Raw genomic sequence first — 114,524 nt, forward strand, 5'->3', positions numbered from 1 at the left:
TGGTAGCATGTACACTGGCCAACCATATATTCTTTCATATAGAGAATCCATCCTTAGTTCGCGAGTTTGGTGACACTAGGCCGAATTCGTTTGACGCCAACAAATGACTGGCACTAGTGGTATTGAATGGAACTGCCAAGCTCTGCAGGCCATTTCCAGATTTAGCTGGAGTTGATGACGATAAAAATGTAAAATAATTCAAAAAAAGTAAACTAAACAAAACCAAAACAAAGAAAAAAAAAGAAACATAGAAGAACATAAAAGATATACAGAGAATAAGGAGTGGTTCGCTGATCATTAATTGGCCTCAAGTAGGGTCAAATCGGTGAATATATAATGGTTCGATGTTAACTAACTTAAAAAGGAAGGCCCGCGATTACACCCCTGGCCGGCACTATTACTCCAGCTTTTTGTCTGAAATAATTCACGGTGGGGTCGTGATATTAGAAAACTAGTCCGCTACAGTGATTCAGATATGGCGACAAAATTACCACGGTAACCTCGAAAATTTTGAATTCCCCGTTGCTGAAAAAAGAGTCCAGTTTGAAATTTTCGATCCTTGTGTTCTCACTCTCTCTTCTACCCATTCCGCAACCACTTCGAACTGACACAGTCGGTGATATACCGCAATCCCGAAGAAGCCAGTTGGACGTCACCGATACGAGGTATGGAACTAATTGTCGGAATTTTGGTAGGTAAACTCAGATCCGTTTGTTTGTTGCCGGCAGTCGACACCCCACGATATTAGAAGCACCCGAAAACCAGATATGAAGGTAACGAAGACGAGGGACTAGGCGGCGAGGTTAGGACGGTGTCGAGCGAACGGTGAAGAGAGGGAGGCGTCGGGTACGACGTCTTGCTAGGTGATATCGCGGATGTCGAAGCGATTTTCACCGCTCCACTTCGAAGGAGGACGAGGAAGGTGGAAGGAAAGAAGGAAGAAGGATGGAAGAGGAAGGGTATTTTAGTCTCCACACACAATTATAGAGAAATAATTTGTAGAAGAAAACGTCAAATGAGAGTCACTGAATGCTCATATTTATTTAAGAATTGGTGGGACCTACAACATTTATTTCTATTCAGTTTTATTTCTTTTCAAATCAATTAACAAAAAGTGAACATGCTCTAAGGGCATCCACAGTGGGATGCCTTAAGCGACGCCCTATGCACCGTCACGTCGGCATTTTTATCCTCCTCCCATCCATCTGCAGTGGGGTGGACTATAGCCCGCCCTAAGCGACGCCCTAAGCATTTTATCTATTATTTGAATATTTAAATACTTCAAAATTTGAAAAAAAAAACTTCATTTCATTAAAATTAAAACATTACAATACGAAATAAAAAAACTACAAATTCTCATCGGCGGCGGTTGCGGTTCCAACCTTCTTCAATCATGTCGGTCTTGAGCTGAGTATGGTCTTCTTGGTTGCGCATTGAGGCCTGTCGCTGTAGAACCTCACCGAAGCCCATCGGTAATCCTCGAGTGACAGGCGAGGACGCCGTGCTGGAGCTGGATCAGGCTTCATCATCCACCCAATCGGTGGCATGTCCACGTTCTTGTTCGACTATCATGTTATGCATGATGATGCACGCATACATGACGTCGGCGATGACTTCCTTGTACCAGAAACGCGCCGGACCTTTCACGATTGCCCACAGCGATTGGAGCACCCCAAAAGTCCGCTCTACATCCTTCCGCGCGGACTCCTACTTCGCCGCAAACAAGACTCTCCTCTCACCAATTGGGCAGCTGATCGTCTTCAAAAAAACAGGACACCTTGGGTATATGTCATCGGCCAAGTAGTACCCCATATGATGTCTATGGTCGTTGGCAGTGAACTCGATGGCTCGGCCGCGACCTGTGCACTGATCGACGAATAGGGTAGACGAGTTTAGGACGTTGATGTCGTTGTTCAACCCGGCTACACCGAAGTAGGCATGCCCGATCCAGAGGCGGTGGTCAGCGATGGCTTCCAGGATCATCATAGGGTGGCTGCCCTTGTAGCTACTGGTAAATTGGCCTCTCCACCCCGTCGGGCAGTTCTTCAACTGTCAGTGCATACAGTCGATGCTCCCTAGCATCCCAGGGAAGCCGTGCACCGTCTCGCGCATCCGCATCAGACTCTGGCAATCATCAGCAGTCGGACGTCGCAAATATGTGTCGCCAAAAGTCTCCACAACTAACTTACAAAAATTCTTGAGACATTCGCGGCCAGTTGTCTACCCGATGTGAAGGTACTCGTCGAACATATCCGCTGTTGTGCCGTAGGCCAACTGGCGGATCGCAACCGTGCATTTCTGCAACGGCGTAAGTCCGGGTCTGCCGATCCATTCTTCCCGATACTGGAAGTACTCATCACGTCCCTCTAACGTGTGCATAGTGCGGAGAAAAAGATCTCGGCTCATTCTAAAACGTCGGTGAAAAATATTCGGGCCCCACCTTGGATTCTCGGCAAAATAATCTGCGAACAGACGTTCGTGCGCTACGTCGTGCTCGCGGGGGACATACGTCCGACGTAGTATCGGGCGAGGACCCGCGCCACCGCCGCCGCGTCCTCCGCCGTTGCCTGCTCCCGCTGTATTTTTGCCAAGCATTCCACGCCGCGGCTTCATTAACGGCATCAAACAAGGCTCGAGTCAAGACTCGTCTGCAGCCATCCGATGTACTCAAATCGTAGTCGTCGGGATTCATTTTTGAGACGATGAGAGAGAATAATTGAAGAGATGTGAAATTGGAGTGTGTGAAATGGTAGAGAATTGTAGTGTTTAAATATGAAAAAAATTTGGAAAAAAAAAAAAAACGCGAGAGCATCGTCCGTCACTGTGGCATCAGGCGATGCGACGAACGATGAGCATCGGGCGCGGACGATGGTTAACCCATCGTCCGCCCCATTGCGGATGTCCTAAGAGAAGAGATTTAAAAAAAAAACTTGGTTGGCACTTCTAAGTTGTACTTATTTCAATTTCATTTTTCATATAATAAAAACCCAATGAAAGATTACGTTGTGATATTTAATTTGATATCCATGGTTCACAACTTTTAGAAACAAGGAAAGAAAAATTGAAGCAAAGCAATTGGATAAACATAGGGATGGATGCTTGGATATGAGAGAAAAATGATTTTTTAGGAAATGACAAAATGCATAGGTTCAACACCCTGCCAATATATGGACATATATGCTTGCAAAATACTAATGAAACTCAATTCTCATGGAGGGTCACAAGAAAATACTTCCTTGAAGACGATGAAAACCAACATAGTTGGTAAGACATTTCCCATCAATCAATAGGTAGGGATTCGAGTCACCACAACCATGGGGACATAATTTATAGATGTTGAGGACGGTGAAGTGCATCTTAGGTTGTATGTTGTTCCTCCAACCAATAGGTGGAGGTTCGAGTCACTACAATTATGGGGACAAAATTCATAGATTCAAAATCTGCATCTTATCTATACAATATATGGACATATATGCTTGCAAAAAGATGAGGTTCTTGACAGGTAATCAGATGATCTGCACAGAAAGCATCAAACCAGGCACTCTCAGACACACAAGTTGAAATCTTGGACAATCGTTGAAGCAAGCAGAAATAGTTAGTTTTCAACTTTACCAGACACGGATGGCTTGATAACTCAATTCTTTCGCAAGGGTATCAGCAAAACACTGTGCGGCTTCTGCTTCAGCCTCGGCTTCCTCGGCTTCCCTAGTTGCCACCTCAGCTTCTGCCATCAAAGCTTCAGCCTTCGCAACTGCTCTTGCAGCAGCTTCAGCAGCCTCCTTAGTGCACATGCTCCTCATCTCCTCTAGCTCGGCATCAATCTCAGCTTTACTAAGAAGTACAACGTCGCTGCTTCTCTCTGCTTGAAAGGTATTCTTCGTAGCTCCATTTTCAAGTAACAACTTTGGTTCTTCCGAAGCACAAAAAGAGACAAGCTTTGGTGCAATTCTGTATTGATTCTTCACCTGTCAATCAGACACTACAACTTATCGAGTTGAAGATCATAACTACTCGACCTCTTCATTTTTCACTTCCATCTATGTAGAGGTAATTTGATTTCATATTGTATATATGACTAGAAAACCAAAGGTGAAAAGTTTGATATGACGGCAAAAGCTCGGAAATGTGTTTCACTCTTGATACAATCAAAGCACCAATCACAATCTTCAAATGTAGTAACAACTAATAGTAGTAATATATTTGATGAAGGCTATTATTAGCCACCAAATCGGTACTTGCTACTACCTAATAATCTGCAACTTACAGCTGTAAGACATATAGACTTGAGATTCCTCCAGAAAAAAAAGGAAACTAATTTATTTCAAAAGGCTACCTTAATCAATTGTCCATTTTCTGTCAAAATCTTCAAATGTGCAGCCAAAGTCCTCTCATGATCTGCAGGGACCGAGTAATTTTCCTACACATATACCATATATGATTTCACATTCAGAAACTCATTCTCATAGCGGATATAAGAAAACTCTTAGGCTCCGTTAGGTACATGGAATTGGAGGCGTGAAGTTGGAATTGGAGCCTTCAATTCCAAATCCAATGTTTGGTATCGTAAAATTCTTGAATTTGGAACAACCAGTCTTTGCCCTTTGGTATCATAAAAATTCTTGGATTTGGAATTGAATTCCAAATTCAATTCCAAAACCTCCAGTTCCACAATTTGAATTCCATATCAAAAGTAGTGAAATTCCAAATATTTATTAAATCACACACACATTGCACCCATTCTTACACACACACTGCACATATTCACACAAAGTGCACACATTCTCACACACACACTTCACACATTCTTACACACACTGCACCAACCATTCACACATTCTTACACGCACGCTGCACACATTCACACACACACACACACTGCACACACACATTCACACACACACACAGATTGCACACACTTACACACATTCACACACAGACTGCACACACTTACACACACATTCACACACACACTGCACACATTCACACACACACACACATACTGCACATATTTTTACACACACACATTCTTACACACACACATTCACAAACATTGCACACACACATTCTTACACACACATTCTTACACACACTGCACACACACAGATTGCACACACTTACACACATTCACACACACACTGCACACGTTCACACACACACAGACTGCACACACTTACACACACATTCACACACACACTGCACACGTTCACACACACAGACTGCACACACTTACACACACATTCACACACACACTGCACACATTCACACACACACACACATACTGCACATATTTTTACACACACACTGCACACACACATTCACAAACACTGCACACACACATTCTTACACACACACTGCACACACACATTCACAAACATTGCACACACACTGCACACACACATTCTTACACACACATTGCACACACACATTCACAAACACTGCACCCATTCTTACACACATTCACACACACTGCACGCATTCACACACTGCACACATTCACACACACACACACTGCACACATTCACACACACACACTGCACACACACTGACTGCACATATTCACACACACACACACACACACACACTGCACACATTCAATTTTTCAAATTCAATTCCATATCAATGATTTCATTTTGCCAAACAAAGAATTCAATTCCTTCCAATTCAATTCCATTGAATTCCAATTCCAATTCCAATTCAATTCCAATTCCGTGTACCAAATGGACCATTAATGGTAAGACTAACTATTCATGAAGTTAAGCTTCAACTGAATCATATAGTGGCTGTTCTCACTTAAGAATTATAGACAGAAAGAGTGACGATAATCCAATTATTTTGTAGGACAGGTTATATGTAAGTTTACACAAAGAAAATTATGTACCTTCAAAACTTTAGTAATCACAAGACATTATTGAACACCAGCATTTTCTCAATCTTCAACAGACTTCATTTTTAGCCAATTTTTTTTCAAAAGTCTAAACAACGTATATCAAAAGACAGAAAACAAGTACCTCTACGTATTGCATAATTGCAGCCCGACTAGATCCTCGAGGTTCCTTTAACTTTGTTATGGCCTCCAGAATAACATCACCCATCCTGCATTCACAGCCAGAAGCCTCAAATGACTTTAGTATTAAAGAGCATCTAGAATTATTCATTGTCGAAATATCTGAAAATTCCAAACATGCTTATACATAGAAAAACCGATGGTAAATTCCAAATCAATCTTTGCACCTAGTTCGGATATCTGAAAATAAACAAATGAAAGAATTTGTTTTCCCGTATAATGACAGCAGTTGCTACATGAGATAACCACGGCACTGGCAAGAACTATGGCATGGAAAAATCAACAGAGTTACAGAGCCTTTAAAATTTGATTCAACAAATGTACTACCTTTCTTAATTGATTGGCCGAATTCTGAAAACTTAAAAGCAAAATATTTAGAAAGAAAGGTGGGCGATGAAGAAGTTGGATATTAATGTACAAATTTAAAATAACCACTTGATCAGATCACATATTCCAACCTTGGTATGTTTTTCTTGAATATTACATCCTGGGATAATTCATTGGATGCAGCAATGGAAGTTACACCAATAACTTCCATATCCTTATCAACCACCATGCTAGTAGTCGCAGTGTCTTCGTCTTGCTTGATGATAAGCTGACTGCTTTTAACTGAAACTCTAGCCCTATTGCGGGATCCAACACCATTTGCCATGAACTTTAAATTTCTCCATTTATCCTAAACCAGAAGAAGTTCTCTGAAAGATATTAATTTCTGCAAATGCAGAGGATAAGATAAAAATCTAGTAATTACTACCTTAAGGTCCACATTAGAACGTGACCGTAAGTCTGTGCTGAACTCTGGATCTTTGAGTATAGTACTCCATTTTCCTATTCCATATTTTTGAATGCCAGCCTTAAGAGCAGCTTCTTCTTCTGGTGTCCACTTCTGCTTAGGAGCACCCATCGAAACTCCAAATCTTTCACACAATGACCTAGTGAGTAATGCTAGTTTTTAAAACCTGCCAAATGCAGAGTCGTCGAACAATTAGAGGAGAAATCCAATTGAGACCTAAAAAATAAGAATGAAGTGGCTCAAAATCGATATAAAGAGAATATTAATCTTTATCAAATACTATCAAGTACGATGTTTCATATAAGGAAACTTCTTTAAATTTTAAACATGATTATCTCAGCATTTAATGACTCCTGAATCACCCCAATAAGAGGAATAATATAATCAATCAAAAGATTAAGGCATATCATCCTAAGTAGGTAGATAATATCCCAAAGCAACAACCTTTCACCTGTTATACTTTGCATATCACATTTGGATATGCAAGAATCATAGGAGTACTATGGTAAAACCGTCACTCAAACTACTGCAATTAACGAATCCAGTATAAGCTACAATTATTGGATTCTACGCATGCTTTAGTACAACTGATCAAGAATAGAGAATGCGGCATTTGCAATTGATCATAAGTTACAAAAACTCATAAACAAACTCCAACAATGAGAGGAATTGCACCAGAAAAGCTATCCCCACCAACCCATATACTCAAATTCATGCCAGTATGAGCCGTTAACAAAAAACACACAACCTTGAATGTCTTTTTTTATGGGCAAATGAATATAAAATCAAAGGACGCGCCATGGTGGACTCGAACCTAAGACCTTTCACCTCACTTATTATAGCATTCTACCACTTGACTGATTCACACACACATAACCTTGAATGTCAAGTTATAATATTCACAAACTGATTCTTAGTCCGTCCCACTATTACGAAAGCCGAAATTCAACGTAAAAGGCATTAAAGGGTCCAATGTTATCACACAAAAATTCAACGTAAAAGGCATTAAAGGGTTCAATTTTATCACACAAATTCCACACTCATACAGACATTAGGGCATGATAGTGAACAGAGCAGCTTCTTTTCCATGCCAATCATCAAAATCAACTGCAACATGAAAGAAAACCTTTGGAGGCTAACTAAACATTTATTCAAGAATCAAGATGTTTATTCAGGCCCCTATCATATTCAATCTACGCAATTTCATCACTACAGTCAATTTTTTTTTTACATAATCAAAATCCCATGTGAAAAATGAGTCGTCTTGTGAAAAGGGGAGACGCAATTTCGTGTGTGAAAAGGGGAAAAAGGAAAAGGCCTTGAACTGAATACAGCAGGCATACCCGGAGCAGAGGCGAGTGATTCCTATACTCAATGAAAAGACTGATTTATGCAATTGAAATTCAGTATATTGAGAAGTATCGAAGCCTTAATCGGAAGGAAGTCTGAAATACGAAGAATTAGGGGGGAATTTCCCGGTTGAGATTTCAGTTTGTGGTTAATCGCCGCAGAGTTTCTTCTCGAAGAATCTTCAGCGTACCTTGTGCTACCAATTACCAAATCATTTCGTTTTCCAATAACAGATTATTTATATTAATTATTTATTTCAAATATTATTAGAATAAATTATTGCAAATTTATATGCAAGTCATTAACATAACAATGATAATTGATGTAGGTAGACATAAGTTAAGTGTTTCTACTTTGAAATTTTTTTAATATATATGTGCATAAATAACAGGAGACGTGAATATCGCGTAATTGATATTCCATATGTTGACTCGATAAAACTATTGACGTTATGTAATGTTGATACAACTGACGTAATTATGCAAATAATAATAATTGGCACGAGTTGCATACTTACATCGTACACACAACTGTTGGATACGGACATGTTTCAATAGACGTTTAGCACAATTTAATAGAGCATAATTTTAATAAAGCCAATAAAATCTTAGTTTAGAAAGTGAAGCAATGTTTTATTTGAAAAAAATCTCTGGATAGATATACTAATAATTTTATATTCATCTAAAATCATATTGTAATTAAAAAAACTCTCCTAATTTCATTAGAAAAACGAAAAAAATTGAAACTTCTCATTTTGCCCCTCCGTTGGAATTGATATATTTTCAGTGCCCCAAAAATTTGCAGCCCCAATTCTTCAAACAAGAACCCCAGGAATCCATCTCTGTGCACTGATTCTAGCAATCGCGAAATGGCGAGCTCTCTGCGGCGGCTGGCGAGCAATTCCGCCGTGATTTCTCGATCGGCGTTTCCAAGAGCATTCTCCACGGAAAGCGCATTGGTCGAAACAAAACCCGGCGAGATCGGCACGGTTTCGGGCATCCCCCAAGAGCACCTCCGCCGAAAGGTATACTTCCATTTTAGCGATTTGTTTTGAAATTTTTTAAACAGAAGATGAATTTCATCTCTTCGTATTTTCTTCTTGATTAATGAATTCTTTAGTATTTGTGGCTATGCCTTTGTTTTTATGCATAATGAACTTTGTTTAGGACATCCATTTCCCCAAATCCCTCGAATTTTATGCATTTAATTTTTTTTGGATTGAGTCTAAAAGTTAATAGTTAATTTATTTGAAAGATGCATGATATTTTTCTCTGGATTTGTTATGGTATCGCATAGGTTATGATATTCTCACCTGCCCGAACTGCTACTCAGCAAGGAGCTGGGAAGGTCGGTAGATGGAAAATCAATTTCTTGTCCACGCAAAAGTATGTCTTTCTTCTCTTGATTGCAAGTTTTTCTTTGGTCGAATCAGCCTTTATGTTTGACGAATTGGTCACCCACTGTTTACATTTCTCAACATTGGGCACAAATATAAACTGGGCTTCATGTCTTAATGTCTGATCTTTATTGGACAAAGTGTTCACTTTGTCAAATTTGAGCTGGATCCAGGTTGTAGTTTCCATTATCTTTCTAGGAACGTGGTTGATGCTAGACTTTGAGCTGACGATGATTTCCTGTATTTGAAATTTTGAATAAATGGTGTTACGAGCACTGGAGTTAGCAAGTTTTCATTTGACTCCATCAAGTCCCTTCTTTGATTCCTACATTATCAATTTGATTGCCTTTGCGGAATCAGTGCTTTTTTAGTACTAGAAGGGGAGAAGTTGATTCATATGGGTTTAACTATTATATCCATGTAGGCTGATGTAAATATTATTCTGCCCAAATACTTGCCTTAACACTTTCTTGCAACTTTGTACTTGAAACATTTACCGACAATGATAATGTAAAGTTGTGGCCACTAATGAGAAGATAAATGTATACACTATACAGGAATGAGATTAAATTATGAATGAAATGAAGATGAGAAAGGATTTCATAAAAATGATGGTTCTAGGGACTGACATGCTACGAATTAAAGAATGGATTTCTTGATTTTCTAACAATTAAAGATGTTATCAATAGTCATAATGTTTTGATAATCTTTTAGCACAAGTTTCTAGACAAATATTGGTTACACTATTTTTTTATATATTTCCTTCATCCTTTAAAAATAGGCCTAATGAGGGTGTGGCATGGGTTTTATTACAAGTTTTTGGTGTATTTTGAGTGGAGAAAAGGCCCCCCTCTGAAGGATGGAGGTTTATTGGGTGCCTTACATGTCATTTTTCATAAAGTAGATGTTCCATTTGCTTTGTACTCATCAACTAATAGATACTACTTGTTTAAACCAGTCTATTTATAACTGGTGATGTGTTTTTGACACTGTGTGCGGTAAGGAGGGATATATTCTTCTCCTAAGATTTTTACTGGTCAATTCTGTTTTATGATAAATTATTCACTGATTTTTGTATCATTATGGTTGCCAATATGCATTTGTTGTTGCTGATTTTCAGATGGGAGAATCCACTTATGGGTTGGACATCCACTGGAGACCCATATGCCAATGTCGGAGATTCTGCACTAAGCTTTGACAGTCAAGAAGCTGCAGTATCATTTGCTGAGAGACATGGTTGGGAGTACACGGTATGGTCTCCTTGGTCTGAGATCCCAAGTGAACAAAATTACTAAGTTTAAAATTGTGCACTTTCATTTAGGCTCTTTTTGCAAATGTAAATATTAGACATGGCACTGTGTCAGGAGTGAATCGTAGTGCTATTGAATAGTTTTCATGTAGATTTGTTTCACTGGTTCTAACATTTGAAAGTTCTAGTCTTATATTTTCAACTATGAAATCAAGTCCCCTTATGTTTTCATATTGCTTCTTATTCACAGGTGAAGAAGCACCACACCCCATTATTGAAGGTTAGATATCCTTAGTTTTACAATTTAGCAGCTCAAAGTGATTTAGCAACAATCTGTTAAGAAATTTGAAATCTTACTCTGATTGTGGTTTAACTTGTACTTAAAATGCCTTAATTTTATATGTTCTATTTCGTTGCACCTATGGTGAATTTTATGTTTGGTTATAGTGTGACTTATATATGCTCACATTAAAAATGTTTTTGATAGCTACCATCCTCATCCGTATGAGTACTAGCTGGTTTTTTAGCAAAATAGTGCTCTGAAACCAAAATGCATGATTTCATGTAGAACAGCACACTGTACACCATTAATTTGAAAGGTTATTTGGTATAGATATTAAAATGAACGTCTTATGTTTTGGATGAAAGATTATTTGGTAGATAGTGCTCCTTTCCAAGTGATTTTTGGCAGGATTTCTTAAACGTCCTTTGGATAACTAAATTGCTTTCGTAGCAGTGGTTTGTTACATTATTTAAAATAGAAAAGAAAAAACGAAGTGCTGTGACCTGGCCTTCTAGTTAACAATTTGATAGTTACACTATACACAAACTGTGGTGTGTGGTGATTGTGAGCCCATTACTTTCTGTTGTTAGTAATTATTTCTTTTGTTCTAGAAGATATGTGTACATTCTCCTCCCGCCCCCACTAAAATTCCTGCAAAGAAGAATACAAAATGATATTACTCCATTTGATGTCTTTTAGGACTTATGGTATTCTTCCTACTTGGTTTGCAGGTGAAGGCATACGCAGACAACTTCAAATGGAAGGGCCCTCCTGCGTCTGAGGCAAGCTAATTTTTCAAATTTTATCCTTTGCTCGGGGGTTTAGCTTAGAATGACCAAGGATCAGTACTTCGTGTAATCCTTCGAATGAATAAATCATACTACAACATTGGATTCCTTCATGCTTGCTTTGTTTGCGCAGAGGTTCAGTTCAGTCCACTTTGCACTTGTTTCATTTGTTGTAAGACAAAAAGATACCTATGTATTACAGAATGATTGAAGAAAACAATGTTGTTTTTGCTTATATAGGCTTGTTTTCATTTCCTAACTTAACAATAACCAATACATTTTCACTGTCAAACCTATAAGATTCGAAATTCAGGTTTCTAAGCAAATGCTCAAAAAAATCCAATTAAATTCAAATCTATAATAATCGTACACTCAATTAAAATAATGACATTGAAATAAAAATGAAACAAAAGCCAATTAAATTGGTAAATTAGTAACAGTTGGAAAGGGATGTGGGAGAAAATACACCACTTGTATATTTATATTTTTTCTGTGTTTAGGGCAAAGTAGGGGATCTTAATCCTTTACATGCATAATAATATATGCAATAGGTAAAATCCATCCAGCTCGATTATATTATTGGACTATAATTATACAAGAAGTTGACCCAATTGGCATCTCTGGATGTACATAACATATGATATGGAATGCAACTACTGCTGGTGATATTGCTTTTTGTCATGCAAAGGCGCCATTGAGACGGATACCACTTCTATCAGGTATAAGTTTCTTCATGTAATACTTGGATCTGCGCAGCTCGTTGATCCTTCTCCTCCTCTCCTCTGGTATGCACTCAATTGAGCATTCGCAAAAGCCACGCCTTACAAACCTGTCAAATCAGCAACAAACATTACCAGACTACTCAACAACTTTGATCCAAAACCAAATGCCAAAGATGACATGGGCAGTATTTCATAGTGCAAGTGGCTGAATATTGGATTCAGATTTACAAATCCAAGTCTGAGAAATAAAATTAAAGAAGGTATAATAATATAAATTAGAAATACACAGAAAACTGAATAACTTAAGTTTTCTTGCCACCTAGCAAATATTATAATGCTAGAAGAAGTGCATACCAATCTGCTGTGCGAGTTGTCAGTAGAAAAAGCATTCTGAGTCCAAGTGACGATGCCTTCTTCTCAATGTAATCTAATCACGTTCAAGAAATGAATTATCATAAATGAGAGGTTTAACTGTACATGAAAAATACAATAGAAGAGACTCATAGATACCATACCAAGTAATTTGTCTCCCAGTCCTTGCCCACGGCATTCGGGAGAAACAGCAATAGCGGCTACCTCTCCACGTTTCTCTTCAAAGAAGGGGAAGAGAGCTCCACAAGCAATTATTTGACCTTCTCTTTCTACAACTATGAATGAATCCAGTGCTCTAAGTAGCTGCACTGTGGGAATGATGATCAAACTCACAAACATAATGTGTGAAATACCTGCAATGTGAAATAATATGCTAGATCACATGTACAAACCTCTTCTTCAGTCCTCTTTATCAAAGTGCCTGATTCCTCTAAAGGCAGCAAAAGTTGTTTAATTCCATGGAGATCTGCGACAGTAGCCATCCGCATGCCTTCATAAAGATCACTGGAAGGAATTGGAAGAAATAATCAAATAACCAAATAATCTGCTCAAATATAATTTCTGCCCATCGGAGTTACCAAGCTGAAGACAGAGGACTCGGATAACACTACGCATGCACAGGTAAGAAAAAATGATCGCAACTTTGTAAGGAGGGAAAGAAACTCCATGGTAAACAAGGAGGCTAAATCATAAATATTGGTATTAACCAGAAAAAGAAGAAAAAAATATTTTCAACAGGCAGGGCTTTACTTCCTAAGTTGTTTGCAGTTTTGGAGCTGAATAAAAAGGCACAAGGAGTTGACAACATAGTATATTCCAGGCATTTTTAAATGCTAAGCTGAGATAAAACTGACATTCAAGAGAAATACTAATATTCTTGAAAATAGTTTGAGAAAGTATTTTGTTAAAGAGGGACATACCTAGCTACCATAGTACCCACTCCGTCTCTCTGAAACAATTCTTTCAATAACACTCCACCAATTGTACCATCCAATAAATGGACCCTCTGGACACCACCCTGATGACAAACAACATCACATATGTAATGAGAAAGCTTTTTGGCTGAAACATGGTGCTTTTGGGGGCTTTATTTCAAGAAAGGGAAGGACACCATGATACTAATATTACATCAATATCTATTATTCAGATGAAAATGATCTTAGAACCCCAAAATGAATGATGTATAGGTGAAAATCAATGCATCCTGTAAGCAGAAAATGGTAAGGTGAAAAAATAATTTAACCAAAAATCTATGTCTGAAAATGGTAAAGTGAAAATCAATGCATCCTGTAAGCGGAGAAGGATGCAGCGGTATTTCAAGTTTGTAACCTTCATGTAACATATCAGAATAAAACAGGAGGATTTCAGCAACAAACAGCTTTTGGAAACAAAAATTGGTAACACTTAAGAACGGCAATAACAAGGAAACACTCCGTTAGCAAAATTCTTAATTGTTTGCTGATTAGGAGTTTGATGACCCAACAGTGGAAACTTACTCTGCAGACAAAAGCTGCAGCAGCTAATTCAGAAAGGTAACCATTTGACCCACTCAGTCTTTCTTGGTTTCCAACCGCAAAACCTTGCTCACCAGACCAAAGTCCATCCCCATTGTCAAAGCCAACGCCATTTTGAAATTTGGCTCGACCAAATGCCTTCCCATTCAGAGAAGGTACTGTATCACTTGCATCATTGTAGGCTGCACAGACTAGATCATCTTGATCAACAGCTTTTACATAATTTGCAGCAGTCTCACTCTGCTTAGCTCGCCTACGAATTAACAAATCTGCTTCTTGAAGAGTTAAAAAATGAATAAGCCTCCCATATTCATCTAGAATTGGCCCATCTATGATGCAGATGAGTTTCTCAGCTCCAAGAGCCAGAGCACAGGCTGTTGCAACCTCATATGTGCTACAAAATACAGAAGACAAAATGGTGTTCAGAACTTCAAAATCAAGGTGGCTTTTAATAACTAACAAACCAGAATTAACGGTTTAAATCACAATCAACATGCATAAAAAGAGCTGTTCCAAAAAAGTTTATGCAATCAAAAGACAAAGTAAAAGCATAAATTTTGTAAAAATATAGTATTATGATAACTCAACTATGCTTTGGCATATTCCATCATATTATCGAATCATCAGTCTAGAACAATCAATGATAGTTCAAGAATTAGTTGATTAAGTCATACATTTATCCTGTGCATATGGCAACAAAAATACCTATAAAAGCAATTAAGCATACTTGCAATTTATCACTTCACCGGAACTTGAATAACCAAGGTTGCTTAGAAGAACTATAGAGTCTTGATTGAGCCTCTCACGAATGCGAGAAACATCAATTTTCTTAACTTCTCCTGTAGCTCCATAATCGATTCCATCAACTACTCCTTTTCTCTGTAGAATAAGTAAGCGATGAATAAAATAACTGATACTACATTGCATATAGTAGAAAATCCTCCAGTAAGACACAGTAGTCTTACCTTAGCAGCCAGAAAATTGCCACTGGCAACACTGACCCCATCATACCAACGATCATTATCTCCATGGCGATAGATACCACTTAAGGAAGGTCCAGGGGAAAGTTTGGCCTCGATCATGATACGAATCCTCCCTGCTGCATCAAGTGCAGCACTAAGCGAGTCAGAGTCAGTAACCCTGAAGCTACCAACATACTTTGGTTCAGATCCTGAGGAAACAAATAAAAAATCATTTTATTTAAGAAGTTACCAAATCGACGAAAGCCGTCACATCATCAAGATTCAGCTCTAACAGTTAAAACAATGAGCAGAAACATAAAACTAGCACTTATTTTGATAGATGAAAGGTCATTCATGCAGCAAACTACAGCAAGATATCAAATTGATTTCAGACCTCTTTCCGCCAGAAGCCTGTCGATCTGGATGTGACTTCCTGGAACAAGAACAAATTTGATTCCGAGTCCATGAAGCAGAGAAATATCCTACACGAAAATTTCATTAATCAGACACATATTTCAACAACTAATTTTGCTAAACAGACTTGACTGAATAAATTGATCACATACAAAGAATCCAACTTTCAATCTTAAACTCATCCATCAGTTGAGAAACGCAACAAGAAATGCAGCTCAGCTGATAACGAAATTAAAACTAAAAAACAAACAAAACAAAGGACAAAACGTGCCATTAGAATATGATCCAAATGAGGACTAGCAACGATGTCAGAAGATATCACTACGACAAAAGTACTTCCTCTGTGGGCCAGAAAGTAAGGCCACGCCTCGCGAAAGAATCGCACGAACAGCTCGTCTTTGACAGCATTCCCATCGTCGTCAATCTCCGAAGCCTCTGTTTCCCCACACACATTGATTCTCTTTCCGCGGACAAATTTAGCCCCAAAATACGAAGACCTTAAGGATTCGATCCCTCCAAAATTAGTTATCGGCCTTGCAGATGAGCGGGAAAACAAAATTGATTGACGACGATAATGGTAATAGCTCTGAATTGGAGAGGCGTTGCTCGGAGATAGAGCGGCCATTGGATTGGAGAGCCGCCGGTGATGCGATTAGGGTGAAGAATCAACAAAACCCCATTTCATCAAATGAGGTTTTGTAACTCAGATTCTAGGTGATGTGTTGCGGTTGCTCTATCTAAGTCTTAATTTATTTTTTTGGAATTTTAATTCCTGAATTTGGGTATTTTGAGTAATTCTAATTATTTTAGAATAAAATATGTCCTAACACTTCCCTGACCTTTGACTTATTTCTTTTTTAGCATGAATTTAAGAAAATGGTATTTATTAAATAAAAACGAGAATAAAATATGAAAAATAATAAACTAATAAAAATAAAAATAGAGTAAAAATATGGGATATAGTAAAATAGATGAAATTATATATTTTGTTTTTAGCCAAAAACTGAAAACTAGTAAGACATCCTAAAAAAAGAAGTAGTATTTTTTATGTAATGGATAAAGTAATTACACTTACACTAACTGTTTACAGAGAAATTAAATTATATACATAAGAAAGTTATATATTACTCCTTCCGTAAATTCACCAAAAATTTTTTTCTTTTTTGGTGATTGGAAAAATAAGATTTACTTCTAACTTTTTTCATATATTTATTGTCCTATATAAAATCAAATAATTCTTTAAAATTCGAACTGAATTAATGTTTTTAATCGTGGGGAATACTTTACAAATAAGGAGTTATGGTTTCTACTTGAATTGTATGATTATCCAATTTAGTTCATCGGGAACGTCGTGAATCCAAGTTCTTTCTATCAAACATGGTTTCTATCGAAATTAACACGTGATGTGATTATTATATGAATTAATTAATTTATTGACTTCAGCATCAATACCAGAATTTAGTTATATTAGTAGCTTGTACACTATGTAATTCGCGACGGCAGCCAATCATTAAATCATTTACTTACCGAACTGCAAAGCTACAGTACTGAATTACTAACAAAACCAATAAACTGATATTATTACATCATTCACATGTGAGTAAGGAATTTTATTTAGATACGTATTTTTATCATCTATATACCACGTTTTTTACGCTCCTGAAGAATATTTGTGGGTCCCCTATTACGACAAAAACACAATAAAAAGAAACATTAAAATATAACACCCACGTAAAAAATTGCAATAAACGATATTAATAAAATATAGGAAAGTAATAGAAAAAGTGATTAAAGTAATAGTATTATATATGTTCACATTAATGTGGTGAATTTCTTTTACAATAAAAATATAGCACTAATTTTGATAAGTAGAACTCCCTACGTCGAGATTTTTTTTGGGTATGAAATTTAAGAAAATAAGTATTTTGTTTAGTTAAGTGAAGAATAAAGTAAGGTAAATATAAATTAGAGAAGAAAAAGTAGTAATAAAAAGTATAGTAATATTAAAAAAAGGAAATGACTCATTTAGTTTAGAAAAAAAAATTGACTCATTTAGCCCGTATTTTGAGAAAAGAATATGAATAATGGTTAAAGGGATGTCAATGTAGCCTGTAATCTGTTGGCCGACTCGAATAGCCCAACAAATTTATAAGGTTAGGACTGGTATTTTCTAGCTCGATAAAATCAAAAGTCGATTAGCCCGCACCCCGATTAATCCACAATCTGAGTTGGGTTGATCCGAAACCCAACGGGCTGACTTAATTGACATCCCTAGCGAATCATTTAACAAGGGTCGGGAATACTATTTTCTTGGGGTCAGATGACTATAAAGGATTATAAAGGACATTTTATAAATAAAAAAAAGTTGAAATCAATTAATTAACCACATGCAAAATAAAAAAGATAGGAAAGACAAAACGCACCCGAAGAATAGACGGCAAGTGGGGGCCATCAACAATTTGAGCGGCCAGCACCACCACGAAAGTACTACCCCGATGCGCCACAAAATACGGCTGCGCCTCCCTCATCGCCTCCGCCACCCCAAATTCAATGCAGCAGCACCTCACCGCCGCCGCCGCCGTCGTACGCGAAAATCTGGTTTTTCCTATGCGATCGGGCGGCGGCGGTGGTCTGATTTTGGAGCGCCGCGGCGCCGGAAGCAGCAGAGATAACGCCGCCGTTGTCGATTTTGCCATGTTAATTGTAGAGATAAGCGGTGAGGAGAGGAGGAGGTGTTGTGAGAGACGTTACATTCGAATGATATAAATTTTATGTGGCACGTAATTAATTTCATATGCCAAAGTTATGAAATTAGTATGACGTGACGAGTCCCCACTATACTAACATAACATCAAACTTTTAAACACATGCCGACAATACAAAATAGGTGATATTGTTTGTCTCCGAAATTAAATTCGCATTAAATTTATTAATTATGACAATCATGCGTACACGGTACATTTGACTAGTGAACTGAACAAACATACTCCTTCTGTCCACGAAAAATATGACACTTTGTGAATGATACGGGTTTTGATGTAGAAATGGTAAAGTAAAAGCGAAGGAAAAAAAGTTGTAAGAGAGAAGTAATGTTGGTGAAATGTGGTGTCCATATTATTAGTAGGAGAGAAGGGAAAAAAAGTAAGAGATTAGTTAGTTGAAACTTTTTTGTGGACAGAAGGAGTACAATGTTTCGTGGACAACAAAAAATGACAAATGTGCTCAATTGAGTTGCACTTCATTATATAGTGTCTCCAAATTGAAAGTACTTTATTTATTAGTATTTTTTTTTATCAATTTTGTGTTTACATGATTTTATATACTGTTCTTTATTTATTTATCTTTTTTTTTGTTTAAACGATTTTATGCTGCTAATTGTTTTTTTTATTATTATGACATTTATTGGACAACTAGAAACTGGCAGTAAGAAAAATAAAATAGCATAACATTTCTAGCAATGTTTCTTCAATTTATACAAGTAGTTGAATTGAACTAAGCTCATAATAAAACAACATTCACTTATTTAGAACAAAACACTTATATACAGAAATTGCTTGTGAAGAAAACACTATTGTCTCTGTCTCCTGGCTCGGTTCGCCTCCATCATTCGTGCTTGTGCATGCCTTCTTCTTGCACGCCTTCGTCTCCTGTTCCTGCCATCGCATATCTCTTCAACAATCTCATCGAGTTTGTCAAAGTATTTATCACTGAAGCTTCTGCAGAAGAGAAGTAGCCATACAAAGATTCCTAAGGCCACAACATATCCAACTGCAACGGATACGTATTCCCACTCAATCTCCCTCTTCTCTTCCGCGCCATCATGGCCACTGTCACTGCCATCAGTATGACTGCAGTCTGTGCGGAGAGGGAAACCACATAGGCCAGGATTCCCTTCAAAGGATTCAACAGAAAATGTTTGGAACTGGCGGCCATTTGGGATCTTTCCGACCAGCTTATTATAGGACAGGTTCAACACTTCAAGGAATGTGAGTTCTCCAAGCTCCACCGGTATTAGCCCTGTTAGCTGGTTTCCAGAGAGGTCGAGTGATTCAAGCTCTCTCAACTGGCCAAATGACTTTGGGATGCTTCCGTTGAGGGCATTGTGGGAGAAGTTGACATGATGAAGCAAGTAAAGATCACCAATTGCATTTGGTATGCCTCCATAGAAATTATTGGAAGAGAAATCAATGCTACCAAAGTCCGGCCAAATCGTCTTGAGCTCTAAATTTAGCCCTTTCATGATTAACGTCACACTTGTAATATTGAGCACATAGCTATCGCGGTGATTGAACCTCATTGCCCACCAACTAGAGAAGTCTATCGATTCCAGACTTCCACTAAAATCGTTAGAAGCTATGTCTAGAACTTGGAGTCTCTCCGCTCTGTTTTGACACTTCACTTCCCCATGAAATCTATTCGAATGCAAAACAAGGACACGCAAGGTTGATGCCAGCATGCATGGGAAAGTGTCGTTGATCATGTTGTTTCCAATGTTCATGAGCTGCAACGACCTGCAACTTTCAAGGGACTTTGGGATCGTCCCTTCTAAATTGTTATTGTTTAGAACAAAATAAACTAGCCGGCAATCTGATGGAAAACTATCTGGAATGCTGCCACTGATGTTATTGTTCGCAACGTCTATGAACAACAACGACCTGCAACTTCCGAGGGACATTGGGATATTCCCTTCTAAAGCATTATTGCTAAGCTTCAAATATATTAGCCTACAATCCATAGAAGAAATATCTGGAATGCTACCGCTGAGGTTGTTTAGCCCCAGGTTGAGCTCGGTGAGGTTTTCAAGTAAGCAAGAGGGTATGCCGCCACTAAATCTATTCCCAAACAAGTTAAGAGAACGGAGAGATGTGGCATCGCAGAGGGAGGTTGGAATTGATCCACTTAAACTGTTATTATGAAGAGACAAGGTCCAGAGTCTAGATTCAAGTGGAACGGGCAGCTGCAACTCGCCCCTAAGCCGGTTAGAGTGCAAGAAGATGAACTTAAGAGAAGGAGGGATATAGTAAGGCTTTTGCATACCAGTTAGAAGATTAAATGAGAGGTCTAGATGCATAAGCTGTGCTCCCCAAATCCAACTAGGTATTTCCCCTGCAATCCGATTGTTTGACAGATCCAGTAGCTCCAGATCCGAATGTTTGATGAAAACAGGAAAATCGGACACGTTACATGAAGCTAGTGTCAACACTTTCAGATGGACAAATCCATATGAACTTGAAGTGACGTTGCCAACATCTACTGACAAGCCACTCTCAGATAGACTCATGAATGTGAGATTGACAAGGCTTCGAAGGTTTTCGAGTTGAAAAGTGCCACTGAATCTGTTGAAGCTCAGATCAAGTTCCAACAATAACGGGAGAGCAAGGAGGGAGTGGGGAACGTTGCCAGAGAATAAATTCTCCGCCAAATCTAGATGAACGAGATTGGAAAGACCTTCAAATATGGTGGGAGAAAGTGAGCCTGACAAGTGGTTAGACGGCAGATGGATATGAATCAGCTTGGTTAGGTTAGCAAAGCTAGATGGAATAGAGCCCTTCAATCCGCAGCTGGCAAGACTCAAGTTGGTCAGACTTGGAAAATTGGCAAGCGAGTCCAGAACTCCTACTGCTGAAAGATTGTTACGATCGAGTCGAAGAACAGAAAGCGAATGGAGTTTCAAAACGGATTTAGAAAAAGGGCCATGAAGATTACACGAAGACAAGCTCAAAGAGGTGAGGTTGGGTAAGTATGATGATATTATATGGCTCCATTTTCTTCTTTCATAAGGGGAACTTATATAGATATAATCAAGATAGAGCTCTCTAAGCCCTGTTAGATTTTGAACAAGCATCTCCAAGTTCGGGTGCTCAATAATCAGACCAAACAGATATGAGATATCGAGACTAACCAGTCTCGACAAGGATGAAATCTCAGAAGGAACCTGCCCACTAAAACCAGCATATGACAAATTCAAGTGTGTCAAATAGGCGAGATTGCCAATTCCTTTTGGAATGACATTCTGGTTCAGGCGTGTCGAATAGGTGAGATTGCCATTACCTATCGGAATAGCATTGTTGCTCAAGTGTGTCAAATGGGTGAGATTGCCATTCCGTTTGTAGCTGAAGCGATTGTAGGCAAGGTTAAGCTTCTGCAGATATTTAAATTTGAAGAGACTTGACGAATTCCAAATCCCACCATAAATGGCCTCTCCGTCGAGCTGCAAACTAATGACGTAGCCAAAAGCATCACACTGCACACCGGACCATGTGCAGCACTCATCACTTTCATTCCACTGCACCAGTTTTGTTGAAAGAGAAGAATCAAAGATCAACTCAGCCTTGAGTTGAAGCAGCAAGGTTTTCTGTTGGTGAAGACATTTGTTATTATAGGAATGAACACTGGGAATGAAGGAAGAAATTAGTATACAAATGAACAACAAGAACTTTGCAAGCATTGTGAAAGAGATACTTCTTGTGGATACAAATTGCCTTGCAGTTAAGGTAGTTGCATGTGGCTTTATATAGACAATTTTAAAGAGACCATAATTATAGACTAATTATATTTTAGATAAAGACAATCCATATTTTCTAAATTCAACAAGTGGGCCTATATGATCTGGATTGAAGAAAATGATGGAACTATATAGCTTTAACCTAAGCTACAAGGAATTCACTTGAGTCCTTCTAAGTCCAAATCAAAAAATTGACCACATATAAGCTCAGCCAAGCAATCCCTAGCCTGTTAAATTATGGCTTTAGAACTTTGAATTGGTCATAATAGATTAGTTGTTAATGAGACAAAATCATCTTTTTCAGTAAGGTAATTCCCACAAATACAGTTAGATACATGAAAGCAATCCCTAGCCTGTTAAATTATGGCATTAGAACTTTGAATTGGTCATAATAGATTAGTTGTTAATGAGACAAGATCATCTTTTTCAGTAAGATAGTTCCCACTAATACAGTTAGATACATGAAAACAAAATTTCTACTACTACCAACCTTACATTGTTATTTTATTTTGTTTCATAATTTTACAAATCACATAATAATCAAACCTCTATTTTTGTATACTTCTATAATTTGCAATATATATATATATATATATATATATATATATATATATGTATAGGGATGCAATCAAATGTAAACTCTAAAAATTGTAAAGACTCCAAATATGGACTGTTAGAAAATGTCAATAGATGATAAATAATAGCAACAAAAAATGTCAGTGTCAACGGTCCGTATCATAGTGTACATTGTGTTGACATTTTTTGTCGCTGTTATTTTGTCATATCGTGCTATCTGTTGACATTTTCTAACCGTTCGTATTATAGTTTGAAGTTTGTACAATATTTAAAGTTTGCATTTTATCACTGCCATGTATGTATATATACTAAGAAAAGTAAATGTGAAAACTATTTTATGTTGTGAAAAATAAATATAGTGCACCAAACGTATAAAATGAAATTTTCACAAGTAGGCCTATAAGATTTGGATTTAAAGAAAATGATAGAACTAATGTGTGGCTTTAACCTAAGCTACACGGTGTTGACTTGGGTCCTGCAAAATCCTAATCTAATTATTTGAGAAATAAAAACACCTATGGCTATGCTCAGCCATGCAATCCTTGTGTGTTAAATTCTGGCGTTAGAACTTTGATAAGACACAAATTTGGGGCCGGACCTCAAATCTTGCGGTGAGGTCCGCCACGGATGCAATACAGCAGAATAGGCCAGCCCAAGCCGGGCTTGAACCCCTTGCACAGTATGAGACATGTCTAGATTGCAGTCCGGCCCCGGACGCGACATGCGCTCAGCCGAATCATGTTAATTTTAATATCTTTAATTTAAAATTATAATGGGAGTGTCCAACCTCCACATATCCTTCTCAATATATAAGAAGGTTGTCAGAAAAAAGATGCAGCAGTATAAAGTCACTTCAAAGAGCCATGAATCGCCATTGACAATACCAGGAGTGCAACCAGAAGCTGAACACAGAATAACAGAAACAGATCAGCCACATAAAGAGTATGTATGCAACACCAATTCAAACCAACAATGTTGGCAGACAACATTTCTGTTGGCCCGATTAATAGTTATCAGTATGCCAGATATTTCATAGATACCATACCACTAGCTTAAAGTTTCGAAGATATAACAAGTACAAAAGCATCAAGATCCCTAAATCAACAAAGACAAAACAAAAATGTCTCAGAACTTCATAATAAGACCATTATGCCAATGCCGGAAGCTTCAACATGAAAATCTCATAAGACCTACAGTGTGAAGTAGCTCATCTCTTCCTACCACCACGTTCTCTAAGAGAAAGTGATAGTGCCTCCCCAGGTCCAACATTGTAATAAGCAAGAGACAAATTGTCCTTGAGAAACCCCGCCTTCCCACTGAGCTTCTGTTTGTTTGAAGGAAGCTGGATCTCGCCAGCAATTTTCTCTTTCAAGCTTGCAACTGTTTCAGTCAAGGATTGCACAGAAATCTCCAACACTTGTCCTTTCAGGTTTCCTTCATCAGTATTCGGCACTGATATACTAATCCGAGCCGTACCCTGGAATTACATACGCATTAAACAGAAAATTAGAAACAACCCAAAAAGTATCAACATGAATTAAAATTGATTATAAAGACTGGGGGAAGCTATATACCGGATGTTTTGCCAGGAACTGTTCTTCCGGAATGAGAAAAGAGTCATCAAGCCTTTGCCTCTTGGGCTCAGGTTCTTCAGGAAGGGGTGGAGGGGCCTCTTCAGGTGGTGGTGGTGGAGGCATGCCAAGGGGCATAGGTGGTGGAGGAACCATAGGCATGCCTGGTTGGAACCTATGACCTCCCAAAGGTGTAAACTGCGATCCAGGTGGTGGTGGAACAGGGATATTAGAATTCATGGGCATAGATGGCGGCATTGGAGGGCGGTTGCCCATAAGATTTTGTCCGTGCATCATAGGCATTGAAGGAGGTGGAGGGCGAATAGAAGGAATTACATTGACAACAGGGGGCCCAGGTGGTGGTGGTGCAACACCACCAATGCCAGTTGGGTTTGGATATTGAACCATTGTGGGAGGCCTGGGAATATTTAAGGCAAGACCAGGAGGCGGAGGTAGTGGCCTAATTGATGGCATACCGGGCCTAGGAGGAGGAGGTGCTGGACCCGGAAGGCTCCAGCCCTCATTGTTTGAACCATCACCCATGTCTTCAATACCAGTATTCTGAGACATGGCCTGGCTGGCTGTCCGGCCAATGCTTCCAGTGTGACCATCCCATATGACCTGTTTTGGTTGCTCATCCTTCTTTTCAATTTCAGCCTTCACAGCATTAGAAACTTCTTCCTCTGTTGTTCCAAAAATATCAGGCCGTGTTCTTGCAAGTCCTACAATATTCCTGGATATTTCATCGTCTGGCGCAAGGGTGGTCTCTCTTATCTTAGCAAACATCCTATCCTTCTGTTCCTTAAACTTGGGATCAATAAGAGAAATTCTCATGTGTTCGGACATTTCACTTATAGGGATAAGCTCGCCAGTTATTGGAGAGACAACATATTTAGTAGGATCTCTTTCAGCTGGTATTCTATCTTCAGGCCTCTTCCAATTTTTCACAATTCTCATGGGTGGTTCGTTCTCTTCTAAATATACCTTGCCCTCATTACTCTTGGCATCGCCATTCTCCTCCAGACTTGCCACCCTCATGCCCTCCTCAACCAGTTGGACCTCTTCTTCATCCATTTCCATTTCTACCTCCTTGCTAGGCTCAACGAAATCTTCTTCCTCCATAGCTGACATCTTGCTTCTTCTTATCACTTCCTCAAGCGTCATTGGAGGAGGTAAGTCCTCATCCTCGTCATCAACAAAGTCTATTGACTCAACCACTACAAAATCGTGCCAATCAATCATTGCCATCTGCAGCCGCTCCTGCTCTATCTCATCTTCAGCTTTTTGCCTAGCCTGCTCTTGCGATCGTTCCCATTCAAGGCGATTTAAGCAGCGTTCCAGGACAGTAGTCATATCAAGGACGCTATTTTTTAGCTTATCAGACAGCCCTTTGGGAGGCATCAATACTTTTGAATAAGCATCAGCAAGAGATGTAAAGAACATAAACATACTATGTGTTGGCCTTAAGAAATGAAACTGAGGATTGGTGCTCTCTCTGCTAGTCAAACCAGTCAAAAAAGACTTCCCATTTCTTGCCACAAACTGAGCAGTGAGCTTGATTATATCCAATTCCTCCCCGGTAATCCCTTCAGGGAGCCGAACAGTATATTGCTCTGCCTCCGGTGGATCAAGAACCTTACGTACAGTTCGGAATTGAGCTGCAGGGTCAGGCTTGGCTGAGGTATCATTTGCATCAGCCGCTGGAGTACTACTAACTGATTCAGGAGCAGGCTCCGACTGAGGAGGCTGTGTAGCAGATGCCTGATTCTGTGCTCGAGATTCAGCTAGGCGGTGCTGGTAATAAGCATGGTAAGGATCAGAGGCTCGTAAAAAGTTAAATTTCACATTCCCTTCATTGCTTGCAATAATTCTTTTCTCAAACTCAGGTCCATTTTTTGCCACAAACTGAGCAGTTTTGTCCACGATAGTTCTAATGTCTATAGGTGGGTGTATAACTCCTATCGACCTCGTGTGTGTTGCTACTGATGGTGGAGCTGAGCTGGGTTTATCAACGGCCATCTTCTGGTCTTCATTCTCCAAATTTTTCTCATCATCAGAATCCTCAGTTACTTGAGAAGCCGGTAATGGGCCGAGATTTCCGTCCTCGGGGGGTGCCGGTAGGGGCAATATAGGCAATGAACCCAGCATTTTCTAATCTACAAACGATAATCAATATCAAACCCTAGCCCCATAGCAACATACGAACAGAAATTCATGAAATCGATAAACCCTAGATAAAATGTCAGTAACTGAGAAACTCAATAACTCTATACACACTCTTCATCGATTGAAAGCAGCTAAATTAAAAAAGGGCGACCAAATAGAAAATGCGCAAGTAAAGTAGAACAGCTCCAGTCATTCATATAATCAACATACAGAAATCTGTAGACATCAAAATTTGAAGGAAATAATAAAATTACCTGGTGAAAACTTGCAGAACTGGCAAAGATGGGCAGCTGAACCCACGGGTTTTACACTCTTCAGCTATAGATTTTTTTATATATAAAAAGAAAAAAAGAAAATAAAATGAGATCTGCAAAGGGGATAATCTAGGTATTCCAAATAAATCAGAGGAGATGAGAAGGAGAAGTGGTGGCGGTGAGGTAGAGCGATTATGCAATTAGGTTTTGAGGTATGAGTGGGAAAGGATTAATGGCGGAAGAAACTCAAAAACAGCCGACCGGCGCCGCCGTAGAAAGAAAACTGGGCAAAACTGGAAATAGGGAGTAATATAAAATCGTCGCGTCGCCAATAACCAATTTTAGTTTCGTTTAGAGATAAAAGTGATCAAAATAATTACTAATATTAAAAGTAAATAATTCAAAAAGGGGAAATTTTAAAGAGTAAAAGTAAAACTCTCTGTAGTGAATGTGGATTGTATGAATTCCAATGGAGAATTCTAATTCTATGAATCTCTCGACGCCATCTGGCACTTCGTGGTTTTCTGGCATTGTTCGGAGCCACTCCTCCGCCTCCGCCAAGGTTCCCAACCAAACCCCAGCCGCCGCTGGTGACGACGCTGGAGGTGGAGATGGAACCATCTATAAGAAACGTCAATTTCGTGGGGTGATGTTCAAGTATGACACGAAATCAATTCACGTACACGAAATTGAAAAATATCCAGAAGTTGAGAAATTAAAAAACAAGATGTGTTTTTTTTTTTTCCGGAGAGGATCACCTACGACAAATCCTAATTCATCTCCTAATACACACTTACAAACGTAAGTGATGGACCCACCATCATTTCTTATATTTGTGAGTGTGTATTAGGAGATGAATTAGGATTTGCTGTAGGTAATCCTTACCGAAAAATTATAGTTAAATCAAAGCTAACGTGACTTGGATAACTATTGAGAATGACTCATAAATATACTTAAACGACATTGTTAAATGACATGGAGTACGAATTAAGAACACAATATTGTTCCATTTAGAGTTGCCATAGAAACGAATGACGGGTTAGAGGTTCGGCCCGAGTGCGCAGGGCGCGGCTGCGCCACATTCGCACGAAATTAGAGGGCCGGGTAGGCTCAGTGCACAAGTGTGCCAAACGCACGGGCATGAGAAAAATTGTGAAGAAACAAAAGTATTGGAAGATAAGACTTGGAGGCTAAGCAAGTTATATTTTTGATTTTATTTATTTTCTAGTTAATAGAATTAGTAGATGAAAAAATATTAGGAGTAATTATTTTTCCTTCTACAAATTAGATTTTTCTTTTTTGCTTATTTTCTTTTTAATTTATTTTTCATAAGTTAGGATTTTCCTTTGCCTATATAAACTAAAGAGTAAATGCTAAAATTGGTCCTGAACATATGTCATTTTACGTTTTTGGTCCTAAACATTATCTTTTGGATTTTGTGGCCCTGAACATATTGAAATTTGATCATTTTGGTCATCCGTCAACATTTCCATTAAAAACTAACGGTCAACCAGGTTTAATCCCGATTTTGACCAAATTAAACTTTTAATTCTGATTTTTTAATCCCTAATTAATTTCCTAATTATTTTTACATTTCAATTTCATCTTCTTCCTTCCTCTTCCTCTCAAACCCTAGTCAAGGCGAGAAGATAATAACTCGATAATAACATGGCCAGATAATCAAAACCCTAAAAAACTTAGCTCGCCCAACTACATAAACTAGCTTAATCAAAACTAAGGAAAGAGAAGAAGAAAAAAATCGGTAAGGATCACCTATGGCAAATCATACTCCATCTTCTAATACACACTCACAAATATAAGAAATGATGGTGGGTCCATAATTGTTAGAAAAATAAGAAAAATTAAAAGATTAAAATTTGAAAATCACGTGACAAATCAAAACTGAATGGAAGTCCATAATTTTAATGAATTTTATAGTCTATGATATAACATTTTAAAAGAAATAGAGTGTGTTATATTGCTAACTTTTTAAGTTGTTAACTCTGCTAATTCATCAACGCAGAAGTATCAACATGATAACATTAAAATATCAATATATAACGTCAACACAATATATTGAAATGTTAAAAAAATTATGTGCTGACATTATAATATCATCGTTGATATTTTTAATGCGTGCGTTAATGAGTTAGTAGAGTTAGCAACTTAAGAAAGTTAGCAACTAATCACGTTCCAATATGATAAAAGCTATGTTCTCATGTCAACTTATTACTTATATATCAATAAATTATTACCTAATATTAAGAATTAAAGTTTCCCCCTTAAAGCCTCTAGTGTAGTTGCATAATTGCATTGTTATTGCTTTAAATTATTATATACTCCTTCCCTGCGATATAATATCTCATTTTGTAGTTTGAATTTTTTTATATGTTCATTGTTCATAACTTGATTTACAAGTATCGAAAGAATAAATAATGATTTATGAAAAATATTCAATTAAATATCCCAATAAATTTACAAACTAGAAAGCCCAGTATATATGGGAAGCCCAACTTAATATAAAGACGAGGCCCAATATTTTTTTTTCCTTCTAATTCTCCTCTAGGAGTATTTATAATCTGAATCCAAAAAGGAGTAGGAAATCTATGAAGGGCGCCAACAAAAACACCCTTTCGATCTCTCTATAAATCCCACCCCTCCTCCAAATTCCTCTTTGTAAATAAATAAAAATTGTTGTTCGAATCAGGATTTCATCCCATCTCAAACTCTCAATCTCTTATTTGAAATCCATTGCCAGCGTTTAATCGCCAGTATACCGACTCGAATACAATCGCAGCAGTAGAAATATACTGATTTCAAGGTTGGTTTGGGTAAAAATTAAGCGTGATTCCTAGAATTAGCTTCGTGATTGGTGGAGTAATAGATAAAGGCGAAGAAGCTGATGCCAAATCCCAATCGCAGCTAGGATCAATTTTTTTTCATGGCCGCCAATGCGCAGTCACAGCATCGCTGCGTTTTCGGTTAGTATTTTTTTTTTTAATAATTTATGCTAGCGTCGAAAGTGCTTTGATTTGTGGTCGAGATTTGGTTTATTGATTGGGAAATTCGCTTTTAAACTGCGCTCGGGTTGTAATTTTGTTTTGGTGATTAGTGATGAGAGTTAGAGTTTTAGCTGATTGAAGTGTGGTGTTTGTATGCAGTTGGGAATATACCGTATGATGCTACTGAAGAGCAACTCATTCAGATATGCGAGGAGGTTGGCCCGGTTGTTTCCTTCAGGTGAGTTTGATTCGAATTTAGGTTATCTAGATTGACTGATGGTTTTGTGGCGTAGAGAGGGCTTTTCGTTTTTGTGAATTATTACATCTGAATTTTACCTATAATGATGTATGGTTAGAACAAGGTCATGAATGGCATTGCCAATTTCTTCAGATATGGATATGTGAAAGCTTCTATCTATAGTCTATAGTCTATACCAAGTCCCACATCTATTTGATTGTATCTTCCATGACACTGAGTGTTACTTTTCTGATCACGTTGTTCGCCATCTCAGATTAGTTACTGATAGAGAAACTGGAAAACCAAAGGGTTATGGGTTCTGTGAGTACAAGGACGAAGAGACAGCTTTGAGTGCTCGTCGGAATCTTCAGGGTTATGAGATAAATGGTCGCCAGCTAAGAGTTGACTTTGCTGAGAATGACAAGAATGCTGACAAGAACCGGGAACAGGTAGACAGTTTATGTATTTATCTCTTTGTGTGAGTAAATAGGCTCATCATGTTTTGTAATCTTATTGTTAAATCAAACGTTCTCGAGACAGAACATGCCGTTCCCCTCTTCAACTTCTCAACGGTTGTTCTTTCTTGCAGGGGCGTGGTGGTCCTGGTGTTGGCTCGATTGGTAATTAAAATATTTAATGTTGTACTATTTCATTATTTTTATATGAGGATGGGGAGTTAGGAAGTCACTTTTTTTTTGTCTAAGATTTTAGTTTCATTTCTCTAGTATTAAGTGTATCCCACATTGCCTGCAATGCAGATGCTCCAAAACAATTTGGGGGTCAAGCAGTCCTTGGACATCCCAGTCTTCATCAGCCAGTAGGAGATTCAGTTGCTACAGCTGCTGCAAGTGTTATGGCAGGGGCTCTTGGATCAGCTCAGACTGCTAGCATACCAAATCAGATTGGATTACAGAACCCGTCCTTGTTAGGCAGTGATCCTCTGACTCGACACTTGGCCAAAATGTCGAGGAGTCAGCTGACCGAAGTTTTGTCTGAACTTAAGGTAAGGCTCTATATAAACACAAGTTAGCCTGGAAATCTGGATGGATTTAACTGGACCAACTGCGTTCTTGGGCACATAAAGAGTTCCTTTTATTTTCCCCAAAGAAAGTAAAAAGAAAAATAATAAGTGAGCCAATTGTAGATTTGAACAGAAATGATTTCGTGAATCATGACTAAATATGTGCCTCCTAAAAGTACTCACGTTACAAGACCAAGTATGATAAATAACTTTGAAAAGTCAAAAGGCTAAAAATTTAGAGAAATACTGGGAATTTTTTGTATAGATGTCAATCTGGGATTTATGATCTTATACCATCATATGGTGTTGACAGGCACTGGCTACGCAAAATAAGGAACAAGCCCGGAAACTATTGCTCGGCATCCCCAACTTGTCCAAAGCTATTTTCCAGGTTCTCATCAGCCCTTGATAGTTTTATGTATAGTTATGAGCTCTTTGCAGTTTATCCTTTATTTTGTTTTTGTTAATTACTGGTACTAAACATCCATTTAATGCACATAGTCAATTACATTTATTAATCTCTAAGGTTTATCCAATTAATTAGCTTTTATTCAATTCGTTATTTATATGCCATTATTTATGCTGATCAACTTTTTGTTCAACTTCAATTCAGGTTGAGATTATGCTTGGGGTAGTGTCACCTCAAATGGTATGTTCACTTCACACAGTTTTCCATTCGCTAGGTTTTGCTACAAGCTTTTATGTTTAAGTTAGTATATTTGACATTTTGGACTATTCAGTTGCAGACACCCAATATTCGGCAAGCTTCGAACCAACCAGTTCAGCCTTTGGTGCAAAGTTCTCAAACTCTTTCTGGGCTACCCCCACTTCCACAAAACAAAATGCAATTAGGATCGCTGCCTTTTGCACAAGATAGTCGAGTGTCTGCTGGTGTACCAAACCAATATACTGCACTCCAGAAATTTCCTATGCAAACTCAGATTCAACATCCGCAACTAAATCAGAACCAAGTCATGCAGCAAGCTCAACTGCTTGCACTATCTGGAGTTTCCTCCCATCCCTCTATGCATCCTCAGTCATTGAGTGGTTTGTCAGTTGTACAGCAAATTCCAGTGCCAACTTCTTCTTTCAACCAGCAAATGCAACATCCCATGTCACAAAATATAGGCTCAGTTCCGACTGTGAGTTCAGGGTACAATGCTGTGCCAAGGTCTCAGACTGTTTCCACCCATGCTTCTTCTGTGCTTGTAAATCCACAATTTTCAGCGACAGGCTTTCAGGTACGGAATTTTGGTCAATCTGATAACAAAGGAGTTAAAAATTTAACATACATCTTGTGCGGTGCCACCTTTTAAATACCATATTGTCATGTTTGTCAAAAATGCTTTCCTCAAAGAATCTTCCTTTCATGTTAAGCAATAATAACACACATCATTGATAAAAGTAACTTTAAAGTTTATGCCTTTGACGTTTACTACTATTACTGGGTTAGTTGATCAAATAGAAGTATTATTACTTTTACAAAGATTCTAAAACATATTTTTCCTTAGAACTCACTCCCTGGAGTATTTTTCACATACATTACGGTTTTTTTTAGTGTTCTAAAAAATTGTGATAAATAGTTGTGTACTGGAATCTTGAAGAAAATTGTGCATTTCCTTTTTTGGTGACACAGCGTAGCACCTCAACATCTTCTGGGATGACGGAAGATGTGGATTTGAAAGGACATGCTTTAAATGTCCCTAGTAAGACAAGCCAGATTGATAGAGCAGCAAAACTGGTGATATTGAATGATGGAAGAGCTACTCCTTTACAGGCTGTGAACGTAATTTCACCTATGTCCGCACCACTCCAGTCTTCAGGAATTCCAGGACGACAACCTCCAAGAACAGAAGAAATTCCAGACACTGGGAAAACTCAGGTACTTAATTTCTGCATGATGCATCTTTCAAATCCATCCTTATTCAAATTGTATTATTTTTATCTTACTTGCTTGTAGACATAATGTATGAAACTTATGAATTTGTTTTTGTTACTTTTGGATTTATTATTGTTTATTATAATTCAAATCCATCTTCATCATGTTTTTATTCGAAATATGTTTCATTTGAAGATGGAGACTTTATCAGATCTTCATCTAATATGCATTTATAACATGTTTGATATCTTTAACGAATATTTTTTGAGAGGATTAAATTTTTTCTGTTTACAGATGCAACTTCCCCCCGACTTGGATCCTTCCGTGCTTCAGCAACTGCTAAATCTGACTCCGGAGCAGCTAAGTTTACTGCCACCAGATCAGCAGCAACAAGTAATGCAACTTCAACAGATGCTCCGGCAGGCTACATAGTTCAACCTTTCTAGCCCCACAAATTGCATCGGCTTTATTAATCCTTCCTCGAACGAGTTTAGAAGGGAATTCAATTGTTTACTGCCAATTTTACAGTGTAAAATATTGTTAGGTGTACACTAGATGCACTAGAGTTGTACCATTCATGTAACGTTGTGAGAGCTTGTATTGGATGTACACATCAATGAGATGAAAAGAAATTTTGACTTATGCTTCATATCCACTTTAATTTTATGTTTTTGTGGTTGGCCATTGGTAACAAATCTGTTGTAATTGTCTGAATCTGATTAGTTTAACAGAATTACAGATAGTTATTCATATCCTAGTGAAGATTACTCAAAATCCCAGTACAACACCAAAATTACTTATTGAAACTGAATCAACAGATTTACAAATATTTATTCATATTTTATTGAAGATTACTAAATATCTCAGTACAATACCAAAATCAGTTGTTGAAACTGAATCAGAAATATAGAAAGCTAATGTTACAATATTTTGAACATACCATCTTCCAAGATTTGAATGGAAGATGCTAAATGACGCACTCATCATAAGAGGAAACCATCTTCAAAACATGCACAGGATCGCCCACTTTGATTGCCTGGCTCTTGCCGGTTTCCGGAGTGTAGTTCTTGCACACCAACATATTTCCCATGTAAATCTGCCACAACCAAGATAACCATTACCTTTCCAAACAGTTTGATAGTAATACATGCGTGTATGAATCTATATCTCGTTCCACGCACCCTTCCTTGATGTTTCTCTTTACTCGGAACCAGTACTCTGTCTGACCGGAACTTCATCAGCGTCTCGTTTGGTTCAGTTCCCATCTCTGCAGTTTCTTGATTAACAGTAGGGACCTGAGGATAACATGACGCCATGGAAGACAAAATATGAACGATGATGACTCGTGAATATTTGATTGTATTGTATCCACAGTTTTACCTTACAGCGGACGCAAAGCTCTCCCCCCATGAAAACAAACTCATTGATCTCGATCTCATTCCACAAATCCTCAGAAAAAGGTTCGCATCCATCTACAAGGAAGCTGACGAATGAAGAGAATATGCCATTGTTAAGAAAGAAAACACTGTAATAACAATAGAGCAAGTCAAGTCAATTAGTAGTATACTTGGGTCTGAATCTGTTGATCGATACAGGCTCTGAAAGACGAGCATTCAGTGCATCCAACGACCCCTGCCAACAACGTACCCCAGATCATAATAAACAAACCTCAAATTTCCATAACATACTAACAATAGCATTTCTTGCTACCTACTTGGGATATCATGAGGAAGGGATACCAATCGTTAAATTTGATGGTATGACCACTGACATAATCAGAAGTTGTAGGCCTGCTTTGTGATGCTGCATTTCCACAACAACCATCCAACACCTCAATCTCTTTTACATCTCAATTCACAAACAAATTCACAATGTAATGCTTTAAAATGTTGGTGACCCCAACAATACCTTCATCAAAACGAACTAATCGACTGGTTTTGCCAAGAAACTGAGAGAACCATTTCGCAGCCTCCTCTCCTTCATCCAAGGCAGAGCCAGACCACCCCCACACCGATACACCATCAGCCACTGCAGAAGGCTGAATCATCGGAATCTTCAGAGTGTTCATGCCCTCAGCTTTTATCACTACACATTGAAATCAATCATCAATCAAAAACCTTCAAAATTCACCAGCAACAACAAAAAAAAGAAAAAAACATTAATCGCAGAAATTCACCTAAAAAGGAAGCCCTATCCGGTTCCCAGCCTTGCGTAAACGCTTCAACCGGTAATTCAACTCGTATGAGCGCAAATTTCGGCTCCACTCTCTGCGTATACATCCTGCCTTTCGAATTCACAACCATCCACATCCGATCCCACCGCAATCCTGCGTGAAATTAGGTTCGAAATCGTTAAAACTAACTGCAAATTTGAGTCAGATGAGGCGTAATGATTCATCCGATCACATACCATTTGAAGTGAGAGTAGCTTGAGAAACGGAAATCCCTTGGCATGATTTGACGGGGTAGACGAATATGCTCTTCACCAGAGGCGCTTGCGCTTCTGTGTTTCCAGCTTCCGCCATCTTCTTCTTCAACCTCGGAATTCGTCTTTGAATTGTAAAACCCTGTAAATTTGTGTGGATCTTTTACCCGCCAATCTTTATCAGCGGAAAATAAAATAAATGTAAAATTAAATTGAATTTAGTTACTATACACGTGGCATGCTTTAATTGGTTTTATCAGATTTTGATCTAATGTGAGTTGTACCATTCATGTAACATTATGAGAGCTTGTTCTTGAATTGGATGAACATTTCATTAAGATGAAATGAAATTTTGACTTATGCTCATATCCAATTTAATGTCGTAAGTATTTTTTTGTGGTTGGACATTGCTCATTGGTGAAAAATTTGTTGTAATTGTCTGAATCTGGTTAGTTTAACAGAATTACAGATAGTTATTCATATTCTAGTAGTAAAGATTACTCAAAATCTCAGTACAACACCAAAATCAGTTGTTGAAACCGAACTGATTTACATATATTTATTGATTTTTATTAAAGATTACTAGAAATCTCCATACAATACCAAAACAAGTTGAAACTGAAGCAGAAATGTTGAAAGCTAGTGTTACAACATTTGGATCACATGATGTTCAAAGATTTGGATGGAAGATGCTAAATGACACACTCCTCATAAGAAGAAACCATCTTCAAAACATGCACAGGATCACCCACTTTGATAGCCTTGCTCTTGCCGGTTTCCGGAGTGTAGTTCTTGCACACCATCATATTTCCCATGTAAATCTGCAAAAATGAAGACATCTATCACATTTCCAAACAGTTTGATAGTAATATATAGGAGTATGTAAATGAATCTATATCCCATTTCACGAACCCTTCCTTGATGCTTCTTTTTATTAGGAACCAGTACTCTGTCAGACCGGAACTTCATCAGAGTCTCGTTCGGTTCAGATCCCATCACTGCAGTTTCTTGATTAACCGTTGGAATCTGAGGACAACGTAACACCATGGAAGGCAATATATGAATAATGATGACTCATGAATCTTTGACTGTATAGCATTCACAATTTTACCTTACAACGGTAGCAAAGCTCTCCCCCCATGAAGACAAACTCATCGATCTTGACCTCATTCCACAAATCCTCAGAAAAAGGTTCGCATCCATCTACAAGGAAGCTGATGAACAACAAGAATGCTATTGGTAAGAAAGAAAACACTGTAACAACAACGAAGCAAGTCAATTACTATACTTGGGTCTGAATCTGTTGATCGAAACAGGCTCTGCTAGACGAGCATTCAGTGCATCCAACGACCCCTGCCAATGTACCCCGGATCATCATAAACAAACCTCAAATTTCCATAACATACTAACCATAGCATTTCTTGCTACCTACTTGGGATATCATGTGGAACGGATACCAATCGTTAAATTTGATGTTATGACCACTGACATAATCAGAAAGTGTAGGCCTGCTTTGTGATGCTGCATTTCCACAACAACCATCCATTATCTCAATCTCTTTCACAGCTCAATTCACACAAACTCAAAATGTAATGATACACAAAGGCATGTTTGGGTAAACCACATAAATTTTGGTGTCTAATTTTGTTCTAATTATCTCGTGTAATTCGATTTATTCTATCCACCGTGCCTCAACGATACCTTCATCAAAACGAACTAATCGACTGGTTTTCCCAAGATACTCCGAGAACCATTTGGCAGCCTCCTCTCCTTCATCAAGGGCAGAGCCAGACCACGCCCACACCGATACACCATCAGCCACTGCAGAGGGCTGAACCATCGGAATCTTCAAAGTGCTCATGCCCTCAGCTTTTATCACTACACATTGAAATCAATCGTCAATCAAAAACCTTCAAAATTCACCAGCAACAAAAACACACACACACACACACACACACACCAAACGCAGAAATTCACCCAAAAAGGAAGCCCTATCTGGTTCCCAGCCCTGCGTAAAGGCTTCAATCGGCAATTCAACTCGTATCAGCGCAAGCTTGGGCTCCACTCTCTGCGTGTACATCCTGCCTCTCGCATTCACAACCATCCACAGCCGATCCCACCGCAACCCTGTGTGAAATTAGGTGCGAAAGCTTAAATACCTAATTTCAAATTTAGTTAGATGAGTAATTAATTAATCCGATTGCATACCATTTGGAGTGAGAGTAGATTGTGGAACGGAAATCCCTTGGCATGATTTGATGGGGTAGACGAATATGCTCTTCACCAGAGGCGCTTGTGCGTTTCCAGCTTCCGCCATCTTCTTCTTATTTAACCTTGGGATTTGCCTTTAAAGAAGCGTTAGTGTAGAACATAGTCGCGTTGGATATAATAGACATAGAAAGCAGCTTGTGGTTTGCCACCTTGTGTTTATTTCAACATGGAGTAGTCTTTATCAGACAAAAAAAGGAAACCAAATGGAAATTGAATTGATCTTCGTTAACATATGTACTCTACACGCGGCAGGATTTAATTAGTGGGTTTACTTGTCCTAGCCATGCAATAGTTGTTAATATGCTTTCCGTTGTCTATTTCTATTTTTCTTAATAATTTTGTTGACTCTTTTCAGGTGAAAAGATTTGAAAACGATAAGAAATTATAAATATTGATAAAGTAAATGAAAAAAACTAAATAATTAAAGTATTTTTAACAAGTAGAGGGTAGAGCGATCTATGATAACTATTTCATGATAAATAAAAATGACAAAAAATACTGTTTCATGATAAAAGTTATATTTTGTCATTCAGTTCATCCTACAAGGATAACATTTCACATTTCACCATATTCCACTAATTTTCCAACTCATCATACTTTACATTTTTTTGAAACTTATTTCAACACTAAATGTAACTCTTATTATTGTAGGATAAAATAATTATTTTTAGTGATATAGGAGTAATATATAGAAAACCGTCAACTTTACATAATGTGCTAGTATTTTTTTTAAATATGGGTTCTCGCTCCATGAAGTTGTTTATCCCTAGTCTCTCTATAAGATAAGCGTGTTGGAAATGAAATATGCCTGAATCTTAGGTCTAGGAACTAACCCCGTACGAAACTCATTGATATATTTGGGCTTCATTTTGAGTGAAAATGGTGACTTGGGCCCGAGTTAAGAAATTCGTACTCGTAAAATAGATTATTGTTTTGACAATTCTTAAAGATTTAGAGGAAATATCAGATAATTTAAGTTTGAAAATCAATGTTTTAATTTCATCTATCAACTGTATAAAGAGAGAAAAAAAAAACTTGAGCAAAATTATCCAAAACACCTAATGCTTAGCACATCACCACTTCTAAATTGAATGTATTAAGTTTTAACCTAAAAATCAAGGTATGTAGTATAAAACTCATGCCAAATTCACAATTTCTTTTGCAGATCTGTTCAACAAAAAACCTCTACAAGCACACAAAATTATTAAAACACACCATTGCAGGGGCAATAATAAAAATAATGTGGATTGAAAAAAACAAAAACAGTAATTAGTTCTGCATTTGAGCTCTAGTTTTACATATGAAAAGGCAACATAAAATTGAAATTGATAGGAATTAAAGAGGGAGAGAAATCAACGGAGTCTCCTAGCCTCTCTCTCAGATTCCAACAAGGTGAGGATGTCGCCCTCCCTGACCGGTCCCTTGACGTTTCTCATGATGAAACGGTTCTGATCGTCGATGAATTTCACCCTCACCTGAGTCACCTGCCCACGAGATCCCGTCCTGCCGATCACCTTGATAACCACAGCATGCTTGATTTGCGATTCCATTCTGCATAAGGATGAACATCCACATATTTAGCCGATTCGATTTTATGCTTAAAACAAAAGATTTAACTATGAAATCCAATTCCATATCTACACTACACGAAAATTGAAGAATAAGATAAGCAAACATACGAAACGGCGTAGAATAAAACAAAACGCGAACAAAATCGACGAACCTGCGTGAATAAAGGGCTGATTCTTGGAGAAGAGCGAAAGGAAATCAGGAACAGCCGCTTGAAGAAGAAGACGAAAAACGGTAAAACCCTAACAAGGTTTCTTTTTTATAGCTGATTTTGTAATGTTTGAAATTACACTTCTACCCCTCGAAAGAATTTGATGGGCTTTATTTATTTCATTCAATCATGATTTATACGCTCTACCTACATGATACTACTAGTAATAAATTTTTTCTTCCCACAATCGATATTTAAAGATTTCTTTGAATTATTCTATATCATATATGATCGTGATGATTTGAATTATTCTATATTTCATATACAATCTTGATTTATTGTTGTGTATGATCGATCCATAGTGAAAAAATAAGACTTATTTTGTGGACGCTGTGTGAGTATACACTTGTGATTTGTGAAGTAATTTATCATCTAACGCAACCAAAAACTATTGCAACTCACATACTCAAAATCAACTTATATACAGAACATAGGGTAAGAGGTAAAAGAAGTTCAAAGCATTAGCTGCATTTTAGATAGAATTCAACACAGAACATTTCATCAATGGCAGATTCAGAAACAAGCAGAAAACAGGTTCAGACACTACGGTCGAACAAGATACAAGCTTTATGAGGCATCTGCAGCAGGTTGAGTAACTCCCGACTTGAGCAACAGCTGATTTAGGGCCTCGGGCGAGCAAACCTTGTACTTGACTGTTCCATTAGAGAGGAACACCTCAGCCAATTCAAGCTTCTCTGAAGTGAGACTTGTGCTGTCCATCGTCTTACTAAGCACCTTGATAGCGAGCTGAATGGCCTCCTCCCTCGTTATTTCTTCCTTGTAGTCTTGCTTGAGCATCGACTGAGCAGCCTGGTTATTCGCTCCAATAGCTGCGGCCTTCCAGCCGCTATAATTTCCACTCGGATCACTCATGTAGAGCTGAAAGCCATAGTTCTTATCCCACCCTGCGAAAAGGAAAGAAACACCAAATGGACGGAGCCCACCAAACTGAGTGTAGCCTTGCTTGGTGTCGCACAAGGACTGGACCAGCTGTTCAACTGGCATCGGCTCTTGGTAGGCAAAGGCATACCGCTGAGCTTGGACTCGAGCTGTGTTGATGAGGATGTTGGCATCAGACATGATTCCAGCAACAGCACAAGCGACATGGTCATCAATCTTGTACATTTTCTCAGTGGATGCAGAGGTTTGAAGAAGCTTGGAAGTCACTTTCTTTTCACCAACCAATATAACCCCGTCTTTGGATAATATACCGATGGCACTCCCTGCATTGCCAATCGCCTCCATTGCGTACTCAACCTGGTAGAGGCGACCTTCCGGGGAGAAGATTGTTGTACGGCTATCATACCTCCGAGACATGTTTCAATCCACACAAAGATGCTCCAACAATTGAATATCTGATCCACAGTTAGATTAGCAAATTACCAGGGATTTGAAAATGTATGAGACAAGGGTCAATCCACACAAAGATGCTCCAACTGAACCAAAAAAATATACTTAAAAACAGATTTTAAACCCAGAGACAAATGCAATCCACCAACTTTTAGATTAACATGGAGTAGCATTTTAAGTTAAGGCAAAAATTGTGTTTACCACTACAAAAATACTTCCAATGAAAAGATCATTGCTCAACAAAAAATCCAGCTTTAATGCTAGTAAGCGATGCCTGATGTTACTACCATTACTTACATTTCAGAAAATCCAGCTTCAATTTCACAGCTTCTCTAAATACTTACTATGAAAAATTCAAAATTCATGGCTGAAAGGAACAGTATAGCGGAATCATAGCTCAATCTTCATAATGTAAATTCACATTCACACTTAAACATTCATAACTTCCTTTTTTGCCCTAATTTCAGGAAATTTACCAGGCAGAAACCAAACACTAACAAAATTCGATTATCGCAGATTTTCTCGAACATGAACGAAAAAAAAATAGGAGCAGTTATAAAGGATCAACAGAACTTCCAGGAATTCAGTGATAAAGCATAAAAAACCTAAAAACTAAAATAAAATCAGTCAACCAGAGAGAGTAAAAAATGGAAGAACCTGATATAAAGATCTGGATCTGAGAAGAAGAACAAGATGCTAATTAAAATGTTTATCCGCAACAAAATGTGGATTACAATCGGATTAGAGACTTCACCAGAGCAGCAGCAGTATATAATTTGATGCGAGCTTGCCTTTCTTCCCAAGCTTTCCGTTTCATAAATCAAACAAAATCAACATTTTTAGTTATTTCAGATTTGACCCCTTATGTTCCTGTTATTTCAGTATATTACCCAAATATTTATTTCGTTTTAATTTATCATAATTTAATATAGTAATTATATTTATAATTGAAATAATTAATGATTGATTAAAGAAATAAGGAGGCCGGCCATTTTCTTCTTCGCAAAACCCTCGCAAAACCCACACGGCCACACTCTCTCTGCAGCTCCACAAATTCTGCCAAAACCAGTCGATCTTTCTTCCTCCTTGCTGCAGCTTGTAATCATCAATAGATGCAGATACATGCATATGAATAAGGAGGTTCTAGTTATAGATATTCCTCAATCTCCATTAATCAGAGCTTGAAATGAAAGCAGTAAGGTCGCTGAGGCGATTCAATTTCAGTCCAATCGCCGCGGCTCAATCTCCCAACACGAAAAAATCCATCACAGATTCCTCCTTTCTTCGCCGTTTCTACTCTGCACAGACGCAGCGCGACGACTTTTCAGCGAACCCCGACGAATTATCCGCGCAGGATGCCGTCTTCGATAGCTCTCAATTTGATGATTTGAATCTCAATCCAAGCGCCGAAAGCAGCAATCAGGAGTCAACGTGGGACGAGAAGTACAGAGACAGAGTGAGGAGCCAAGTGTTTGGGGAAAATGTTTCGCATTTGAGGATATTGCAGAGGGAAGAGGAGAAGAAGAGGAAGGCTGGGAGGCTGGCTAATGAGCTGCTGGAGGCGGCGTTGGATTCAGGGGAGAGCGAAGATGAGGAGGAGAGAGAGGTGACGGAGGAGGAGCAGAAATCTTTAGCTGTTGGTATCATTGGAGCTCCGAATGCTGGGAAATCTGCTCTCACTAATTACATGGTTTGTGCACCTTTTCAAGTTTTTTTACCCTTCCATTATTTATTTTCCTGTTTAAAATAAGTTGATTGAATTTGATTTGATGCTGTCCCATTTTGCTTGTTTCCTCCTCTTTTGGGTTTAAGGTGGGAACTAAAGTTTCAGCCGTTTCAAGGAAGGTGCATACCACCACTCACGAAGTTTTGGGAGTCATGACAAAAGGGGATACGCAAATTGTAAGATTTCTGATTTCTGATTTCTGATTTCTTTGATGTTTTATTTTAGTACTCTTATATATTTCGAAAATCAATTTCTCAGTGATGACTGATGTAGGTTAGCTTTGATTAAGGTTTTTCACCTGGAATGTGAAAAACTTTTCACAACATAAGCTGCAATATTTGTTGTGTGATGTGTACTGCACTACTGCTCTCTTTTGCTTTCAATAGATTTGAATTTAGAAGCAAATTGAAGGGATATGAATTTCACATGTTGCAAGCTGCGTTTCCTTTCTTCACTGGTTAGGAAAGCTGTAGAAAAGAAAGTTTTTAACCGAGTCAGTGATCATAGTGCAATGCATTTGCTGCTGGATTGAGAAGCGGTGTTGACATTAGTGTTCTTTTTTTGGGAGCTTCGTTACCCTGGCTCTGATTAGGAACAAGTTTTGTGGTTACGGCAGGAGCTGTTTTGTCTATGATGTCCAATGTCCTTTGTCTTTCTTTTTAAATAAAATAAAACAAGAAGAACGTATAAAGTTTCTATAGTGTTATGCTTCTATTCATTCTATCAAATATTTTTGACTAAGTCTGATGCCCATGCAGTGTTTCTTTGATACACCAGGACTTATGTTAAAGAAAAGTGGATTTCCTTACAATGATATCAAAGTTCGTAATGAAAGTGCCTGGGGTTCCGTTAGTTTATACAACGTGCTGATAGTTGTTTTTGATGTTCACAGACATATTACCAGGTCTGGTTTCCTTTTCCCTAGCCAACTTTTACTCCATTGTGTATCATCAATATATCGTCCAAATGTTAGATACTTCTGTAAAATCCAATTAATTGTAATCTTTAAGCTAGAGGTTAGATTTAATGTGAGCACATAATACTTTCTGCATATATTGTTCTGTGTAGCTGCACTTTGAATCTCAGTTTTTCAGTCATATTTTTTTAGTAAATTTACACATCTGGATAGAAGTTGCAATGTTGCATTTAATGATTCTCTCTTTTTGTCGTTGATCCAGACCTGATTCACGAGTAGTGAGGTTGATTGAAAGAATGGGTTCAATTAGTATCCCAAATCAGAAGCGCATTTTATGTATGAACAAGGTTGACTTGGTTGAAAAGAAGAAAGATTTGCTCAAGGTTGTAGAGGAGTTTAATGACCTATCAGGATATGAGAGGTATGCTATACTTTTCCTATGTCTTTCGACTATTCTGCAGTGGGTCCTCATACGAGCTTTAACTATTCTATAGGCATTTCCTGACATCAGGAGTGAAGGGCGCTGGGGTGAAAGATCTTACAAAGTACTTAATGGATCAGGTGTTGTCACCCTTCTATTACTTCAATAGGTCGTCATTTGGGATTATATTTTGATTTATGTGTGTGCTATCTCTAGATATGGTGATACAGGCTACTAGCTTAGTTCTTTTGAGGCATTTCCAAAATTTTACTTCTAATAATTGTTAATAGCAGGTGCCTTCCAGTTAATTTCATTTCTTTGGATACAGTTAGAATATTGTTTCCAGAGGACACCAATTTCTATTTGTTTACAACAACTTATACATGGAGAATTTTTCAAACTCGGAACTGTGGTCTTGTGACTGTCTCATTTGTGTAGTAAATAGAGGCGTTATAAGTTTTAAACCTCAGGCAGTAAAAAGACCATGGGATGAAGATCCATTTACCATGAGTGAAGAGTTAATGAAGAACATATCACTGGAAATTGTGAGAGAGAAATTGTTAGATCATGTGCATCAGGTAAATCCGCTCAGCTAGCTGTTCAATCATATCTGTGAAGAATTAGGGAATGTATTTGGCTGATCGATCAGTCTTGCTCGTTACAGGAAGTCCCGTATGGCATTGAACATCGCTTGATGAGCTGGAAGGAGTTGAGAGATGGTTCTGTCCGAATTGAGCAACATTTTATCACTCCTAAGATCAGCCAACGCAAAATTTTAGTTGGGAAGAAGGGTTCCAAAATAGGGTTCGTATGCTGATGCTTCTCACTCTATCTTATACGTAATCTAAAATGTTAATCCATTTGCTGACTCTTCTTGTATTTGAAAGCGAGCATGTTTAGAGCTGTTTTGTTTATGTTTGCCCTTTTCTTATTTATAACGCCGCTCCTCTTCCATATTTTTGCGCAGGAGGATAGGCATTGAAGCCAACGAAGAGCTCCGAGCCATATTCAAGAGGAACGTCCATCTCATCCTCATGGTTAGAGTTAAATGACTTGACAGCAGCAGATGCAATGATTTTCTGCAATACTATTGTTAGTATGTCTAGCCCGTCGTCTGTGTGCCTATTTATATAGAAGTATGACACACAACTCTGTAATCTGAAAACAATCTGAATTACATCTGTTCTCTCTGTTTCTGCCCGTGGACGTAGCCAACGCAACGTTGGTGAACCACGTAAATTTTGTGTCTCTTTACGTATCTATTTGTCTCGATTACACAATTGCTCTATTCTGTCACAACAACTATATCCTTGGACGCCATGCCCATATGGTGTGAATTACCTCTTTCCCAACTTCTATTCGAAAACAGAGTTTGCTTTTAAATAATTTGGAATTTGATTTGGTTTCACGGGGTACATGACATAAAGATTGAAACTTTGGCCATTGATATGTTAATCTAAAGTATTCCAACCGTGTAGTACTGAATTCTTGGGTGATTCATATGCTAAATGATCTAATGTATGAAGGAAGTATTCCCAACTTCTATTCTTGAAATTCTTAATCCTCTGCTCTATCTCTTCTCTACCCCTTCTCGTTTCTTTTGGTGAAATTGAAAGGACATTTGAGTATTGTGGAATATAAAAAGTCGCGTCACATAAACAGTCAACACAACACCAATCTTGGTCAGCCTCTAATTTCCACTTTAATAAAGTTTTGTTGATCCATTTCTCCTATAATAGGAAGTTCTTTTAATTTCTCTTGTTCCATAGTCATTAAAACTTATTTGTATTTTGCAGGTGAGTATGGAGACTTGGGCTGCCACACTGCTGTTTGAGACATGGGCTCGCTGCCCTCGGCCCGATGGGCTGTTCTTCAAATCATTGGGCCGAAAAAGGCTCTTGAGCTTGAGAAGAGAGGCTTAACATTTGTATATTTGGACAGCTTCTATTTTCCTTTTGTGATTCCTAGATTGTGCGTGTAGTAATAGGGGTGGGAATATGGGTATCCTTGGATACTCGACCCGAAAAAACCGGGTATCCAAACCCAAAAATCACCAAAATGTCTATCCAAACCCCCCTCCCCCCCCCCCCCGATATATTTTCGGGTACTCCAATACCCGCCCCGGGTATCCATACCCGACGTATCGGGTACCCAAATACCCGACTCTTTACATATGTTAATAACTAATAAAAAAATTGAATTTTATATATTAATGAAAATATAGAAATATCTGAATTGACTAATGTCTTTAATGTTTCATTTATTTTGTAGTATAAAAACAAAAAAAAATGGATCACTTTTATTTTAAAGTATAAGATTATTTAATGCAAAATGACTTAAACCTAATTTAAAATATGCTTAAAATAATAAATTGGATATTCGGGTAATACCCAATATCCATTCGGGTTATCCAATACCCGATTTATCTTATATTTTAATACCCAAACCCAATCCCATAAAATTAGATATTGGGTATCCAAAATCCGGCGGATATCGGGTCGGGTACGGGTAAATCCAATACCCGATATCCGTATTCTCACTCCTATGTAGTAACTTGAAATCAACACACTAGTTCTAGTCGTTCATCTTTAATTGTATTTGTTTATGTAAGTTAAAACCTAGTTTTCATATGTATATAGATTCTAAAATGAGATATGAGCTTAGTATTCTTTTATGTCACGCACTTCATCTACTTAAACGAATAAACACGAATTCATTTTAATTCGTACGTTGTCCCATTTAATTTGTACTAGTAGTTTGCAAAATAACATTACCTAGGCAAGTTAATTGCAACAAATTCCCTTGATTCAAAAGTAACTAGAAAACGACATGCGTTCCAAAGTTCGATAAAAATCTTACAAATAAGATAATTAAATGAAAAAGTCTCGACACATCATCAGTCAACACAGACACCAAACTAAATATTGGTACTACTTAAAACATAGAAGGAACGGCCATGAGATCCCACGATCTACAAGAAGAACATGCCGTCCATCAGATCAAAGTGCGGCATAGTTTTGGGTCGTAGGTCATTCTCCGCTGCAACCTCTTGGTACAGCTGTCCCCTGCTAGTGGCGAGACGAGCATAGAACTTAGCCCTGCCTGGATGAGAAAATCCGGTGTCCAACACCGCTCCCAGTTGCACATCGTTGGCGTGCAATTTGTGCAGCTTATTAGCCACAACGAGAGTTGTTTGTGGCCTGTAACTGGAGAAGGCATTAGACAGATTGAGCATCTCCTTCTCTAGCTCCGTCTGACTGCCCCCACTACGAAAAATCACAATCTTCTCACCAAAGTATAACACATTCCCCCAAAACCCAATTAATATACTTGTACTCGGCATCCGTTCTACTCACCACACAGAGGATCAACTGCAACTTCTTTCCTGGGATGACCACAGACTGCACAATAGGTGTGATAACCTCCTTGACCCTGTCCTAAGAAGACAAAATTTGCATCCCAGTGCGTTTATGGCACACTCATCTTAATGCCTAACTTTAAGCTCTGGCGCATCAAATTCTTCATAAATGCCTTTGGATGCAGCTCGTTGGAAGGCTCGCCTTCCGCGAAATCCACGAATGCCCAACAGTCGACAGACTTGGCATCCACCACTGATTTCTCAACAATGCTCCATTCGCCTTCCTGAGAGTCCACTTTTACCGAAAACATTATGTTGCAGAATGACTTGTAATTCGCACGGTGCTTGAAATTTGTACAGTACTTGAAATTCGCACGATGCTTGAAATTCGCAAGGTACTTGAAATTTGCACGAAGTCCAGAATCTTCTCTGTTCTGTAGTCTTGAAATTTGTGATTCCTAGATTTTGTGTGTAGTAACTTGAAATCAACACACTATTTCTAGTCGTTCATCTTCAATCGTATTTGTTTATGTAAGTTAAAACCTAGTTTTGATATGTATATAGATTCTAAAACGAGATATGAGCTTAGTATTCTTTTATGTTGCGTACTTCGTGCTACAAATGCTGAGATCGACATCCTTCAATCTCTCGGTGGCAAACATCCCTCCATCGTTGGATTCAAGGAAGTGGCTGTGGTATCCTACGGAGCCCTTTCCTTGATGATGGAGCATATGGACTTTGATTTGAGAGGTCATTTGACTAATAGTTCAACATTCATCCAAGAACAAACTTAAAAGGAAATAGAAAAAATCGCATCACAACAACAATCAATATAGACACCAAACTAAGTACTAGGACTACTATTTAAAACACAAAAGCAACGGCCATGAGATCCCACGATCTACAAGAAGAACATGCAGTCCATCAGATCAGAGTGTTGTATAGTGAGTGCCTGAGTGGTAGGCCCTTCTCCACTGCAACCTCTTGGTACAGCTGTATCCTACGAGCAGCGAGACGAGCATAGTAGGCGGGTGGAATGAGGGGTGCAGGCTTGGTCCGACTCTGAAATGTGAAGCACATATCGTAAATGAGCCGCTTAAGCTCATCGGATGTGAATTTGTTGTCATCCGAAAATACCGAGTAGTGCGTGTAGTTGCTCCCCTCCATCTCCTCAGGTTGGCTGCACAGATAGAACCCAGCCCTGCCTGAATGAAAAAATTCGGTGTCCACCACTATCTCAGTTGCCATCCTGGAGCTGCGTTTTGGGCAGATGCTGAGCCACAACTAGAGTTGTTTGTGGCTTGTAATTGGCTATTTTGGGAAAGGCAGTAGACAGATCAGACAACTCCTTCTGTAGATCCATCTCACTGCCCCCGTCATGGAAAATGACAACCTTGTCGGGCCGAATCTCATTCTTCGAAATGTAGTTTAACACCAAAGCTAAACACATATCCCCTAAGTTCTTGATAGCCTTGAAATTCGCATGATACTTGAAATTCGCACGCTACATAAAACATTCTGTGTAAGAATAACTTGTAATTCTCATGGTACTTGAAATTCGCACAATATTTGAAATTCGCACGATACTTAAGATTTGCACGAAGTCCAGAAACAAACACTTAACATATATATTCGGGGGAGTACTGTTTTTAATTTTTGCTTACTAGTAAAATCAAATATCTTATATTTTATTTACCTTAAAATACTTAATTATGCCATATACAATTAATTAAACTAGTAATTAAGTTATTTATAATAAAGCAATGATTCTTGATTCAATTCCATTTTGGAACACTTTTTCATATTTTAAATTTTATTAATCCATATTTCATCTCTTATATTGGGCTAATATATACTACTTCCATCCAAAAAAAAAATAGACAGATTTTACCCTTTTGGATCGTCCACCAAAATTAAACTAATTCTAAAAATGAAAAATTTAAACCAATAACCTTAGAGCATCCGCAGCGGTGCCCCGTCCATTCGTGCCAGCGGCGGGGACACCGCTCGTCCGCCAATGCATGTCGTCCGTCCGGACCAGCGGCACGACGCTGCTCTTAAATTAGAGCACGTCCGTGCCATTGAGCAGCACGATGTGGCACCTCCTGATTGGCCAACGGCATAGCCGTTGGCAAATTCAATTTTTCTTTTTCACTTTTTGTTAAAAATGCCAAATAAATTTTTAAAAAAATGGTTTTAAATAAAAAAAATATTTTCCCACTTCCCAATAAATTATAACCGTTTTATACACATTTTTAATTTTTTTTTCAAATTTTTTTTCCCCAAAATTCACATTTTTATCTATAAATACCCTCACGTCAACACAAAAAAATTCTCATAACACTACACAATTCTCATCTTCTGTCATCTAAATTATTTCATCTATTTTAATTATGTATTTTTTTTATTTTCTAGGATTTTAATTATGTAAATTTTATTTTTTAATGTATTTTTATAATGTAGAAATATTTTTAATAATTGAAGTATTTAAATTGAATAATAGAATGGTGAGGCTCTTGAGCTTGTCCTTAGCTAAGAGCACGAATGTGGGTGTTGTGCTCTTAGCTAAGGACAATGAGTAAAAGTGGTTCCGGGTCCACCTTCGTGCTCTTAGCTAAGAGTACGGATGAGAATGCTCTTACGCATCATTGTAAACGTGGATCCTACAATCCATTTACCCCACTTCCACCGCATTTTCCATCCATCTCTCTTACTTATCAATTATGCATTAAAACTTGTATTGTTTTTAACTTTGTCTATTTTGTGGACTGAGGTAGTACACCTACATCGTATTTCATGCACGCCAAAATCTAATGGGTGCAATTTTCTCATATTTTCATTTTAATTATTCATCCATATTTACGTCTTTTATTTTGTTAATCCTTATATATCTAGGGTTTTTGGCTTTTTAAACCAAAACCTTTTCCCGAATTCCGGTTTTTCCCATGAACTATGAGATTTGTTTTTAAAACCACGAACTTCCATTTCGTTAGAATTTTCCCTCGGCGGGTCAACGACGAAACCCGGGTTGTCTACATGTTAATTTTAACCCTATTTGTCACTAAATTGATTATTTAGATCCTATTTGGCACAATAATACATACAGTCACAATTATTACATAACAAATGAAAACTTTTGAATAACAAAACACAACTTTAACATTTTGAATTATGTTATTCGGGTCGGAAATGTGCTATTCGGGTCGGGTTGGGAAAATCCTAACGAAATGAAAGTTCGTGGTTTTAAAAACAAATCTCATAGTTTATGGGAAAAACCGGAATTCGGGTAAAGATTTTGGTTTAAAAAGCCAAAAACCCATGTATCTATCTCATTCCATATACTAAAATAAATCCTTAAAATCAGCGGTGGGCCCAGGTGGAGTTGTGTGGGGTGAGTCAACTAACCCCACCGGTGGTACACCGAGCACTGTCGGATAACTTCAGCTTCGACCTTTGACCTGGCACAGCTCCGCCCTTGACCCTGCGGCGGCTTCAACTCCACCCAAAACCTTCGGCCTTTTCCAATAAACGAGAGGAGAGGAGGGGTCGCATAAAATTCAGAAAATATGATTTTGGAAGGATGAAGTATACGATCGTTTATCATTAGTTGCTTTAGTTAGATTAAATGTTTGAAATTTTTTGGGTTATTTTATTCAAATAAGTTGAGCCACCTAAAATGTTAGTGGGCAATTAAGTATAGAGGTTGGATCACTATGGGCAAATAAGCATTATAATTTTTATAATTTTTGTCTCATCTACTACAATTTCATCATATTTATATTTTATTTACTAATTTTTTAAAACTACTTTAAAGATATTTGGTGCTAAAATTTTGTGTCGAAGTTTTATATGCGGATATTCTAAGAAATTAACTATCAGAAAAGGAATATGACCGACTTAAAATATACTAATGAATTTTAAATAATTATTTAAATTTTATGTTTATAATAAATTTTTTATGATAAATCCGACTCCAAGGGATTAATTTTCTGGATCTGCAGCTATTTTAATTTTTATTTATATATTTTGTTTATTCTAAACTACTTTATTTGGGGGAGAATTTCGTTTGTATTTTATTTCTGTGTCCATTTGCATATTTTTATTTTTCTTTCTTAGTTGAAATTAATTTTGGAGTAGCATTATTTATCCTAAAATACTTAAAATTTTAAAGATTCATTTTAACACACCTTTTATATATACCGAAATTAATATGATTGACAGTTCTATTTTATGGAAAGTGTGGGATCAGACTCTAATTTGATCCAACTTGGTGATTTATTTAGGAAAAGTGTTAGCGCGCGATGTTGTTTTATATTGTGTTTTCAAATTTTGCAAGCCTAAGATTTAGTCAAATTTTGTGATTGAAAAATCTTGCGTTTCTTTTTCTCCATTTCTACATAATTAGACAACAATTCATCTGTATTTTAGAGGATACTATGCCTTTTCTTTTTGTCGAGAGAGATGATTAGGCAACCATACATACATATCCAAACCTATTACAACTAAACGAGAGATACAATATACATACCATAACCTATTACGATTAAACGAGAGAGATAAAGAGAGCTAATTACGCAACAATACATTGGACATAACCTAACACGACTAAACAAGATTGATTAGGCAATCCATTTCTTGGAAACACAAACACAAACACAAACACACATACATAATACTCAAACCCTAGTTTAACTAGCAAACGAGTTAAACGGCAGCGTCAGCTGCTCCAGCAGCCCGGTGATCGGCACGGCCAGCCTCGGCTCGTAAGCGAACCCCCGCAGCTCCTCCTCCCCTCCCCCGCCCCCGTACGGGCACGGGCAAATCCACGACCACCTCTTCCCCCCAAAATCAAACAGCAGCGCCCTCTCCGACCCCTTTATCACCACCACCACGTAGTCCCCGTGCGCCACCGCGTCGAAACCCCGCCCCCACTCCACCTCCGCAAACTGATTATACAGCTGCTGCGGCATCCGCTCGATCTCCACCCACGCCGCCCCGCACTCCTGCAGCGCCCACAGCCTCAGGCTTTTTGGCACGTTCAGCTTGCTCTTCTCCACCGCCGCCACCAGCACCGCCTTTCCCCGGCTCTCCACCAGGCTCGGCGACCGGAGAAACCGCCGCATCGGCGCCTGGATCTTGCTCCACTGGTTCGAAACGACGTCGTACGCTAGCACGCTGAAGGGGCTGTAGTTCATGCAGTAGAATCGCCCCGCCACGTGGATCATTCTCCCCGATTCCAGGCTGCAGAGGCGCGGCAGCGCCGCCGTCGTCCCCCAGATCGAGTAGAATCCGCCGCCGTCGATGTGGAAGCTCTCCGACGTCAGATTTTTAACCGCGTAGGGCGAGATCAGATCGTCTCCGGCGAAAATTAGATCAATTGAGGAGTTCGTGATGGTTAATCCGATGCTAGGGCACAGCCGCGGCCGCAGCGTCGACGGCAGCTGGATCAAATTCCCCATCACCGGATTGCAGAGGACGATGCTCTTCGATCCGGATTCCTCCGACACGAAGCAGACCAGTCCGCCGGAGGCCGACGCCGGCGTAACCCCCGCTGGAATCATAGGAATCCCCAATCTGTAACATTTTAGGTTTTCCGGATCAAACAGAAACGCCTCGCCGCCGCCGCCGCCGCCGCTGGCGGCGGCGGCGGCGGAGGCGGCGTTTTTGTAGATGCAGTTTTTGATTCCTTGCTGCTTGAAAAAGATGAACCAGTGCCTAGATGGGGAGACCTGGAGATAAAGCTCGATGAAGGCGGTGGAGAAGATGAGGCCGTACCACCGCTTGCAGACGGCGCGGGCTCTGAAAAAAGCCGGTGGCGGGAGGGAGGCGACGATGCGATCAACGAGGCGCTGCGGGAGGCGGCTCCAGATTCTGGAGTCCATCCATGGGCGGGAGTTGGTGCAGATTGGGGAAGTGGGAATGGAGGGGAAAGGGTAGGGAAAGGGAATGGTGATTGGATTTGGGAAAGAGGAAGGCTCCATGTTTTTTTTTTGAATTTTTGATTATTTATTTATGGCTAAATGGAGGTAGAAATTAAAGGGAGATTGGTGTGTAAGGGCAGGGTTTAGGGTTTGTTTGGGGAAAGGATTTGAGAGAATGAAAATGACAGTGGAGATGCTTACATAGATAGATGGATAGATATGTATGTATATATAGGGAGAAATTTGGAGGAAAAATTAAAGGGAAAAGGCACAGAAAGATGCATCTATCATTTCAGTGTGAATGCCGAGGAAGGAGAAGCAGAGGTCTGACATGATCACACAGAAAGTTATGAATGCTATCTATCTTTTTCTAATGTAGTGAAAATAAATGAAAATTCACTTCATTACAAAACAGAACAAAACAAAGAGCTAGAGCTTGCTTTGTATACTGTTGTTGAGCAGCATGCAGCTACATTTAAGCAGCAATTTGTATTCATCAATATTTGTGAAATCTAGGTTTTTTTTCATGGACTGATCATGCTACACTACTAAAGGAAAACTTTTGTATTTTACAATTTTATATGGAGTAATCTGTTAATCTTCTGTAACAAGTTCCGATTTTTAACCAACTCAAAACTTGTTTTAAAAATACACAAATTTTGGTAGTTTTGAAATTTAACATGGATGAGTCGAAAGTTTGTTTACTACTAGTATAACTAGATTAATCGAAGTCCGATAGGAGATTCGAAGGTACCATTGAAAAGCTCTAACGATAATTTTCTTGTAGCGTATCGGACCATTTTCCAACCTCTTTAATTTTGATTCATCGACGAATAAAAATAAAACATAAAGAAATACTGTAGCAAAAAAATTCAAAAATATGGGTTGCATTAAAAAAATCATCATAGGAATATAGACTAGTGAAATTTGGAGACATGCAAATTTCCAAACTTAAAAAGTTTGTATAAGATTTTTGTATTGATTATTCCATATGGTGTGTCGTTACATACCATTATATAGTACATGTACAATAGGGAGTATAATACATTCATAAATAATTGGTAAAGAAGTCATATATACAATAATTTACTATACACCATCCAAAGGAAAAGTAAGATCATTCACAATACATGTCATTTTATAATGTCATTTTCATTCACTATTCATGGCCTCACAACGAAGCACCTTGTCTTCACTTAAGACTCAAGAGAGAGCAATCCGCTAGACTAGCAAGCCCGGTTACATTAAAATGAGAACAAAAACATATCGAATACAGAGAAAAATTTTAGCGATAAACCGCCAAGTTCCACTCCATTAGGTGACGCCCGTCCCTTCCACCCACCCTCGACGCGTCTCGCATTGGATCCATTCCGCAGTGACGCGACGAGGCTTAGTCCAACAATGATTATATTGTTTGAAAAAAAAAGATAGAGAAAAAAAAAGAGGAGATTTGAATATGATGTGGAGCAATAGGGAAAGGGTAGGCTATGCTAGTAGCTACTAACCTAGACAAGACAAGTTTCTCCTTCGAGTGAGTAGTTATATTCTCTTTCTGTAAATCAATTGGCTTTTGTTGGTTTATGCAAAAGTGCAAAATCTAAGTCAGACTTGTTGTCTTAGCACAGTCCCAGTGTCTAGTTAGTGTCAATCTCATTAATATGATTGCCTCTACCCTTTCTCCAAATATGGAAAAAGCATGGCTTTGGTGAAGAAACCATCCCCCTTTTGGAAAAAGCTTTGCCCCCCAAAACTAGATAAAATGGGACTGTTTCAAGGAAGATGATCAACCCAAGTTGCCCCAACAGTGCCCTCACTCACTCCACCCCCCTTTTTGTTTGTTTTTCATGGCTACAAAAACCTAGTATCACTAGACTTCCCACTGTTGCTGCTTTTAATGTCTCCTTTGACTTCTCTCTCTTCTCTCTCCCTCTTCTTTGCCTGCTGGTCTCATCATTAACACCTTGTATTAATGGAATCTTTAACTTTGTTTACTTGTTAAACTACAAGGTATTACTGAGTAAATTGTTATTATGCTTGTGTAAGATACAAGTTACCTTCAACTTCATGCATATCACTGAGCACAAGAATGTCATAAGGTACAATTTGGGGTTTGCACTAAAACTGGGAGACAAGATCGTATGTATGATCACAAATCTAACATCAGTGGTCCTAATCGTAAATTATGAGTTTAGAGGTCATAAAAATAATTTTAAAAAGCCATGGAGTTTCATATGGCCCAAGGTACAATGGGGTGCTTCACCAACTCAAATCACACTTAGCTTGTTCTCTCCAATCATCCAATTGAAATTTAAAATGGGATTTTTTTTACTTACTAATTATCTCTATCAATCTGTCAAATTCATGTTAGTTATGTTGGAGTAAATAAAATAAAGTTGCTAATTTAAGTCGAGAAAATTTAAAGCAGAATTTGCATCATCAGACCATGAATTAGGAAATTTAGTTATATACTAAATTACCAGTAGAGGCAGATTGCACTTTTGTCAAAAAAAAAGTATTCAAACTGCATTAACCTCTTAAAGCCAAGTGACTTAGTTTGTAACTTCTACAATCTAAAAAATCAATCCATATGATAAAAACTCGAAAAAATAGAAAAAAATGACCATTATCTGTTAAATTATAGTAGGAGCTATCCTAACACCTTTATCCTAAAAGATACAACATTTAAATAGAAAGAATTGCATCAAGCAGCACCAGTTAGAGGCTCTGAGTAATAAGTTGTGTTGTGATCTACAGAGAAATGTTCTCCTCCTGCTGTTGATCCCAGTTTGTATGCTCTAAAATGCCATCCGACCAGCGAGCCTGCTCTCAGATATCCTTCTGTCAATGGCTGCATCAATTGAACTCATCTGAAACAAACATCCAATAGAGTTGGTATTAGGCCAGCCAAAAGAAGTCAATCTTGCGATTATCAGTCAATATATTAGAGAACTTTGCTTGTAGTCAACATACACAAACTTCGCAAAAGGAGCTGCCTTGGCCCACTGAATTCACGTTCGATCTAAAATATTTAGTGTATGAAGATTGAAGACATGTAAGGGAAAAAATATGTTGGGTAATGGTTGTTCCACCCAAACCCAACACTTAGTTATCAGGCAACCATAGGTAGAAGTCAAAAATTGAAATTTATTTCCAAATAGTAAATACATACACGCTTGTGTTCTTAGCCTTGCAGGGAGCTAGTGGGGAGATCCTCGAAAGATTGCAGCATGCTAACAGAATTACTAATTATTAGCAAAGAAACTGAAAGTACCTACTTGACTTGAACCTTCGTTGACCACAAAACCAGCAGGATTGCTTGCCAAGCGGGACAGTGGCCAAGAATAACAAAAACAGCCCATCGCATGAATGGGGTTGGAAAGCAGTAATATACATAGCCATATTGCGAAGATGTTTTATGTGTCTTTATTTGGAAACATAATTAAAGCCATATAGAAATACCCTTTTATCTATGCGAAAAAGAGTAAATATGTGCACTGGAAAACCACAGGCAGCATAAGTCTAGCCACCATGATATTTGACAAACACAATCCTAAATACAGAATGAAGATATTATTTTATAGGTTGTAATGACTTACCTGGCTATTCTCGTCATGCACCTGATACTTCAATAAGGACAATCTTCTTTCCTCCTGAAAAGTTTATAAGAAATGCAAAAACTACTCATAAACAGGGGTATTTACAAGGAAATATCATTTATAGAAATTTCACATTAGAGATAAATAACAATACCATAGACATAGCCTCGTCATCCCAAACTAAGTAGACCTCATTAGTTGCGGGTTGTGTAGCTGGGGCTTTGTTTGCAATCACTGGAGGTGGCCCTATAGACGGACCTCCAGTATTTGGACCAGATGCATAGGAATGTGAATTTGCAAGAGGTATGGCTGCAGAAGATAATAAACATGAGAATCCAGATAAACTACTTTAACTACACACAAAATGGATAACAAACAAGAAATCTACATAAACATTTTACAAAACGGAAAGAGGCGTTTTCATGTCATTCCATAAAAAAATATTACAAGGAGATAAAATTTTCCAGCCTAGTACAATGTAGTTAATCGTATAACAGAAAAAAAATTATGCAAATACGATTTAAAGAGGAAAACATATTATCAAATTATAACTAGTACTAATACAGACTGGGAAAAATAGTGAGTAGAACTAACCTGGGGTTCCTGGAATTCCGTAATGATTGGTTGCCAAAGTGCCACCAAAGAGAGGTTCTGCACTCTTTATGTCTGAAGAAGAGCTTAAAGGAAGGCCCATTGAAGGTATAGGAGCAGAAAATGGAGAACTCTGGGGAGGAATATTACTATTAGGAACAACAGGAAACAAAGGTTGAGAAACAGGAACAGGAGGTGCTGTTGCAGGCATCCCCGGAGGAGTAATTGGTAATACTGGTTGAAGCCCAGGGGGTGCTGTAGATGGAACAGGGGGCTGAATATTGTGCACAGGAAACAAAGGCTGTTGAGGCATTCCTGCTTGCCCAGGGAGTGGAACCGAAACAGTTGGAGGCTGAGGATACCAAGGTTGTGGACGAGGTGGAATTTGCCAACTACCGGGTGGCCCAGGTATTCTGGGATTGTAACTGAATGGACAAAAAAGTCAATCAGACAAGATACATCTTGCTCTAATATGGAGTGACCACATGAACTCTTGAGTCTTGAGTGTGTATACTTTATAAAAACTAGTTTTATTAGTACTTAAACTAGGTTGTTGCTGAAGTTACATAGGATATACGAATCTAATATTATGGCTCTCATTCCATGTACCTCACTTATGGTAGGGAAAGTGCGATATGGGATGCCTCTGCAGAAATTTAAAAAGGCCTAGGTACTTAAGCTATCAATTCAAAAGAGTAGGAAAACTCAAGAATGTGAATAAAGGAAATTAGCAGTCACCCAATCAACAGAAATCCAAGGTTTCAGATCTCACATCAATCAAGCAGGGTATATCGTTATTTGGAAAAAGGATCGAAGGAGGTCCAGACATCCCTTTTCTATTTTTGAGCAAATTATACAGCTATATGTCATTATAGCAAGAAGTAATCAAGTAAACAGCCAGGAACTTACTTCGGAGGTAAAGGCTGTGGAGGATATCCAACCCCGAGTGCTCGAGGTATCACACCACCGCCTATTTGGGAGATTGGTAGATCAATTTTAGCTGCTTTTGAAGGGTTCTCTTCATCTGTTAAGTAAAAGAACATATCAAAATGTTAGCATTCAATAAGCCACAGCCACAGAGTGACAGAACATTCAGAATCACCTTTCAAATAGCAGACAGGTTTTTTTTTTAAATTGAATATAGTGGAAAGATACATTTCACAATGAGTTTTCAACTTCAACCTTGAAAGCACTAGAGGTGTGCAATTAGGTTCAGATCATTTTGTTAGTCTATTAAATTTCAGTTTTCCTATGAGTTTGATTTCTAAACCGGACCAAAATTGTCATCTCACTAGCATACAGCATACCCTATGACGCAAATCTCCAAGAATAAAAAGTTGGTTTGTTTCAATTTGATTTAAGACTTAAGACAATAATAGCTCTGTCGTTTTGGGTTTCCATACCTAAGGGGTGTTCGGTTTGCAAGATTGTATCTCGGGATTAAATATGTAGCGTGTTTGGTTCATGCGATTCAACCCCAAAACTCAATCCTAGATGGATAATAATGGGATAATTAGTCATAGCTTACCCCCTCCAACTAAAATAATCCCACAACTAAATCCTAGATTATATCTCGATACTATTTTATCTTGGAAACCGAACACCACCAAACTAAACACACTATACTATGGATGTCTGACTCCATCCCGAAGGTGAAGTCAACATGAAACAAAGCTGGGAACTGGCATTCAGACCAAAGACATATCATCTTGATTTCAAAAGTATTTGAATTGTTTGGCAATTAAGCTCAGAAATCTTCATAGGAAAAAGGAAGATATACTATACTATTAAATTAAAGTCTCAGATAGCATTAGAGCTGCAATATAAAGAAGATGCTACGGGGCGAAGCAAAATAGCAGACAATACCTTCCTCTCCATAATGTGAAGCCAGGACATCAGCTGGAATTCCTTGCATTCCATATATCTCAATCTCTGTTGATTCTCTTCCAGGTTTCGCATTAGGGACTCTGGAACAACAACACCACATTTTATCAGAAATTAAAAAATCAACCACCAATCCAGAGCAATGGCTACACAATGAAAACATAAAACTAAATATTCAAGAATATTTATAAGGCTGATTCTTGGATAGTTATAAACACCTAAATATTCCAGGATCAAAACAGTCCGGATGATTAACATAAGCTACAAAATTAAAAAATTGAAGGAAGAAGAGAAGAGGGACGGACTTGGTGACTTGTTCCTTGTGAACCTGGAGCACATGGATGGCCATTCCGCCGGCGGTGGAGAGCTTCTTGTGGCAGACATGGCACTTGAAGTGCTTGGCTTTCTGGTGCTGCACCAATATCTTCTCGTCTTCAAACTCCCTGTCGCAGTAGTAGCACCACACCTTATCCACCGCCCCTCTCTTCTTCTTCTTCCCCATTCCAGCGACAGAAGATCTGATCTTTCAACTAGCAAACCAATTCAATCTATTTCACAATCAATCAATTAGGTGTGGTTTAGGGGTTAGGGTTTTGGAAACTGAATTTGGTGAACGCCCGGAATCTCTATTCAACCTCACCTCTGCACAGACTATATTGTAAATTATTTATTACTAATATTAACCTTATTAACTAACTTTTCCCTTTGATTGTGTTATCAAATTCGATATTATTTTTAGTAGTACACCTATTTCCGGAGTAATTTTTTTCTTTTTAATCATATTTTACAAATAAATAGCCTAACCCTGTCCTTTCTTTATGTCAGGAAATATTATGTTATTCAAATTCTATATTGTTTTTATTTATAGTAATTTTTTTCATTTTGAACAGATTTTAGTATTTTTTACAAATAAATAGATATACTTACACTAAATATTTGTTAAATGATCTATTTGTACGTAGTTGAATTGTATTTTAATTTAAGTTATCTCACTATAATTGAATCATTTGCAAATAGACTAAAGGCCCTTTTTAGCCCTAAATATTTGGTGATTTTACGATTCTAGTTCAAAACATTATCTTTTGAATTATTCGGTCTCTCACAAATAAAATCGGGTCATATTTAATCTGAATTTGACGGAACTGTTTAAATTTATCAGTCAACGCATCTTAATTGGATTTTGACCGGATTAAGAGTTTATATTAGAACTTTTTTTATTTTCAAAAAAAATTATAACTTGAAATCATTTCTAACAAATGGAACGAAATTTTTAAATTTTTTAGTTTTGGGTTAATTTGATACTAGTAAACATTAATAAACCATACATTAACTTAATCCAGTCAAAATTCAATTAAGATAATCCAGTCAAAATTCAATTAAGATGCATTGACAGTTAAATTTAAACAATTCCGTCAAATTCTGACTAAATGTGACTCGTTTTTATTTGTGAAGGACCTAACGAATCAAAAGATAGTATTTTGGACCAAAATCGTAAAATCGCTAAATGTTTAGAACCAAAAGGGCTTTAGTCTTGCAAATATCAACACATTTAGTCTTTTATTTTATTTTGTCAAGTAATTCAATCTTCTCCTATTTATTTATTTAATTCTCATTTCGAAAAGGAAAGGGAAAAACAAAATATTCGATTTTCAAAATAAAATATGAACGTAAACAATTCTAACCAAAATTCTAACTGCAAAATACACAACACAGCTTTCTCGACTTCATAGGCAAGGACATATTAGAGAGCTTTAACGCCGACGGTTTCACAGCCCCGAACACGAACACGAACACGAACACAAACACGACATAAGAGGACAAAAATTCGCGCGGTTTTCTACAGAAGAGATGAGAGCGCGTGAGAAACATTCGAGGCTATTCTGTCATGTATAGGTTCCTGCACACAAACAAAAAAAACTGGGTTTTACTACTTCTCTTAGCAGTAGGAATGTGATGCAAATGGCGCCTTATACTATCTACCTTAGTCGAGGGCAGTTCGAACTTCGATTTCGTGATCGTCTCATACAAGAAGATATATCTGCAAGGAAATGAGTAAAACTCAGGTTAAGAAGGAGAGGGAATGCGACAAGTTCTTCGTTTCTAACTACACAAAACTCAACATACCGCCAAGACAATTCAGAGACGAGCTCCTCGGGTGCTTCGGGTAAAACCTAAGAAGCACTCTTTACGTATTAGATTCAACACAGCAAAAATACAGTAACATTGTATTAATGTGATTTACCTCGTCCTCGTAAGGATTGCAATTGTCTTTGAACCACAACCTCAGAAATTCCTACAAATATAGGAACTTGGAGTTTAGTGCATAGATGGATTATTCATCAGCGAAAGGGAAATTCGAAAACTTGAGAGCAAAGATAACACGGGCAAACGATGGAGTGAGCAGAGTGTAAACATGCACAAACGATTACAAACCTTGTCGATATTTTCAGGTTCAAGACCCTTCTGAAAGCGATCTTCATAAGAATCGGCTATCCAATACCTGCTCGAGTCCGGTGTATGCACCTAAACAGTTGGAAATATAAAACATTATTTTTAAAAATGCCATCTTGAATCGACCTAGTTGAGCTTTGTGTCAATGTATCTCTACTGAACCTCGTCTATCAAGAGCACTGCACCGTCAGATCCTTTACCAAATTCGTATTTAGTATCCACCAGAATCAGGCCGTGCTCCCGTGCAATGCGCTGCAATGATGATGAATCAGTACGAGTAAATTATCGAAGAGGTAGGATTTGAGTTCACAAATACAAAGAGAAGATGAATAAAGGATGCTTGAGTACCTGACCATACTCAAACAGACTTAGTGCTGCTTTACTGGCTTCAATATAGTCGGATTCAGACATCAATCCGCTCCGAATAATCTGCAGGCTAGTTGATCTAAATTACGTACCAATCGAACTCGATAAAAAAAATATCATGATCGAAATTTAATGGGTGAAAAATATCGGAGAAGTCAAGAATCCAAAACCTCTTCGGGTGTTATGGGAACATCATGATCTGCTGCTTTAGTAGTCGGTGTGAGTATATTTGCTGCCAACTTTTGGTTTTTCACCATCCCTGTTGCAGACAGGCGCATACGTATGAGTAAATAAGATACTGAACAAGTTGGACTCTCACACAATTACAGACCTCTCACCATCAGGAAGCGCATTCCCACAATAGTTTCGGACACCCTTTTGGTAGACAGTCCAAAGTGATGTATCAGTGCTTCCGGTTACATAACCTCTGACTGCGAGAGCATCAATGTCCGTTACAAAAGCCAACAACAGCCAATCACAGCAATCCAGGAAGAATCCTTCGAAGCAACAGCCAGTGGATGATAGAATAAGAGAGGCTTACCAACAAATTCAACAGGGAAAACAGAACATTTCTTTGCAATTGTTACATTCCTATCCGGAGACGACACAACTGCATTCGGAATAATGTGCTGAGTTTGGTTAAACCACCACAGACTAGTTTCATTCAGTACCTGAAGAAGCAAGATTGACACGATTTCATCCAAGTTTGATGCCGACGAAGCAACTCAATCACGAAACAAAGGCAGAAATACCTGGCCCTTGAAGGGAATTGAAGCAAGAACCCTGTCAAAAGCACTTTGCCTATCAGTTGTGACAAGGACAAGGTAGTCTCCTCCATCATATATATCCCTCACCTTCACAACATAAAAATAAATCAATCAATCATGTCATCCATCATTCCTCCAAAGCATTCAGCTACTTAACTGTTGCACTCCATAAATAATCAAGCATCCATAAAGACTCAACCTTTGGAGAGCTACAAACATAGAAACTAAAACTAACCTAATTAGAAAAATCCCACATAGTAAAGCTTCCCCTCATCCATTCCAACACTAGCCAACTTCCACAGCTAGAAATTTCATAAAATAAAATTGAAGAGCAATAGTAACCAAACACTTCGCCACTCAGCTGAAAACCATAAAATATACAGAAAAAACTCATGCTTAGACAGAAAAAAGGCACAAATTAAGAAAAAAATTGCACCTTGCCTCTGGTCTTGGAATGGAGACCAGGAACAGCTGAATCAAGATGAGTTTCAGATAGACAATTGGATTGAGAGCTCTTGATAGCATCCATCAATTCATTTTTGCGTTCGCTGTTGTCCAACAACAGCGATTTTAGGGGTCCGCCGGAAACTGTAGAAGGCGACGATGATGCAGAAATTACCATTGAACAAAACTTCCTAGTGCTGAATTTGGTAGAGATGAACGTTTTAAGCAAGCGTTGGGAAACGGATGGAGAGTGTGCTCTGAGGGAGAGCTTTCCGGCGAGAGTTGTCGGAGAATTTATACAGTGAGATTGAGCCATTGTTTTCGCCCTCTTCCGACGAATTTTTGCTTTATTCGCGCTTTTTTGAATAAATTTATTTTTTCTTTTCATTTTCACTGTTTCATTTGTAGGGAATAGGGATAGCCGGATAGCGGCGACTGTGTTAATGGGCCTGGGTTGGGATAAAAGCCCAAATAAGAAATGTTTGATCTTGCCCATATCAAAGTGGGCTTTGTAATTTCTCATAATACTTATAATGCTTGGTTTTTCCATTTAAGTAAAGTAAAATATGATTAGAGTGAGTATTCTATTGTTAGAGTGTTTGTCTCCATACTTATGTGCACTATTTTAATATTTTAGTGATAAAATGTGCTCATAGAGAAGTTTTTTATGGTTAGAGTGAAGTATAATGATGTCTAATAGTGCCTTAATTGATGTTTGATATTTCAGTGGAAAAAAGATTGGCAGAGAAATGACACTGATACCAGTCGACAAATTTAAAGGTTCCATAATTTCAGTCTTATGATTCTATATGCATATATGGAAAGAAAGGATCTTCTAATTTTATGTATTTCTATAGAACAAATGAAAAACACAATTGGACATAAAGATTCAACAAATGAAGCAGCTGCTGAAAAAAGGTCGAAGAATCGGGAGGATAAACCTTCCAAACAAAATACTACAGCTTCTAAAACAAATGAAGCAGCTATTGCCGAAAGGAGGTCGAAGAATCGGGAGGATGGACCTTCAAAACAAGATACTATAACTTCTACTGAAAAGAGGTCGAAGTATATTCAAGATTGACCTCAAAGTGAGTTATTTAATTATTTAGTAACTTAGTGAAATATATTATGTGTATGGCACGCATTCATTCATGTAAAATTTTGAACTATATTAATAGTGTATTCATGAATTTGACCAATTTTTTTTATTATATCTTCCAATTTTTTATTATATCTTCCAACCTCAAAGCGTGTGAGGTCACAAACAAATGATAATAAAAGAAAAGAAAAAAATGGTATTTGATGGTTTTGAAATATTAAAATCAGAAGACTTAAACTTGTTGTCAAGATAGGGGTTAAAAATCTTGTTGATGTCATCGAGAAGATGAACTCGAAACAACCATCTGCTCTCCTCTGGAAGAGATGGTAATTGAGCAGCTTGTTCATTTGCAGATCAGAAGTAGTCCTACCGAAATGATATTTTCACTTTTTAAAACTTTTAATCAAGACAACCGCACAAGAATCAAGCTTATTGATGATGAACACCGTTGATGATTGTTAACCTATGTCGAATCATTGACAATGTAGAGAATGAGAATCTGTCAAATGTTCACACAGAGGATGTTCATGTTGAGAGAATTTTGGATAAGACCTTAAGATCAGCTCAAGAAGATCCTTGCCACGTTAGCAGCCCAAGTTGGAAAGATATTCTGTTGAAAGGAAGAGAGCAATCGAATAAGAGCACTCTCCCATGTTCTTGATGCAATGCTGCACTCTCCCACGTTTATGAGGCAGTTACTCCATGAGGCAGTTTTTCCACTTGTAGTTATTATATATAGATGTATTTCTGATTATGTACATCATCTTTTGATCAATGAAAAGTGCTTCACACATTCCTCTTTAAGCTATAATGATTTCTTGCTTTACTATGTTTTTTGCTGCAATCCTTTTAATGATGAATGAGGAGGATTTACATGCAACCTTGGACGGCAAAGAGGAGATCGGAGGATAACTATTAGTTCAGTGCATTGAAATTCATATAAAATGAAAAATGAAGTAAAACATTTACTTTGATTTATTTTATTCATTAGATAAAAAAAATGATAGTTGAAATTTAGTCTCCAGTTCAATCTTTCAAATTAATTCAACGTATTTATACTTAGTAATGAATAAAAAAAATGATAGTTGAAATTTAGTCTCCAGTTCAATCTTTCAAATTAATTCAATCGTATTTATACTTAGTAGATATTTCTATTGATACATACGTAAATGTCTATTTTAAAGATGATCCTAGATTTTCATCCTAGAGTTTTCTTTACAAACAATAATCCAATTTTGTGGGAGAAAATTTTAGTATTATTGGTAACCGTGAAGACATGCGGTGCAAGTCTCCGAAATTTAATAATTTAACGAAGCCATTTTCAAATTTTTTTATTTTCAATTTCATTTTATGAAGTTAACTATCGTTAACATTTCCACTGACAATTAATCACATTTGAATTCTAATAATACATGAATAATTTTATTTATTTACACAAGACTCTCCAGAAATGCAAGGAGCGCCATTCCGGCAGCCCAAACATCGTCGTCCAACACATGCTCCGCCGGAGAATGACTAACGCCGCCACGGCAACGCACAAACAACATCGCAACCTACCAAACAACCACCAAATCGTCAAACGACAAAACAAGCAATCAAACATACATTTAAAAAGAATAACTATATAACTAAGAAATCATAACACCTTAGTTAGATGAGACATGGCCATAGCATCGTGCCCTGCTCCACTCATCAACACGGGCAAGTCGTCTGGCTCGTCCCCACTCAATGGTCTGACAGCAGCATAGGCTGCGGACCTGAGCTTCGAGCTCAACTCAGCGTCGCATGCCACTGCATCAGCATCGTGCTGAAAGTTTCCAAAACTCCAAATGAGCAACAAAATTGCTTCTAGGCATACAAGTATGATAAAGATTGGGGGGGCAAAAAATCGAACCTTCCGTTCAACGAGACACAAAACCGAACGCTTGTCACATATTTCGTGAATTCTGTTGGAAAACTCGTATATAATTGCTTCTCTTCCTAGATCGTCCATTGCCCGTATGTCAACTGTGAAGGTCACCTGTCTTGAATGAACAAAGACTATAACTCTTAAACTCATGTCAATGGCTGTAGCAGTGGAAACAGCAAAGTTTCAGCTCGTTGTCGACTTGCCTGGCCGGGAATCACGTTGCTTGCGCTTGGCCAGGTTGAGATCTCGCCAACAGTACAAACGAGCGATCCTGCTAGCGATTGTGCTGCTGATGATGCACACTGACCGTCGTAGGATAAAAAGCTCTCGGGTTGATTACAGAGACTCTCGAGCAATACAATCAGTTCAGCAGCTCCAGCCATAGGATCCCGTCTCATTTTCATAGGGACCGTGCCAGCATGCCCTTGTGTACCTTTCACCGTCACCTGCAAATCACGAAGACTACATATAAAAAGGATATCAAACGAATAACATGCTTTTGTAAAAAAAGCCTCATTACCTTCAACCGTGTCTGCCCTGCAATGCCTTTCACCAAACCAAGAGGAAGGCCGACGTTCTCAAGAACCGGCCCCTGTTCAATATGAACCTACAAAGCAGAAGATATATCAGCTACATGTCTACATAAATGGACTCTTGAATCCCGCTTGCTCTCGATTGTATACCTCGACATAGCCATACACAGATTCGGGGTCGAACTTGAGTTGCAAGAGATTCTCCTCGGAGATATCAATGGAGTTCATTTTCAACGCACCTTGCACTGTTACACCACTGGAAGTGTCATATATGGTTAGAGAATTCCGAGATTCTATCAAACTAACTTCTTCAGCTAGTGACACCAACCTTTCATCGTGCACATGCAGCGTTGAAACGGGTAATACACCAGCAATGACTGCACTTCCTAAGAAGGTAGACTGAAACCTAACTCCTTCCTCGTCGCTGAACGCAATAACCTGAAAAAGTAACGATAAAAAACAATGAACACTTGGACACAGTCCTCACACTGTAAAACTGCAGCTCTCTATGTAAACTAGTAACAGCCTAGATGCTCAGAAGTTCCAATCCAACAAAAATCTTGTTACCTCCACCGGGCGTTTTAGGCTTCCAAGCATTCCTCTGATTTTCAACACTTTCAATGCAGACAATGCAGTGATGATTCCCAGCGCTCCATCGAACATTCCAGCATCAATAACCGTATCCTATATGAGATAAAGCAATCTACTCCACTCAATATCTTTCAAAGATTAAAAATAACTCTTACATTCATCAAATTATATTCTATCAAAGAGTGTCAAGTGAATGGTCGCTTTACCAAATGAGAGCCAATTAACAGAGCTTTCTCTCTTGGATTTAGCCCTTCATGCCGACCATGCACATTCCCCATTTGGTCCACCCACCTAGATAAAGGAAATACAAAGGTCAAGAGACATCACGGAAACAGAACAAGAAGGTTTCTGACTGCTTACGTCTGCAATCCCGCATCCTCCATCCATCTCCTGATAAGGTTTCCTGCTCTTACAGAAGCTGCAGACTGGAAAGTCCTCTCAAGAAAATCTTTCGAATCACTCACCTACAAGGCCAAAATTCACCAGCTACTCCGTTAACATATTCCATATCCAAATACACACTCTTATATAGTGAAAGAGACACAAATCCTGCAACTAACTCAGGAGACTATTCGCTGAGCAGAGATCAACGAAAAGCATAACATATTCATATCACAATTTAACTTTTCATTTTCAACTGCTCATATACGAAAGTTCAAATTTGTACCTTTCCAAGCTCAAAGAGTCTTGCCACTGCCTCATCCTTTAGTATTTCCGAATGCAAAAGGTTCTTCTCTTCTGCAAATTCAACACATAAAATACATGATGATCCAATATGTCCCAAATAATTGCAACTTCACTACAATGGCAACACTCCAAAGTCAGATTATTAAGTGCCATTGAATTGCATCCATACATTATTTGATTGCTAAAGAACTGAAATTCAAGTTCAACACTTTGAAAAAATATAAATTAATACTAACTTTTTTGAAAATGACCACAGCCTTATCTATTGTTCCGAATAAAACACGAGGATGAGAGACAAGAATTAACTCTACATATCTACAATATATTATTCATAACAACTGAGATCTCTTGACTTCATCAAGCTCAAGAACAAGCATGATAAATAGAACGACAGTGACAAGAAATAAATAAATATTTCTACCTAGTCAAAATTTCTCCAGAAAAGGCAATAAAATTATTATACCAAAGTGAAACAGTCGAGCTCTAGTATAAATATAGTAATCTTATTCCAAATCCAATCCATAATCTCCAGCTATCCAACTCTAAAATCTCAAATGCGCCGATTCACAAAACATTTAATTAAAAAAGGTAAAGTAAACAAATCAACAAGCTACCAATTTCACAGTCCAATTAAATCACCATAACTCGTTGATTATGAATCAGAAGAGAGAAGAAGCAGAAATGATTACCAGAAAATCCGTTTGTGCAGGCAGTTAGTAGAAGCAGGAAGAGAGAGGAAATCGAAACGGAGAGATGCGGAATCGGCGCCATTGAAATAGACGCAGCGCAGAAGCAGAAGAAGAAGCAGAAAGTTTAATCACGGAAATGGATTGAATCTAAATATAAAGGTGGTAGAATTGTGAGGTCATGGCGGCCATCGATTGTGGCTGCTTCGTCCCTGCCTCGTGACTGTGTGCCTCTGTTGGGCCCACCCGCTGATACTCAGCTCCCCATTTTTTTACTCTTAATTTATTAAAATAATATTTACCTCGAAATTCGTATTTAGTTTATTTATTTTCAATTTAGATTTGGTTACTGTATTTTTGTTTTGTTATCTGATTGTTGCCAACTTTGTAGGATTTGTATTTGAAAAATCATAAATGAATGTCGATCAGTTAAATGAAGTCGATAAAAATAAACACTTTTATTTGATTAAAAATAAAATAATATATATTGTATGTAAGCAATATATAGTTTTTTTATTATGAAATACCCTCTTTTGTCTCGCTTTAGCAGTCACATTGACTTTTCTGCCATTTTTTTAAAAAAATGATAAAAAATAGTATAGTTTAAATAGAGAAATGGTAAAGTAAGAGAGACAATAATGTAGATAAGACTCTTCTCTATATTATTCTCTCTCTTAATTTACTATTTCTCCTTTTTAACTATTTTTTATCATTTTTTAAAAAATAAGACAGAAAAATCAATAGGACTGCTAAAGCGGGACGGAGAGAATAATTGCAAACGAGTTTAAATTTTATGATTTATATATAGTATGGTTGATTTTTAAAATTGCAGGACATTTACTTGATTTATAGTTTATCTGATTTTTTTTTAAATTATAAAAATGTTATAAAAGTACCAAATTTTCAAAATCAACGTTTTAATATTTTATCAAGTTTTTTAACTAACAATATTGTTCAATTTTTGGTTATTTTGGTTCATCCGTAAACTAGTAGTACTCCTCAATCAGTTTAGAACTAGTATAAATTTATTTTTAATAGTGATTATTTCAACGAACATGAATTTTATTTATATTTAAATGTTTTAAAAGGTTGTATGGTCATAATTGTCTGTTACGCATTAAGATGAGACATGCAGTGTCCACAAGATTCAGTATCGCGAGATGAATAAACAAGAAAGCGATGGGGGGATGGGCCCCACTCGCCTCACGCAAATGTGCAATTTGTTTGATTTAACAAAAAAATTATGGAATTCGTCATACTCATAAAAACAAATTACATGGAAATCATTGTCACTCCACTAATAATTATTCCATTATTCTATCTCATTCATGATTCCTAGGTGTAAGCCAAATTACACCGGTCACGTGCCCTAACTAAACCATGGTTTGTCAATAAAATATTGCATATTCATTGGAGTTTGGAATTCACAAATGCCTTTTCTATTAAGTGTGTCCCGAATATATCGCAGCAATATCTGCTCCTCCGAAATCAACTGCGCTAAGTTCCTGCGGGCAAGTGTCCTGAATATATTATTTATTATATTCGGTTCGATTAGATAAAGAGTATAAGATCTCCTATCATTTACATTAAATTCGAATCTATTGTAGTGTAATATTATATTAACTAAGATTTTACTTTAATCATTTATCCTAAATTTTAAAAGAATATTTTTTATATTTTGAATTTTTTTACACACGAAATTTGAAAAAACTTTTTGATTTGAATTTAGTCTAAACCTAAAGATATATAGTTATTTTTTCCTAAAAACCAAAGATGAAATTAATTTTGGAGTACTATTAGAAATAATTATCTATCCTTTTTTAGATTTTAATGTATCCTTGGAAATGGTTTAAGATAATTAAAACGACTGCAAAAAATTTACTACTCCGTATATAGTTAGAGTTAGATTATATATTTTTATATTTTAATTTGGAAGTTTGAAACAATTATTATCATATGTTATGTTGTGATATTAGGATATTTGCACAACGCTTTACACAAAAAATCGAAATTCAACAATATTCTACAAATAAAAAGAAGATAGTACTTTGCAATTTGTATGGAGAAGTTACCAATTTCTCGTAGCAATACAATAAAAACTCAGTTGAACAAATTACAAATCGAAGACGAGTTTAAATAATTAATGTTTAACAATTTTGAGCATAAAACCTATTTTTTATTATATTTTTATTGAGTTTTACTAATTACAATCAAGCGTTTTGTACGTTATATTTTATTAAACCCCAGCGTTTCCCTTCACCATTAAAAAACATTTCCATTTGATCTTTGTATATCTTAAGGCCCAATTCGAGGACATATTTCGTGATACACAATACCAGAAAATATGCCTAAGCCCACTAATTTATGGGCTATAGGCCCATGATATCAAGATTATTGAAACACATTAAATATTTCTCACTAATACTATGGAAGATTTATTTTCACACTAATACTTAATAGTGCTTCACTCTCATCAAGTATTATTATGGTTTCTAAATACTCCTACATCCTTATGAATTATGCCTATACTTCTTTAAATCACTGACATTATTACTTTTTTTTGTGGTCACTACATGCTATATCATACTATGATTATAATATAACCAAAATCTATTCTTATATGGATATGTGACATCAAATTAAGGGCTCTAATCTATTTCATTTACTTAACCGACCTACTTCACCTATATTTAGTTTTACCACATTATATTTTTTCCGATTTTGATCACAATTATTATAACTTTCATCATCTCACATATTAGGAAATAAATCCCCCCGCCCTAAAAATCTAACTTTATCTTACACCACCAAAATAAGAAACTAAAATTGAGATTAATTAATTACATTACAAAACTGATATTTCGTTAATAATGAGAAACGGTATTAGACATTCAAAATTACCCTTATTAAGTAAGTTTAATTGCATAATAAATTCATCTGACCTTATTTCTATTCCATAAATTTCTCTGATCTATATACGTAGTTTTAATTTATATTCTTACAATATGATTTAAAAACACAAGAAGAACATGCGCTACATTTACAATAATCATCATTAAAAACGTGCATATCAAATAATATTCACACAAATTTAATCTCCGAACTTAAAATACATATCAAATCCATTACTTATTTGTTTATTTTATATTAATCATACATCATTGAATTAATTTACCCATTAACAATAATTCGTTCGAGGCAGTTCAGGGGTTGAGAAATACTACTTACTTCTTATGCATCAAACGTAAAAATCATTTAATTAATTTACCCATCTAGTCACTCTATTATTTACTCCTACTAGTATTCACCAGCCACTTAAACTTTTTATTTCTCAACATCCATAAAGAGGGAAAAAAACAAAAGAAAATATAATGTGGTGAATAATGAATCTGAACATTGCGTTAGGACATCAAACTACCTAAAATAGAATGACACTTTTTCTCATAATATGATGTAAAGTAAAATGACCAATTCAAGAATGAATAATCACAACAAAACTATAGACATCAATTATTTGGAGGTGCACTAGCTTTTTACCCCACTTGCGATCCTTATATCACAAGATTTAAAAATTGAGCTATCACTTTTACTCTTTACGGGTAGCGACAATAAATAGTAGTAATAAAATAAATGAAAATTTGCTATTTAAATTACCACAAATGATATACTAATTTAATTACAATTTGCAGTTTTCTGAAGACTAATTTTTCGCCAAATTGATGATTGCATGGAAGTAAAATTTTACGAAGATGACAAAATACCGGTTATTGATAAGGCCAGTATTTTAAAAATCAAACCACTAGATAAATCAACAAATCTAACAATTCATAGTTCATTCGGTCGAATCACTTCAATTAACCATTGGTCAAATCGAAGTACTATAACAACTATGTGCAAGCCGCGGTTCACAACTCCCAAATCACAATTCAAGCATTCGTAAATTTGGACATTCATTGTATGGACTTTCTCGTGAGCCAAAATTGAACTGTAATAAAATTATGATTTAATTCGCAATATTTGAAAGTTATCATATTGACTAAAAATCGATCCAAATTTTTTTAAAAAAATAAAATAATATAGATAGCTTCAAATTTCAAACCATCTACTAATGATAATATCTATCCAATTTCAAGGTACATGCCTTAATTTTCAATGGTGCCTAACCAAGTCTTTATACCCCTTTTATTACCAAGTACAATCAATTACTCCTAACCACATAACCTCTAATGTGGTAGTACAAATTACAAGCAACAAGAGAAGACTTTAAGGACAAGCCAATTCAAATGAAACTACAAAGTAAAAAATCACCATACACAATAATGCATACTTGAAAACTCAACAATCTACAAAAATGGAGGGAGTACTCAATTAATTATTGAAGAAACTATTATTACTTTTTCCCTAAAAATACAGATACACCCACCTTACTTACCTCCACGACAAACTTTAATTGCTAGGACCACTTAATTACTCTTACAAGAAAATTAGCCACTTTTATTTACTACCTCAATCCTCATTTAACCATCGAATTCGAAGATGGTAAGAAATGCTCCACTTAAAGTCGTGAAAATTAGGCAATATTATTTCTACAAAGAAAAAAAAAAGAAAAGAAAAGAAGATGCATTGAATGATCATAAATAATTCAATAAAATTCAGGAAGAAACAAACATCAAAAGAGAGCTTATATGTTACAACACAATCAGTTGAAATTCGCATTGATTTAGGTAAGTATGAGTATTTTGTAATTCAAATTTCAGAGTTTTCTTTCCGTGATTTTGTAATCAATTCTCTCTCTCACAATCTCTCTCTATATATTCAGCAACCCTTGAAAAACAGCTTAGAATTCCACGACAAAAACATGGGAGCTTCGATCGTAGCTATATTTTTCCTCGTCGTCGCCGTCGTCCACGTGTACGCCTCCGAGAGGCCCGATGATATCTACCGCAAGAGCCTTCGCCTGCACCAAATGCAGGGAATCAAAGCCGCATTTCCCAAACGCGACTATTCGTCTATGGAGATGCGTAGTAGTCTTCAAGGAGCGGCGCCTCCGCCACCTTCGGTAAGTCACGTACTAGTAGTAATATGTAATAATGCGGCGTCGTTTTGGGGATATTTCGCGGGTTATTGACTCCGTTAGTGCAGGGGCCTATTGTGTATCACGTGACAAGTTATGGGGCGGATCCGACGGGCCGGAACGACAGCACGGACGCTGTGCTCAAGGCGATCACGGACGCCCTCAACGGCACTGGGAAAGGGGACTTGTTTGAGGGCATCGTCAATCTTGGAGGAGCTCGTGTTGATCTCGATGGTGGAAATTATTTGATTAGTCGCCCCCTCTTGTTTCCCGTTTCAGGCAGAGGGAACTTAGCTGTAAGTAATACTCGTGTTATGTGTCATATAACTTTTAAGGTAAATTATCGAAAAAATTACTACATGAATTTTGATCAAATTTTAAGTTATTCCATAATTTCGAAAATCAATTATAAATATATGAATTTTAATAATTTTATCAATTTTTTTAGATGAAGTTCTTTTGGTTGTAAGTATTTATAAAAAAAAAACTCATAGGTCCTAGGCGTGATTTATAGTTGAACGTTTAAAATTATTGATTTTGACTCTTGGTGCAATTGGATCAAACGTTTTGTATAAATTGAGACATGAACTTCTCATTGCATTATTTATAGTGGTAAATGTGTGACGTTTTATTCCATTATTATGAATGTGATTTTACACGGTGATAAAGTTTTCCGACCCCTAGTATACTTAGATTCACGGGGGCTCACTCACGGCATCAAACAACTTCTCAAACGACGGCTATTTACTCGACCTATCATCTCCCTCAAATTCCACATACAACTACGAGTTCATAACCCTACGCGACCTCCTCCTCGACTCCAACTACCGAGGCGGCGGAATCCGGATAACAAACTCCCTCCGCACAACCATCGACAACTGCTACGTCACTCGCTTCAACACCACCGGGATCCTCGTCCAGGGCGGCCACGAGACCTACATCCGCACCTCCTACCTCGGCCAGCACGTCACCGCCGGCGGCGACTCCGGCGAGCGGTCCTTCTCCGGCACGGCGATCATCCTCGCCGGAAACGACAACACCGTCTCCGACGTCGTGATCTTCTCCGCGCAGACCGGGATCCTCGTCACCGGCCAGGCGAACCTCATCTCCGGCGTCCACTGCTACAACAAGGCCGCCGGATTCGGCGGCGTCGGGATCCACCTCCGCCTCCCCGGCCTCACGCAGACGCGGATCGTCGATTCGTACATGGATTACACCGGAATCGTCGCCGAGGATCCGGTGCAGCTCACCGTCGCCAACACCTTCTTCCTCGGCGATGCCTTTATTCTGTTTAAATCGGTGAAAGGAGTGATGAGCGGCGTGAATGTCGTCGATAATATGTTCGCCGGCGGCGATAGGGGGATCGAGATCGTGCAATTGGAGGGGAATTTCGGGGAAGTGGATCAGGTGGCGGTGGATCGGAACGCGGTGAAGGGGATGGCGGTGAAGACGACGGTGGCGAGGGCGAGCGTGGAGGGCGAGGGGCCGTCGTGGACGGCGGATTTGGGGGCGGCGCTGATTTTCCCCAATTTGATTAAGCAGGTGCAGTATACGTTTATCAGCGATGCGGCGTCGTTTCCGAGGCATTTTGTGAGGAATGTTTCGGATAATAAAGTTGTGATTCAGTCCGACGTGGCGGTGCCGGCGAGGGTCTACGTCACGGCGGATCAAGGCGGTATACCGAACTGCGGTACGACATACGTTATACCAGAAAAAATCTATTATACCCAAAATATTCAGAAAAACAATTCTAGTGTTCGACTACTCCAAAAAGTCCAAAACAATTTAAACTTCATCACAATAAAATCTTGTTCATACAATTATTCTTTTTAAATTTTAGTGTAAATATAACATAAACATATGTTTATATATATGACAATCAATCGGTATGCCGGTATATTGCCCCGGTATATATTAGTATATTGCGGTATAGGAAATCTAATACCGTTATCGTACCGAATCTTTCAGTATGGTAAGTCCGATATTCCGGTATAGTTCCCCACCCCTAGTTGCAATTAGTGTGGTGTCAGTGAATTTATGGCATCAGATAATGAGTTACTCTGAATGAGATTTACTGCTCTTTATTGATTCAGTGGGTCCTTAATAAAAAAATTGTTTGAGTTAATTTTTAAATTTGTCTCTAAACCATTTCACTCATAAAGAATTCTCTTTCTGTCAAAAAAAAATAGTTAAAGATGAATGGTCTACATATATATACACACAGAAAAAAAAAAAGTGTATAAATCTAATTAGAGGCGAATCAATTTATTTTAGATGTCATCCTTTATTGATATTTTCTTTTTCTAGAAACGCAACACAAATTAACCTCTTTATAGGCAATCACATTGCCATTTGTATCCGTTTTTAACAGAGTAATTCTTCCTCTACACACTTCCTTCTCTCACTCAACATTACAAAGATGATGAATCTCTCCTACACAATTCTACTACATCACCTCCTCCTTTCTCTACACACAAAAATAACACAATGCTCCACCACACATTTGAAGTTGCAAGAATTTCAACTCCAAACACTAACATCTTCCACCACTTACACTGCCCCACCACTTCCCACACCCATTAAGGTAAACAACTAAATTATTTTTAATCAAATCCCCATTTTCCACATTATAATTTTATTTTTAAAAATATCACTCTATTAATACTCTCAGAAATCGGAACAGAGCAGCGGCAGAGTGTTTTACCCTATCGGCTACGGCGCGGACCCCACCGGGGCGCAAGATAGCTCCGCCGCCGCGAAGCTACAAAATGGGGTGAATTTGTTGCCCGGAATCAGCGATTTGGGCGGCGCAGTTATTGATTTACAAGGCGACAGCTTCCTCATTAACACTCCTATCAGATTCCCACTAGCCATTGGCAATATTGTTTACTGTTAAAACCATAAAAATCAGGTCAAAACCATTTAAAATTTGACGAAATTGTTAATGTAAGATCAATTGTGATCCGAGTTGAAATGTTCAGGGTGCAAAAATTCAAAAGATAAAGTATATGACCAAAATCATAAAATGAGCATATGTTCGAGACCAGTTTTGGCCTTTAAGAAAATGTCATACAGTACTTATGATGGGATGACACAAAATTTTAAGAATTTTTATTTTGTGTGTTAAATAAAAAGAAAATATAATTTTGTATTAATATAAGAAAGATATTTTTTTTAAATAAAAATATGGTAACATTTATGAACCATCTAATAAGAAGAAGTGAGTAGCTGTTCCGAAATCAAAAGTTAAAACATCTGTTTATGCCCATGTATAATTGAGGGAAATAAAAAGCCCACAGGCCAGAATACTACTTCACTTTTCCAAGGAAAAAAATAAATTTCTTAATAAAATGGAAAAAATATGGAATTAGTAGTATGACGGAAAAATATTGTTTCAATTAGTGTGGTGTCAATAAATTTATGGCATCGGATAATGAGTATGAGATTTACTCCACTTTATTGTTTCAGTGGATCCTTAATAAAAAAAAAATTTGAATTTATTTTTGAACTAGTTTCTAAACCTCCACATAAAAGAATGAAAGAATAACACTCCATTGACATACATCCTTAAACTAAGACATAAACACATTGATACTATTTGAAAATATCATTTATTTTGTTTTTAATTACTCTCAACTCTCACGTACTTAACATACTTACATTCTCTCTTGCACATTATCTCCTATTTTATACACTTCAAATTCTTCAATTATCTATTATATTCTCTAACCTACTTTGTTGTCTCTTTAATTATATAGCGTATTTATTTTTTTATATACGTATTTTTCACTGAACTCACTGAACATTTATAATTTCTTAAATTTTTTTTTGGCCAAAATAAACATCTCAATTGTGGCGGATGAAGACTGAAGGGTGTATTTTTTTCATCCACAACTTTTTCCATCATTTTATTCAATGGTATAAATCCCCATTAATGAAAGATAGAAAGGTTTCAGTTTTCTTTTTTGCATTGTATGAGTATAATGAAATGATTAATGTCTACATACAAAATAAAGTGCATATATATAACTAGATTTGAATCAATCTATTTTAGGTGTGATCACTAATTGATATCTTCCTTTTCTAACACATTTACTGTGACCAACCTCATTAATAGACATTCACATTGCCCATTCATATCCCTCTATTTGAACATAGTAATTCTTACTCTACACATCTCCATCTCTCTCCCTCAACGTTACAAAGATGATGAATCTCTCCTACACAATTCTACTACACCTCCTCCTCTCTCTACACTCAAAAGTAACACAATGCTCCGCCACACATTTGAAGATGCAAGAATTTCAGACAAAGCTCCAAACACTAACATCTTCCACCACTTCCACCACTCCACAACTTCCCACCTCCACAAAGGTAAACAATTTAATTATTTAAATCAAGTCCCCTTTTTCCACATTATAGTAATATTTTTTTCTAAAAAAATCCCACATTACATTTTATCACTCTCAAAAATCGGAACAGAGCAGCGGCAGAGTGTTTTACCCGATCGGCTACGGCGCGGACCCCACTGGGGCGCACGATAGCTCCGCCGCCATACTAGCGGCGGTGGCAGACGCCGCGAAGCTGCAAAATGGGGTGAATTTGATGCCCGGAATCAGCGATTTGGGCGGCACAGTTATTGATTTGCAGGGCGGCAGCTTCCTCGTTAACTCTCCCATCAGATTCCCACCAGCCATTGGCAATATTGTGGTGCGTTACAACTTTTTTTTTTTAAAATAAATTTATTTCACGAATTTAAAAAAAATTATTTTCTTGCAATTAATGCGTACGGTTTATACATTTTGGTTTACCGACATATATACACATCATAGGATTCTTGCTACTGGCAAATGCACTTATTCTTTTTCCCATTTTATGTTGGAAAAATCTAATAATTTTATTTCGTAACCTAGTCTATTTTGGTGGAATATTATCAACATGAATTATTGCTTCTTTTCCTAAATCGGGCTGAGCATGTTTGAGTTTGGTGCTTATTTTTATGTACTTTATATATATACTCCGATTTCTCTAATTGAAATTTCATTTTCTGTCACATATTATGAAATCATATCATAGATACGTGCAAATAGGCTGTTGCCACGTGTCGTATCAGTATCAAATATTACTTGGCCATCATTTTGCATGGCGATTGCATCAATCAAGCATTAAAAATATGCATTATATTTCACTTATTAAATTACGAATATATTTTGATTATTATGGTCAAAAAACTTTTTCCCTTTCTTTAGTGGTGCTAATCTCAATGTTGCGGATGCATTTACTTTTCCAACAACAAACCAACTCTTTTTCTTAAAGTAGGCAAAATTAATCGCTTTGCTCCACTCTTGTTGAAATCCCAAAACTATCTAAACTTTCAAATTTAAAGACACAATTAATTTTTAAAGCCATTTTACTTACTTTACATACATATGTTGGGCAAGCTCAAATCTAAGATTTCTAAATAACTAGTACTAGTAATTTATATAATGCCTTACATTACATATGTCTCTAAATATTTTGGTATGATAACTAGTGTTACTCACTGCAAATGCTTGTCATTTTATTCGAATTTAGAACATTAACTTAATCTTGACAGGTTCAAGATGGCACGATCCGTGCATCCACCACATTCCCGGGCGACCGGCATCTCATCGAGCTATGGGCGCCCGACTCACCCAACGACGCCTTCTCTAACGCGAAAGACTCCAACAACGGACTCAAATACGAGGACATAACCCTTAAAGACCTCCTCCTCGACTCCAGCTACCGAGGAGGAGGCCTATTGGTGATCGACTCTGCCAGAGTCCGCATCACCAATTGCTTCTTCCTCCACTTCACCACCCAGGGGATCCTGGTCCTCCGGGGCCATGAGACCTTCCTGCGCACCTGTTTCCTCGGACAGCACCCCACTGTCGGAGGAGACAGAGACGAGAAGGCCTACTCTGGCACGGCCATTGACATTGCCAGCACGGACAATGCCATAACCGATGTAGCCATCTTCTCCGCAGCAATAGGCATCGTGCTGCGGGGAAGGGCTAACATAGTCACCGGGGTCCACTGCTACAACAAGGCCACGTATTTCGGGGGCGTTGGCATTTTAGTAAAATCCGCACAAAACCGAATCATCGACCCGTATTTGGACTACAACAGCATAGTCGTTGAGGACCCCTTCCAAATCACCATCTCCAACGGGTTCTTTCTCGGAGATGGAAACATCGTTTTGAAGGCGATTCAGGGCTCGATCTCCGGCCTCAACATCGTCAACAACGTGTTCTCTGGTGACCCGAAGAACATGGTTCCGTCCGTGAGGCTAGACGGCGTGTTTACGAGCATCGATCAAGTGGAAGTCGATCACAATGCGGTGAGTGGAATGGGATTGAAATCGACTAAGGGAAAGATGGCAGTGCAGGGGAATGGGACAAAATGGGAGGCGAATTTTGATCCAATCTTGTTGTTTCCTAATAAGATAAATCATGTTCAATACTCTTTGTATTTGAGAGGAGGGATTGGTGGTGGATTTCCTACACATGCTGTGACAAATGTTTCGAATAATGTGGTGGTGATTGAGAGCCAGCATGCCGTAAACGCCGTCGTTTCGGTTTATGTTGATCAGGATAACATGGTTGGAGAGGGAAGTTTGTAAATGGTAGTGATTTTCGAAAAAAAAGAGGCTTTAGTCTGAGCAAAAAAAAAAATTGCTGTTTCATCATTATTAATTCTTCAAGATTGTGTGTTTTACTAAGCTTATTTTAAATTGTCAGAAGAGTTTGATAATTAAGCTTGTAAGCTAGAAAGAGAATTATATATGAGTATGAAAGAGCTTTTTAATCAATTTTGTTTCAGGAATTATAACACAACCTTTCAATGACTTTAATATCAAAAGATGGTTTTTCAAACGTTTACGATTTTATATTTACTATACATTTTCTAGTTTTTTGCGATTTTAATTTAGTAATTTTTTCTTCTAGCTAGTGAGTTACGTTATTTAATAAGTTTATGTTGCAGTTAAAAATTCTATGTTTGTCTTTGTATAGAGTAATAGACTTGGGCTTGTGTGTTATGCCCATCGAATCCTTAGGGCCCGCTCTCTTACAGATTTTAACTAGTTTCGGCCCGAACACTTTCTTTTATTAGCTCTTATTTTGATTAAGACATGGGCCAGAATTTCAGGTAATTATCGCACTACTAGAAATATGTACGCTTCTATTTTTCTTTACTAATCCAAATAGATTAATTGTTTATATTTCTCGTAAAAACAATGACAAATACTCCCTCCTTTCGCTGTTAGAAGTCCCGATTTACCATTTTAGTCCGTCAGCCATCAGAAGTCCTGATTCATTTTTACTATAAATGGTAGATAGACCTCATTTTTCACTAACTCATTCTACTTATATTTTATTATAAAAATAATATATAAAAATAGACTTATTACATTCCACTATTTATTATCACTTATATTTTCCTTTATATTTTTTAAAGCGACAAAACTTAGATGAGACTCATAAATGCTCGATTTTCATAAGATCTACCGGACATTTAATTGTCGAGTCATTATCAGATTGCATTTCTGATTTTCTCTATACTAATCACAATCAATCAATCATGTATTGATTCTTCTACAATCAATCAATTTCTTAACTTCGTGTGGAAAAAAGTTGCTAAGTAGAAAAGGAGAAGGCAATATTTATTCTTTGGAGTAATAAACAACCAAATTTTGTACAACCAAAATAAAGCTATATTAATAATTTGATGTATTAATTATAGATTTAATAATAAATATAGTAAGTGGACAAGTTAAAAAGACTTATTAGCCTTTAACCTTATTTTTTATTTTTATATTTGAATTTTCTTCCTATTTTTTTAAAAGTTGAATAAAAATATGCACTATTTACATTTATGGTTCTTAAAAAATAAAAAAATTATACACAAATCATAAATATATGACCACAATATTATACACTTTCCATATACTATATATGCATACATATACTTTGAATAAATGCATAAATAAACCTATTTTTTAGCAAATAAACTATTTTTTGGTTGTACAAAATTTGGTCACATAGATTTGTTGTAAAAAGAATATGCATGAAAGGAAGACATATTCCGGCACCATAAATTATACTCCACCTAATTTAATTCCACGAAATTACAGAACAAATCAACAATAATATTATACTACTATTATTTGATACCATCTCTTTCATGTTCGTGTGGCACTTCGTATAATCACATCCAAGAATTTTGGTGCATACATTTTATATGCATATAAATTAACATTTAGACATAGTCATACAATAAAATTTAAAATGCGTATCAGTATCTTCGGTCAAGAAGCCAAGTCAATACCAAATGCTTGACTATATACTATACTACTCCTACTATATTCTAAACTTTTGAATATAATCAACTTTATTGATCCATTTTTTAGTAATTGTATAAATTGTTATCTATCCCAATATTTTTAACTTATATATTAATTAAACTTATCTTCATATTTTTATATCAATTAATACTACAAGTATTTTAAAATATACTGTAAAAAATAAAATGAAACATTAATACACATACAATTTATTTTATGGAGCAAAAATATTAAATCGCCATCTAACATACGATGTCACGACTAAACAATTACTATGAAATTTCGACAATCAAATTAATATCAACAAATGTATCTATACATATTCGATCGATATTACATTATTTTTACTAACACCAACCCTAATAGAGCTCTAGAACAACTTTTGATCATCTCATGGCTATCTATCATCACCATCTTACAGACTTACACCACAGTCATCGGAATGATATCACAAATACAAAAAACAATCATATATACAAATGGCATACTTCATATATTAAAATTAAGTAACAAAACACAAACATACCTCCTAATCATAATAGAGACAAACCACCCTACCCGGCCCAGCCAAAGATACTAGTCTGATCAATTCGACAAATTGATTGATAAATTATCAATTTTTTTTTTTTTAGAAAAAAAGAAAAACTAGTGATCTTAATCTAACGCTACATTGACATCTTACATCAACCCTAATACCCCCAAAACTCACGGTCCACGACTCCATCCAGCACCGCAGCATAATCTCCATCTCCCTCCATCATCTCCTTCCCCCAATCAACGCCGCACACGTCGACAAAATCCCCTTCGCAGGTCAACACACCATCATTTCTAGGGTTTTGACCATCGTCAATTTTCCCGCCAAAAGGGAAGAATCTCCCGTCGGATTTCTCGGCGGGATGGTAGTTTCGCTGCTTGAAATTCAGGTTGATCGGGCCCTTGTATCCCCGGAGAAGCGGGCTCCCGCTGTGGCGGCCCGTGAACTGCTGCACGAGGGCCCGGAAATTCTTGGCGTCCGCGGTGAGGAGCGTGGTCGGGGCCTTCTTCGAGGACCGCGACCGCCTCCTGACCGCGGGCTTCCCCATGCCGCCTCTCGGGCCCTTGATCGGGGATTTTGGGCCCGGCGGGCTGGAGGGGAGATCAAATGGATCGTCGAATATTAGCTCGGGAATGGTGCTGATGATGTCGTCGTAGCTTTGCTCCCATAATAATTCTTCGGAGCTCTGCATGATTATGTGATAATTAATCAATCTTAATTAAGTTGGATTGATTAATTACCTGGTTAGGGAGAGTGGTTTGAGAGGAACTATATATATGAGGGTGTGGTGTTTTCTTGGGAGGGAAGGAAGTGGAAACCTGAGTTAAATACGACTGTGATGATGTGAGTGTGGGAGAGAGAAACTAAGATACACGTCACTTGAGGGTAGAGTACTTATCTCGACTGATTAATTTAATTTCATAAAATGAAATTAAATTAAATATATTTATAAGGGTTATTATATTCTATATTTATAATCTTCAATGGTGACTTTTTAGCTGAAATTTAAATCGATTACAAATATATTAGTACTCTCTCCGTCCGTGAAATGATGTCCAGTTTTGTTATTTCGGTACATCTGTGAAATATTGTCTACTTTGATTTTTTTTTTCCATTTTCAGAAAATTGACCTTATTTTCAACTAACTCATTACACTAATATTCTATTATAAAAACAATATATAAATGTGAGATCTATATTCCACTAACTTTTTTCACTCACTTTTATTCACATTTCTTAAAACTCGTACCAAGTTAAACTTGGACAACATTTTGTGGACGGAGGGAGTAGTATGTAGAATTCGTTCTTTGCCTTTAGGCCGGAGCAACCATAAATTATTAGACTAGTTGGATATAGTCAGTCACAAGGGTCTCTGTTGATGAATATATACTCTGTTGGTGAATTGTCAAATTGTCTATAAATCAGCTTAGGGTATAGTCACAAGGGTCTCTGTTAGTGAATATATACTCTTGTTCTATATAAAAAAAAAGAAAGCACATTCGATTAGAGGTTTTTCTAAAATGACTAAAAATTTTGTACAATCACTGAATATTGAGATCATATATGATTTGCAAATTATCATACCTTTGAATTGAAGCTCGAAGTAGTTTACTGTTCTAGCATCAGTGGGAACATTTTATGGATTACTGTGTGTACTTTATTGTGGCTTTAGGATGAGATTAACAATTAATTAAACAGTTTAATTATTAACATACAAAGTTGACCAAGAAAGGTCTGGTCCAATTATAAGGGTGGAGGATATGTTAGTTAAATCGAATTAATAAATTAATAAAATATACGTATAGAATTGATCAAACTTAAGCACGCATCCAGCATAATTTGTCCAGGTATACAAGATAATGAATTTGGTTTATTTTAATTTCATAGCTAGTTATATCACCACTTTAAAAACAATTCTCAACAGTTGATTAATTTGATGTAAATTCAATACTTATAAGTTTCTAAGTACTAGCTGATTAAATACTTAACCAATTTTACGTACGCAGCTTCGTGCATGAATTCGACCTAATATCGTTTATTTATTTGAAAAATAAAATTAGATGTAATGACCATTGGAAAGTTTCATCTTCTACCACACCTACCTTTATTTAAAATTAATTGTAGTACCCAAACATTTGCATGAGTTATAAAATATTGCAATTACGTACAACACAATCCTCCCATTTTCTTAGAAATATATAAAATTAAGGGCATCATGATATTGGTAAATGACGTTGCTTTAGATGTGGTCCATGCGACAAATTAAAAGTCCTTGTTGTAATTGCAATTTCTTAAAATTATTCTTAATCACTATTGAATTAACCAATTTATTTATTTTTACAAGTGTCAAAATGGTCTAAATCTTTGAAATAAACGAATCCGGACTTTTGAGGCCCGCTTGTATCGCCGGTTGAGGTGGGCTGGTCTATTGGGTTCTATTTATTTTCACTTTTAGATTTTCTCAAAAACGTACTCATAAAGAAATAGTATGTACAATATTATTAATTTATAAATGAATAAAGACCAAAAATATGAATTAATAACATTTACATTAGTCTACTAAAGAATACTCCCTCTGTCGACCATAACATGTCTCATTTTACCTTTTTTATCTGTCCACGATAAATATCATATTTCGCTTTTTCTATTTAGCACATTCAACTAATTTTTTTCTACCATTTATTTTACAAAGTTGAACAGTTTCATAAAACTTGAGCCACTTAAAAATGGGATATTTATTCATTGACGGATGGAGTACACTAATATAAAATTTTTTACTATTAATATTTAATAGTAGTAAGTACTATTTTGATATTAAATGAAAGAATCAATATGGGGACTGATGACTATGTAAACATGCATGCATCTTGCCAAAACCTACTACGTTGATTTTTACTCTATTCCATGAGGAAATTAAAGTTTTACATTTCTGCATGTACTGATTTTCAATTGGTGCCAACGTGTAGACCGAATAAAAAATCATCTTATGTCCGAAAATTTTTAATGTTTCACCAAATTATTTTCTTTGTAAACCAACTTTAAAATTGAACTACAAGTAATTTACTGAACTACTACTATAATTTTGTTCTACTTTCACAAATAATCAAGATTTTGAGGCTGACATCTATAATGGCTTACTTATGTCTTACTTATGTGACATTATCAGATGTTAACTAAAACGACGTTGTGTAATGTTGTTTAGTTTGATGTCCGGTAATAACACATAAATTAGTCCCTAAGCCATGTCAATACATGAATATGTGCTGTGAAATTATAAATTAGAAATTAGTAGGAGTAGTTCGGTAAAATTCACAAACATATTTTATAGCAATATGAAAAAAGTAGAATTTAGCTAAAATTTTAGAATTTAAAGGAAAATTAATACTCCCTCCGTCCACGAATAGGAGTCTCATTTCTTTCCGGCACGAGTTTTAAATAATATGTGAGTGGAATGAGTTAGTAGAATGTGAGACCTCTTTACCATTTATAGTACTCCATCCGTTCCATAGTAATGAAGGCGTTTCTTTTCGGTACGGAGATTAAGAAAAATTGTGTTAGGTGAGTTAAGTAAATGGAGAATAAAGTTTAAAATGAAAAAAGTAGAGAGATGAAGAGAGGAAAAGTAAGAGAGAGTAAAGTAGGTGTGAAAAATGTGTTGACTTTTACTAAACAGGGAAATGACTCTATTACTATGGAACGTACTAAAATGACAAAATGACTCTATTACTATGGAATGGAGGGAGTAATTATAAACCGAGACTTCTATTCGCGGACCTAGAATAAAATGGAAATATTGGACTCCTATTTGTGGATGGAGAGAGTATCATATATTGGGTGTAGGCGTGTAGCACACCGCATAGGTTATAAATAACCAAATGGATCCCGCGGGGAAAACGAAGTTGGTTCCCGAGTGATAGATTTGCAAGAATAACCAAGTAATGTAGTACTATTAATTACTATAGTACTCCCTCCGTCCCAGAGAAGTTGGTATATTTTGAAAATGGCACGAGATTTTAGGAGGTTTTGTTTTGTGTGTTAAATGGAGAGAGAAAATATAATTTTTATATTCATGTGAGAGAGAACTTTTTCTACAAAGGGAAATGTGACATCTTTTGTGGGACAAACTGAAAAGGAAAGTGTGTCAATTTATCTGGGACGGAGGGAGTACTTTTTTATTACACTCCTATATTTGCAAATCTGGCCGTATTTAATGACCGTGTCTTCAATGGACAAATTTTGTTGGATATATTTTAATGACCTTTACAAAATTTGTTGGCCATAAGTGAAGTTTGATGTGTACGAAGCAGCAGATTTCTCACGGTGTGACACGTACCTTTGAAAATGTGAACACAATCTTTGATCAAACCTCAGATTAATTTATAAGATAATGTGTGGGGTGACAAATTCTTTTTGACCTTTTTGATGTTGCCAAGTCTTTTTCTACTATTGACTTCACATCAAGATGATGTATGTGGTGACAAGCATTAATTTTTGTTGTTCATTTGAGGGTTACGCTTCCATAATTTCCATGAAACTACACTAAATTATAGTACTCCGTATAACATAAAATACTAAGTATATATATACGTCTAGAATTACCATTGTATTATAATGCGTGCGATTTATTTTTTCTACGCTGATTTATATCAATTTATATGTATGTGTATGTGAATATATTCTCATTCACACACACACCTCGAGAATTTACATTGCACTTGTCATTTTCTATATACAAAGGTATAATGTCTCAAATAAGTTTGACACAATAATGGATTTTATACTCATATTTTATGATAAGGATTAAAGAAGTACTTCAACACAAAATATATTACTAAAAGACTAAAATGATTAAATTTTGTCTATTAATTAAATGGTATATTTATTTTAAGACATCCAAAGAAAAATACACATCTTTTAGCGTGGGTAAGTAGGGGGTATAATTAAGTTTTCTACCCTTATTAGCTCCCATTTTAGATCAAAATTAGATCTTTAAATCCTTGAGCCAATTACCTTGTCTTGAGCCCAAAAAAGGGTTTAACAAATTAACGCATACTAATTCAACTAATGATTTGTGACCGACATCAAATAATATATGTATACGCATAGGTATATATAAAGCAGCTAGATAAATTAATTTTCTTGGAATTTAATTTATAAAAAAAGTTATTAAAGACAAAAAAATAGATATGGCGATGTACACGCGGCGCAAAAGATCGAAGAAAAAGATGATGATGATGAATTATTTAATGGAGTAGTATTATTTTATTATAACAATGTAAATGGTGATGATAGGTTGATAAAGGGTCAAAAAGAGCGAAAAAACGAGTTTGACTAGGTAAAATTTTATTGCGCCCAGATGGAGATGGGTAAACAACCATGAGTCATCGCATTAATTTAGATACTAGTACTATATTTATTTAATACTAGTACTGTAGTATTAAACACTAATGAGACAATAAGAATGTTACTACTATATTTTTTTTTCTACCTACTGTTGGGACGTGGACAATCAAGTTAAACATGGCCAACTATTAGTAGTCGTGCAATTTACTGTTTCAGGTTATATCAAAAATAATTGGTTAATTTACAATCTAGCATTCGGAATAATTCAAACCCCAATCTATTAATTAATTGTTGGAAAAATACTAAATTATAATTTTAAATATGAATTATTGACTCCAATAAAATACTAGTAGCATAAACCGTAGTTACAAATTATTAAAACACAAATATCGACAACTGAATGATAATTCAAAACCATTTTATTAATAAAATTTGTTGGATGATTAAAACTTTAAAATAGTAGCCAAATAACTCTAAATATATACTTTCAAATGTGTGATATAATCGTTTATTTCTATATTTTAATTCCAACAAAAAGTTATATGTACGGAACCAAAAAAGATTTACACATCATGCAAAATCCGTTTAATTTATTTATTTTGGTATCTTTGGAGGAATCCCATTTCAATTGTCACACACAGGTACGAGGAATTCTAAAATTAATTTCTAACCATATAAGATCATGGAACTCCCACATTGAATTCATATGGAGTAGTAATAATTAAGATCATGGACCTCTCTATAATGGCTACTACAAAAACCAAACCAGCAGTACTTAGTGATAGAAATTCATGGGTTTTATCCTAAAATCAATTGGTGGTAGGAGGAGGAGCCCACAAGACTTATATATTAGTTTCAGTTTTCTCTTAACACCGATGTGAGACAGTTATATGTTATACTCCCTCCGTCCCACTTAAAATGAACATTTGGAAATCGGCACGAGATTTTATGCAGTGTTGTTTTGTGAGTTAAATAAGAGAGAGTAAAGTAAGAGAGATGAAAAAGTAGAGATAGAGTTATTTCCATTTTAGGAAACGTTTCATTTTTAATGGGACAAACAGAAAAAAGGAAAACGTTTCATTATTAATGGGACGGAGGGAGTATATTTTTAGTTTCAATTGTCAACCTTTAATAAATAACCAAAAGCTGGTTTTTCATTATCAAACACCATCCATATTGTTACATTAATCAACACTAATTACTGCATGCCAACTCTAATTAGGTTGCAAGAGCCTATTATTACAAAAATCAAAAAAAGAAATTAAATTTTTAAAAAAAAAAGAAGAAAAAAAACATTCAAGAGCAGTAGTAGTGATGACGATGACGAGCCTCGTGATTGGCCGGCGCCGCAAAGCACAGCGTGATCGGGCCTTTCGGGCTCGAATTCGCGTTGTGGCAGCCCGTGTGCTGCTGCACCAGGGCCCGAAAATTCGATATGCTCGCGTTCAGAAACGTCGTCGACTGCGCCGCCGCATCCGCCGCCCTCGCCCGCCGCCGCTTCGCCTTCCCCGGAGCCGCCGCCGCCGCCTCCGGGCTCGACACGCCCCTCGCCGCGTCCGGATTGATCGAAACGATCTTGTCGTCGAAGAAACTCTCTGGCGGCGCGGAATCGGGAAATCCTTGAGAGAGCATCTCCATTTCGACGGTGGCGAAGTAATCCTGCTCCCATAGATTGAAATCCTGCAACTGCTGACTCATGTCGGAATACTGATCCATTTTTTCTCTCTCTCTCTGGATTTTTAGGATACGGTTTGAATTGATGGTTGGCACTGTTATATAGGGGAGTGGGAAATTCAAATTAGGGGTTAAAATTCCGCCATTATCTCTTAAAATTTTGAGCTCGCGTCGGCAGATAAATAAAAGGAAAAAAGAGAGTCAATCGATGGGAAAAGAGGTTAGAAGCAAATTCCTCGGATCGAGACAAGATTTAATGGATAATGTCGTTTTGTGGTAAGAAAGGCAACTGCGCAGTTTCGAGGAAGGAGAAGTAGTCAATGTCATTAGCATAGTGATTAGTAAGTGAAGAAAACGTAATTAGACTCGTTATTAATCCCTTTCTTTATTCAAAGTTTTGTGCCCCGTTTCATTTAAACATTGTACTCTCCGCTGCGATGAAGACGATACAAAATTTTACTCCTACACACTCCTTCGGTTTCAAGGTGGTTGAAGCTTTTCTTTTTGATATGTGATTTAGGCCATCCACGGTGGAATGGATGATGCGACAGACGATGCATCGTCCACCACTGTGGCATCGCAGATGATGATTAACCCATCGTCCGCGCCCGATCGATCGTCCGCGGACGACTCGACGCATTTTTGTTTTTTAATTTAATTTTATTTAATTTTCAAAACCTATATATGCCTCTCACTTTTCACTTCATTTTTCACTCATTTCACTCTCAAATTCACACTACATATTCTACACTTCAAACAAAATGAATCCTGGAGATTACCCAAGTCCATTGTTTTTTTTTTAATTTCTTAGTTTGTAATTTTTTTTAAATTAAGTAAATGTAGGATTTGTCTTAATTGTGTTGTTTTTATTTATTTATTTATTTTGCTTGATATATTTGCATAAATTATATAAATACAAAATAGAAGTAAAATGCTTAGGGCGGGCTATAGTCCGCTCCATTGCAGGTGGAAGGGGCGGAGGATAAAATGCTGACGTGGCGGTGCATAGGGCGGGGCTTAGGGCATCGCTTAGTCCGTCCCATTGTGGATGCCCTTAAGAAAAATTATGTTAACTGAGTTAAGTAAAGAAATAATAACGTAAAAAATGAAAAAGGGTAGAGAGATAAAAGATTATAAAGTAATAGAGAATAAAGTACTGAGACATAAGAAATGTGTTCTTTTGTTAGAAAGTGAAATGACTCCGATCCACTATTATGGAATATATCAAAATGGTAAAATAACTTCACTACTATGGAACGGAGGGAATATGTTATTAAATTTTTGTTTTAAAAATATGAAGAGGTTAAAGTAGAAATAATACTCTTCCATGTCACAAAATAGATACTTTTGTGATTATAGATTTGCATACATTAGTAAAATAAATAAGTATATATAGAGATAAAAAAAAAATGTGTTTATTAATGGGAGATGATCCTATCTCATCAGAGACAAAAAAGTTATCAAAAGGACAAAAACTAAAGTGTGCTATGTTTACGACAAACCAAAATGGAATGCGCGTCTATATGACACAAAATTAATTAATGAAACCCAAAATTGCATTTTATTTTCTTTTTGTACGTTCTTTTTTACAATTGTGTTCATGGATGGATTGAGATTTGAGAGTAGCAGCATTTGCAGTGTTATAGTACTCCACTTAGAAGAGGATCTAATTTAAAATGGTTATATATCTGAATTTAGATGTGAGAAAAAAAATTCTGAAAACCGAATTAATATCCGATCATAATCAAATCAAAATTTAAAATTTGGTTTGGATGTGTTAATGGGTTGATACACTTGAGCATCAATTATAGAAAATTAATTTTTTAATTTTTAATTTTTTATATTGTCTATTTCGGTTTTTTTGTTTTGATTTTTATAGTTTAGATTTTGTTTTATCGAATATTTGGATATGTTTATGCAATTTCGTTGGTATATTCAGGCCAATTTTTATAATTCGGATTTCAGTTTTTTATGGACTAATTTCGAATTCCAGACTCCCATTACGCAAAGAAATTTGAACAGCTAGAGTTGAATTTGAGAACTAAAGTACTATTATAGAGAATTATCGGAATATCATGTAACTATTTATTACTCCAATATTTGTATCAAAATTCAAACACATTACAAGAATTTTGAAGGATTATAGCGTTGGTACACGTGTGAACGTATAAATTTGTTTTGATAAGAGCATATATTTTAAATTTTGAATTCGTAACTTTGAAACAAAAATTTACTTATGTTATTAATAATATGGCCCATGCATAACGAATTTTATACGAATGAGTTGAAGCTCCGGATTTTGTTGAGGATCTTTTTTTTATCATGATTCATGAGTTTACGATTAAAAAATTGGATTTAGATTTTACAATATGATTTATCGACAAGGAAATCTTGTGGGTCAAAAATTGTGTATATTAATATATGTAAGCACACGGATGCGTTACAAACATGTATAGTATTCTTTTTGTTTTTTACAATTAAAATACCTTTCAACCACCGGTGAAAATTGAAAATCAAATTTACTATTCCCTCCGTCCTAAAGTAGATATCACACCTAGGAATTGACACGGGATTTTAAGAGGTGTTGTTTTGTGTGTCAAGTGGAAAGAGAAAATAATATATTTATTTTAATGTGCGAAGAGAACTTTTTCCAAAAAAAGAAATATGATATCTTTTGTGGGACAAACTAAAAAGGAAAGTGTGACATTTACTATGGGACGAGGGGATTACTACTTATTAGATTCGAAACTCCTTATTGGTTGAGGCAACTCGAGTTGTAATTATTGACAAACTTCAATCATGCATGATTTTATTGTGGCCACCCTTTGTTGAAGGTGGTAATATCGTTTTATCACTTTCGATAAATATGAAATAAGTGATCCACAATTGGAACTCACATATGATACATGCGTATAAAATCAATTATATTTTTCCCAAACTTCCTCAAAATATTTCAACTTTTCAGCATTATTTAATTTTGTTTCGACACGTATATCCGATCAATTTCTTTTTATGAATCCAAATATATGTTCGACTAATTATTTAGTTAATTACTCGACATGATATACGCCGAAGCATAAACTAAAGAACTACTCCATCAGCGTCCAAATCAGAGCCCGACACCGGTTTGCCTCCGGTCGAGTTATCCACCCGCTACCCGTGGTTTTGATCAACTCGGAGTAATTAAAATTTATTTTAAAAAAATATAAAAAATAATCAATAATGATTCTTTATTTAACATTTGATTTAGTATTTCAAACTCTCAACCCATACTTATTGTCTACTACTTGCACGGATCGGAACCCTATATTGGATGACCGATGATGCCAGAAAGCTACTCCATTAACTAGCTATGGCAAACTACTTGGAAGACAGTTGAAGGGTGGCTTCTTGTTACGAGTATAATTAACATGCTTACTACATAATTTTTGTGTTGAATAAACCTATATACTTTATTTTATATTTCTTGAAATCTATAATGTGACCATACTTAATTAATCAGCTTGTAGGTAATTCATTAGCAACAATTTTTGCTCATAACTAGGAGGATTAATTGTATTCAAATTTGATCAAATCATACCTAAATAAATGATAATGATGGTACAATTAAAATGGGAATTGCTAATAGCAAAATTCCTCTAAATTCAACGGAATTATTGCACGAGTTGTCGAATAAGGAAAATGAAAAACAAAAAGTACTACTCCTACTACAAAATTAATAGCATGGGGAAAAGAAATCAAATTAATTGAAAAACCAATCAATAGTTCAAATATCAATCCCAATCAGTCAAGTTACATTTCGTGTTATTTACGTTGATTTTACAAAAAAATTGACAATGCATGATAGTATATCCTAATGTTCATAAAAATTAGCAAATAATGGGAAATCAAAGATTGAACCGGAACTCAAATATTACACCTAGTGAATGACTGAATTCATATAAACAAAGATCCGGCTGAGGTTGACTTCTCAGTACGATTATTGGTCTTATATATAATTGACAATTTTTTAAAAAATTGATATTTGGATTTATTAGAAAAATGTGATTCAAGTATTCAACCAGTGTGCTCAATAATCATAATGAAGCCAAAGCTGTCGAAATTGACTAATTATACAAAATTTGACTGTGTCCCTTTCTCCATTTTGCCTTTGTCATAACATAGAAAGGGGCCTAACAAAAACAAAATGCAGAAGCATTAAATTTATTTTCGATTTAGATAATTATTAATTTGACCAATTTATTTACTTACATATATCTTCATTTTACCTTTGATTTAATATTAAGTATAAAAAAAAGTCTATATCGTTTGAATTAGTGTTAAATGTAATTCCACAAAATATATCAAGGTTTACATAAAAAATACACGTAGCATTTATCTATTTTTCTCGCTCTCAATTTTCGAATTCGTAAACATATCTTTGTTTAGCTTCAAACTTAGGAGTATATTTGTCTATGTAGGGCAAATTTTGAGTGATTATAAAATTTGAGTTTTGTGACAAATAAGTAATGGACGAGAGATAAACAAGTAAACACAAATATTCCACTTTTAATGAGATTCAAATTCATGTTTATAACTAAACAAACTCACAAAAGCAAATTAGATTCTGTACAATGTAACAGCAAAAGCAAATAGACAAACGAGCAACAAATATAATCTAGGAATGAGTTGCAAGATTGTTTTAGTCATAAGGGGTTAGTTATGACTAATTATCCCATAATTAGTCATCTAGGATTTAATTGTGCGATTGAATCTCATGAACCAAATACACTATATGCTTAATTCGGGATACAATCTTGCAAAACGATCACCCCATAAATGCGTAAAGTTATTCAGGACTCTACTATGCAATTATCCTGGGATCATATTAAATATTTATTCCATAAAACTCTTTGAATTTTGATACTAGGAGTACGATTTTGTAACTAGTCAAATAAAGCTATACACGAAACTTCCTTCCATTTGGTTTATTTTTGATGGGGCATAAGATATAATGGTAGAAAATTCCACTCTCATCAGTAAACTAGTCTTCATGTCATGTGGAATATGACATGTCTATTGAAATCCTGAGTGGTTTTGACTGAAAAATCAATATTTGGACAATAATCATCCTAAAAACAGATATATTTTTTTTGTTCTGTAACACTTAAATATAGGAATTAAACTAAAATCAACTCTATCAATTAATTCAATTCGATTAAAAATATCTGTTCAAAACCATATCTTCGTCACTCAATACATACGTAGTCAATTCAAAACGAATCACGCTTTGGAAATTTTAAAACTCAACATACAAATAGTTCTAACAACAATAAATTCTCACATTAATTTTCAATATATATTTAAACTTATATCGTTTTATTCAAACATTTTTGTGTGTGTTGTAAATAAAACAATCAGACACGTACGATACAATAAACTACACTAAAAACCAACAAGAAATTGAAAATGGAAAGGAATTGTTTTCCTACCCTGTAATTGCATTTTATGTAATTTAGAAAAAATTCAAAACATTATTTTCTAATATTCTTATTCAAAATAAGAAACCAGCTGGTGAGTAATTATAGAAAAGGAGATATGTTGAATTGTAGCTATGGCTAGTAAAATTATTTACATTGACATAAATGCTAGACATACGTGTTCTACATAAGAATAAATTGGAAGCCATGAAAAAATCAAACCTTATAACACACTCCAATATTTTACAGACTTAGAGTGGTCAAATATGAGACTATTAGCATCAACTAATTGATTGCAACAACAAAATCGAGTTTACGAATGAACTGCGGCGGCTTGAATTTTTTAGATAATTAAGCGAAGTATATACCAACTCATTCATTAGTTTGCTTTTCAAGATTTGACTATTCCATGAAAATGAAAGGTGTTTACTTTAGTGACTATCAACCAAGAAAATCAAGCTTCAAATATTGCTTCTTACCAACTAACTATAAAATTCGATGATTTTCCCCCGTTTTCCTATTATGATATATCAATCGTAGTACAACTTTTCTTTCTTTAACAATTTCAAATACTCCTCGTAGAACTGTCTAAGAGCGATTACAATATATGCCACAAATCTAAATCAAACTTATATTATTGACGTGTCACATTAGTTTTTTCAGATTAAGTACAAATAGTCAAGATCACATAGTGATTTCGCAATGGCTGATTTCATGTGGCCTGAACCGCTCAGCAGCCCATTCCATGGTCCACCTCGCTCTCTTGCACTAGACGATAAGCCCCCGACCAAATAGTATCAATAATGCGAGTATAAAAAGTTGTGTTGTATTATCTCGTAAGAGTGTCCACAATAGGCGGAACAGCTACGCCACAGCCAAAAAAAAACTTGTACGCCTAGTCATCACAACCACAAAAACTCTTCCGTCACATCATCATAACCACAAAACAAAATCACATTATTTATCACATTATTAATAAATAAATTTTTTTAAAAATAATAAAAATGGGAACGGCAGCCGACGCGGAACCGCCACCGCCCCGTCCATGTTGCTTACGTGGCACCCTCCGTCCCTGCTATAGACCGCCACCGCGGTCCTATTGGTGATGCTCTAACTAGCTATGCAAAATTTGCAATCACATTGCCAAAAGCAATGATATTCATTACTCCACAACGTTATTACTATAAATCATGATATATGAATCCCCATGTAATTTCCCTCTGTTTTCATAATGAAACTACTATAGTCAACGATCATTATCACTGATTTTTTTAATTTTACATTGAATTCAAATATAGGATCTCGGGATTAGGAATTTCAGACATAAATAACATGGACAAAATAAAAGAATTAAAAAAAATCAGATTTTTAAATGGTCAACCTTTGAAATATGATTCCGGTCTTAAAAATAAAATGAGACAAAACAGTCAAAGATTATTTCACATCACTGAAATTAACTTATGACACGCATCATTCAAATAAAATAAAAATAGGAAAAAAATGAAAACAATAAAAGAATTATAGGTTGCTGTGATATTGCTGGTAGTAGTACTTATTTTCAGTTTTTATATTAATTATTAATGTCTCAATTTATATTATGTTATTTGGGTTGACTACGGAAAGATGATAACTGTTCTACTACTACAATTTTCCGTGATTCACGATATACCAGTAACAATTTTACCATTTTGATCTTGATAATATTTGTTTTAAGATAAATATTTATATTATTATATGATACACAATTATTAGCTCTACAATAAAAAAAAGTGATATAAAATAATCAACCAAATTAAAATTTTGATTAATATAGTTGAAAACTATAGCATTTATGATGTACTCCTATGTAAAAAAAAAAATTAATTAAATATTATTGAAAGTAAAAATTATTAATAAGATATTGTGAAATCAATTTGTAAAACAAACGATCACGTTCGAATCATTGAAGGCGCTGTGTGAACAATGTGATTTGCCACAAAGTGTGGTCCCAGTCTCCAAATTGACTAGAAGAAAAAAAAAAATCAATTATTAAATGTCACATTATTGATGTAGGAGTAGAATATTACGATGGCTTAACTCATTTATTAAGGTTATTTAGATTTAGATGTCATATCATATGTCTCGCTAAAGCTTGTATAATTAGTCAAGTCAATTAACATCACCAATTTTCATACGAAATATTGTGTTTGGGTAACCGGAGATGATAATCTATTCTATGTAGTATAAAAATAAATTTAGACACAAAAAAATTGCCATGCTTCAAAATAAAAATAAGAGGTCATTACAATTGATTTTGTAACCCTAAACTTATTTACTCCAAAATAAATCGGCATATTTATGTATGCAACTAAGCAAGACATTAACCGAGAAACTCACGAATCAACTCGACTTATCAACACCATCCCCTCTACCATATTTGGATAGACGCAGGTGGGGTCACATGGTTTGGGTGACCCCATTATTATCCTCTAAATACAGAAACGCTCAATTAAATTTGATTTTTTGAGCCACTATGAACTCCGTGTCTGGCAGTTCCAGTCTCTATGAGAATATTCTCCCGAATTCTTCAATGCTACCATATTGTTATTGAATAGTACTTATAGACCTGCCCAAGGTTTACCGAGCCGGCGTTTAAAACCGAAATCGTAACCGCCGGTTACGGTTCCGAACCGAAACCGTGAGAATTTACTCGAACCGAAACCGTCAGTTTTTGAACCGTGGTTCGGTTCATGTTCAAAAATTTTCGAACCGAAACTGTACCGGAACCGCGAAAAACCATCGGAAAACCGTGAAATCAAGTCGGAATCACAAAGAACCGCAAAAAATCGGCGGTTCAGAACCGTAAAAAACCGTCGAAAAACCGCCAGTTCGGAACTGAAACCGTAACCGGCGGTTTTGGAACCGGAACCGTAACCGCGAAACACCCTCGCGGTTCGGTTCTGGTTTGTTTCGCGGTTACGATTTCGATTCAGTAATTTCCAAAACCGGAACCAGCGGTTCGAATCGTGAGCACCTCTAATAGACTAATACTGTACTTATTACTACAATTTTTAATCTATATAATATCGCAGTTTCGTTACTCCAATAAAAATATATGATGACTACAAATGTAATGGGCTTCTTAAAGCCCAAATCAAGTCCAAGTACCAAAAAAAAGATTTCAAAACCAATTATTTCCATTTGTGGGCTGCAAAATAATTTGTAGCTCAAAGCAAGCCCAAAGCTCTACTGAAATAGTATCATTTCCACTAATCTCTAAAAAAATAAAAAATCAAAATCGAAACAAAATTCTCTAAAAAGCTGAAGGTATATTTCTTAGGCAAGTGCTGTACCTATGTTATAGTCTAGCCGGATCTGATGTTTATATCTGATACAGAGGAATCTCAGGCTGCAATATTCTATTTCACAGCAGCTTGGTGTGGTCCCTGTAAGTTTTGATATCAAATGTGTCTGATAATAATTTCAATACAATAAGGTAACTAAATTGTTGATACAATTGTTGGAATATCCTGCAGGTAGATTATTATCACCCATGCTTGGACAGCTCACTCAGAAGTATCCACATGTAACAACTTATAAAATAGATATTGATAAGGTTTGATGCATTCCAAACTCTTTATGTCGTCTAGTTCTCTCATTATCTGCTCATCCGATGGCTTTATCTAAATATCTAATGATATTGTTAACCTTTGGGAAAGTGCAGAAAGGGCTGGAGAATGCAGTGAGCAAGTCAAATATTCACTCTGTGGTAAATCCGACATCTCTTTTTATTCTTAGTTTCTTCTACTATCTGAAAGACAGAATAACATAATAATGAACTCATTCCTATGATGGAATAAATGTTAGTGGATTCTCCTGTACAGGAGTATATGTTTTTAAAACAATTCTTGATGGTTTCATTTTTCAATTAAGGGTGATGATTTGAATTGTTTTTAAAACAATTCTTGATTGTGCATATGATTTTTGAACTTGTGGACTTGGGTGTTTGAATGTGATTCGTGTTATGAAAAATAAATGTGATAGCCTAGCCAGGCCTTTTAGCCAGTTTCTTCAGCTGTGCTCTTCTTTCTTTCGATGACTCACAGGAATGAATACTGGCATCTGGTTTCTACATACTTCTTGAACTTGGAGGCCGCATTCCAAGGTAATCTGCTGTATTTGTCTCATACTGTTATTTAATTGTCAAGTTAGTAATAGAATTTATTAAGGTAATGTAATGGCAAGAAAGTTTGATCAATTTTGCTGCAAACATGTGTCTGAACAAGATTTAGTATATTCATTAGACCAAGGTGTGCAGGGAATTTGGATTGAATGGAGTGGCCCAACTGCTAATTAAACTCCAAAAAATATTGAAGCTCAGGGAAGGACGTACTCACTTGTTATGGAATTGTTCTCCAGGAATATTCTATTGACTCTACAATTTGTGGATACTTGATTTATAGGTACTATATGACAGTAAGATGACTTTTATGTTTACTGTTAATTTTTATTGTTTACTATTCCTAATTCCTTGCTATATTCGACTCTCATTGTGCAAGAAACATGACTATTTGATTATATTTATGATGCAGTGGGGAATGTTTCTAGTTCGACTTGTACAACCGACACTTGTACGGACTTGGTTAGGCTTACAAGGTAAATTTATGATGTACCCCTTTTAAGTGTGAACTGTGAAAAACTCCCTTCATCCATACTAAGTTGATACGAAGTTGTGTCGTAGGAGTATTTTTTTTAGGATTTCCCAACCAAATTGAGTTATTTTCTTTTTGAAAAAAATATATCTAATCACTTTTACTTTATTCAATCATCTATTTTATTCTCTCCATCTTTCTTACTTTATTTATCTTTCATACTTTTCAACATAATTTCTTAATCATCGTGTCTATAAGTTTTGACACAACTTAGTTGTGACAGAGAGAGTATGTTATTTGTGTGGAAGAAGTATATCATCTTTCTCAAAATGCTTCAAAAATAATTTCAAATGACTTGTAGAAATTCCATAATAATTTTTTGGCTTAGCTGTGACTGACAAATGATGATAAACAATCAAATTTTGTACAACCAACTAAAGTTATATAATAATTTATTATATTAATTATACATTTAAATAATAAAGTATAGTTTGTGGACAAGTTAAAAAGGCTTGATTAGCCTTAAGCCTCATTTTTAATTATTATTTTTTTTATATTTGAATTATCTCTATTGTTTTTCAAATTTGAATTAAAATATGCATTAATTATATTTTATGGTTCTAAAAAAAGAAAAAAATTATACACAAAACATTAATATATGACCACAATATTATGCATGTTCCATGTACTATATATGCGCTTATATATTTTAATTAAATGTATAATAAATAAACTAAATAACTTAGTTTTTGGTTGTTTGTCACAGATTTATTGGTGACTGAAACCCAATTTGATTATGCATTGGTAGAAAATGATCATTTGTGTGGGTTAGTTTCTTCGTGGTTCATTTTCTAAAAAAAAAAATACTACCTCCGTCCACGAAAATTTGTCCCATTTTTCCATTTCCGTCTGTCTCCCAAAATTTGTCTCATTTCACTTTTACCATTTTTGGTAGTGGACCTCATATTCCACCAACTCATTCCTACTCACATTTTATTATAAAACTAATACTCCCTCCGTCCCACTTTAGGAGTCCCGGTTGAGTTCGGCACGGGTATTAAGAAATGTAAAGGAAAGTTGGTGAAAAAATATAGTGGAATGTGGGTCCTACCTTTTTATATTAGTTTTATAATAAAATGTGAGTGGAAAAAGGTTAGTGGAATGTGGGGCCTATTACCAATTATGGAATATTCCAACCGGGACTCCTAAAGTGGGACATCCAAAAGTAGTAAACCGGGACTCCTAAAGTGGGACGGAGGGAGTATATAAAAGTAGGACCCACCATCCACTAACTTTTTCAACTCACTTTCCATTACATTTCTTAAAACTCGTGCACGGTCAAACCGGGACGAATTTTCGTGGACCGAGGTAATAATCATTTAAAATAAAATGAAAATTAATGCACAATAATAAATTAAAAGAGATAAGAAGAAAGATAAATTAAAATAGTGATTGTGGATTTGTATTATTATTAATGTTTAATGAGTTTTAATGGTGGATCATATAGTATAATGATATAAGTTATAAATAAATTGATATAGGTGGGTAATGAGTTATGGACAATTTTTCTATAAATAGAATTATTTATACTCCATTTGTCCCAAGTTATTTGAGTCGTATCCTTTTTGAGTTGTCTCAAGTTACTTGAATCATTCTCTCTTTTTGGCTAAAAACAAAACATTTAATCTCACCTACTTCATTCTTTTTCTTACTTTATTTTCTCTGTTATTTTATTTAACTCACTAAACACAATTTCCATAAATCTTGTGACGAAAAGAAACGCTCCAAGTAATATGAGACAAATGCAGTATTTTTATGGGAGGTGAATGGAATTTAGAGACGTTATAACCTCTAATTATATTTACAATAAATCTATGTGACCAAATTTTGTACAACCAAATTCTTGTTTATTTGACAAAAAATAGGTTTATTTATAAATTTAATTAAAATATTAGATACATATATAGTACATGGAAAGTGCATAATATTGTGGTTATATATTTATGATTTTTTATAATTTTTTTATTTTTTTAGAATTATATATGTGACTAGTGCCTACTTTAATTCAAATTTTAAAAATAATAGAAAGAAAATTCAAATATAAATATAAAAAATGAAGTTAAAGGCTAATAAGTCTTTTTAACTTATCCACTTACTATATTTATAATTTTAATATATAACTAATACATCAAATTATTAATATAACTTATATTTATAGTTATATTTACAGCACTAGCTGTCACTTCTTGACTTGGCAATTATAGAAGATATTGCGCTAGTCATTTCAATAAATTGCACTTTGAAAAGAAAAGGATGATTCAGTTGGTTGGACAGAGGCCTATTATACCTATAAATGCAATACCTACGCCTCTGCGTCAGCAAGACTGAAATGAAAAGCATACATGAAATGATTTAATTTCATAGAGCCATCTGTCAAAATAGAGATTGAAAAATCATTCAGCTATTCCCGTCCTGTCCCAATCCTCTTTTCATTTGGAATTGGCTATTTTCCATTGGCATAAATGGTTTATTAGAATAATAATGGTGAAAAATCTGAAAATATATGGTAGCAGTATTGGGAAGGAAATTAGTAGAAGGAAAATAAATGGGGAGAGAAGATGCATGGCTTTGATTTGACCTGACAATAGCAGAGGTAGATAGGTAGATGTAGTAGAAGGTGTTAAAGAGACTTCACTAATGGTAAGAAAGTAATCCAATAAGCCGCCAAATTAGAAAACAGAAAGAAGATGCTAGTTGCTAAAAGCCTGACCTTGATAGGGATGGATGCGATGAGACGACGAATACCAAATCTCTCAGTCACTTACTAATCACTCTTGTCTCTCTTACACACACATTAACTCACATACTGAAACTTCAAATTAATGCTTGGCTTAGTGTTTTGGGCCTGCAATATTAAGAAAAATTTGTCTCTCTTGTTGCTATGAATATGAATTCAAGAGATCCCATTTTATTTTAATTTTATGCCACTTTTTTAGGGTTAAGTTGGACAGCTCCGAATTGGTTTTGAGCCATGTACACAGAGAAGTACTGAGAGAGTTGCTTGTATGTAATCAAATCCTAGTGCATCACCAAATATCTGAAACCAATTAAGACATTTTTAGATTGATTTTGTTCGTAACATGGATGTCATTTTTAGATTGTTTTAGTTCATAAGAGTTTATACCCCTCGAATGAACTAAAACGATATTAAAATTAATTAATTGGTATCTAAAAATGACATCCGTGCATGCATTCGATATAAATCTTATTTATGAGAATCTAGACTCTAACATAGTTGCACATGAATCATATACAGTAGAATTTATTACTAAAAAGAATGAAGGTTTCTAATTTTTCATTATTTGATTTTCTTGCATGATAACATTAGCTTTGGGATTTTTGATGGTGTAAACTGTAAAGCTTAAGTGGCCCAAATCAATAGAAAACAAAAGAGTTCAAATGAGAGTTAATATAGGGGGTTTTTATCACATGTCGCTAGCACATAGTTTGTATACACATCTATGTATTATCCCCACTAACAAAGTATAGGTTAACTGCCAAAATTCATTTCTGCATAGGGTGTGTATAGTATATACTATTTTGCAAGGTATATATGTATTCGACATAATTGAATATTTCCGAGAATAATGCCGATGGATGAAAGTTGGACCAATAATTGTGCAATTTTGGTCCTAGTCTTCACCACATCCAATTATGGAATCATCCTCAATTACTTTGACCAATTGACTGGCTTCTATTGCTAGATTTACCCTCTTCCATCTTGCTCTTTTCATTTCGATTTTGAACTCTTTACCATTTTCTGTGACAGGGACGAAACATATCATGTGTATACCAAGTTGTCTCTCAGAAAAATGGTCAGTTCCTTCTCTCCCATTATAGAGCTGTATTTTGTGCTTTTTTCTCTTTCTAATCCCAACATCTCTAACTACTATTTCAATGTTGGTTGATTCCTGAGTATAGTTGTCCCTTGCAATTATATGAGCTGTGTGGTCTTCTCCTTCATTATTCTGACCGTGCTTTATTTCAATAATTACATTGCTGGAGTTCTAGTTTTATCATGGTATTTTTTTGCAAAAGTTCTAGTTTCAACGTGGATGAGACGTATTTTAACGTAAAAGTCGTAAAGTAAGAGATATTAGAGAGAAACAGTGGTTATAGTATTATTAGCTGATAATAAAATTCATCGTATTAAAAAAAAACACTTGTCATAACTGTAAGTTGATTAATTTTGATTGAAAGAGTAGCATGAAAAAATATGAATATTAATTCCGGATAAAATGTGTATTAGAGAACTTAAATACTTATTGTTATAGGAGAAATGTGAAAATTAGAAATAAGGGTTTATTGCTCCCTCCATATATTAAAAATTATCTCATATTTTCATTTCCGTATATCAATCAAAATTAGTCTTATACTACTAAAAATCAAAAGTCATTCTTAATTATAAACTAATATTTTAATCTGTCTCATGCTTTAACCACTTTATATCTTTTTCTTTCATATTTTACAAATTTTGTGTTGAAATATGTGCTGCCTACAAGTAACAAGATTGTTTATGGTTCGCCGGAGAGAATGCTATGTTAAACAATAGTAGTAGTTTGTTCCCTCTGTCCTAACTAAGTTTAATCAAAACTTTTTGGTCGAAAATTAAGAAATTATGTTGAAAAGTAAGAGATGAGAATAAAGTAGGAAAGATAGAGAGAGAGTAAAGTATGTGATGGAATAGAGATGTTTTGTTTTTTTCTCAATTAAGAAAATGACTCAATTTAGTTAGGAAATTGTAAAAAATTAATACGTATAACTCAATTTAGTGGGGACGGAGGGATGATCTGGTAATAGTAATTCCTGTAACAAGGTATCTAAACTGCTCCCAAATTGAAAATCACGAGGCTTCATGGCTATCAATCATCACTGCATTTATATATGTCGAAAAACAGATTTCAGAGAGTGGACCATGTTGCTGGTGAGTATTATTCTTTGGTGCTAGAGAACAAGAACCTTAATCACGTCAAACATTATTGGTATTCTTCTTTAAGACTTATTCGAATTTATGCTGCTTTGGAAGGAGTACTATTTTATAATCAGATTCCAATCCTAGGAGTGCTTCTGCAATCTCCCATAACTTTGATACAACCTCCTGCAGGGTGCCCGCACCCTTTTGTTGCACCACATTTCTACATTTGCTTTATCAGTTAAATAGGTTAATTCTTACTATCAAGAGTCATAATACTAGTCTTAATAAATACTCTTTCAATCCGCCACTAGGAGTCTTATTCCTTTACGGCACGTGTTTTAAGAACTTTTAAGAAAACTGGGTGGAAAATAGTTAGTGGAATATGAATCTCACTTGTATATATTGGTTTTAAATGAAATGTGAGTGAAATGAGTTAGTGGAATTTGAGTAACATTTATGATAAAAGTGAACCGGAGCTCCTATTCGCAGACGGATTAAAATGGAAAAACATGACTCTTATTCGCGAACGGAGGAAGTAATTAGTAAAAAATGTGAGATGCACTGTAAAAAAATTTGGGTTAAAGTATTAAATGAGTGGAGAATAAGATCCACCAATAAAAAAGAGAAGGTTACTAACAATGGGCAATGGGTTGCAACTCAGTGGCAATGTGCAGCTGTATAATCTTGAGATTATGGGTTCAAAACCCACCACTCAGACTTTCGGTCTTAATCCAGAATACACTTATGATCAAACTTCTTACTGGAATTATTTGAAAATTTTGATACTCTAAATTACATTTACCCACTTTTTACTACTCCACTAAATTACAGCAAATTGAGCTCTTTGATTCATGAAAGAACAAAACAGAGATGAATATGGAGTCCGTTGGATATCGGAGAGCCACCACTCCTTTTACTTTTCAGGCTCTCCTGCGTAAAATTCAGTACCCTCTGCCAAAAGTAGCAATCAATTAGATTTTATTTTATTTTATTTTATTTGTATATTTATGACATGAATTCTCTTTTAATTTCTCTCAAACTCAATTTATTAATGTCTATTAAGTTGATACTCCATTTCTTTTTTTGTTTTGCACAGAGTTTAGAAATTTAGATGCTTATTGTACTAAATGGATTGATAATAAAGTAAATAAAATAAATTTAAACGAAAATTTTGAAAATAAAGAAGAAAAATAAATAAAATAGAGAATACAACCTTCTCCCCAGTCGAAATGTTGGTAGGCTCACATTTATGAATAATAGATGCTCCATTTAGGAAAACGATAGTGTAGTGCTATTTATCCAGGCAGCCTACGTTGTTTATATTAAACTCAAACAACGAGCTACACTTATATTCTAAAAATAGTAAAATATACACTACTCATATAATTTAATAACCCATAGTTATCGCTTAATGTCGTGTGCGGAGAAATAAAATGCAGGTTAATATGGTTGGCCATGGAATAGTCGCCACGTGGCACTTCCCCGTTAATCCGTTATGGCTCTTCAGACACGGTAGCCTATAATTCTAATTTGTAGAGGCCGGGCCCACCCCTCCGCCACCATGTGAACTCCTCAGTCTCTCTCTCTCTCACACACATACACAGAGTATATATGTAACTGTACGTGTATGAATGATGTGTAGATCTTTTCTTTTGTGGTCCTAAATGCCCAATTTCCATAGAATAACATGATATAGTGATATTTCAATCAGCATATTGCACATGCTCTCTTCCTTTAAGAACCAACCTATAATATCTGAAGAATATTGCAAATTTGCAAAACAATTAATTTTATTATTTTTTGAGTTGTCTTACATTTTCTTTTCCAATTTCACTTGTGTGAATGTATACAATAATAGGACAAATAAAGTATTTTATCTGCCATGCAAAAAGTTAGTAGTGTTACAAATTGTAGTACTCCCTTTGTCCCATAAAAGATGTTAACTTGTGGGACGGCACGAGATTTTAGGAGGTTTTGTTTTATTTTGTTTGTTAAATGGAAAGAGGAAATATAATTTTTATATTTATGTAAGAGGGAATTTTTTCCAAAAAAGGAAATTTGACATCTTTTGTGGAACAAACTAAAAAGGAAAGTGTGACATCTTTTGTGGAACGAAGGGAATAGTATAATATATTTCTACCCTAAGCCAAAAGCATCTAATATTCCAAATTAATTTGCAAGTATTGTCATTTATTCCATCACTATGAGAAAATAACAATATTACTACTCCTACAACACTACTTATGAAATTTCTCTTTATAAAAGAATTAATAATAATTATCCATTTATCACATGGATACTCAAGTCTCTAACATATTTGTAGGGGAAAGAATTTCATTTCCTATGAACTTACTCTTTATTTGTGCAAGTATAATAAATTTATAGATCCAGAATTATTATCTATTGTAAAACTCCATTGTGTTTCGAGCGAGTCACACACAGTTTCTACAACCAATATTTATTACTACTACTAAGTAATTTGTCCAATCAAATAGTATAAAATAAAATGAACAAAATAGAAGGCCAATTAATATTATCAAATCTCTATTTTTCTTTATATATTAAGCTCCATCAACCGGTGAAAAATCGGTGATAAGAAAAAGCTTAATTGTCGCCATTTCCAACAAAATTAAGCTAATTAACAATTACCATCCTGGCTGATACTGAAGCTAATATCCGCAATTAATTTAATATTTTTTCAATATTAAGCATTAATACAACCCATTGCATTTAACATGGAAGCACTCTGCTTTATTTATGATTCATCACAATTAATAAAAAACTATATTCTCTATCATTATTATCACTAAGTTTTATCAAGAAAGTGGAGACCTCTGTGGCGCCCCTTTTCTTCTATTGCCAAAAGATAGCATTAGAAATCCCCTCTTTTTCTTGGATCCTCCATATCCCTCCAAAATGGAGCTCGGGGTGACGTGGCCACCCTCGTCTGCCACGTCAACCCTCAGGTCTTCGAATTGAGAGATGGAAAAATCCGAGTGGTCGAATTTGTACAGGATTCGTGAAAGATTCTCGCCTTGGTAAACCATGTAGTCGACCTGTATTCATTGATATTTACTGGTGAAATAAAATACGAGATCGATCTTATCTTGAATAAAAGCAGTGGAATTAAGTAAAGTGATTTCACCTTGCAAGAGAGGGAACAGAAGTGGAATGGGTCCTGAAGAATTCTGTCACACGTGTAACACGAATTTGCAGAGCCCTTGCAAGATCTTGATTGCGCCCTTTGATTCAAGAATATCACTTTGGCACTGTTTATCGTGTAGGGCTGCAGCAATTTGTTACCAAACAATAAGAAAAACATTTATGATTCACAATTTTTTTAGTTTGATCAAAAATGAATATTCTATAGTCTCTACCTTTTTTTTTCCTATTAATTTCTTTTCTCTTAACGCACGAAACAAAATTGTACTATATAAAATAAACCACCTCTATATGTATATTACTAATATTTAAATAAGATCATCACATTACACATCATTTCATATAATGAAACCAAAACTATGGCAATGCACCAGTCACATAATGTCATGACATTTCGTTTAATGAAGCCAAAATTGTGGCAATAGCATTGAATTGTACAACTATTTATAGGTGAATGAATTCTATTAAGATGGATTCAAACCTATGATTAGATATAATCGTACTTTATTTAGTATTCATGCAAATGAAAACAATTTGTCAATGTAATTACAATTCTATCTCTCTCATATGATAGCATTATGTAATTCAAGAATCGTAATTCAAAAACAAAGATTGTCACAACAAGCATAGAATTATGGCTCTACTGGGAAATAACATGGTACCCACGTTTCCACCAAAAGAATTAGAAATAAAAGAAAGTTGGTATTGTTTTGTGATAACAATAATTTGAATACCTGAATGTATGAACAGTCGATGAGCTTTTCGAGGTCGTCCAATCTGATCACATCTTGGTAAACATATCTCCTTACCTATACTCATCATTGCAATTATATCATTCTCTGGGCGACGTTAGATTCGTTAAACAAGATAACATGTGACAATATGAGGTAGGCCAAAATTGGGTTTGTCTAGGATAAATTAGTGATACTGGTAGAGATGGAATGTAATTGTGAGATACGTTGTAATCTTGACATTATAAAGCCGGATCGGCCGAGCTTTCGAATAAAAAACAATTGAGTAAAAGACAAGAATAGACATGAACTCTAGTAATGAGTAATCCGGACAAATAAACATTCCCATAATGGATTATATAGAGTAAATTAGTAGTACTAAATTTTAGATTATTTATGCTTCTGCATGGAAGTCTGTACTGGCCTAAATCGTTACTTATCAAAGTATCATTATTTTCAACCAAAATTAAACATGATTAACTTAAATATAATCAAATTAACCTGAAAGTTCAACAATTATCGAACAAACCTTTAAATTTGTCATATATTTAACCAGAATTCGATTGAACTTCACTAGTTTAGCATTGTTATTACCTAACTATAAACAAGAGTCAAATAAACATTAAATGTTGACAACTAACATTCTTGGAAAAATAAAAAATAATATGGGGAAGTGTGGACAAAATAGACAAAGGGGTCAAACTGTGGTTTTGAATGAAAGCAACATGTGAAGAAATTGGATAGTATACACCCCTTCTAAATATGGCTATAAAAACAAGTGTTTAAAGTCGTTGCCAACATGTCCTATAGTAATCTTCTTACAACTCATTTATGACAACCCCAATTAACACATGTAATAACAAAACAGTACCCTCACTAACCTAAATTCCGTACTCTTAATTCTATTCATTGTTACGACAAATGTTTGTTCCAAACTTATCAAAAGCATATTATAGAATAGTACATTCAATTCAATCACACATTCTATTCCCAATTTGTTCATCTTTATCTTCTATTTCAGCCTTACGTTCTTGTCATGATTTATTGACCTAGAATTATCATTTGTTGCTACCTAATTTTCTTGATTTGTCTAAATTGAATATTTATATGTGCATGAAACTGAAGAATTGTATTTATTCAGCTCAATTAATCGACTGTGCTTATTTTTTCCATTTCCAAGCTTAATTATACTCCTATTAATTTTCGAAAATTTGTCAATATTACCAATCGAAAATTCTCAATTTAATTTTTGAAATTAATCAGTATTTTCCTGAATTCATGATGTTGAGCTGAGACCAATTGGAAAAAATGATTAATTTGAGAAGTTTTTGTTTCGAAAACACAATGAGAAATTATGCAAGATGATGATTGATGTGTATGCTAAAACACACACACAAAACACACACACATGTATGTATAGTTGTAGTGCATATATTCAGCTCAACTATGCTGGGTTTTTCAATTTCCAATGATTGCACTACAAAATGATCTTGCAAAATTGAAAATTTCTCAATTTAAAGTCATTGATTTTTTTTTCAATATTTAATTTTGAAACTTATCAATATTTTCCGAAATTCATTTTGTTAGACCAATTGGAAATTAGGAGAGCCAGATAGATTAATTTGAGAAATTATGCAAGATGATGTTTGAATAGTTAATAAGGTAATTAATAAAAGTACCTGAAGGAGAGGGTGGGAGGGGTGATGAGAGAGAAGGCAGTGAGGGCAAAAACTCTGGCAACAATTCAAGCAGAAAATGTTCTTTTCGTTTTTCCTGCAATTCTGGTGGACCCCACAAGCTGCGAAGAATGATTCCGCCATTAAACCTTCAAGCCATGCAGGCTTCATCTCTATACTATTCTTCTTCTTCTTCTTTCTCTTCTCTTTCTCAAAAACACACAGTGAAGTTTGAGAGCAAATTATTTTAAATGTGAGGAAATGAAATGAAAGAGTGTTGGTGGCTGCTCAAATAGCCTAATTATATACTAGTACGTGTGTGCATATGGTAATGTTTATTTTTCTATTTTTTTATTTTTGTTTTTTCTTCCAAACTTATTCAGACTATGAAGTACTCCCCCGTTCTACCATAATTGTCACTCTTATTGTGGGCACGGATTTTAAGAAATGTAAAAAATAATTTGTTAGAAACGTTTATACAATATGAGAATCACTTTATTATATTAGTTTTATAATAAAATATGAATGAAGTGAGTTAGAGGAATGTGAGACCTACTTATCATTTTATGGTAAAAATCAAAGTGTGACAATTATTGTGGGACGGAGGGAGTACTCCTTTTGTCTATTACTAATATCAATATGAGATTTTGATACGAGAAAATGTTGAGTAAAAATGTTTTGAATTTAATATTTAGTGAGTCATTAATTCGATATTATTAATTAATTTTTGGGTGAAAGATAAATTGTCAGAAATATTATAGTAGACGTAGTAAATTTTAGTTAAATTTACGATTTTATTAACAAATTTATGATATTATATTATATACTATGAGGTAAGGCTATATGATATCAGGCTACATATCCACTTGCTACTGCTACTACTACTACTATTTATTCCCTTTCTTAGTCGCTCTCAATAAAGTCACCCTGCATTTATTTATATTCCTTATTACTAATATTTATGTATTTCCATGCAAAGATATTGGCTAGTTCAATACTCCTAAAAATTATTTTTTTATATTATACTGAATTCTATAGTTTCGTTTTCCTTTTATGTCTAGATTTACCGATGTTGATTTGACTTTAAAATGTCATCAATTGTCGATTGCAATAATTTGATGTCATTTTATCATAACTTTATAAGTACTACTGTTTAATGAAATTAATTTTTCCAACTTTAGGAAATCAATAATTGAATATGTCATATTCAAATGTGTCCGAACAAGATGGATGGACAGTCTGATTCCATAAATAAAGTGAAATTTAATTAAATTAGCATAGAGATTTTACATTGTCGGTTAATTAAAAGCGCATTGAGAAGCTAAATTAATTAAAATACTCTGCTACCACTATTTTGATTATCTCAAAAGGCTGTCGTAGCCGCATGATTAAAATAGGAAATATCAAGAAAAGGAGTATTTAATTTGGGCCAATTTCTATTAAAGTCCATGTAATTGCATTTATTAAAACATTGGGCTTTTAACATAAAAGGTAATGGGCCTTCAGAAACTATATTCAATTTAATGACCTATCCAACTTTTTATATTTTGATCTTTAATTCTGAATAGAAGAGATCACCCTTCGATTTATGAGTTGGGACTTTCACGGGTAATATATTTTTGTAGATAGGTGAGTATAAAATTGATAATCCTATTTTCTAGGAAGGGATTAAGGGAAGGTACCGAAAGAATTATTGGTGGGAGTTAATATTTTTAAACAAATTTCATATGAATTGATTAGTATTTTAGTATTATCTTGATATTTTGGAGTAGAAATGTGCAAATACTAGAAGTATATAGAACTCTATATAATCTAAAATAGTAACATACTATTAGAAATTTTGAATAGAAGTAAGGAAGTACATCATTTTGAAATATTTTTGTATATGTTTGAAATTTTAATCGAACCCTTATAAAGAAAAAATTTCATTTCAAGCTTTGCTGTTATTTAAGTCTTAGGTTCCAAAATTCTGCCTTTAGTTAAAACTAAATTAACCCCCATTTATACCTTGCATAACTCTCTCTTTCGTCCACATATTTCAATCACGTATAGCGCAATTGTCGGTAGCGATGAAAAAAGGTTTACAACCTGAATTAGTTTAATTTTGTTGGCGTAAATCGACAAAAATCAAAGCTAGATTACGTGCTTAGATAACCACAATTATCTTAAATAATTGGCTTTTAATCTAATCCATGTATGCACTATTAATCTATAAACCACAATTATCTTAAACCACAATTGCTCACGGTTATTAATAATTTATATGGGATCGTTTTTTGGATTCCAAAATTGTAAGTATTATACTATTTTACATTAATCTAATGCATGTATGCACTATTCTCTCATGAATGACAAGCTTAGCACAATTAAATGTCATTAAAATGGGAGGATGGCTATCAAAATCATCAAGAATGTACAATATCTAACTGTGTTGTTTTTATATTTTTGTACATGATATTATTGTGATGATGGGAATTTGCGTATTAATAGTACTAGTATCTAACCCCGTGCGTTGCACGGCCTATTGAATTTTCTCATACAAAATTAAAAACATAAATTAAATAAACTATGATAAAAAATAGAATTATATAGTTTTTTTAAATCACTAATCTAATTCAAACCAATGGCATTAAAAAATCAACATAGCTAATAATTTTGATTATGTTATTAATAATTTTTTGGCAATGTTGAAAAATCAAAATAGCTTTTCATGATTGTCTTGTAGATTTTTTTTAATAACGTTCAAATTTTAATTTAATAATGTTGAAATTAATTATATTGTTCATCAATCCATTTAATTACTAATGATCCTACAATATTCAATAATTTCACTAATTGAAAATTGATTTAACAATAGAAATTAGTCAAGTCCATTAATAAAAAAAAATCAAAATGCAACCAAGAAATGGAAAAATTCAATGAAAAATAGAATCTAAAATCATTTATGCTCATGCAGCTCTACCCCATCGCCCATCGGCCACGATCTATCTCCAATAATAGCCTTCATCTTCTCCGCTCATCGTCTCCAACACTTTCATCGTCCTGCACCGACACCATCTTCTTAGTCATGCCAATTTTCTCATATGTAGATAAGAACTTCAAACAAAAGTCAACTACAAACACCATATTGCAATTTCGAGAAATATTTTCATTCATGAATAATGCGAACACAACTTAGCGGTTGTACTATAAAATTTCGTAAAATACTTACCAATTTCAAACCAAATTTGGCAAAGTTAATGCATTCAACCCTTGATTGATAAAGTTATGGTAGATTGTAGATCACTAAGAGAAATTAATTCCATGTCTATGGTTTCAACTATCCTCTGGTAAGAACATAACAACAAATATTAGTAACATAATAATCACACTAAAAGAATGTGTAAAATGAAGAAATATAAAAAGATACTATTGATAAAGAGCAAGAACCATACCGAAATCAAATTCGTTTTGCAGAAAATTTAGTGATGGAATAGATTATAGATAAAGGTAATGAGAAAGTGAGTAATAAGCTAGTGAATGACACATATATATAGACAAAAATTATAGAGAAGTTATAGTGTGTTAAATTTTTTATTAAATTACTATGGTTAATACAATTCCAAATAGTGTGTAATAATGTGGCGGTTACTATGTAGTGCTTATAATTGAATACTAAGATTAAATTATAATTATTAAAAATCTGTAACTGCCAAAAATTTATTAATCTTTAGGAAGAAAACTTCCACAACACATTTATCACTCTAATTAGTGTCATGGTCTATCGCATGAAATATAATTAGATGAATTAATTCAAATAATTTTTTTGATTGGTGATTAATTTGTAACAGCCATGTTGATAAATTGAATTAATTTTTTGGTAGACCAACCAAAATATCTACATTTTACAAAACAATTCAAAACTTATAAATATTTATAATTAAGGTCAAAACTCGACTTTTATATTAGTATAGATTATATAAAAAATGCAAAAACAACACACTTAGATATCATACATTCTTGATGATTT

General features: G+C 35.8%; 21 protein-coding genes and 1 long non-coding RNA gene across 32 annotated transcripts; 6 read left to right on the forward strand and 16 right to left on the reverse strand.

The window, feature by feature from the left end:
* Window positions 1-3,291: 3,291 nt before the first annotated feature.
* LOC125203615 (single myb histone 6-like) lies at window positions 3,292-8,402 on the reverse strand. Its single transcript, XM_048102002.1, has 7 exons — window positions 8,201-8,402; window positions 6,819-7,023; window positions 6,523-6,740; window positions 6,009-6,093; window positions 4,334-4,417; window positions 3,613-3,965; window positions 3,292-3,515 (listed from the first exon to the last, which is right to left on the reverse strand). Coding segments are annotated over exons 2-7 (891 nt in total). The 5' UTR covers window positions 6,969-7,023; window positions 8,201-8,402; the 3' UTR covers window positions 3,292-3,514.
* A 580-nt stretch (window positions 8,403-8,982) lies between these two features.
* LOC125203818 (NADH dehydrogenase [ubiquinone] iron-sulfur protein 4, mitochondrial) lies at window positions 8,983-12,158 on the forward strand. Its single transcript, XM_048102280.1, has 5 exons — window positions 8,983-9,231; window positions 9,504-9,592; window positions 10,724-10,853; window positions 11,103-11,132; window positions 11,867-12,158. Exons 1-5 carry the CDS (start codon window positions 9,076-9,078, stop codon window positions 11,924-11,926), a joined length of 465 nt encoding a protein of 154 aa, XP_047958237.1. The 5' UTR covers window positions 8,983-9,075; the 3' UTR covers window positions 11,927-12,158.
* A 167-nt stretch (window positions 12,159-12,325) lies between these two features.
* On the reverse strand, window positions 12,326-16,638 carry LOC125207679 (probable amino-acid acetyltransferase NAGS1, chloroplastic). 3 transcript variants are annotated; one of them, XM_048107123.1, is made up of 10 exons: window positions 16,179-16,632; window positions 15,888-15,975; window positions 15,497-15,702; window positions 15,259-15,410; window positions 14,514-14,925; window positions 13,938-14,035; window positions 13,410-13,521; window positions 13,161-13,320; window positions 13,000-13,072; window positions 12,326-12,752 (listed from the first exon to the last, which is right to left on the reverse strand). In XM_048107123.1, the coding sequence occupies exons 1-10, from the start codon at window positions 16,530-16,532 to the stop codon at window positions 12,602-12,604; spliced, it is 1,806 nt and encodes a 601-aa protein (XP_047963080.1). In that variant the 5' UTR covers window positions 16,533-16,632; the 3' UTR covers window positions 12,326-12,601. The 3 variants fall into 3 exon arrangements, with proteins under 3 accessions (XP_047963080.1, XP_047963081.1, XP_047963083.1); XM_048107124.1 differs by having other exon boundaries at window positions 16,060-16,197; XM_048107126.1 differs by lacking the exons at window positions 12,326-12,752; window positions 13,000-13,072 and having other exon boundaries at window positions 13,164-13,325; window positions 16,179-16,638.
* A 759-nt stretch (window positions 16,639-17,397) lies between these two features.
* On the reverse strand, window positions 17,398-18,669 carry LOC125207680. Its single transcript, XM_048107127.1, has 2 exons — window positions 18,331-18,669; window positions 17,398-17,588 (listed from the first exon to the last, which is right to left on the reverse strand). The coding sequence occupies exons 1-2, from the start codon at window positions 18,601-18,603 to the stop codon at window positions 17,559-17,561; spliced, it is 303 nt and encodes a 100-aa protein (XP_047963084.1). The 5' UTR covers window positions 18,604-18,669; the 3' UTR covers window positions 17,398-17,558.
* Window positions 18,670-19,475: 806 nt separating this feature from the next.
* Window positions 19,476-23,977, reverse strand: LOC125206886 (receptor-like protein 7). The gene is made up of 3 exons (XM_048106102.1): window positions 23,956-23,977; window positions 23,841-23,890; window positions 19,476-22,262 (listed from the first exon to the last, which is right to left on the reverse strand). The coding sequence occupies exons 1-3, from the start codon at window positions 23,975-23,977 to the stop codon at window positions 19,476-19,478; spliced, it is 2,859 nt and encodes a 952-aa protein (XP_047962059.1).
* On the reverse strand, window positions 23,892-27,290 carry LOC125204566 (probable splicing factor 3A subunit 1). Its single transcript, XM_048103253.1, has 3 exons — window positions 26,980-27,290; window positions 24,563-26,715; window positions 23,892-24,465 (listed from the first exon to the last, which is right to left on the reverse strand). The coding sequence occupies exons 2-3, from the start codon at window positions 26,705-26,707 to the stop codon at window positions 24,196-24,198; spliced, it is 2,415 nt and encodes an 804-aa protein (XP_047959210.1). The 5' UTR covers window positions 26,708-26,715; window positions 26,980-27,290; the 3' UTR covers window positions 23,892-24,195.
* Window positions 27,291-29,592: 2,302 nt separating this feature from the next.
* Window positions 29,593-33,761, forward strand: LOC125203182 (cleavage stimulating factor 64-like). 2 transcript variants are annotated; one of them, XM_048101489.1, is made up of 10 exons: window positions 29,593-29,960; window positions 30,141-30,219; window positions 30,494-30,668; window positions 30,809-30,839; window positions 30,978-31,222; window positions 31,554-31,631; window positions 31,854-31,889; window positions 31,981-32,481; window positions 32,877-33,122; window positions 33,414-33,761. In XM_048101489.1, the coding sequence occupies exons 1-10, from the start codon at window positions 29,921-29,923 to the stop codon at window positions 33,549-33,551; spliced, it is 1,569 nt and encodes a 522-aa protein (XP_047957446.1). In that variant the 5' UTR covers window positions 29,593-29,920; the 3' UTR covers window positions 33,552-33,761. The 2 variants fall into 2 exon arrangements, with proteins under 2 accessions (XP_047957446.1, XP_047957447.1); XM_048101490.1 differs by having other exon boundaries at window positions 31,987-32,481.
* A 177-nt stretch (window positions 33,762-33,938) lies between these two features.
* LOC125207444 (mitochondrial amidoxime reducing component 2-like) lies at window positions 33,939-35,871 on the reverse strand. The gene is made up of 9 exons (XM_048106787.1): window positions 35,828-35,871; window positions 35,529-35,685; window positions 35,296-35,445; window positions 35,028-35,204; window positions 34,834-34,922; window positions 34,687-34,751; window positions 34,500-34,602; window positions 34,301-34,414; window positions 33,939-34,215 (listed from the first exon to the last, which is right to left on the reverse strand). Exons 1-9 carry the CDS (start codon window positions 35,828-35,830, stop codon window positions 34,087-34,089), a joined length of 987 nt encoding a protein of 328 aa, XP_047962744.1. The 5' UTR covers window positions 35,831-35,871; the 3' UTR covers window positions 33,939-34,086.
* A 181-nt stretch (window positions 35,872-36,052) lies between these two features.
* On the reverse strand, window positions 36,053-37,972 carry LOC125207445 (mitochondrial amidoxime reducing component 2-like). Its single transcript, XM_048106788.1, has 8 exons — window positions 37,752-37,972; window positions 37,521-37,670; window positions 37,245-37,421; window positions 36,976-37,064; window positions 36,832-36,896; window positions 36,655-36,757; window positions 36,456-36,569; window positions 36,053-36,364 (listed from the first exon to the last, which is right to left on the reverse strand). The coding sequence occupies exons 1-8, from the start codon at window positions 37,858-37,860 to the stop codon at window positions 36,236-36,238; spliced, it is 936 nt and encodes a 311-aa protein (XP_047962745.1). The 5' UTR covers window positions 37,861-37,972; the 3' UTR covers window positions 36,053-36,235.
* A 1,071-nt stretch (window positions 37,973-39,043) lies between these two features.
* On the reverse strand, window positions 39,044-39,675 carry LOC125207561 (40S ribosomal protein S28-2). Its single transcript, XM_048106952.1, has 2 exons — window positions 39,538-39,675; window positions 39,044-39,365 (listed from the first exon to the last, which is right to left on the reverse strand). Exon 2 carries the CDS (start codon window positions 39,362-39,364, stop codon window positions 39,167-39,169), a length of 198 nt encoding a protein of 65 aa, XP_047962909.1. The 5' UTR covers window position 39,365; window positions 39,538-39,675; the 3' UTR covers window positions 39,044-39,166.
* A 362-nt stretch (window positions 39,676-40,037) lies between these two features.
* On the reverse strand, window positions 40,038-41,759 carry LOC125203765 (proteasome subunit alpha type-4-like). Its single transcript, XM_048102205.1, has 2 exons — window positions 41,602-41,759; window positions 40,038-40,949 (listed from the first exon to the last, which is right to left on the reverse strand). Exon 2 carries the CDS (start codon window positions 40,909-40,911, stop codon window positions 40,162-40,164), a length of 750 nt encoding a protein of 249 aa, XP_047958162.1. The 5' UTR covers window positions 40,912-40,949; window positions 41,602-41,759; the 3' UTR covers window positions 40,038-40,161.
* A 169-nt stretch (window positions 41,760-41,928) lies between these two features.
* LOC125203700 (GTP-binding protein ERG-like) lies at window positions 41,929-45,265 on the forward strand. Of its 2 annotated transcripts, XM_048102111.1 has the most exons (8): window positions 41,932-42,634; window positions 42,757-42,846; window positions 43,429-43,574; window positions 43,849-44,007; window positions 44,081-44,147; window positions 44,478-44,585; window positions 44,672-44,811; window positions 44,975-45,265. In XM_048102111.1, the coding sequence occupies exons 1-8, from the start codon at window positions 42,131-42,133 to the stop codon at window positions 45,057-45,059; spliced, it is 1,299 nt and encodes a 432-aa protein (XP_047958068.1). In that variant the 5' UTR covers window positions 41,932-42,130; the 3' UTR covers window positions 45,060-45,265. The 2 variants fall into 2 exon arrangements, with proteins under 2 accessions (XP_047958069.1, XP_047958068.1); XM_048102112.1 differs by lacking the exons at window positions 44,672-44,811; window positions 44,975-45,265 and having other exon boundaries at window positions 41,929-42,634; window positions 44,336-44,545.
* A 6,726-nt stretch (window positions 45,266-51,991) lies between these two features.
* Window positions 51,992-53,433, reverse strand: LOC125203433 (protein UNUSUAL FLORAL ORGANS). The gene has a single exon (XM_048101772.1). The coding sequence runs from the start codon at window positions 53,344-53,346 to the stop codon at window positions 52,054-52,056; it is 1,293 nt and encodes a 430-aa protein (XP_047957729.1). The 5' UTR covers window positions 53,347-53,433; the 3' UTR covers window positions 51,992-52,053.
* Window positions 53,434-55,874: 2,441 nt separating this feature from the next.
* LOC125208378 (protein SUPPRESSOR OF FRI 4) lies at window positions 55,875-60,003 on the reverse strand. 3 transcript variants are annotated; one of them, XR_007174103.1, is made up of 9 exons: window positions 59,663-60,003; window positions 59,340-59,440; window positions 58,383-58,497; window positions 57,477-57,898; window positions 57,037-57,191; window positions 56,883-56,936; window positions 56,456-56,516; window positions 56,257-56,305; window positions 55,875-56,153 (listed from the first exon to the last, which is right to left on the reverse strand). XR_007174103.1 is itself a non-coding variant. In XM_048107984.1 (8 exons), exons 1-7 carry the CDS (start codon window positions 59,857-59,859, stop codon window positions 56,484-56,486), a joined length of 1,077 nt encoding a protein of 358 aa, XP_047963941.1. In that variant the 5' UTR covers window positions 59,860-60,003; the 3' UTR covers window positions 55,875-56,153; window positions 56,456-56,483. The 3 variants fall into 3 exon arrangements, 2 of the variants coding, with proteins under 2 accessions (XP_047963941.1, XP_047963940.1); XM_048107984.1 differs by lacking the exon at window positions 56,257-56,305; XM_048107983.1 differs by lacking the exons at window positions 56,257-56,305; window positions 56,456-56,516.
* Window positions 60,004-60,983: 980 nt separating this feature from the next.
* Window positions 60,984-63,743, reverse strand: LOC125204136 (phosphoribosylaminoimidazole-succinocarboxamide synthase, chloroplastic-like). 2 transcript variants are annotated; one of them, XM_048102699.1, is made up of 12 exons: window positions 63,378-63,743; window positions 62,927-63,028; window positions 62,716-62,845; window positions 62,513-62,605; window positions 62,345-62,433; window positions 62,157-62,237; window positions 61,971-62,060; window positions 61,791-61,880; window positions 61,600-61,650; window positions 61,482-61,528; window positions 61,338-61,395; window positions 60,984-61,254 (listed from the first exon to the last, which is right to left on the reverse strand). In XM_048102699.1, the coding sequence occupies exons 1-12, from the start codon at window positions 63,699-63,701 to the stop codon at window positions 61,195-61,197; spliced, it is 1,215 nt and encodes a 404-aa protein (XP_047958656.1). In that variant the 5' UTR covers window positions 63,702-63,743; the 3' UTR covers window positions 60,984-61,194. The 2 variants fall into 2 exon arrangements, with proteins under 2 accessions (XP_047958656.1, XP_047958655.1); XM_048102698.1 differs by having other exon boundaries at window positions 61,335-61,395.
* Window positions 63,744-65,830: 2,087 nt separating this feature from the next.
* LOC125206887 (allantoate deiminase 2) lies at window positions 65,831-69,017 on the reverse strand (the record flags this gene model as incomplete). The annotated part of the gene is made up of 12 exons (XM_048106103.1): window positions 65,831-66,037; window positions 66,130-66,291; window positions 66,379-66,504; window positions 66,597-66,839; window positions 66,914-67,000; window positions 67,077-67,182; window positions 67,255-67,364; window positions 67,494-67,610; window positions 67,724-67,808; window positions 67,878-67,981; window positions 68,185-68,255; window positions 68,894-69,017. Coding segments are annotated over 12 exons (1,458 nt in total), but the record flags the coding sequence as incomplete, so codon positions are not given.
* Window positions 69,018-73,441: 4,424 nt separating this feature from the next.
* Window positions 73,442-76,860, forward strand: LOC125206888 (polygalacturonase QRT3). Its single transcript, XM_048106104.1, has 5 exons — window positions 73,442-73,614; window positions 73,710-73,949; window positions 74,033-74,260; window positions 74,658-75,665; window positions 76,636-76,860. Exons 2-5 carry the CDS (start codon window positions 73,749-73,751, stop codon window positions 76,858-76,860), a joined length of 1,662 nt encoding a protein of 553 aa, XP_047962061.1. The 5' UTR covers window positions 73,442-73,614; window positions 73,710-73,748.
* A 1,252-nt stretch (window positions 76,861-78,112) lies between these two features.
* On the forward strand, window positions 78,113-80,634 carry LOC125203172 (polygalacturonase QRT3). The gene is made up of 3 exons (XM_048101475.1): window positions 78,113-78,338; window positions 78,447-78,674; window positions 79,561-80,634. Exons 1-3 carry the CDS (start codon window positions 78,171-78,173, stop codon window positions 80,605-80,607), a joined length of 1,443 nt encoding a protein of 480 aa, XP_047957432.1. The 5' UTR covers window positions 78,113-78,170; the 3' UTR covers window positions 80,608-80,634.
* A 2,167-nt stretch (window positions 80,635-82,801) lies between these two features.
* On the reverse strand, window positions 82,802-83,652 carry LOC125208176. Its single transcript, XM_048107758.1, has one exon. It carries the CDS (start codon window positions 83,553-83,555, stop codon window positions 83,019-83,021), a length of 537 nt encoding a protein of 178 aa, XP_047963715.1. The 5' UTR covers window positions 83,556-83,652; the 3' UTR covers window positions 82,802-83,018.
* Window positions 83,653-89,343: 5,691 nt separating this feature from the next.
* On the reverse strand, window positions 89,344-90,044 carry LOC125207727. Its single transcript, XM_048107192.1, has one exon. The coding sequence runs from the start codon at window positions 89,921-89,923 to the stop codon at window positions 89,504-89,506; it is 420 nt and encodes a 139-aa protein (XP_047963149.1). The 5' UTR covers window positions 89,924-90,044; the 3' UTR covers window positions 89,344-89,503.
* Window positions 90,045-98,635: 8,591 nt separating this feature from the next.
* LOC125204424 lies at window positions 98,636-106,010 on the forward strand. 4 transcript variants are annotated; one of them, XR_007173567.1, is made up of 9 exons: window positions 98,637-98,646; window positions 98,717-98,767; window positions 98,856-98,935; window positions 99,044-99,088; window positions 99,426-99,484; window positions 99,638-99,782; window positions 99,912-99,975; window positions 103,801-103,846; window positions 105,778-106,010. It is a non-coding gene; the product is annotated as an uncharacterized LOC125204424 (long non-coding RNA). The 4 variants fall into 4 exon arrangements; XR_007173566.1 differs by lacking the exon at window positions 105,778-106,010 and adding an exon at window positions 102,968-103,034 and having other exon boundaries at window positions 103,801-104,047; XR_007173568.1 differs by lacking the exon at window positions 105,778-106,010 and adding an exon at window positions 103,953-104,047.
* A 1,594-nt stretch (window positions 106,011-107,604) lies between these two features.
* On the reverse strand, window positions 107,605-110,773 carry LOC125203249 (protein RGF1 INDUCIBLE TRANSCRIPTION FACTOR 1). Its single transcript, XM_048101559.1, has 4 exons — window positions 110,519-110,773; window positions 108,843-108,917; window positions 108,092-108,232; window positions 107,605-108,002 (listed from the first exon to the last, which is right to left on the reverse strand). The coding sequence occupies exons 1-4, from the start codon at window positions 110,684-110,686 to the stop codon at window positions 107,763-107,765; spliced, it is 624 nt and encodes a 207-aa protein (XP_047957516.1). The 5' UTR covers window positions 110,687-110,773; the 3' UTR covers window positions 107,605-107,762.
* Window positions 110,774-114,524: the final 3,751 nt, after the last annotated feature.

Source organism: Salvia hispanica, chromosome 2 (assembly GCF_023119035.1).
Source record: "Salvia hispanica cultivar TCC Black 2014 chromosome 2, UniMelb_Shisp_WGS_1.0, whole genome shotgun sequence".
NCBI classification, from domain to species: Eukaryota; Viridiplantae; Streptophyta; class Magnoliopsida; order Lamiales; family Lamiaceae; genus Salvia; species Salvia hispanica.

Excerpts from the sequence above, each read along its gene's own strand:
- LOC125203615 (XM_048102002.1), bottom strand. The coding sequence starts at position 6,968 with ATGGGTGCTCCTAAGCAGAAGTGGACACCAGAAGAAGAAGCTGCTCTT. Across the intron at positions 6,094-6,522 it reads TTCAAGAAAAACATACCAAG|GATGGGTGATGTTATTCTGG; the intron begins GTTGGAATATGT and ends CTGTGAATGCAG. Across the intron at positions 4,418-6,008 it reads CAATTATGCAATACGTAGAG|GAAAATTACTCGGTCCCTGC; the intron begins GTACTTGTTTTC and ends GTATATGTGTAG.
- LOC125203818 (XM_048102280.1), top strand. The coding sequence starts at position 9,076 with ATGGCGAGCTCTCTGCGGCGGCTGGCGAGCAATTCCGCCGTGATTTCT. Across the intron at positions 9,232-9,503 it reads AAGAGCACCTCCGCCGAAAG|GTTATGATATTCTCACCTGC; the intron begins GTATACTTCCAT and ends GGTATCGCATAG. Across the intron at positions 11,133-11,866 it reads ACCACACCCCATTATTGAAG|GTGAAGGCATACGCAGACAA; the intron begins GTTAGATATCCT and ends CTTGGTTTGCAG.
- LOC125207679 (XM_048107123.1), bottom strand. The coding sequence starts at position 16,532 with ATGGCCGCTCTATCTCCGAGCAACGCCTCTCCAATTCAGAGCTATTAC. Across the intron at positions 15,976-16,178 it reads ATTTGGATCATATTCTAATG|GATATTTCTCTGCTTCATGG; the intron begins GCACGTTTTGTC and ends ATTTTCGTGTAG. Across the intron at positions 13,073-13,160 it reads ACTGGGAGACAAATTACTTG|ATTACATTGAGAAGAAGGCA; the intron begins GTATGGTATCTA and ends GAACGTGATTAG.
- LOC125207680 (XM_048107127.1), bottom strand. The coding sequence starts at position 18,603 with ATGGCAAAATCGACAACGGCGGCGTTATCTCTGCTGCTTCCGGCGCCG. Across the intron at positions 17,589-18,330 it reads ACTTGCCGTCTATTCTTCGG|GGGACCCACAAATATTCTTC; the intron begins GTGCGTTTTGTC and ends TTGTCGTAATAG.
- LOC125206886 (XM_048106102.1), bottom strand. The coding sequence starts at position 23,977 with ATGTTGTCTGCCAACATTGTTG. Across the intron at positions 23,891-23,955 it reads GTTGTCTGCCAACATTGTTG|CTTCTGGTTGCACTCCTGGT; the intron begins GTTTGAATTGGT and ends TTCTGTGTTCAG. Across the intron at positions 22,263-23,840 it reads GCGATTCATGGCTCTTTGAA|AAAACCTTGCTGCTTCAACT; the intron begins GTGACTTTATAC and ends CTTCACCAACAG.
- LOC125204566 (XM_048103253.1), bottom strand. The coding sequence starts at position 26,707 with ATGCTGGGTTCATTGCCTATATTGCCCCTACCGGCACCCCCCGAGGAC. Across the intron at positions 24,466-24,562 it reads AGTTCCTGGCAAAACATCCG|GGTACGGCTCGGATTAGTAT; the intron begins GTATATAGCTTC and ends ATGTAATTCCAG.
- LOC125203182 (XM_048101489.1), top strand. The coding sequence starts at position 29,921 with ATGGCCGCCAATGCGCAGTCACAGCATCGCTGCGTTTTCG. Across the intron at positions 30,840-30,977 it reads TCCTGGTGTTGGCTCGATTG|ATGCTCCAAAACAATTTGGG; the intron begins GTAATTAAAATA and ends CCTGCAATGCAG. Across the intron at positions 32,482-32,876 it reads TTTCAGCGACAGGCTTTCAG|CGTAGCACCTCAACATCTTC; the intron begins GTACGGAATTTT and ends TTGGTGACACAG.
- LOC125207444 (XM_048106787.1), bottom strand. Across the intron at positions 34,752-34,833 it reads CCTTCCTCATGATATCCCAA|GGGTCGTTGGATGCACTGAA; the intron begins GTAGGTAGCAAG and ends CGTTGTTGGCAG. Across the intron at positions 34,415-34,499 it reads AGCTTTGCGTCCGCTGTAAG|GTCCCTACTGTTAATCAAGA; the intron begins GTAAAACTGTGG and ends TGTTATCCTCAG.
- LOC125207445 (XM_048106788.1), bottom strand. The coding sequence starts at position 37,860 with ATGGCGGAAGCTGGAAACGCACAAGCGCCTCTGGTGAAGAGCATATTC. Across the intron at positions 37,065-37,244 it reads ATTAGTTCGTTTTGATGAAG|CATCACAAAGCAGGCCTACA; the intron begins GTATCGTTGAGG and ends GTGGAAATGCAG. Across the intron at positions 36,897-36,975 it reads CGTTCCACATGATATCCCAA|GGGTCGTTGGATGCACTGAA; the intron begins GTAGGTAGCAAG and ends GTACATTGGCAG.
- LOC125207561 (XM_048106952.1), bottom strand. The coding sequence starts at position 39,364 with ATGGAATCGCAAATCAAGCATGCTGTGGTTATCAAGGTGATCGGCAGG.
- LOC125203765 (XM_048102205.1), bottom strand. The coding sequence starts at position 40,911 with ATGTCTCGGAGGTATGATAGCCGTACAACAATCTTCTCCCCGGAAGGT.
- LOC125203700 (XM_048102111.1), top strand. The coding sequence starts at position 42,131 with ATGAAAGCAGTAAGGTCGCTGAGGCGATTCAATTTCAGTCCAATCGCC. Across the intron at positions 43,575-43,848 it reads GTTCACAGACATATTACCAG|ACCTGATTCACGAGTAGTGA; the intron begins GTCTGGTTTCCT and ends TCGTTGATCCAG. Across the intron at positions 44,812-44,974 it reads AAGAAGGGTTCCAAAATAGG|GAGGATAGGCATTGAAGCCA; the intron begins GTTCGTATGCTG and ends ATTTTTGCGCAG.
- LOC125203433 (XM_048101772.1), bottom strand. The coding sequence starts at position 53,346 with ATGGAGCCTTCCTCTTTCCCAAATCCAATCACCATTCCCTTTCCCTAC.
- LOC125208378 (XM_048107983.1), bottom strand. The coding sequence starts at position 59,859 with ATGGGGAAGAAGAAGAAGAGAGGGGCGGTGGATAAGGTGTGGTGCTAC. Across the intron at positions 59,441-59,662 it reads CACAAGGAACAAGTCACCAA|AGTCCCTAATGCGAAACCTG; the intron begins GTCCGTCCCTCT and ends TTGTTGTTCCAG. Across the intron at positions 57,192-57,476 it reads CGGAATTCCAGGAACCCCAG|CCATACCTCTTGCAAATTCA; the intron begins GTTAGTTCTACT and ends TATCTTCTGCAG.
- LOC125204136 (XM_048102698.1), bottom strand. The coding sequence starts at position 63,701 with ATGGCTCAATCTCACTGTATAAATTCTCCGACAACTCTCGCCGGAAAG. Across the intron at positions 62,061-62,156 it reads GTCTGTTTGAGTATGGTCAG|CGCATTGCACGGGAGCACGG; the intron begins GTACTCAAGCAT and ends TCATCATTGCAG. Across the intron at positions 61,255-61,334 it reads AACTGCCCTCGACTAAGGTA|GAACCTATACATGACAGAAT; the intron begins GATAGTATAAGG and ends GTTTGTGTGCAG.
- LOC125206888 (XM_048106104.1), top strand. The coding sequence starts at position 73,749 with ATGGGAGCTTCGATCGTAGCTATATTTTTCCTCGTCGTCGCCGTCGTC. Across the intron at positions 74,261-74,657 it reads CAGGCAGAGGGAACTTAGCT|ATTCACGGGGGCTCACTCAC; the intron begins GTAAGTAATACT and ends TAGTATACTTAG. Across the intron at positions 75,666-76,635 it reads CGAACTGCGGTACGACATAC|AAATCGGAACAGAGCAGCGG; the intron begins GTTATACCAGAA and ends TAATACTCTCAG.
- LOC125203172 (XM_048101475.1), top strand. The coding sequence starts at position 78,171 with ATGATGAATCTCTCCTACACAATTCTACTACACCTCCTCCTCTCTCTA. Across the intron at positions 78,339-78,446 it reads AACTTCCCACCTCCACAAAG|AGCAGCGGCAGAGTGTTTTA; the intron begins GTAAACAATTTA and ends AAATCGGAACAG. Across the intron at positions 78,675-79,560 it reads CAGCCATTGGCAATATTGTG|GTTCAAGATGGCACGATCCG; the intron begins GTGCGTTACAAC and ends TAATCTTGACAG.
- LOC125208176 (XM_048107758.1), bottom strand. The coding sequence starts at position 83,555 with ATGCAGAGCTCCGAAGAATTATTATGGGAGCAAAGCTACGACGACATC.
- LOC125207727 (XM_048107192.1), bottom strand. The coding sequence starts at position 89,923 with ATGGATCAGTATTCCGACATGAGTCAGCAGTTGCAGGATTTCAATCTA.
- LOC125203249 (XM_048101559.1), bottom strand. The coding sequence starts at position 110,686 with ATGAAGCCTGCATGGCTTGAAGGTTTAATGGCGGAATCATTCTTCGCA. Across the intron at positions 108,918-110,518 it reads CCTCCCACCCTCTCCTTCAG|GTAAGGAGATATGTTTACCA; the intron begins GTACTTTTATTA and ends TGATGAGTATAG. Across the intron at positions 108,233-108,842 it reads TCGACTGTTCATACATTCAG|CCCTACACGATAAACAGTGC; the intron begins GTATTCAAATTA and ends AAATTGCTGCAG.